The 121,847-nt window shown below is 43.5% G+C and overlaps 6 protein-coding genes across 8 annotated transcripts; 4 read left to right on the top strand and 2 right to left on the bottom strand.

Moving 5' to 3' along the window:
* Positions 1-2,139: 2,139 nt before the first annotated feature.
* si:dkey-234i14.3 (fibulin-7-like) lies at positions 2,140-7,299 on the bottom strand. The gene is made up of 7 exons (XM_041038742.1): positions 7,234-7,299; positions 5,700-5,859; positions 5,196-5,366; positions 4,823-5,104; positions 4,614-4,751; positions 4,397-4,532; positions 2,140-2,574 (listed from the first exon to the last, which is right to left on the bottom strand). Exons 1-7 carry the CDS (start codon positions 7,297-7,299, stop codon positions 2,214-2,216), a joined length of 1,314 nt encoding a protein of 437 aa, XP_040894676.1. The 3' UTR covers positions 2,140-2,213.
* Positions 7,300-10,251: 2,952 nt separating this feature from the next.
* On the top strand, positions 10,252-42,621 carry LOC121182355 (RNA-binding Raly-like protein). The gene is made up of 8 exons (XM_041038817.1): positions 10,252-10,355; positions 15,982-16,054; positions 26,819-26,869; positions 34,694-34,887; positions 36,957-37,070; positions 38,477-38,628; positions 39,775-39,826; positions 42,241-42,621. Exons 2-7 carry the CDS (start codon positions 15,990-15,992, stop codon positions 39,811-39,813), a joined length of 615 nt encoding a protein of 204 aa, XP_040894751.1. The 5' UTR covers positions 10,252-10,355; positions 15,982-15,989; the 3' UTR covers positions 39,814-39,826; positions 42,241-42,621.
* Positions 42,622-43,434: 813 nt separating this feature from the next.
* LOC121181782 (5-hydroxyisourate hydrolase-like) lies at positions 43,435-47,108 on the top strand. Of its 3 annotated transcripts, none has more exons than XM_041037927.1 (4): positions 43,435-43,503; positions 44,807-44,946; positions 45,388-45,523; positions 46,313-47,108. In XM_041037927.1, the coding sequence occupies exons 2-4, from the start codon at positions 44,813-44,815 to the stop codon at positions 46,400-46,402; spliced, it is 360 nt and encodes a 119-aa protein (XP_040893861.1). In that variant the 5' UTR covers positions 43,435-43,503; positions 44,807-44,812; the 3' UTR covers positions 46,403-47,108. The 3 variants fall into 3 exon arrangements, with proteins under 3 accessions (XP_040893861.1, XP_040893862.1, XP_040893863.1); XM_041037928.1 differs by having other exon boundaries at positions 44,810-44,946; positions 46,313-47,107; XM_041037929.1 differs by lacking the exon at positions 43,435-43,503 and adding an exon at positions 43,782-43,816 and having other exon boundaries at positions 44,810-44,946.
* A 682-nt stretch (positions 47,109-47,790) lies between these two features.
* afg3l1 (AFG3-like AAA ATPase 1) lies at positions 47,791-55,517 on the top strand. The gene is made up of 16 exons (XM_041037924.1): positions 47,791-48,039; positions 49,694-49,778; positions 50,469-50,575; positions 50,746-50,895; positions 51,116-51,187; positions 51,345-51,469; positions 51,554-51,824; positions 52,125-52,262; positions 52,443-52,596; positions 52,685-52,792; positions 52,885-53,010; positions 53,208-53,318; positions 53,461-53,576; positions 54,322-54,522; positions 54,636-54,830; positions 54,942-55,517. Exons 1-16 carry the CDS (start codon positions 47,908-47,910, stop codon positions 55,167-55,169), a joined length of 2,319 nt encoding a protein of 772 aa, XP_040893858.1. The 5' UTR covers positions 47,791-47,907; the 3' UTR covers positions 55,170-55,517.
* Positions 55,518-59,319: 3,802 nt separating this feature from the next.
* On the bottom strand, positions 59,320-103,367 carry LOC121181779 (voltage-dependent calcium channel subunit alpha-2/delta-4-like). Its single transcript, XM_041037923.1, has 40 exons — positions 103,267-103,367; positions 97,919-98,000; positions 96,040-96,156; positions 95,271-95,330; positions 93,828-93,990; positions 93,483-93,614; positions 93,178-93,238; positions 91,199-91,349; positions 90,955-91,029; positions 90,121-90,210; positions 89,872-89,985; positions 89,165-89,243; positions 88,884-89,017; positions 88,577-88,594; positions 87,957-88,034; positions 87,383-87,463; positions 87,190-87,264; positions 86,905-86,991; positions 86,493-86,564; positions 85,651-85,712; positions 84,943-85,010; positions 84,727-84,772; positions 84,383-84,480; positions 84,038-84,128; positions 83,685-83,777; positions 83,029-83,150; positions 82,821-82,889; positions 70,174-70,235; positions 68,099-68,113; positions 67,443-67,487; positions 67,271-67,333; positions 63,169-63,239; positions 62,705-62,780; positions 62,527-62,579; positions 61,705-61,760; positions 61,342-61,362; positions 60,914-61,031; positions 60,122-60,237; positions 59,766-59,848; positions 59,320-59,573 (listed from the first exon to the last, which is right to left on the bottom strand). The coding sequence occupies exons 1-40, from the start codon at positions 103,365-103,367 to the stop codon at positions 59,472-59,474; spliced, it is 3,300 nt and encodes a 1,099-aa protein (XP_040893857.1). The 3' UTR covers positions 59,320-59,471.
* On the top strand, positions 79,454-81,246 carry LOC121181781 (leucine-rich repeat and transmembrane domain-containing protein 2-like). Its single transcript, XM_041037925.1, has 3 exons — positions 79,454-79,499; positions 79,753-80,436; positions 80,765-81,246. The coding sequence occupies exons 1-3, from the start codon at positions 79,454-79,456 to the stop codon at positions 81,244-81,246; spliced, it is 1,212 nt and encodes a 403-aa protein (XP_040893859.1).
* Positions 103,368-121,847: the final 18,480 nt, after the last annotated feature.

The raw sequence follows: 121,847 nt of genomic DNA, 5'->3' as shown, positions 1-121,847 counted from the left end.
CAGTCAGGTCTGTAAAACACAGGCTGAGGTGATGCTCGCTCATTCTGAACAAGTGAAAAATGGACGTTCAGCTCTGTGACACCAATGTGGAAATAACGCAAGAACTACACAAACTGAGGACGACACACACACTGATTTATCTTCAAAAGATTCTGTTTTCGATATTTAAAAATTTAAAAATGTTCGTAATCAGCTTGGATCCATGTCACACGCGTATTCAGCAGAGAAAAGCCAGAGGAAACATCTGCTCACTGTGTCCTCTGAGGAAAATCTCTTAGTTGTGAGCTGAGAAAGGGGCCCACTGCAGGGACCCGTACCAGGCCCTGACAAAGAAGAAAACACCTCAATATGTTTTTCACTGAGATTCTCTCAAGAAAGAAAAGCAAACGATGACTTAGCATCTCTTAATTATAAAAACTGACTCTTCAATGTAAAAAAAAAAAAAAATCTTTATCATATAAATGTAAAATACAGATCTTGAGATTATGAGACTAGGATACTGAAGTCATAATTATGAGGAAATATATCTTTTTTTCTGTGGGTGATTGCAGTGTGTTTCTGTACAATAATAACAGGATTTCAAGATGGAGAATAAAAGAGTAAAACTTCTTCTGCTCCTCCACTGGTCTGGAGATTTGCTCAGTCCAGCCTCGTTCAGTGGATCAGTCCACAAGCGAACCTCTGGCTCGTTTTATTAAAGTCCCATCACAAAAAACTACAAAATCTGAGACCAGTGGATTTTTGACTTGAAGTTTGCTTAAAAATGAAAGTAGAAATAATATATGGATTATGTGATAATACAGCGATGACACTGTTTCTGGTTTCATACTGTAAATCCGTCAGTCGGATGAGACAGAGAGAAAAACGATGCACCTTCAGTCCGACCTTCAGCTCAGCGACCGGCAAAGTGGCCAGTGGGAAAATATTACTGGCTTTTGAGCTGAACTCCATATCTATGGTCTGTTTGGCCACGTTATTTACAGATCTCATAGTTCTACCAAAGGTCAGCAGACACAATAAGTCGCCTGCAAAAAGGCTAAAATCACTCAGTGGTTTGACCCCGCCCACCCCACCCCCTCTTTAGGAACTCTCAATGGGACTCTGGTTTCTTTCAGTGAGGTTCATGTTCCTGCTCTTGCATTCATTACATAATCCTCTGCGCCTGCACAGTCAGAGGACAGTTCGTGTTTTCATTTAGTGTAAAATCAGAATGAATCATAAAATCACTTCCTGTAAATGACCTGATGTTTCTGACCTGAGCGTTTCATTTTATTCCACATACAAAACAAAACAGGTGACGAGATTCTGGAAAATTTAACTAAAGTCTATCAGTTCAAAAGTCAGAATTTATATTCTGGGTCCATAATTTACGCAGCTGTAATTGCATTTTTTTTTTTAAATTCTTCTGTCGGTTCATTTCTCTCTGTTTGTCCTGATAACCTCTGCAAACAGCCTGTCACATCATTTCAGTTTGAACTGGAAACCTCAGTTTCATCAGGCTGACGGACGATTTTACCTTTTTAACCAACATGTTCTTCTAATCTACTAACATGGACAGATTGGCTCACAGCCTCCAATGTGGAAACGTGCAGTGCTAATACCACTTTACCGGCTTTGGAGCTAGTGAGTTAATGAGTGCTAATGTTAGCCTTGGCCAGTTCAGAGGCTAAACGGCTGCTAAAAACATGTTGCGTCCGTGTTTGCTACTTTGTGACTGGGGCTGATGTGAGCTCGGTTTTCAGAGCAGCCTCAGTTTGTGTCTGACGTGTTTCAGCTTCACAGTCGAGTCACAGTGACGAGCCTTAGTTTGTCTGAAAGATAAATAGGATCACTGAGAAACCCCGACTGTTTAAAAACCACCTGGATGATAAAAACTGTAACTGCATGTCTCTTTGCTGTCTCATCATTGTGTTTGGAAAACAGATGGAATATAAGTGATTGTACTTTTTTCTAAGTTTGGTTCACATCTTTGGTTGGTATTTATTTCTCAGAGAACTGGATGCAGCCGTGTGTTTTGAATGTAATGGCTGCACATGTGAGGCACAAACTGAGGCCACTATCAGTCAAAGGCTTTGGGTCAATCAAGGCCTCACTTCAATACGATGTTTGACCTTTGAGAGGATTAATTCTCTCTGGGTAAAACGGGTCAAGATTTGTTACCAAATGCCAATTAACCCTAATGAACCTTGAACCCCCACCCTCCAGTCCTCGCCTTAAAACTCGTACGGAGAGACGAACAGGGTGACCTTGGTGAGGTAGCGGCCCAGCAGAGCGTTGTGCTCCAGCTCGCTCATCTCCACCTCGGCCTCCAGAACGGCGGGACCCCTGATGGGCGTCACCAGGAGGAGGGTGCCGGTCTGTCGGCCCGAGCGCTGCACGCTGAAGTGGCCCCGTCCACGGCCGCCTGCCAGGCCAAAACGCAGAGTGTCGCCCAGCACACGAGCCGCCGACACCCGGAAGAGGACGCGGGGGGCGGACATGTTGGACACCACAGACAGGAAGTGGAAGGAGATTGAGTTTGGCGCCTGAGTGCATGCCTTGTCTCCCAGCATGCATGGATTCCTCTCACAGCGCCTGGAGATGGTCAAACATACAGTGAGGTTAGCGGTTAGTTTATGGTGTTTAAGATCCTGAAGTGAGACAGAAATCTGTCACTGACAACACTGACCATGCAACTCATCGATTAGTCATATGACAGAAAATGAATCAACAGCTGTTTTGTCATTTTTTTAAAGCAGTTGTGCCAAATGTGTGCATTAAAGATAATACAGTTCATCCTGAGGGGAACATGAATGAATGAACCAACCATCCATCCAATAGTTGTTGTGATGATTCACTCAAAATTGATTGATAAATCGATCTGAGAGTTGTTGAGATTTTTCAGTTCGGACCAAAGTCGTGGGCCGACAGAGCGAGTAAAGCTGCTAGCACGGCATAACAGGCATTTAAAAGTGTCTCTTCTCTATTCATGTAAAACATTAAATGTTTTTCTGATGAATCATCTTGAACTTGGGAGTAAGAACATAAATTTCATCCCGTCCGAAGTGATCCGCTGGGAGGAGCTAACCGCTCCCATCGTATATAACTGCTCTCGACAGTTTTAGCTCACAGGTCGTGTGGTTAGCCGGCCGATATTGTGGCTCTTCGGTTGCGCGGTTGTCAGAGAGAAAGGATCGTATGGTTGCGGTCTGAGTGGCTGGGATTCATACTTCTCTTCCTCCTCGGCTTCCTGTCTCCCAGCAGCTGAACAAAGACCGGTTTCCAGCTATGAATCATCGCGGTTTTCCAGAGATAGCACGCTTGCTTTCGAACAATATCAAAACCCTAAACCAGCCATTAAATCCCTCGAAGAATGATGCCCTGGTCACATATTCTGCTTTAGTCAGACATAGTTCACATTATGGAAGCTAAACTGACATTTCATTCTTTAAACTACAACATATGACATTATTCTCAAACTAAAGACCTCCGCTCCCATGGAAGATGTCTTTTGGCCTCTCAGCAGCATTTGTTCTAGTTCTTTCAGTTGAAATTCTTAATTAATCTGCACAAACACGTGATGTTACAGCCTCTCTGGCAGAATAAACCCTAACATAACCTAAACCTAAGCCTGCATATGGTGGATGCCCTCTGGAGAGGTCACCACAGCGCCGTCCTTCCTGCATTGCTGAAAGAGCCAATTATGATTCAGCTGCAGGGATAAATCAAAACTCTGTCCACGTTTAGTTCCCATCCACCGCCATAAATATGTTTCACGCCTCTCCACCAATCAGCTGATCACCTGACTGGAGCCTGAAGACCAAACAGGGCGTCTGAAGCCAAACCTCAGTCTGACTCACCGCCCAGTCGCTGTTAAAGGGAAGCTAAATGACGGGTGGGGAAAGGAAGTGGGTGTGAAACTCATTGTTTTCAAATCTCTATCTGTGTCCCTGTCATTTACATTTTATCTGAGTCTTTGTCTTTTGAGGTGAGAGGTTTATGGTTTTCTCTCTCTCATCTGCCCAGTGTGCATTCCTTCTCCAGTGGCTTTGTTTGCACTTTCACTGTGGCAGCTGGTGTGTTAGCTGCTTGCTAACTGGCCAGGTGATGGTGCCTTCAGAGTCAGTGAGAAACTCCAGTTAACTCTGCGTTTTGGTTCAAATTTATAACTCGTTCCGAAGACTGTCTATCGTACTTTGTTGAGTTCTCTGAAAAAGTTGAATCTAGGGCAGTTGGACTGGTATTAGATTCTTGAAGACATTTCACATCTCATCCCAGAGGCTTCTTCAGTTCTGACTGGTGTATTTGGTCTTGTTAGGATTGTAAACCTGGCCATTGATACAACTTATTGGTCAGTTATTGGACAGCTGAGATTTGGTCGTGGAGGATGTGAGCGGGGACAGTCTGATCATCTTACATCGGTGACGTCTTGATGTACGTGGCATTTTTCATGTGAGGACACTCCACCGTCACACACTGGAAACCTCCGTAGGTGTTCACGCACACCTGGTGCTCCGTGCAGTTGTGCATCCGGTTTTCACACTCGTCAACATCTGGACAAAGAAGAGCAGAGGCTGGGATTACTACCACAACTAACTAACTAATAACTGACAGGATGAGCCGTGACCTCTGACCTGTGCAGCTGCGGCCGTCTCTGGTGAGGTCGTACCCGGCCGGACAGAAGCAGTGGAAGCTGCCGGGAGTGTTGACACACTGATGGACGCAGAGCCGGCCGGGTTGACCGAGAGGAAACAGACGACACTCATCGATATCTGAAACACAGACGGGGCCGTTTGCAGGAGTCGAACCATAAATCACTTATTTATGTGACAATATTTCTCACCTGTGCAGATGTTGTTGTCGCGGCCTGATATGGTGAAACCCACGTCACAGGTGCAGCGAGTGGAGCCCAGGAAGTGGGTGCAGTGAGATGGTCGGACAGAGGAGGAGGGCGAGGAAGTTGTGGGTGATGAGGAGGAGGGGGTAGAAGGAGAAGATGCTGAGGAGGAAGATGCTGGGGAGGATGCTGACAGAGCTGCAGAGACGGGGAATGAGGATGAGGAGGAGGAAGAGGAGGGAGCAGCAGGAGAGAAGGAGGCCAGGGAGTTACCGGTGCTGTTGAAGCCTGAAAAGAAAAAGTCAAACAAGACTTCAGAGGAAAGATACACTGCAGCCACTAAAGCAGAATCATTTTTTCAGCCAGATGTTTGACTCACGTCTGCACATCGGCTGCTGGCCGCTCCACTTCAGAGACTCCAGACACACCCGGGTCCGTGGACCAATCAGCTCGTACCCGGGTTTGCACAGGAAGTGGACCTCATGTCCGACGCCAAACACCCGGCCCAGTCTGCGGCCGTGAGCGGGGAGCTCTGGTTTGGGGCAGGATGCTGATGGAGACGGGTTCATTACATGACCTGCTGATCCTTCACTTACACTGTTCAAGCCACTGATTTCCTGCCAGCTTTTCCATCCACCTCCACTATGCTGATGATACCATTTTATTATTATGGAAAATGATAATGAAACTGATGTTGTCAAAATGTTGAAACAAAGACTAAGAAAGTACTTTTCAGGCATCAGAGCAGATTTCAGTGTAATATCCATGATGCTCTGTCCACCTGTTTGACATCAGTGTCTTCTTCCTCACAGGCCACTGAGACGATTTGAAGACATTATGTCCTCCTCCCATACACACACACACACACACTCCTCCTCCTCACCATTCTTGCCAGCCTTGAAGATGACCATGGTGCTGTTGTGCAGACTGCTGATCTTCTTCCTGAGGGAGCGGAGGCCCTGCTGGTATGACGCCTCGTGGACGGCCAACATCTTCTCCACCTGTCGCAGTGAGTTCAGCAGGTCGTGAGTGGGTGGACACTCCTGTTGATGGGACGAGGACAGATGTCAGAGGACAGACTGATGCTGAGAGTAGGTTTTTTTTTTTCTTTTTATTTAAAGTTCAAAGACTAAAGAAATAAATACAAGAGGAAAAAGTCTCTTTCCAGCAGTTTCAAAGCCTCAAATCAGAACAAAGAGCTGAGAGACAAGTGAACATTTGCTCCTCTGTTATAAAAACATGTATAAGTCCAGAGGAAGAAGACGAATACATAGACTAAAAACTCCAGTCTGTCTCCAGTCTGCAGTAAGTCTCAGGTGTGAGGTCTAAACATAGAGGTGAGGTTTTCAGAGCTGCAGTAACACCTGGATGAAAAGTGGCCCTGAGCCGCCCACTGACCTCACACCGATGGCTACAACACAACACAACACAACACAACTCAACTCAACTCAACTCAACACAACACAGCACAACACAACGCTGCTGCGGCATAACAAACCTCTGGGTGTGTGTGTGTGTGTTTGGTGTGTGGAGGCGTTTCTCTGTGGTTTGTCACAGGCAGTGACCCAGTGGACGATATGAAGGAGGGTGAAGCTGAGTTCAACATGTTGGACGAGGACGTGAGACAAACCTCGTCAGAGCAGGAGCAACGTTTGAAACCAAAAAAGACACGTTATGAGAAAAGAACATGTAAAAGGCTGCTTCCAAATGAAATTGAAATAAATAAAAACAAAAATTTTAAAATCTCACTGCACTGTCAACACACTGATACACACAGTGATAATTTAATAACACGCAGTAATAATTTAATGAAACAACAGAGCAGCTCTGAATTCAAACACGATCCAGCTGCTTTCAGATTAATTTACCAAAAAATTTACAGTTTAAAAATAAATGTTTTTAATATTTGAGTTAATGTTTCCTGATGCTCAGTGAACTTTTAGTGTGTTTTATATTTATATTATCGAGGATTTTCCCTCTTCTGTCTAAAATGAATTATTATTATTATTATTAATAACCTATCCATAATAATAATAATAATAATAACCTGTTCTGCCAGATTTATTTAGGCAGAACAGGTTTAGAAATAGAATAAAATAGAGTTATTTTAAACAAAAAACATTTTCAAATCTACATCTTTAGATTTTAGAGCTTTTGCTCCGTGTGTCTGCTCTCTCACCTTTAACCCTTTAAAGAAGAAGCACAGTTTACCTGTGGCCTCTGATCACAGGTTACAGGCGTCAGTGTCGACGTGAGTCACGATTGGTTCATCCAGACAAGATGTTTCTGAGATTGTTTCATTCAAAGGATTTTTAAAGGTCTGAAAAACTGAAAGTGTGTTTCACAAAAACCCCTCAGATGAATTTTCCTGGACCCTCATCCAGGAACTAACTGGTCTTCATGTCGCCTGTACTCACCTGAGCAGAAGAAAAGCACATCTGATGAAGACCCAGCATCAACATAATGACCCCAACAGCTGTCATCCTGGACAAAACCTCCGTCCTAATCCTGGGAGACGGATCCTGATGAGCTCTCAGCAGACAGATCAGTTCTGGGTCTTCAGCTCCTCCACTGCTTCGCTGCGTCTCTAAAACTAAACCATCTCCTCTCTTTCTATTTCTTTTCGAGGCCACTTGTCAAATTTCACTCACTCACAACCACCCTCCCCCACCTCCCCCCTCCCCTGTGTCAGATATTTTGGAGGTGGGAGGAGGAGGAGGAGGAGGAGGAGGAGGAGGAGGAGGAGAGCGACTCCCACATCTGGAACACACTTTCACTAATTTTGATCCATCAGCAGACCCAGAAATAGACTCGCAAATTATAAGGAGAGTCAGCTGGCAGTGGTGTCTTTTAATCATCATCTGCACAACAAAGCAGCTACATTTTGGTGACTATTTCAAATTCGCTCTCCCGCTCAGGAATGTGACTTCTGCTCCAATTACAGCAACTATAAACTTCACCCCCATTTTTTTTTTTTTTTTGGAAACCTTAAACCTGCTGTCTTGCAGGATAATGTTGTGTGGCTCCTAAATGACAGGGCAGCTGATAGCTCCTCCTGGATTATCCCCCCACCACCAGAAAAAGAACTGCAGGGATCCTGGAAGAAATATAAGAAAAGACCCTAAAAGCTCCCTGCAGCTGCTACAAGTCCAAACTTTAACTCCTATAAAGTCAGAGTCATATATAAGGCATGATAATGGCAGAGTAAGAACATGCACTATAATCTCCTATAAGAAGATTCCAGCTCTTACATGACTCCCTGAAAATCCTTAGTTTGTGGACTTGAGAAAAGCAAATAAAACATTACAACTGGTTGTTTTGAAAGTATCAAAAAAAAAAATCAGACGTTTGTCTGTGGAAATTCCAGCAAACAAGACCTTGAATGTCATTGGAAGATTCCTTGAATTTCAGGCCCTGTGAGTGTAAAAGCCTGCCAATCGTAAAGACGTAATATTTTTAAAAGAAAGCTCTGAGTATTTGATCCAGGCCACAGACACACTGCAGGAGCATCACAAGGCTCTGCTACAGAGATCACATTGTCCTTGAAAGTCCTTGAAACATTTTGCTTTTAGGGACAATGAACAAAAAACGTGGCGGGTCTTATTAGCCTCAGACAGACTCTGAACACTGTCGTGATCATTAAGAAATGTGGCGACACCATTATGGGTCAGACAGACTGTAAAATATCGGCCTGGTATTCCCACATTTGTGAGGCATGGATTAAATCCATGGTTAGAAATAGATTCCCATAAAAGAATAATCAGGTGATATTCACAGCTCATTGTGAAATCTATTATTGTGGTGCAGTGTGACTGGTGTACACCAGGTGGAGCTTCAGTCTTTCATCTGAAGCTGTGTGTTTCCAAACAGCAGAAACACAAAGACTCTCCTCACACACACGTTTCTTCATGTGGCCGAGCTGCATTTTAGAAAACGGTGGTTTATGTTGTTGCACTCACTCATTTCAGTCTGAAGCTTTGATTCTGCTGATTTACAAAAGACACAAAGATAAACTGACCACAGTCAAACACACCCTGTCTTTGTGTCTGAAGTTAGTGTTGGTTTGAGACTTTTTTTTGTGTGTGTTGTTTTCTTGTTGATTGTGCGTTCTGCCTCTTCCACCACATCGTCGTCCTCCTGCAGCTATGGATCCAGAACCAGTAATAAAACCAGTGGCTCTTCTTTTTGTGCTTCGCCTCATTTTTGGACTTTTTGCTCTTAAATCTTGTCTCTGTCTGAGACAAACACAGATGTGTCCCACATGTGCATAGATACTGAGTAGATTGTACTGTATGACTGTGTGAACCAAAGCTCAGGTGTCAGAACTGCAGGAGATCTTACCTAACGAAGGGGTCGTTGAGTGCACAGAGAGGAAATAGAAACATGGAAATACATAAATAAATAAAATGGGTGAATGTGTGAATTACTGATGTAAGAACCAGGCTTTTAAATCCATACACAGTCCCGTGCAGGTGTGGTAGACTGAGCCTGAGGCACATAAACCCTCATTGAAATGCATGCTGGGACGCTGTTCGGAGGCTGCTGACAGAGGTTAACTCCAAGATAAATAAAGAAGCCCAGGAGACGCCCCGGCGCTCCTCATCATCGTATCTTAATTAGATTGGACGGCTTTAATTAACAGGAAATCATTTAAGGGATTTTGTAATTAAAGCAGTGAGATGACATCTGGTTGGTCGGGCCGGTGGTGAGTTCCCTCCCTCTGACCTCCTCAGTTTATAAACACGGACTAAACTTAGACTTGGCTCTTATCAGCCAATCACAGCTGCCTACATCCTGGTGGTAAATGTCCCATTTATTTCTGCAGTTGGAGAGGAGCAGATCCCTATCAGTCATACACCTGTCCACCTTGACTGCAGCTTTTTGTCCCTGTCCTCTGCAGCTGTCCCCTCTGTTCTCGTCTCCAGCCCCTGCTCATGTCTCTCCTTCGATCTCCACTTTGTCTCGATCATTTCCTGGCCTGTCATTTCCAGCTGCCTCTCTGTCTATCAGCTGTGACAGACAGTGTCTGAAGGAGAAGAAGAAGAAGAAGAAGAAGAAGAAGACAGTCTCCATCCTCCACTAGGGGGCATAACATCTCCACAAGCCAAACACAAGGGATTTCCTGCCTCATCCAAACTGAAGGTGTCAAATGAATGAATGAATGGATGAATGAATGGATGGATGGATGAATGAATTAACTTCTCAGAAAAGTTCAGTGGGTGTTACCTGAATGTTCTACGCTCCCTCTTCCAGTGTCGCCACCTCTCTCCCCTTCTCTCTCCCTTGCTCTCTCACTCACTTACTGTACAGGCTCACTCACCCCTCCTCCTCCCCCTCTTTCCTGCAGATAAATGAGCCGGTCCCCCCTCCTCCTCCATCCCTCTCAGTGGAGTGTGAGATGGTACAACCCGCTCTGCTGCCATACTCAGTGGTCACCTCTCTGTCGGCGAGCGAGGATTCAGTCTCACACTCTGAGTCGTCAGGTTTTCTTCTTCTCCTGTTATGACCCATTTCAGGAGTGACTGCCACTGAGACAGAGGTGAGTAACACACACACACACACACACACACACACACACACACACACACACACACACAGTAACATCAGTGCAATTTGAGAGACTGAAGACATGTGGGGGTGTTGCATTGTAACTGTAAAGATCCAACAAGGTATGTTTCAGTGTGTGTGTGTGTGTGAGTGTGTGTGTGTGAGTGTGTGAGTGTGTGTGTGAGTGTGTGTGTGTGTGTGTGAGTGTGAGTTGGAATAAGGCAGGGACTGAAAATGCACAGCTCGCAGACAGCTGGGATGTGGACTGTAGTGCAGGATGTTCTCAGTTTAACATTTCATTCAAGTGTTCAGATAAGACGCAGCTGCAGATGTGTGTGTGTGTATGTGTGCAGATGTGTGTGTTTCTGCTTTTGTACTCCTTGTGTCTTTGTGTGGACCAAGTTTAAGTTTTGACAGTGAGAACTGGAGCCTGACTGACACTGTGACACTGAGTTTGATGTGTTTTTATATCAAATCTAAAAAAATCTGGAACAGATGAAGTTTTAAATAAATACAGAACATAAACATATTTTTGACAAGGATCTCATTAACATGTTTAATGAAGAATTGTGACCCAGACGTGGTGTTGGAGACATTTTACAGTGTAAAGATGAACTTGTCAGTGCTCTCTGGTGGACAAACTCTGTAACAGAGACATGAGAAACTGCCTCCAACACATCTTTGTTGTTTCTGCTCTGATGTGTTTTTAGTTATTGGCTGATGAGCTGGTTTTTCAGTCAGGCTCTGTTGAGATTCTGATTTCTGGACAGTGAGGATGTTTTGTCGAGTCCTCACATCGGTCTTCAGAATCTGAATAAGCTTTAGTATGTTTGCACATGCTATGAATCTGGCTCCAGTTTCTGGTGTAAGTACACTGAGACCACAGAACCAACAACACACGGACATCCAGCAAAAACAATGGCTGAGTAAAACTAAATAAACATAAATATATGATGATTGTTATGTGCAAGCAAGAAGGTGAAAAAAGCAAATAATAGTTGAGTAAAAGATAAAAACCAATATGACATATGACACAAGTAAGTGAAAAAAGAGATGCATACATGCAGCAGCAGCAACAGTGGTTAGCAACATATAATGTCTGTATACAAGGGTTAGAGTGAGGTTCAGTGGCTCGCTAATGTAGTATATCAATGAGGTTTTCCATTAGAGAGAGAGAGAGAGAGTGTGTGTGTGTTTATCTGTTGCGAAACCAAAAAATTTGTCTGTTACAGAGAAAGAAAAAAAAACGTTGCCACTGAACATTTGTTTGATGAAAACACTGCTAACATGCTGATAGAGATCAGCTTCCACTTCAGCCTCCACACTCATTACTGAGTCAAGTTCAAGGTTCTGTTTATTCATCCATGAAATCGCTGAAATGTCAGCGCTCACATCCGCAGTGTTCACGGTCACCGACGAGAAATATCATCAGTGCTACGGTTTCTAAAAACTGGCCTGAACATTTCTGCAGAGGCTGTGATCATCAGGGTGTGAAGAAGTGACCCTGAAACTCTAACAGATTATTTTTTCTGCTGGGAGAATGAATGCAGCTGGGAAGCAAATCCGACAGGTAACTCCTGTGACTAAACGGCCGTCGGGCCTTAGGATTACTGAACTTATATGTTAAGTTCAGTGAACTCAGTGAGAAGAGTGAGGCTGGTCACTCGCTTACTCCCAAAATGCAACAGTGGTCACAACAACAACAAGCGCTTTGCTCCAGCGATGATGACGTGGTAAAGAAGGCAGCAGCCTCTGAAATGAGCGGCAAGACGCATCCTCTCCTCCAGCTTCATGAACCATGATCGGTGGTGTCTGAAGTCAGGATCTGCTGAGGAGGCACTGCCTCACTTTGAGTTTCTGGAATCTGAGGAAGTCAGAGACGGTATCAGAATGTGTTGAGCTACAGGTGCATCAGGCTCCTGTGTCGGGCTCAGGGACATCCAAACTCCAAAGCTGATCCCAGAATGCAACACGCACTTTGAATCAACAATGACAACAGGTAATCAAACCAGCAGTAAACACATCATCTGCCCTCTGAAATGACCAAACAGTCCAGCCCTGCATCCCTGTCCACATGTCTAAGTGTCTTTGGACATGGCACTGAAGCCCAAATTACTCCCGATGGTCAGGGCAGCACCTTGCATGTCAGTTTGCTGCCATCAGTGTGTGAGTGATTGTGTGAATGGGTGAATGAGAAGTAAATTATATAGTGCTCAGGATAAAAGCTGACATAACGTCATCACAAACACAAGCTCACATTGACGGATGGAAAAGTATTTGATTTGAGAAACTTTAGATGTTGACCTGATGATGGCGCTAGATGAAAAGTCAAAGTTTCAGCAAAGTTATTACAGTTCATCCCGAGGGGACCATGAACGTCTGAACCAAATTTCATGACAGTTCCTCCAATAGCTTTTGAGATGTTTCAGTGGTGATCAAAGCGCTGGATCACCTGACTGACCGTCCGTGGAGCTTGGCTTCTGGCTTGGCTGCTAGCTTGGTAGCTACTTTTACTGCTGAACAATTTAGCAGGATGAACATCAGACTGGATGAAGACATTACGCAACAGGAAATTTGGAATTTGGAAAAGGTCACCTGACAGGAAGAAGTCATGTGACACTGTCATCAGCAGCTCACCTGGACGTACGTAGTTCCTTCCCTGAGTTTGAAGTTCGTTGGACATTTTGTTGTGACACAGTGAAAAAAGAGAGAAAATGCAGGCGTGTTCTTTTGTATGTCCTTGATTTCACCAGGACGTCTCCTGATAACGTCCATGTTTTACGAGAGAGACAAGGCCTCAGTGGCCGAATGAAAATACACACAAACACCTTACAACAGTCAGGTATGAAACAATTACAATAAAACCTGAGACACACTGCAGACTTGATTAAGAATTACAAACCTAATTAAGTATTTGTTTTAATGAGGTCTTTGAACACCTGATTCAATGGCCACCATCCTCATGTTATGTGGAACAATGTGTTTCTAGGGTTGACATTTTTCTGAAATATGTTTGGCTTGGTGCTTGGCTGCATATCTGACTGAGGGATGGACCCATGAGTCTGAGTTAGATAGATAGAAAAAAGTCTTTGTCATCTTCCTCTGTCTCTGCTGATTCTCCACTGGATCTTTATACATAAGAGAGATGTTGTAGTTTGATATCGAAGAACAGAAAATGTGATAAAAGATCATGCGCACAAAGAAAAGAAGCGTTCACAAGTTTGGAAGCTCAGAAACAGGAACACGGTGTAAAGCCCAAGTGTTGCAGAGGAAACAGGTTCTGTCTGTCACTGATCCAACACACATACCAAATTTGACAGAACATGTTTCTGTCTATGTGCCGTTGTTCCATTTTGACCTCACCATGATAACTCTGAACTTTACAAACGGACACATCGTCTCCATCACCGTGCAGCAAACAGACATTCCCTGACAAACAGCTGAAAGCAAACATAGATGGGCCGGACAGAAAGGGATCGTCGTGGCTTCATCCGAACGACAGCAGCCGGTCTCTGCTCTGAAATCCCTGCCAAACTTTGACTAGCCTGTTCCCTGAAAACCAATAACCACGAGGGTGTGAAATTGTCCTGTCATCACTCTTTTCTTTCCCTCCTCTCTCATTTTCCCTTCTCTTTCTACTTCATCTTTCCCACCTCTCCGTACAGCCGATGTGTCGTCCAAACAATGCAAAGCCATAAGCAAGCAAATAGCTGTAATCACTCAGTGGATGATGCACAATCACCCGTTCGCCGTGCTGTGGGCGTCACGGCGACCTGGCATCCTTATCGATCTCTGGTGGGGGGAACGATTAAAGGCACCCCGGCAGTTAACAGATGGTGAGTGACGGCGCTCATAAACCTCGCACTAAAAGACTAATGTCCTACAAGCTGCAGCCGGCGTGGCAGCCATAAACAACCCCGCTGCCAACTGTCAGCGCTGTGGGTGGGGAGAGTTGGATGATGGGAGGCAAACGGGCAGATGCTGCCTCGCCGAACAAGGCTTGACGTGCAGGGGACTCCTCAGAGCCGAGCACTGAGCGCTGATGGAGGTCGTGGAGAGACAGACTGCTCTCAGCTTTCAATTACTGAACCCAAATGGTGACTGAACGGTTCAAGTCTGACTGAAGAGACGGAGGAAAGCCAGAGAAGAATACTTTCAGTTCATTTTTTTAGTGGGGAAGGTGCTGAAGTCGATCGGTCCACCACTTTGGTCCAGACTGAAATATCTCAACAACGACTGGATGCATTGCCAAAAAATTCATGGTTCCCAGAAGGTGAATCCTCACAGAGTCCTTAGAGAAACACCACGTGTCCCTGGGAGTCTGAAGTTGGCACAGTGAACTCCAGAGTCCAGAATCCTGAGAGAATTCAGTTTGTACCTGGGGCAGCTGTGTTCCTGCAGGGATCTACAGCTCAGTCAGGCTCAGGTGATTCAAAATACCTGTACACCTGTCCCATGTTAGCTTCGTCTGAAAGTTCAACAGAATTTAACCCGAGATGCTGCCAACAGATTCACCTGCCTCAGTTTAATGTAACACACAAAGACAACTGTCACACACCATAAGATCATACACAATATACAGCTAAAGTGTCATAAAAGTAGACAAGTACCTAGTTAATATTAAATAAACGAGTCAACATGAAATCCAATTAAGAAGCAGAAGCAGACAAAACAATACATTTAAAAGCAAAAAAAAGTTTAAGTTTCCCTGAAAGTATTCAACAGTAATCAGCTCTGACAGTTTCAGCTTCTGCTGTTCGTGGCTTCAGGAGAAATGTGCCGCATATTGAAAAGCTTCTGTCCTTACTGAGGAAACCAAGTCTGCAGTCACAATAAAAAAACACAATCTCAAGGCAAGCCATCCAGTTCACACAGCAACAGTTTCACGATTAAAATTAAAGCCGTTCAGTTTGTTTGTATCGTGTTGGTCGGTGAAAATGGAAATCCAACCTAACACAGTACAGTGTTGTAGCAGCGGCTCAGCTGTCTCCTAAAAATCAGGTTTATGTGCAGACAGGCTGACAGGATTACATTTTCTATTAACATAATAAGGATGTGTGAATGTTAATTTACGTATTTGCGAAGTAGAGAGCGCGGCATTATTAACATTATTATGGTTCTGTTCAGACTCTCACAGGAACAGCAGCATCTCAGCGTCCGTCCGAACACTCCCTCAGAGCTCATGAATGAATCTCAGAGCTCAGACAGTGTCCGCGGCTCTCAGTCTGACAGACAGGTCCGTGTTTGTTGCTGAGAAGAGCGAAGGAAGAGAGAAAATTAACTCTGGTGTGACAGATGGAGGCCAATTAGACTCTCAGGCCGCTCGTTAAGGGTGTGTGTGTGTGTGAGTAGCTGTGCAGTAGTCTCTCATCAGTTAGTTGTGTGAGTCGTATAGTTGTGTATGGGAGGTGTTTGTTTACTGGCGCGCGCTCGCGTGCGCGTGCGCGTGTGAGAGAGAGAGAGAGAGAGAGAGAGAGAGAGAGAGAGAGAGAGAGAGAGAGCCTGAAGCAGGGTCACACTGTGTTACCTGTCCAGCTTCATCGCTGTCTCCTTCGGGTCAGGCGGTGAGCGACCAGGTGTCAGTGTCTAACCCGATCTGACGGCTTGTTTTTTTTCAGACACCAGGATGAACGGCGAGCAGAGAGCAGGTCGCACCACGACAGCTAAGAGAGGAAGCGGCGCCACCAACAGGTGAGTTTGCAGCTTTCCACTGGTGGAGCCGATGGACGTTATTAAGTTCCAATCATCAGAATCAGAATCAGAAGAACTTTATTAATCCCCCGTAGGGAAATTCTTACTGTTACTTACAACTCCCAGTTGAAAATGAAGAAAAGAGGAAAATTGCACATAGAGTGCGTAGTAAGAGAAAACATTTCTAGAATAAATAAGTGAAGTGAAAACAAAATAAAAGTATAGTATAATGAAAATCAAGTAAAAATATTGCAGTAACTCCAATATCAAACAGAACAATATATACAAATAATATAAAAATAGAAAAAAAAATAAGACATCTTAATATTTGCAGACATGTACATGAGGTTTGTGGTTAATAGTTTACACATACACACAGTATACATGAGTCCATGATTCTTACAGTCCAGAGTTATATAGCTTGATTGCGACAGGCAGGAATGATTTCCTGTGTCGCTCTGTTGTGCAGCGTGGAACAATAAGTCTGTTGCTGAACGAGCTTCTGTGATGGATCAGCACATGGTGGAGAGGGTGTGAGGGAGAGTCCAATATTGTCCCAACTTTGGACAACATTCTCCTCTCCAACACTGTATTCAGTGAGTCCAGTTCCTCCCCCACAACATGGCTGGCCTTCCTGATGATCTTATTGAGTCTGTTAGTGTCCTTCACCCTCAGGCTGCTGCCCCAGCAGACAACAGTGTAAAGGATGGCACTGGCCACCACAGACTCATAGAACAAATGAATGAAATGACACTGATGTTGGTTTGATGCGATCAAAGAGGCTTTAAAAGCTTCACCAACATTTCAGGAATTTATTTCTGTCACCATCACTCTCATTAACACCTCTCGCCTGTGGCTGCTGGTTTGTGCGTCTGTGTGTTCATGTTGCGGTGCTCTGCACTGTTCAGTCATCACTGTTATTTCCTGAAGAGTCTTTATCTGCGCTTTGTGCTGCTGCACATACATGAACCAAAACAGCTGCCCACGCAGTTCATGCAGCCGCGCCTCTGCTTGGCAGTTGTTGTTGTTGTAGTATTCTACAGGCTGAACTCGCTCAGAGGACAGGAGCAGCAGTAACAGTGGTCCCATTCAGTGCAGCAGCAGCAGTATTGTTGATTGGGTGGTGGTCATTGCTCAGTGGTTCTGCCGTTTCTGTTTGTGTGAAGCTGACAGTGAGTGATGGGCCTGCTGTCCGGCTTTAACCTCATTCTCTGTTTACATGCAAACTAAAGCCAAACCGTCCTCCAAATCCCTCCGCCGCCCGCCGCTGGCCGGATTAAAGCTGGGAGGAACACGACTCTGCGTCGGCCAGAGCTGGGATTTACAGCCAGGCAGCCGTGCAGCCAGCCCTGCTGGGACTGTAAGGATCTGTGGGGAGAACAGTTCACTCTGCTTAGACTTTCACATCATTCTCTTCACTGCAGCACAACGGGCTTAAATGTGCTTTAATTCTTAGATCACAACTGCTGTGAGAAACTGAGGTGAAAGGTCAGAGTTCACAGCCCGAACTGAGGATGGTTGTGGATTTTTAGAAATAATCCTTTGTCAATCTGCCACGTCCGTTATCAGTAAAACAAATATTCTGTAAAAATGAACTACCAAACCTGCCAAATGCACTAATGATCAGATAATACAGGTCCAGAGTGAAATGGTATTGTAGTAAATCTGCTGCAGTGGAGACTGGACGTCAGTCAAAAGGTACGAGCCTCCTTCACCTTTAGTGAACTGTTGTAAGTGTGGATCCTAAAGTTTCGTGTTGTTTAGGCCTGTGCACAGTGGTCTGGGATCTCTGTACGTGAAAACGTTGTGTGACATTATGTTGTAACTCATTCATCCAGACAGAAATGTTACAGGTCCGACTTTTACTGACTGAAGTGACCAGGGTCCTCCTTCACACACGAGACTGACACGCTGAAGGGACGCGTTTCTGAAAGTGGCTGAACACTCAGTTTCCCTCCACACACACCTTTACGTCAGCAGCGTGTGTGTTTTGTGTAGTGTTTTCCCCATCTGAACACACCAGGTTGTGTTCCAGATGGGTTCGACCTCCTTCTCTGTCTCCTAATCAAAACTAACGACATCAAACCTGCTCGGAGCAGCTGAGAACTCGCCTGAGATAAAAAACGTACAGCAGAGCAGCGAGCATCCACCATTTATCAATGACAGAAGTTTTCACCAGCCACAAGGGAAGAAACTTTCCTGGTCTCAAAGGAAAAAGTTTAACATACTGTCCAAAGTTTCATCAAAGTCAGATCTGTGTGGCCTTTCAGAGTTTACTGGAAGTGACTCCACCTGTTCAGGTTAGTTCAGTCTTTCAGAGAGTTTCTGGGTTTATTGTTCTGAGGAAGCAGCTGTTTCACCTCCACAGAAGCTCTTAGTTTGATATCAGAACAGGTAGTTCAGGTGATTGTTGTCCTCAGATATCTGATGGACAGCACACGTGTGTTGTTGTTGTGTTTGGAGTATGAGTGTGTTTAAACCTGTTATCTGTAACCCTGTTCTCCTTTGGATGGAATCTCTTTAAATTTCACAACCAGAAACTCAGAATGAGCCGAGGAGATACTGAACCAAAACTGAAGAAGCACAAACATGGAGAGAATGAATCCAGACCTGAGGTCTGGTACAGACCGACACACTCCTCCTGGGGTGGGATGGTTTATTTTAAAAGACTCACAGTCTGTGTGATCTCAGGTTGGTGAAAATCTCTGCGGAGAATCTCCTGCACAGACACTGTGACTTATCACTGGGCAAATATCTGGATGGTATCACATCATCATTTACCCTCCGATTCTCTGCCCTGCGTCCGATCCTCCTCGGCTTCGTCTCTCAGGCTTGAAGCCCTCAGAGACGCTCCAGTCCTGCATTTTAAATCACTTCTGTCCCTGCAGACGTCCTTTCATGTTTTAAAGAGAAGCTTTTTAAAGCAGCTTATGTGTCCCAGAGTTTCAGTCTGAGTCTGAGCTTCAGAGACACTGACTCCGGGGAAACGCTGAGCTCTGGACTGAGGTGAAGGAAACAGAGCTGTGTGGGTGTGTGCTCAGATAGACACCCCTGAAGCATTAATGTGATGGACCCAAAGCTTCCCCGGAGTCTATGACCAGACAACGGTGATGATGATGGTGATGATGATGATGATGATGGTGGTAATTAGCTGCTTAGGTGCACACTGCACAGTTTCCTCTCACAGCTTCTATTGGACGAGGAAGATGAGTGATCAGGATGATGCTCTTCTCTGATGGATCGACTGGTATCATTCAGATGCACATTTTCCAGGTCATGAACCTAAATGATGAAACAGGTCAAATCAAACAGAAGAACATGACTGTAACTCTTCAGTGTCTGATCGTCTCCATGTTTGTTTAGTCTGAGTCAGTGTGAAGTGACTGTGTTTGTCATCATGGTGGATGATCTGTCACTGAGTCCAGCTGCTGTTAGTTTAACATGACACAGTGTTTTCAGTCAGAGCCGCTGTGCTGCTGTGAACACACACACACACACACACACTCACACACGCACACACACGCGCGCGCACGCACACATGCACGCGCGCACGCACACACGCACGCATGCACGCACTCACACACACGCACGCACAGAGAGTCAGACCCACACACAGACACAGAGAGTCAGACACGCACACACACACAGTCTCAGACACACACACACAGTCTCAGACACACACACACAGAGACACACACACACACACACAGAGTCTCAGACACACACACACACAGTCAGACACACACACACACACACACACACACACACACACACACACACACACAGCCATTGTTGTGCAATTACACAATTTCTCTTCAGGGCTTCACTGATTCGCTCCAGTATGATCGATGGCTGCGTCCTCACTGAGTCTGACACACACAGACACACAAACACCTTTGTACTTGTATACTTGTGAGGACCCTCATTCAGTGCAGATGTGTGTTTCTGAACAGAAGGAAACAGAGTCTTTCTTCACCTTCCTTCATGTTCTCTTCACTCTCATCAGCTCCACCAGTTTCACAAACATGTTGGGGGGGAAAACACAAGCAGCACAGTTCTTGTCTGTGGCATCTCCCTTGACGCCGTAGTCCTGATGTGTAGTTGTATTTTGAGGAGGTGCACATCAGCTGCGGCGAAGCCTCGGCGCCTATGCACAAAGGCCCCCTAATACAGAAGTGTAAATCTTTTTCAACATTTCAAGCGTTCCCTGATTTCCCAGGTAGCTCGGTTTCTCTGAGTAACCTGGTGACTTCGCTCACAGCCCCTGAGCTCAACCTAAACCTTCTTCTGCTCTTAACCTTCTTCTTCAGAACCAAACAAAATGTCCTCAGTTCCCAAAAACGTCGTCGTCGATGCTCCACACACACACACACATGCCAGGATGTGAACTTGCAGTCTCTGGTGAGACAGTCTTGCTGCTGCTGCTGCTGTTAATAAACGTTGCCTTTTCACTCACTCGTGAAAACAGTTAATAACATGGAAATTTGTGAGACGCAGAGTGCTGTAACACACCTGTTCTTCAGGTGCTGCTGCATTAAACTGCTGCAGCTGATTCTTGTTTCTACGACTGCTGAAATCAGGAGGGACGTCTTCTCGTACAGGAAATGGGTTTAATGACAGAAAGGACACGTGTGGCTCCTGTCGTTTTAAAAATAGACCTGAGAAGTGGCCACTTATTCTGCCTGTGAGCATCGGGAAGAAAATGGATGATTACTGTTGTTAATGTACTGTAAATGCAGATGTAATATCACTGCAGCTACCAGTACAACTGCAGCTCCGGCAACTGTTTATCTCATGTTTTTATTTTTTTTTGTCAAGATGGTGTTTTTGCTAAATTCTCTGAGACGAACAACTTCACTGGAGCCCGACACGCACGGCATGCTGGGACGCCTGCTGGGGTTGTTTCCCACTGAATCCAATGCGAATCAGAGTTTAATCAGCTGACTGGGAGGCTCCCCAGGCTCCCGCCAGGCTTCAGGTCTATATGGTTTTCACATTGATGTGTGGGTTTGTTAGAGGTGGACTCTCCGACTGCATAAACTGTGTTTTTACCACCTCCTGATTAACTTCAACATCAACCGAGGAGGAGGAGGCAGAAAAATCAAAGGAGAGACAGAGGGCGAGAGAGAAGAGAGAGGGAGAGAAAGTATTGATGGGGGAGAGAGAGAGAGAGAGAGAGTGTGGCTGTGCAGAACACTGTAATTATGTCTTCTTGTCCCTCGATCGCCCTGCTGAGATGAGTGTTCAGTGGAAAGAGATGAATCAGCGTTTCCTTTAGGGGGAAAAAATAACAGCTCGATAAAGAGGCAGCAAAAACAAAACACAAAAACCATTTAACCCACCACCACACACAGACACACACACACACACAGGGAAGATAACCTGAGAGAAAACTAAACAGCCTCCTTGTTTAAATTTAAATGTCGCCTTTGATGGAGCTGTGATGGCGGCTGCTGTTTTCCCTCTTGTTTCACCTCATCACCTCTGAAACGACCCGGTGTGTTTACATGCAGACAAAACATGCAATTTAAACATGATTAAGATAATAATGCAGATAAAGGTCGAGCAGCAGATGCACCGTGTTGTTGCTGGTTCACTGTTATTTGGAGCTAAGTGAAACTGCTGCAACATTTCCCAGACCTCCCTGCTTCAATGCACAAACTTGTTATTTTTTTTTAATTTTTTTGGTGACTGTGCTCACAGTACAATACGAATAATTATATTTTTAATCTTTTATCTCTTCATATTTTTATTCTCTTGACTACAACTGAAAAAAAAAATCACCAGCTGCCATAAGAAACTGAAACCTTTGTGATTTTAAGAAAGTTAAATAGCGATTAATGTGTCAGCAGAGAAAAAAACTACAGCTTGCATTAAGAAACTATAATCGTGGCAGCCTCAGGTATTCACCAGCTCTCTCTTCTGAAGGATTTTTTTATTGTTAGTTTTAATCTCTGCTGTACAGGATTCACTCGTCTCTGTCCAACATGTCTGAGTTAGCTCTGACCCCTCGGTTCGCTCATGGACTCACCTCTACCGCCGAGCCATGACGTTTAGCCCGCGATTGTCTGCGGCTGATGGGAAACGCTGTTTTACGTACTGTCGAGAAAAGTTTTATGAGCTGACTTACAAATGTCAGCGGGACTTTTTAATTTGTTTTTCTGAGCAGAGCTTAGAAGCTGTGGTTTCAGTGACATGAGGCGTCCATGTTTGTTTGCTTAGTTCTGTATTAAGCACCAAATCAGATACATCAGAGTTTCCCAGCTCTAACTATCTAAGTTTGACATAAACAAGTCAGACACTAGTTAGTAAGTAACATGGCTGCGGCATAAGGTCTCATCTGCACTTTACCCTCCATGTTGACTGATTGACCTCATGTTGACCTCAGAGCTGGCGGCAGCCTGAGGTCACTGCTGAGAACCGTTTCCTCCTGACCCGCCCCCCTTGGTCCGAGCCGAGCGAACTGAGGTGGCAAGAACACGGCTGAACGGCCCATTAACCTCCTCCTCACCACGCCACGCTACAGTAGGCTGCCGCTGATTTATGACACTGCAGGCTGGAGAGGGTGAGTGGTAAATCAGAATAAATGGATGTGGCGGTGCAGTGTGTGTCCGTGTGTGCGTTCGTAGGAGGAGGAGGTGCATCACTGCTACAAGGAAGAACAAACCAAAGCGCTCAGTGGTCTCACCTGCCACCAAACACTCTCCCAGGAAAACATGAATATGTATGAACACACACAAACACACACTTTGCTGTTTGTGTGTGTTTGATGTGTGTTAAGGGGGCAGGTGGGAGGTGTGTGTGTGGGGGGGGGGGGGGGGGGGGGGGGCTTGATGCTGAATGCTATCATTAGTGTTGGAGGGAGTGAGCGCTAAGTAGCAGCTATATAAATGCAAATTCCTCCTCGCTCCCTCGCCACGTCTCCTCTCCGTGCTGCGTCGGAGCAGGTTCAGTTCAGCCATGCTTTTCCCACCACTCACCTCCACTTTCTGTCTCACACCATCTTATGCTTCATCTTCCACCAGATTCCCGCCACTGAGACGACGACCCCTGCTTTTAAAAACAAACAAAGCTGGCTTCTCATATCACTCGCTGCAAAACGACAAAAAGAATATTTGAACAGGTCATTGATTTCTCCCTCTCTACACAAACGCTCGCTCTGTTTATCGACGTTCCTCGCTGCTGTGTAATTATTCCCGTCAGGAGAACAGCCTCGGAGTTCTCTAATCACACCATTAGGGTCTGAAACAGAGCAAATTAAAAGCTTTATTAACACCTGAAAGGGCTTCTTCGCTCTGATTAGGGTCAATACACTGACACGACTTCACAGTTATTCAGCAGTGGTGGAAGGTAACTGACGTTGAGTCTGTGTATGGTACTTAAGTACAATTCTGAGGTACGTTACTTGAGTTTTTCCATTCTGTGTTAACTTTATACGTCTAGCCCACTACAGTTTTTATAATTCCACTGTGTTTATTTGAGAGTGAATTTGAGTGTGCAAACCTAAAGTCAGCTCAGATTTCTTCTCTTGTATCCTCTCAGTTCCCAGCGACTCATCCTGTAGATGAAAGAAAAACAGGATTCATTAATCCACCATCCGTCACGCAGTGAACGCTGCTGTCCGTGTCTTTTTATTCTGAAAGTCAAAACCAAAATCCACAAGTGCCACAAACAATGAACTGCCTCGAAGATCGTCACTGTGTCTGTTAACGCATCTGTAAAGTTTAACACAAACCAGTTCTTTGTTTTTCAGATTAGGTGTTGGTCAAAAAAAATAATGCAAATGAGTGTTTTATAATTCATTTGTGGAGAGTCTCCAACACTGTTACAGCAGCTTCCAAATGCATCATTTCTGTCACTCTTAATTTCATTTCAGTTCAGCTCTTGACCCTGCAAACATCCCCGCAGGATTCCTGGATCTCCAAAATCTAATTAGCTGCTTGTGGCCTGAGGCTGAACTGTCCTGCTGGCAGACAGGCAGGCAGGCAGACAGGCGGGCAGACAGACAGACAGGCAGACAGGCAGACAGACAGCAGCTTAACCTCTGTGGCAGAGGTGATGAAATGTCCCTGAAATCACCAAAATACCCTTAAAACCAGAAAAACAGAGATAAAGCTGCTGAATAAAGGATTTCTGTTTCTGCTGCTGCAGACGGACTGGATGGATTCTTAATAATGCCACCAGGACCAGGTCCAGCTCACCTCCGATCCTCCTGTGATTTGTTATAACTGCAGAGGTCGTTCCACAATCTGGAATGTAAATAGGACACTGCAAATGATTTGAGCAAACAGAGGCGGTCTGATAATGAATATCTGCAGAGTCATCATGACACTTGCCTCCAGAATTAGCCGATGTTTAGTGGAAACCAATGTTTCGTGTGCCTCGTGTGTTTCGTGCTTTCGTGAGCTGCCACACAGCTCAGAGCAGGTGATTTAAAGTTGGGGAGGGGGGGGGCGATCCAGGTTTTTCGGCCCTGGCTCCTCGACTCTGGAACAGTCTTCAGTTAGCATTCAGTACTGTCTCAGCATTTTCATAGACAGTAGACTGACTCTGCTCTGCAGTGTCACCTCCTGACTTTCTAACTTGTTTTTACTCCTGTGGTTTGCAGATGGTTTTATCTGTAACTGTCTTTTTATGCTGCTGTTTTTTCTCACCATGTTATCGACACGGTCGGCTGGTGTTCATGGTCCCCTGAGGATGAATCATACTGATTTTTCAGCTTCTAGTTCAGGAGACTCAGCATTTGTGTTCACACCACTAAGCTTAACTTTATTACAGAATGTATTGACCTCTGTTCCGTTTAATAGTGAATGTTCTTTACAACATTATTTTCTTTTTTCCAGAGAGAGTAGTGATTCCGTCTTTGCCCCCACAAACACATCTGTGATTCCCGTGTGAATCAGGCTTCACTCGTTTAACTGCCTGGTGAAAATGGGCTTTGAAAATACAATAACTTTAAATGTGGCCACTCAAACGAGATCAGCATTAAACAACATCTTCATTGGATCCCTGTAACACAGGCCATTTAAATGCTGCTGTGAAACGAATCAATTGAATTGAAATCGGTCGGTTTGGAAAAGGCTGCAGCAGCTCTGAGCGGTGACGACCAGGAAGAAAAGGATTTAAAGTAAGGGTGTTAATGTTTCCTGAACGCACCACTGTGGACCAGAGCCCAGACTGTTGCGTATAAAATCCAAACCAGCCTGAAGGACATTTTTTTTTACTGGGATTATGAAAACTTGAATAGCCGGTTGTGTCGCCCATAATCACAGCGAGGAGCGTCCTCTCAGGTCCTGCTGCTGTAATATCAAAGCTAATTACACAGATAAACCAGCAGCGTGAGCCATAAAAGAGTCATTCAGCGTGATCCAAGCTCAGAGGAATGGCTCCATCCTGCAGATCAACAGTCATGCTTAAAGCTTTGCTCCTACACAGCTCAACAGGAAACGCACGGCTGAGCCGAAGCACTGAGTTGGCCTCGGATCGATGCTGTCGTTAAACGCTGATTAATTCCCATCACGGCTGACGAAGATGAACGATGGCGGCAGCAGGAGCCATGGTACGCCTGCTTACAAAAGACTGGAAGGATATGAATTTGGCTCCAAATCCCCTGTTTCCCTACCAGTCATTACCTTCCTATCTCTCTCTCCACCTTCATCCGTCCATCCCTCGGTTGCTCTCCGGCCGCCCGGCTCTATCTCCTCCTGTCTTCTCTTTATTAGTCTGAGTCCTCAGTTAGAGAGGCTTGTTGCTGCTGCTGGTGTGTGTGTGTGTGTGTGTGTGTGTGTGTGTGTGTGTGTTAGATGGGTATTGATTTCTTCTCGTGGATAAATGGAGAAATCCTTCTCCTTGTTGTCTTCTGTCCAGCTGAGGAAAGGACAGATTTTTCACTAAATTTACTGAATGTGGGGACGACATGGACATTTGGGAATGTCATTCATTTTTGGTAGGTTTTTTTGGTCATAAACCCCAGAAACCGAGCCCCTGTCCTTTGTTTCATGTTCTGAGAGGCCTGACACCAAAATCCCTTCTGTGTCCAGCCGACAGCTCTGCCCTGCTCACACGCTAACAGTTCAGCACCCAGTATGCACCTAGCATTAGTCTAAAAGTGTGAAAATGAGAACTTGTACCAGCTGTCTGCGGTTCTGTTGACCTAATAAAACGGTGCTGCCTTGCCCAGAGGCTCTCTGACTCTGTGATAAGAAGGTTCGATGCCATCTGCTCGGTTCAGCCCGTGGAGCTGCCCCATATTCACCAGGTTATTGTTGAGTTTAATCTGATTAAATGAGGCATTATAATGATGATTATTTACTCAAATCTTCATGTAAGTTGACACCAACATCTCCGCCCACAGTCTGTCCTTCTCCCTCAGGACAAACAGATATTCAGGTGTTTTGGCTTAATTCATCATATTACTTGACGGTCTGTTATTTCAGGTTTGATGCAGCTCAGACAGGAGAAGAGTCACGAGTCAGATCTGGAAAACAAAATCCAACAAAATCAATGGACCTACGCAGATTAACTAGTTAATTAACAGAAAAGGTCCTGCTGTAAGAGACCTGACCTGTCCAGCCTTAAATCTGGTTTGTCCAAACAAATACACAACATGTGAGTGCACTGGCCTGTCCTGTGGACACAAATTGTTGTGTTCTCGTCCGACTCTGCTCATCTTCCTGTTCCAGTGTCTGTTTGTAACCTTCAGGTCTCTCTCCCTCTCTCTCTCTCTCTCTCTCTCTCTCTCTCTCTCTCTCTCTCTCTCCTCAGGTCTGACTATGAGATTGAGTATGACAGATTCCCTGATGACCACTATAACAGGTACGGCAACCATCAGTAGGACTCGTCTGAGGGTATGTACAAACAACTTTGTTGTCAAGCTTCAGGCTGGTGAGAGAGTCAAGTGCAGTTTAGTCCATCTGTCTCTGACTGCACTCTACGTCCAGAAAAAACAGGGACATTGTCTGACGGGAAAATGCAGAGTAAGAGCGTCGATATTAAAGCTGCCTGATATTTTGGTCCTGATCCCACCAAACGACTCTGGACGACCTCAGATGTCATCTCAGCGTTTCAGAGTTTCAGCAGCTCCTAAAAGCGTCTGAGTGGCTCAGGCTGCACATTTTCGGCTGAGAGGAGGAAATTGGTCGTTCTCTGAGAACATGAACGGCCTTAACTCTCCATTTGTTTCTGGCGCGCAGTGGTGAGCAGTTTTCCTGTGAGATGGCAGCGAACGCTCGACTCTGAGGTCAGGAAACGATCCGCCTCTCACTGAGAGCTGCTGGCAGCTCCAGGAAAAGATGAAAACTGCGAGTGGATCCGTGTTTGACCTTGTTGTGTTCAGCTTTCAGCCAGTTGAAGAACCATTTTGTGAAGATCAGCGCAGCTGTTGCCCCCCCCCCCCCTCCATCTACCCTCGGTTTAGATTATTCTGCATGGAGATAAAAAACAGAGGCAAACAGATTCACACTCAGAAACAAATACAGAGCAAAATACTGAACATGAGACAGAGAGAGGGGAGAAGATTAAAATCACATCACCAGGATTTATAAAAATCAAGACATTAAGAAAGAGACTGAAAAAAGAGAGAAGCGAGAGAGAGAGAGAGAGAGAGAGAGAGAGAAAGACAAAGAGTAGGAAAAATGACAGAATAAACATTAAATAATTTATGATAGACAATTAGATAAAGAACAGGATTCAGAAAACAGTTTAAAGACAACGAAAAAAGACTAAAACATGTAAAGACAAAAACGTATTAAATAAGGTTTGAAACTTTGTTGTTGATGCAGTGATAAAAACAAAATTTGTGTGTGTGTGTGTTTAAACTAAACCGAACTGAATTAAAATGACATCATGGGGAAGTGTGTGTGTGTGTGTCTAACTAAATTACATTTAATTAAAATAGCCCTGATGCAGAAAATGGAAAGTGGAAGTGTGTTTGTTCTCACTGTGTTAACAAACTGCTTCTATCAGTTTTTACTTTGTTTTGCATTTGACTTCCTTCATTTTCTCATTTTTCTTCATATTAATACAACATGCACTTTCAGATCAATGGCTGCTGTGATTTAACAGAAAGGAGGTGAAGTGAGGGAAAGAGGAGGAGGAAGAGGAAAGAATAGAGGGAGGCAGAGATGAAACAAAGAAAAGAGACAAGGGAGTAACAGAAGTAAGCAAAAGAGAGGGTGATAGAAGGATGAGAGAGATGGAGAGAAAGTAATAATTAAAAAGAAAGCAGAGAGAGAAGACATGAACACGGGGAGCGAAGAAGTAGAGGTAAAGAGCTCAACTGTGGAGTGTGTGTGTGAAAGTGTGTGTTGGTGTGTGTCGGTGCGTGACAGTGTAGTGTTATCTTCCCTCTGTGCTGTTTTACATGATCCTTGACGTGTCCTTGCGTTTCCTGTAGCAGAACCACTGCAGCGTTTCCTGCTGTGAGCTGCTCACTGAAAGGACCACAATCCTGCTGTGGACAGACTGCGGACAGACTGTGAGACGCTTGTCTTTTATGGAACTGTTGTTCATATCTGAGGAGCAGACGTTTCCGTGGTCACTGCACCAGACGTTCTGTTTGAATTGAGTCAGTACTGACTGCTACAGGCCTTTCTGTCTGTGTTCTTGTCTGTTCTTCTGAAATGATCGGTCCAAATACCGTCCCAGCTCAAAGTCCGCTCTGAGCCAAGCACAGTCAAACTGGTGTTCAAATGAGAGCACCTGTTTTATTGAGGAGACTTTCCAGTATCCTCAGGGTCACTTTAGAAGATAAAGCTCAGAAGTGAGCTTTTGGATTTCCAATGTAGAATGTGGTCAGTGTTTTTGGAGATAAGAGGACCCGCTGGGTGAGCTCGTGGTCCAGGTCCTGAGGTGAGCGGCCTGCTAACGTTCCAGGTCAGATCAGTCTCGTCTCTCACTGAGTTTTATTTGTCACTGTATATCACAGGTTGGATCTCAGGAGGATCTTTTCACTGTATCTCCCATTTTCTTTGGGAAACACCTGTTTTTGGACTTTAGGTTGAGATGAGTCACAGCGTATAAGGCAAGGTGTGATGAGCTGAAAGTATTTTCCAGCATTTCATGTGGACGTTTCTTTGAAGAGGAATCAAACTTGATAGATAGATAGATCAGATAGATAGATATACTTTATTCATCCCTCAGAGGGAAATTGTTATGTTAGTATGATGCAGCAGAACCAAATCGTTTCTTTCTTCTTCCTTGTCAAAACATTACCCACAATGCATCTCAACAGCTCGGTGACAGATTCAGGGGTGTTATGCTCGTAGCACTAGCATGTAGCCTGTAGCAGAGATAAAGGTTCAAACGTTTGTCTTCAGATTTGACTGACGCTGACTCAGTTTAACTCTATTTAACTCTACTGTTCTCACTAACTGCTCCCTGTTGACAAAACATCGAACAGTGAGAATTTAATTTGCAGTTCTCCAAACACATTTTTATAGGAGGCTTATTCACAGCCTGTAAAAGTCCCTGACACGGCTCACACACACACACTCAGCAATTTCTAGACAACAGAGACAAAGCAGCAACACTCACTCTGCAGGTGTTTGTTGGGGAAATGTGCCACTACGACAATTTAGTGTGAACAAGCTGACATTTCAGTGAAAGCAGCCGTTAAGTTTGTTATAAATCATCTCTTCTCTCTCAGCCTGTAATTCTTCCTCCATCAGTCGCTCTGCACTCACCTGAGCTGCTCACTGTGTGCAGGTGAAATCACAGCGAAGTCGCAGATCATCGTCTCGACGTCATTGTGTCGCTTTTCTGTGGTGCTTTAAAGAAATATTTAACTGTCTGTAGTACGCAAGCATATCTTAAAAATACACACATCACAAAGCGTAAGTGTTGTAAACGACAAAAAGAAATGTTTTATGCTTGGAACTCTTCCATCAAACAGTCGTAAACAGTCCACGGCTTCAGCTGCTGCTCCAGGCACAGTTTACTCCAAACTCATATTAAACCTGAAACAAAGCATACGTTTCCAGAACGTTCAGGTCATAAATTCTTTGTCTTTCTGTCAGCATTTCTGTATTACAGACCTATAAACATGTGACAAACAATCTACACAGCACAAATACACAGACGAGAGAAAACATGAACCTGAAAATAACAGGAAAGGAAAGTGGCACTGACTAGATGAGATTAATAAAAGAGAGAGAGGAGGAGGAGGAGGAGGATGACAGATCTGACAGATCAACTGTTAAATTAATACAAATGTGGTATTAATTATTAGATTCATTTTTAAAATTATTTTCTTATTTAAACTTCATTCAGTTTACATCAAATGGCACTTAACCAAGAACACAGGTGTAAATTTGAAATGAAACTTCCTGGTTCCCTTTGCAGGTTTGAGAAACACGTCTTAAGCCCAAGAAGGTTGTAAAAATGACCAGTGCAATCATGTAAGCTTTAAAATGTGCTGTTGCTCTGTGCACTGTAACTGGATCAGAGCTCTGTAATTCATCTTTTAGCAGATGAACTGATTCGTGGTTTGATTGGGAACCTGCTCCTGCACCGTCGCCTTCGTCTGCAGTGGAAAACTCTCGGCTTGTTTTGAACGTGAAACAAAGTGATCGTGAAAAACAGCGACCTCGCCTGCTCACCCGACTTTCCCCGAAATAAAGGTTAAAAAAGATTTAGCAAAACGTCCAAACATTGGCAGACCGCCCTGCCACAGGCTGCCAAGGACAGGTGGAGGAGGAGGAGAGGAAGCTGTGGAGTAAGAGACAGAAGATGAAAGAGAGGAGCAGAGGACAGAGAGAACAACAGACGAGTGCAGAGCGAGAGAAAGAGCCTGACAACATGAAAAATGAGTGCATTGGCATCAGGCAGTCGCTCAGATAAACGCTCCACTCCCTCCCCCTCTCCGTTCTCTTGTCTGCATCAGTCTTTTCCTCACATATTTCCTTACACATGCCCCCGTTTCAGCAGCCCACACCTTTCATTTGTGAGTGCGGCTCTGATGGTGGTTCAGTTACTGTGGGACAATCTGACACCGTCTGACTCCGACGACGGCATCAGTCATTTGTTCAATCACTGAAAACAACACTCTCTGACTGTCCTCTCTCAGCAACAATGGCAGAAGTAATGTGACATTACCTGAGGGATGAGGTTGGGGTGGGTGGGTGTGTGTGGGTGTGTGTGCGGGTGTGTGCGGCTTGCTTCCCATCTCCTACTGATCCACGGTAGATTTTGCAGGAAGTTGCAGGAAACGTCATGTAGTTTTCATTTCGTTGATGTCTATATATACAGTGGTGGACACCCTTAAAATTTTACACAATCTCAAATATTATCATGAAATATTTGCAGAAAAATCTTTTTTGTATTTCACAAGGTGTGGCTGCATCAGACAGACAGACACAAACAAAAGAAATGATTTCTTTTGTTTATTGTTATTAGTATTTTTATGGAGCTAATCATTTTTAAGTTTTTAATGGCTGATTTTAGGTTTGGTTTAGTATTGTGGCTGTGACTGTACAAAAACAAATTGCACTTGGAAACTAATGCATGGGGTGTCCGAAAACTTTTTTTCCACCACTGTACACACGCGATGCATGTTTGATGTTTGAGAGTTTGGTTTTCCTCAGTAAACTCTGGGTGTGAAGCTATCGCTAACATAAGCGATGATCCAGAAGCTTCTGTAGCTCTGTCACTGCCCTCAGCTCCTCGTAGACATGCTAACGTCTGCTGTCATATACTTTCCTAAAGAAGTTTTCTAAACTGTTTGTTATTGTGAAATGAATTAAAGGAAATGACACTGTACATAAACACATCTGTACAATGTTTCCTCTGACAGCTGTAACTGTAAAATATGTTTAGGTAACAAACATAAAAATATGTTGCCATCACTGAACAGTTAATAATTAGAAAATGAGCCACATCACTTCCTCTTTATCTGAACAGCTCAGTTTGTTTTGTGTCCAGTTGTGATTGAAATTCATGCTGCACATAAAAAGACTTTATTTCTTTGCGAGCAGGAAGAAACTCAGTGGAAGTTTCAATGGTTAAAAAAAATCGTCCTGTTCAACACGGTCAGATTAACATAAAGACACAAACATAATGAACCTCTGCCTTTGTGAATCTCTTTCACTTCATCATTTATCTGGTGCAGGGCAACTCCCCAGCCAATATTTCATGCACACTGCATTCTCTGAAAGGCCTGCAGGAATGATCGGGAGTGTTTGTTTATTTATTTATTAATTCAGTGTGTGAGAGTAACTGTTCAGGAATCTGTATGAAGTGAGACAGGATGTAAAGCTCGGCCGTGTCAACACTGCCATCCTGTAAATATTTATAGGCATTTATCTGCCGGGCTGCGGATTATCGGCTTAGTGAGGTACAGTAGCCCCCATTGACCACACACACACACACACACACATTTATTTACACACTCACTTGTTATCCTGATGTGTTGAGACTGCAGGGACAAACACAGCAGGAGGTGTGAATCTGTGTGTGTGTTTGTGTGTGTGTGTTGCTGATGGTATGTTAATCCTCTGCTGTGCTGCTGCTGTACTTCACTGTCACAGCAGTAAACTGTCTGACAAAGTTCTTCAGAAAAACAGACGTAAAAACTCTGAACTGTATAAGAAGGAGATAAAAATATATGAGGAGAAGTGAAGTCACATCTCTGCGGCTCCGTCAGAGAAAACCTCCCGGACTCTTAGATTCAGGAGCCGTCTGATGTATTGATATATAAGCAGTATCTTGATGTTGTAGTTGGTTGAGGTGGAGCTACTTTTAAACACCTAATATTCTGTTGGGGAGTTTAATTTATAGCGATGCGTCTGATTTCATGAATTTCAGGTGTCAACGTGAAAATCCCCTGAACATCATTATATGTTTTTCATGGCACACGTGTCATTATTACCCCAGGCCTTTTGAAGTGTAAATGTATTTTTCCACGGCACTGAAGCATCTTTTGAAATGAAATGAGCGGGTGCATGCAGGTGTGTGTTTGTATGTGTGTGTGAGACAGTGAATGAGATGAAGTGTATTCATGTTTCCCCTGCAGCCACTGCTCCTCCAGCTGTAGATGGCTGCTGTGATAGACAGCAGAGGTTGACAGGGAGAGGAAAGGCTGCTCGTTGTCCTCCCCATCGCCTCCTCTATCGCTCTCTGTATCAAATTGGAGCTGTCAGTCAGCTCTTACCCACAGCACAACACACACTAACAGACAGTAACAACCTCAGGAGAAAACACGGCGTCAGCGTCAGTGTCAGCGAGCAGCAACACGCCATCGAAACAGGGAGAAGACAGGGAGCAAACACTGAACTGAGGGATTGTGGGATTATTTGATGACATGAAATCAGTGCAGGTTTTTATGTGATGAATCGTTTTTGTCCTTCGGAGAGTTTCAGCTCACCTCCAGCAGGTAACTCAAAGGAAACAGCTGCTGCAGGTTTAAGACCAAATTCACTTTCAGTCGACTTTCAACTGGAGCTACATAATAATGGCAGAGCTTTCATTCTCAATTAATTTCTTTGTAGATCATTTTAATACGTTTTTAAGAATTACAGGTTATGTTATTCCCAGGTTAGCAGGTTAGTGGACAAAGCAGAGAGAACGTCCTTCAGACAGGTTTTAAACATTTTTAATTTTCTCGCTGTTTTTTTTTTTTTTTTTCTTGTGCTTTCTCTGGGGTCAAACTCTGGGTCTCTGTAAAGCGCTTTGAGACAATTTTGATTATGGAAGGAGCTATGAGTGTGTGTGTGTGTCAGAATCAACGGCAGTCTTTGTGTTGATGGTGATGGATGTGACCCAGTGTAACAGTGCGGGTCACTGCTGTGTTTTAGTAGTTTGTGGAAACAATGGAGCTCAGCGGCTCAGAGGAATCAGCTGTGATGGGAGAGAAGGAACCTCCAGCCTCATGTCTTCACTATCAGCACATGTTCAAAACGTATTGATATTGATAGGGTGGCTGGGAGGCATCCTGGGAAATGTAGGAGATGCACACGCAAAGCAGGTAGATGGAAAGTAGGTTTAATAAAGCAGCTAATCACAACACTTCATGAGTAAATACTGGATAAATACTGGCCGGTGTGACTGATGCACTGATGGAGGAGAAACAGAGTCTGGCCCAGATCGTTCATCTCCGCTAAAGGTTGAATGTGCCAATCAAACTAATGGAGGAAGAAGTTTGAAATGAAAATAAATAGCTGCTGTATGAATATGATGCCTGAATACTAAAGAGCTGTGTGAACAGACAGGTCATCATTCAGCCGGCAGTCCGCCTCAAACCGTGTGTGTGTGTGTGTGGGTTGGGGGATTCATGGGTACTGAAGTGTATTAGCTTACAGCTTCTTTTTCTACTTAATTTACCTTTGCTTTTAAAAGTAAAAGAAAAAAAGTAAAGAAAATGTCGATTTCATTGAGCATTGATGTTCAGGGAAGAACATTTTGTCTTCAGCTGATTTATTTTAAAACTTTGATTTCATTTTTATATGAATGAGTTCAGACTGAGCTGCTCTTCACTCTGTTACAAACATTCATGATATAAATTACCCTCCACTTCATTACAGGAAGAAAACAGACAACCAAACGAGCAGCATGTTACTGCAGAGATGGCAGAGCCTCGGGCAGTGGTGCATTATGGGACACTGTGTGTGTGTGTGTGTTTAAAGCTTGTGTGTGTGTGTCTCGCAGGGCTTTTGACTACCAGCGTGTCCCCTCCTCGGTCTCGGTGGATCCCAGTCCAGTCAAACGTCCCCGTCCTTCATCCTCCTCCTCCTCCTCTTCCTCCTCCACAGCGGCTCTGAGGATGAAGAGCAGAGGGACATCTAGCAAGAGCAACACCACGCACGCCTCCTCCTACTCCTCCAGCAGCAGCAACACCAAATGTAAGAGCAGTTCAGTGTTCACACACACCACATGTTTGTGTCTCTGCAGTGTGAAAGGTGCTGTAACTGTAACTGTACTTAACTAAAAGTGAGTGAGTTGTTTCAGATAAATCCTCTTTTTCCTTTTTTAAAAACCCCAGCAGCTACACTTCTTCCCCAAACATGCAGATTTAGTTTTTTTGTTCGAACACAGAGGACAAAAAAACACACGGTACAACATCTGAGTCCAACTACAACAACTACAACCACCAGCAATGATGGAAAATTGCAGGAAATGAGCTGAAATTGTGCAAGAGCCAGAAAATCACATACTCAAAATAAAATAAAATCAAATAATTACAGCTCCTGAACATTTTATCATCCACTTGTACTCTTCTGAAAGGTTACTTGATTTTAATATGAAACAGTCAGACCTGGCCTAAGCTTCTAGCCACTTTTTGTCAAGTGATTATTAAGATGCCTGAGTCCACTCTTTTTTTCCATTTCCATATTTTTGCACTTGCATGTTGAGCGTATGTATTCAATATTCTAACATGCAAACCTACATGTTGTACGTTGGGTGTTTTATCTCCACAATGCAAAGTTTCCAAGTTCTGTATTCTCATAAAAGATTTATGTTTTTGGGTTGTGCTTTTGTTTTTTTTTTCAAAGGTATTTATGAGCCCAGAGAGCTGTGCGGTTTGATCCATCCGCTGAGATTCACGCAGTCACTGAACGAAATGAAGAGATCATAAATAATCATAACCGGGGTTATGACTGCGACGCTGCGGAGTGTAAAGGACGAAAAGAAATATTAAAAGTGAAGCTGCGTTTTGGTGGCAGAAACAGGTCAGGCGTTTGTGTGGGTTTGAATGTTAAAAAGCTTTTAACCGAGAAGACCAGAGACACCAACACGCTGCTGATGGCGGAGGTCGAAACACAGGTGTGTTAAACGCCTCAACCCTGTCCAATTAAAGGCTTTTAAATTCCAGAGCCACAGAAGACACTCGGCCCGGGAGTTCACATTTTTACGGGTGTAATATTTTGCTTTTTAAAAAAAAATCTGCAACTGACGTGAGCCCCTCCCCCCCCCCCCCGTGGAAACGTGGAGCACTCCGAGGATCGTTTCCTTCCTAAAACCCTGCTCGTGTTATCTCCTGCCTGCGTGATGGCTCGTCTCCGTGGTAGGGCCCCAGGGTGCTGGAGAGAAGGCGGATGGGGGTGGGAGAGAGGGGGGTTGCCAGATGGTCTCTTCATTAAAAGCTTCTGTACCGCGGGGCTCTCCTCCTTGCTATAACCCAGCCGAGCCTATCAGCGCTCGCAATTAGACTGAGTTAATAGTGCATGGCAAATAAGAATTGTTTATACTAGTTTATTACAAGCCTTAATAGTTTTTACTGCGCCCCATCACAGAGAAATTAGATTGCCTTTGCCAGCTTCCGAGGTCGAAAAGCTTTGAGTGGTGAAGTAGTTTTCAGGGTCGTTTGGCGAGCTGTCGGCGGCTCCGGTGGTCCATTACAGAGCACAGCGAGGGCGAAGGCTCCTGCAGAGGAAGGGAGGTGGGAGTGCAGCGCTGAGACGAAGTTATGGTGCAGGACTACAGGTTTGATGACTGCGGGGGTCAATGGATGACATTTGCCTCTGCATGAAGCTGTAAAACCAGACTCTGGTCCATACTGATTTTAAGTGTTTTAGCAGACTTTAAAAAAAAAACAGCTCTGAGTGATCTTTCATGTGCCATGTTGTGTTTTGGGTATTTTCATCCTGTTGCCACGGGTAACCAAGAAAACAGACACAGTACACTACCTGCCAAACGGTGTGTGTGGACACAGTTGTATGTGATTGTTGAACATCTCACCTCTTCAGGTGAGGCCTTCTGCCACATGTTGAACCTGCTGCGGGGATTTGTTCCCGTTCTGCCACATTAGAGCGTTAGTGAGGTCGGACACTGATGCAGGGCGTTGAGGTCTGACTCCACACTGAGCTGGGGAAACAGTTTCTTCATGCACCTGATTTGTCATGTTGAAACGGTAAAGGGACATGTATCGTCTGTCTTCTTTCAGCAAACCTCTCTGTCTGTCTCTCTGCAGTGAAGATGGCGGAGCTTCTTGCCATAAAGAGGGAGCTGACCGTGATCAAGGTCCAGATCGACGGCCTGTTAGACTGCGTAGACAAGATGGACAGACAGAGGAAGGACTGCTCAGGTACAGACTGAACGTGGTGGAGACTGTTTCTGCTGTGTGTGTGTGTGTGTAGAAGGCCTGTCAGTCAGTTTGAGACATGCTACACATTTCACTGTTGTTTACATTTTATTCATAAATTCTCCTTTTTAGTTTGTTTTCCTGATGGATGGAGAGGGGATGATCCAAGATTCCTTTTTTTCCTGCTGGAATGTTAAATCACATCAAAGTCTTTTTTTAATAAACATGACATCTGTCAATATGAATCATGTCCATCACACCAGAGGTAGTCGACACAGACAGAGATCCCACTTTTATTAAAAGAACAATATCGGCCTCGTGCATCAATCTGATCCAGGTTTAATCCAGAGAACGACTGAACTTCAAATGGAAGTTTATTATTGCAAATGATCTGCGGGGGAGTCGCACTGTGGCGTTTGGTGATGCAGACCGAGTCGGTGTGTTTACCATCAGATGTGATCCGCTATCATACTGCATCTGTGACTAATGGTTCAATGACAAAACTGCCGCCAGTGGAGCGTGGATTATGACAGCGAGGTAAACAGCGATAAACACCGGCCTCATAACCTTTCATAAGCTCCCCTTCAGCGCTCAGGAGTTATCTTGTCGTCAACCAACTGTGTGTGTGTGTGTGTGTGTGTGTGTGTGTGTGTGTGTGTGTTGGTTTTTATTGGTTCGTCCTCACAAGGATAAAAAGATGAGGAAATTATCCAAAGTGACATGTTGACAGTTTTTACTTCTTTAGATAAATTCAACATTTTTTTCTGACACTAAAATTAAAAAAAACTGTTTGACAGTTTAGTAGAAAGTTGCAGTCCATAATAAAAACCTGTGCATTAAAGCCAAAAATCCATCACTACAACCTCAGTGTCACAGTTTCCATTTTAAAGAGGCCTGTTCTACTGAAAATGCCTGGGATACATGGAACTGCTGATTCAACAGTAAACCGCTTTAAACAGCTGAATTTCAGTGTGAAGCTTGTGAAATATGGAAACTGAGATGTTGCTGAAACAAAGGTTCTATGTAACCCCAACGTGTCGGAACACCCAGGTTTTAATTTTGACATCTTGACTTTGTTTGACTGACTGGGAGAAGATCAGTGTGAGATAAAAAATCGGTCTAACAGTTCACCTGATAATTAACCAGCAACTAGTAGCAAAGATCAAAGAAGGACAGTTGAGCTTTAAAATACCAGAGGATCTATTCTCCATAATGATGCTGATTAAAAATAATATCAGTAATTTCTCATTTCTGAGAAATAAGTTCCTTCCCTAAAATGATCTCTCATGTATGGACATGAATGACAGGATGTCCTCAGTAATCGTGTGTCCCAGTGACCCCTGTTAAAACTCCATGCTTCAAGTCTTAATGGATGCTAGTAATACTCTGTGTGTGTGTATGTGTGTCAGAGTGTCCTCAGAGCAGAGAGCCCAGTGTGTCTGGGTCTCCTCACCGAGGTTCAGTCAGCAGTCTGGAGAGAGAAAGTCCTGAACCAGGAGAGGCCAGCGAGGACGAGCCGCTGCACTACCAGCACTACTACCCCCACAGCTACCCCCACAGGGTAAATATATACCACTACTACCTCCACAGTTACCCCCACAGGGTAAATATATACCATTACTTCCCATACAGGGTAAAAATACATTACTACTAACCCTAACCCTAAATATTTACCCCCAGTACCCCAACAGCGACCCCACAGGATACCTAACTATCCCTACTTAAACTACCCACACAAACTTCCCAATAGCTACCCCCAGCTACACCCACATCTACAGGGTAAATGACTACCCCAGTAACTGCCCCCTGTGCAGTGAGCTTCACTACAGAAGGTAATGTTATTCTGCCCTCTAGTGGATTGCCAGTGATTAACACCAATGTCTGTCAGTTCATCAGAAACACGTCACTGTGCTGTTTGTTTGTCATTAATCAGTTAGTCCAGTGTCATTTATTTTTTTCAGTCCAAAGCAGAGTTTAAAAAATAAAGTGATGGACTGAATGTTTGTGTGTGTAGTTCAGATTGTCTCAAAAGAAAAAGGACAAGTGAGTCTCACTGTAGTTGATGTTAAACTAAAATGGTGGGAGATGCTGTTTATCTGCTCCAGTCCTTCACCTGTCTTCACAGCAATAATGTGTCTCATTGCTTCACACTGCTCAGAGACAATTTGCATAATCTGTGGTGGACGACGCTGTGTTTACTCGCAGGTCCTTGTGTTCAGCAACTCAGCGGTGTGAAGCCCATCAGCCGCAGCGGAGGAACGGGTGCTTTCACTGTTTCTGTTTCTTTACAGGGAAAACATAATGATATAGAATTAGCCTGCAGGCTTCGTACCTGCCTGACAGAGCGAGGCTGCCTCATTAATCTGAGCGGAGGCACAGAACAGACCGGCCCTTAATCTGCTGCATTGTTCCTCTGACAGGAAGAAACCGAGTGTGTGTGTGTGTGTGAATGAGGGACTGTTAGTAATTACCATTTGTCTGTGAGTATGTGTGTGTGAGTGTGTGTGCAACAAAGTGTGTTAGTATGAACAGGAAATGATTTTTGTGGAGTGTGGAGATAAATTACTTGAAAATGTACGTGTGGGTTACATCCACTGGAGATGAGGCTACAGTGACTGTAGTGATGATGATGATGATGATGAGGGCGGCTGTGTTAATGGAGGCTAACTGCAGCATATTTAAACTGACCCAGTGTCTCTGTTTCCAGATAAAGCAGCATCAGTCTGATCTGGAGGACGACCTGTGATGCAGCAGCTCAGGTACGAAAGCCTCAGACTGAGACGCTTCAAAGGCCCAGGCTGGTTTTAGATTTTCTGTTTTCCTTATTGTCAGCAGATACAATTAAAGGACCAAACCAAACAATTGTAATTCCTTCTCTGACTTTCTGACTTCCCTCTATCTGTGGCTCCTACGTTTCCTAAAACAGCTGGGTATTGTAGATTTTATGCATTTTATGGGAATTGTTAACAATAAGAAAAACACAGACTCATTCTCTCACCTAGAACTGCACATACTTTACACGTATAAGGAAACGATGAGACTGATTTCCAGACAGTTTCAGTTCATTTCACCTCATCATGAAACAACTTTTTTTGGAACAGTTTGCTCTTCACTGTGAGATGTTTTGCTAAAGTTGTCATACATTTGATAATACAGTTGAGAGCTGTGACCATTTTCTCCCTCACAGTCCGTAAGGAAGCTGAGGAATCAACTATCTGCAGCGTGTTTCTGAGTCTCTTAAAGTTGTGCTCTTCATAAAGAGGTGAAATGAACTGAAACCAGTTGCTGCTTGGAGGTAAAAAGCTGATAGTATTTGGGAAATGGTCAGAACGTAAAGTACTGTTTACACAATCTGAATTTAATTAGGTCTGAGGGCCATTTATCCATTAAGCATCCGAGGCAACAGTAACAACCGCTGAGCTTTCTCTAAACTAAAAAAAAAAACCATCTGAACTTTTTGGTTAAACTTCTTTGGTTCATAGAATAAACTGACTGATTGATTTTTAAGCACAAACATAGGATTTTTAAATGTGTGTTAGGTCTGTGCTCTTAACGGAAATAACAAAAAGCTCATTTTAAAAGAATCATCACATTTAACGTGATGGTGCAGGTGTTTCGTGTTGTTACATGTATTCAGTATGAAATCTAAAAGGAACAGTTTGTACTGATGTGTCTCTGGACTCTGTGAGATGATCTCACACCCGGAGACTCCTCATTCTGTTCGCTTTCCAGAAGCAGAAGCTTGAGTCTGTTACAGCTGGGATGGAAGGGATGCTTTTCAAGGAGGCTTTGGGGGACATGAACTAACCTGACTCTCCTCCACACCTGTCAGTCACTGTCCATCACTCACTTCTTACTTCCTGTTTCCACAGTCCACCTGTCCGATGCTCCACGCTAACTTATTGACACATATGACAATATAGCCACACCTGTGTGTTAACTGTAAAAAAAATGAACTTTCTGCAGACAGATGATTCATAGCAGCGAGCACTTTATTTGATTTGATTTGATTTTGTTCTCTCCAGCATCTTAAAACAAACTGTGTACCCACCAAAAACTCAAATTCATGAGCTTTGTGTGGCAGATCTTCAGTTGTCACACAAATAGCATCAGTCCCTGATCCTGAGGTCTCTTCTCTCTACAGTAACCAAACGACTGGAGGTCTATTATTCTTTCTATATTTTATACAGGACATAATATGTACTGTATTCCTGTGTGTACTATCTTTGTGGTCCATACCAAAACTGAAAAAAAAAAAAAACTAATTTTCTTTAGCAAAAAAGATCATATTGGCCTCATTCATCACTCTAACCAACTGCTTCCTGTGTTGGACTCCAGTCTGATCTGTGTTAATATAAGTCAGTGTGGCAGCAGCTGGCAGCTCCTTATCACACAGTTTATTTTCATCAGGCCTGTTGTCATTATGTGTAACCAGCTGTGTACAGGACTGCATTATAGTTCTGTGTGAAAGGCTCAGTGAGCACGGTTTTATGACTCTCTGGGTGAATTTTACTGTCGAATTCACTCAGGAAATCCGTTGTAAACTGATATATAGACTCTGGCAATTTCCTGAAATTAAAATGACATGTAGTGGATATAAATGAGAAGATGACATTTTACCGCCATGGTGCGATCGAATGTTAACATGGGTGAATGTGACATTTTCACCAGATGGGCCTGTGAATTATGGCAAGCAGTTCAGTTTATCAGCTAATACTGTTTGGTTCAGTCAGCTGGCTAATTAATCGAGTCAAACTGCTGAGTTAAATTTAGCCTAGCTGGATTTGGTATGGTCAGGGGCCCCATGAAAAGATACCACACTGTGCCCCACCAAAGTGATAAATCCTCCGACTGACGTTAGGGCACCACCTCACATTTCTTGCTCTCACGCAGATAAAGGTTAGTAAAGGTTGCAGCATGCAGGGACTGATGTCAGGACTTCAGACTGTTAGTTTCCACTTTCATTTCTACAAATAAAGATAAAAATTTTGGCAGCAACTATGTCCGGTTCCACCCCACTGTCCTATGAAGATGAAGCTTCTGTGGTACACTGCACAGTATTTTACTTAAGCCAATGTAAATACATAATAAGTGTGTTTACACCTTTACTTTCCACCACATTGGTCCAATGTCCAACTACTCACTTTATTTTGTTTGTTTGTTTTTTCACCAGATTTTGGGTGAAAATCTGATTATGGGGGCTTTTATGGAGAGCACTGTCACCAAACTGTTGCCAAGCCAAACACATTAAGACTTTTCCTGTAGCATCTTTTCCCAGCTGGACAACATGGACAATTGTGACTGACTGTAAATATGTTCAGAACGTTCATGTAAAAATAATTGTGGGTTTGAAAATATTTATGTGTACAGTAGTGGCTCTTTATACTTCAACATTATTTCAAATTTAAAAAAAAATAATACTGAAATGTTTTAATAAGAAATTCTGTGACTGAACTTACAGAATCATTTTGGAAATATGACAACACTTCATTTGGCTTCAGTGTCGTTTCTGCTGTTGATGATTTGTGTTTGTTCTCAGTGCTGAATGTTACGTATTTTAATGTGAGTGTAGTAAAGATATTTTTCATAAAACAGACTTGTGTTGGAGTTTTGTGTTTGTAATGATAATATGATTTTTGTTACTTCTGCGTGTAGGAACTGAAATGATTGGGGTATATTTTAATTCAGTACTGAAAGCATTATTCTCTTTTGTTACTTCATGGGCAGCAGTTGTTTGTCCTCTCCCTCTTCAAAGTGAGGTCAGAGGTCAAAGGTCAGGGTTTGGTGGGAATTTAGTTTCTTGCTCAGAGCTGTTTGGTTCTTTTTAATCAATAACCAGCTCATGTGTTTATAATCTTAAATCTACCCAGATCACAAACTGTTTAATCAACTGAACCAGTTGAAACCAGCTGATAAATGATAAAAACACCAGTGTTGAAAGTTCAGTGTGGACATTCACATTCTTCAGACGGACATGATCAACATATATGTAAAATGAATGAGGTTCTGAGAAAATAGTGAACAAAGAAATCATACTCTGAGGTTTCTGAGGTGTCAGAAAACACATTCAAAATACTGAACAATTATTCTGCAATGAGAAGCTAAATGATATGACAGGACTTTAACTGAAGAGTAACTTTCCATTCAGGTTGTTTATAATATCACACAGTCAGTGTTTTAATTAAATCAGTCGAACCTTATCATGTACCAACAATTAAACTTTGAGTCACATGGTGTTGACTGAAGGAAAACTGCTCATTCAGCTGTTTTTAATGATTCATTAGAGTCGGGACAACCTTTGACACCAGGTCTGTTTGCAGTGCAGGCTGGGTAAGCGCCTCTGAGCAGGGGGTGTGTGCACGGGTGATACAACCGGTTGGATGAGATTTGGGTAGTGAATGAATTGGCTGCAGCAGAGAGGAGCGTTTACACAGAGGTAACAAACTTCTTCTTACATCAAACTTCACTGAAACGGACTCAGACATGAGGTTTCTCTGTTTCACTTTAATGCACTTTCATTTTATTCATGCATTTTTTTTTTATTCACGTGTGTGAGTGCTCTGCTTTTGCCTCCAGAAGTGGATTTTAAACATTTCACACCAGTGTTTTCTCTCTGTTTTGATCAACCATGATCAATATTTCTGATCCTGATTTTTCGTTTCCTGTTTTCATTCCCATTTTCTGTGCGTGTGCATGTTGCACAGATGGATACAGAGCTGGTCAGTGTTTGCATTAGGAACCATCTTTAGGTTGGTCTCATGATCTATGCAGAGAAATGCAACAGGGGATTTTAAGACAGACATATTTGTTTTTGTTTACATTTTTAATAGAAAGCAGCTCCTTGAAAACAGATCTCACAAAAAATGTAAGACTCACATTCACATGACAGCTTGACTGCAACTCTAATTGCTGGAGGTCATGAGAGTTTTGGGTGGGGGATGGTGGGGTCAAATGTGGCTGAAAGTCCTTGCACTAGTTTGTTTAACTGAGAAGCATCAAGCTTTAATCCGCTAGTCAACCACTGATTTTGTAGAAAGTAGTGAAACACAATTCAAATGTGTGTAACAAAATCATATAAACTCATTCTTTCTGATTTAAATTGTGTTTTTGATCATTTTGTCTGATGCTTTGTTGTTTATGGCCTGAGTTTTGCAGCTGTTTCCTGGGTCTCTTGTGTCTTTTCTTCACAGACACAGTATATTTGTATTGTGAAGATGTGTGTGTGTGTGGACAGTGTGTGTTGATGGAGCTGAAAGTCATCAAAACTTCAAGTTATTTCTTACTGCAAACCTCACAGAGCCAGATGAGGTCCATTAATACTGAATGCATTCCAAATCCTCTGAGAACTGAATGAGCACAGATGCCTGTGTGTTGGATTTTGAAACCCTTGAACACGTAGTTAAACCAGCTGCTGCAGATATAAAAATAGGTGCTGATCTTAAGAAACTGATTGTGTTGAATAATTTAGTTGGAATTTGGCATTTACAGAACAGCTGCTGTGTTTCAAAACTGGAAGCAAAGATCACTGCAGCAGAGGAAATGTTGTCGCTCTCAATTTATTTATTTAACCAGGAAGTCCCACTGAGATCAGAAATCTCTTTTGCAAGGGGCTCAGGCAGCTGAACGCAAACAGATGCTTGTACTTTTGTCTGCTACAGGTGAGCTGACAAGGCCAGCTGTGATTCTAACTGTGACAGAGAGACATGTACAGGTGAACCTGACCTGTCTACACCTCTCAGCAGATCATGGCAGCAGCAGAGTCCAGCCCTCTCACCACTCACGTGCTGAACACCGGAGATGGCATCCCAGCTGCCAAGATGGCTGTCAGCCTGCATCGACTTGACTCCAAGCTGATGATCTGGAACATGCTGAGTGTCGGGTAGGGTTTGAACCTGTGGACAAAAGGCATCACAGCACCAATAAAACTGTAGTGAAGGAAACTGTTAACAGAGATTTAAACCTCTCATCAAATGTTTCCTTTGCTTTCATTTTTCATTAATGTTCTTTTCTTGACTAAGACTACTCAAAGGTTTAAGTTTTCTTTGAACAGCATGTAGCCTCAGTACAGGATCTGAAACAGGTTTCAGCCGGTTGACCCTCCTGGTGTCTGATGGCTAAAGGTTCACAGATCAGGGCAGTGACTGTGACACTAAATCTTTGTCTTTAAAATCTCCAATTGTGACAAAGACCTGAAGAGAAGATCCTGAATTTTAATGTTACAGTTGCACCATAATTCAGGGAGAAGCTTTTCTTTGATTCTTTGAAAGGCAGAGGGAGCAGAGAAAGTCAGAGTCTTTCTGAGCTGTTTGATGATTTTTAGGACAACAAATGAAGATGGCCGCTGCCCAGGACTCATCAGTCGAGAAGCTTTCACCTCTGGAAAGTACAAACTGCGCTTTGAGACCGGCTCATACTGGGAGGGTCTGGGTCAGACCTCCTTCTACCCCTATGTAGAAGTGAGTGTCAATGTTTAAGATGTTGTATTATTGATCTGTGTCAGGATATTACTGACATATACACTTCTTTGATCTCACTGCAAAGTATTATATTAATCCACAGTTTCATCAGCACAACTGCTGCTTCCAAAAACATGTTTGATGTGACCATTCATCACCACAAGGTGTCACCAAGTCTGACAAAGCAGACTGTGGTGACGATTAACACTTCATCAAGTTTGGCTTGAAGAACTGTGGGAGATGAATAGTATACTCATCAGTATATGAGTTTTGATATATAAAGATCTCCTGGAGAAGTTAGAAAGAAAATCAATTGGCAAAGATTTTGATAACTGAATAAAAACATCTGAAGACGTCACCTTGCTCTCTGAGAAATTACAATGGGGATTATTTTTCAACATTTTCAGACATTTTATTGAAAAAATAAAAAACCAGATTAATCGATAATGAAAACAGTCGTTAGCTGCAGCCTCTATGTGGTCGTCTCTGATGCGTGTTTGTTCTTCTTTTTTTTCTGCTGCAGGTCTCTCCTGCAAAAGAAATCCCCGGATTGAATAAATGTTCTATATTTTATCACATCATGATAATCAATAACAACACTGATTTATTACCATGTGGAGAGTCTGTGGTGATAGTAATTTGTATTGAACTGTGTGGTATATCTGCAGGTTTGTATTTCTTTTGCTGACTTGGCCTGTTTCCTTCTTTGGAATGAAAAAAATGTGTCCTGTGAGTCAGTGTGGTTTCTTCACCATCTGCACCTTGTTGTGTGTCTGTGTGTGCCTTCAGGTTGTGTTCACCATCAGTGACCCGGGGCAGAGGTTCCACCTCCCTCTGCTGATGAGTCAGTTCTCCTACAGCACCTACAGAGGAAGCTGAGGGCTTTTTTTCTTCCCTCCAATTTTTTTGTGGGAAGACTCAGGGGAAGCACATTGAAGTGTACAACAGACAGTGTAAGGTCAGTTCCATATGATACAGACAAAATTACAGTTTTAGAAAGAAACAGCAACATGAAATAGAGTTCAGGGAGTAGGCTACATCAGTTTTACCAACACGGCAGATATTCAAATAAAAACACCAACAGATACATAAAATATATGTTTTGACAGCTTCTCTGTTCACGCTGTAAGAAACCCTGCAGATGCAGTTTTTAATTTCATTAACCAGAGCAGGAAAAAAGGCCTTTCTTATACTTACGAATATAAAATTTGGCCACAAGTGTGTAAACACTAGTTAGGAAGAACTTGTCTTTATCATTTCTGCTGTGGTCCAGGAAACCAAACAAGATATTTTTCCTATTTCGGAGAGAAAGCATGACAAGGTCCAGAATTAAGATAGATCCCAAGAAAAACTTCTACAGTGGTGAGGATTCCAAAGGCAGCTCAGAGGACGACCAGCTGCAGCTTCAACACACTACAACCAGGGATGGAGAGAGACTGCTTTCTCCTGTGATAATCATTTGTACTGAACTTTGTGGTTTAACACTTGTATTTGTATTTGACTATTTTTTTTTCATATTTTATACACTGAACAACCAATCAGTTAATAAAGAAATTAATTGTCAAATGTATCGTTAATGAAATAATTGTTAGCTGCAGCTTTACCAAGGTTTTCTGTCTGTCAATTACTTCCTTACAAACATGAACAATGAAAGTAACTTGATGAAATGCAACTTTAAGACAAAGGAACAAAAGCATAAACTAAAATTTCACACAGGGCCACAAGATGGAGGATGAAGGACGTAGAACCCCTTTAACCCACTGTATTTCAGTGGAGAAAGTTTCTAACAAATGTGTAATTAATCAAGTGATGTGGAGTAAACTTGGGCATTCTGTGAGGTCTGGGGGTCCTGAGCTGGTAGTTCAGACTTTACGCTGTTGTTTATTTTATTTATTTATTTATTTTTCCACATACATGGGGGAAAAACACAGAGTCACCGTTACCACATCTTCTACTGTTACATGAAGATGAGAAACGCATTGGAGAATGTGCTTCTCTGCCTTATCCAATCAAGGAGAAGGTGTGATGTGAGGACCCAGTTGTGGCCCTTCTCATTCCTGAACGTAATAAAGTAATGTTAAAGCTAATTACATTTGTTTACGTGTAGCAGATCAGCAAAATAGGTTGTTCTACGATGAAGTAGCATTTTTGTGACCTATATTGGTTTTAGAGTTGATAAAACTATTTCTTTTCATAATGATTCCAGGCAGGCAATTACAGGGACAGTCTCTCTCGGGCTTTTACATCATACTCCCGTTGACATTTCATGCAGTTGCTCTTATTCAATAACGTGTAGCAGCCACACGATGAAGTTCGCTGGAGTAAATTGAACGAAAAAAAGGTTGTATTTTTGACTGAAAGTCTGGGCAGGCGGCAGAGGGAGGATGTTTCAGGTGCTGAGGCTTCTCTCGGCGGCCGCTCTGCCTCTCTGCCGGGCTGGAGGAGCCCGGGCTCGGCTCTCCGCGCTGACGGCAGGACGGCTCTTCACAGTCGGACACCGGAGCTCCGCTGCCTCGGTTAGTAAAGATGGAGGTTTTCTGGAGTAATTGTTGGGTTAAAAAATGTACGGGTTTCTGAGGGAGTTAGTAACCCAAAGATCATCGTCATATGTGCTGGAATTTACATTTGATCTTCAATGTCTGGAGGAACGGATATCCAGCCCGAGTGCGAACGAAATCGCATTGCAAAACCATTCCGTTTAGGGGTCGTTTGTTTAACAACAAGACAAAATACCTTAAAAACTCTATGTAATACTTCACCGGCCCTAGATATAATCTAACCTTTAATTCGGCTTCAGTCTGCTTAAACAAAAAGTATCTTTTACGAGAAGAATTCTCACTTTTCTTTGCGAAAAACCTGCTCACCACTAACTAGGTGACGTAACCGTTACCTCTTTGTAAAAGTGATTTTTAGGTGAAGTGTCGCTGATGTGTGTTTTTATTACCACGTGTACCAGCCTCTTACTTCGGATATGTCACCCAAATAGTATTTTTCTACACCACTGCTGACAAACAGATTAGCTGGGAGTAGCTAATACCGAAGTAACTCACTAGAAAAGTTACAGATAGTTTTCAGAAGTAAACACATTTTGTTACTTGTTACTGCAGTTTTCAACACACAGTATCTAGTAAGGGTCAAGTTATTGAAAACTGTTCCATTAAAAAAAAAAAACAGTGGTCAGTTCAGTTCTGTTTTCTCTCTGTCTTCTTTAATATAGACATATCAATAGTCACATACCCATTTGTACATATAAAGGGGCACTGTTAGCTGAGATCATACTCATGGCAAAAACATCCCTTCAGTGTAAGTGATGAGGGACAGAATCCACCGTGACTGTTCCATTGATAAAAATGACTTCTGATGAAATGAGGCTAATATGTGGTTTTGAGAATTTTACAAATTAGTGGGTAGTTTACATTCTTAGTTACATTCTTTTTAGTAGGATCATTCTACTGCAGTTCAAAGCACTAAAAGGGTGTTTTTTCTTTTTTAGTAGATAGCCACTTGGTTTGTCTTTGTCAGGCTGCTGCTTTAAATTAGCCTCAGCTGAACTTAAGAATGAATCATTGCACAGAGCCTGAAATTTGTTCTTCTAGAACAGTCTCCACTCTTCTGGAAAACCCTTCCTCCAGATTTTGGGTTATTTTGTTTACCATTCAATCCCACTGGTGTTGTAGTGGGTTGAGCTCAGTTCTCTGTGTAGGCCGGTCAGGTTCTTTCACACCAGACTGGAAAAACTTTTTCTGTGTGGACCTGGCTTTGTGTGCAGGGGCATTGTCACGTTCAAAGAGACAAACACAAACTGGTGACACAAAATTGGAAAAACACTATTGTCTTAAAAAAAAGAATCAGTACCTGCTGTAGCTAGGGATGCACGATCCACATTTTTTCACTTCCGATCCCGATACCTGATCAGAGCTCTGTTTGCTTTAATATTACTATTATTATCATTATTGTCTCACCTTTGTTGGTAGAGTGAATCAGTGTCAGGATCATGCTGAGATCATTTTGACCTTGTTCCTTGCATCTTAATTATTCCACTGCTTATGGAGTCTAATTCAATTCAGAAGGTCAGGTGTTTTAAATAAATGTGACCCTCAGAGTGATGTTGTTTATCTGTTAGAGGTATACTACTAGATGTACTAACTGTGGCTCTGGCGTCTTTTCCAGAACTTTTTTCGGACTCCGACTAACTTCCTGTCCTGCCGCAGATTCCAGTTAGCTCAGCGCCGACTGTATTCCACAGAACCCAAAGGTGAGTGTGTGTGTCCCCGCCATAAAATGTCTTACAAATTCTTTTATTACTAAAGTTGTGATTGAGTTAAAACATGTCGCCCAGCCCTAATGGGTGTGAGTTTGTTCTGGAAAGAGAAGCATTAAATTTGATTTGAAAATGTGCAGATCCCATGAAAGATCCTCCTCAGAGAAACATCCATGTGAACCAAAAGCAGGTTACAGCTACAGACAAAATAGCGACAGCTCCACCTACAGTTATGAGATCACATGGTACAAAATAACCCTATGAGGGGACGTTATGTATGTTAATTTCCAAACAGCAACAGAAACAACTGGAGGCGTAATAAAAATGAAACATGTCAAATAAACCACCTCATATACTGTGACAGTTAATATGGTAAATAGGTCAGTAAAGACGAGATCAAAGATATGATATGTTGGCATTTCCTGTTTGTCCTGAGGCTGTTGGATGTGACACTGTTCTTTTTTTCTTAATAGATGTTCTGGCTGCAGGTTCCGGTGTAACAGGGTTAATATTATGAAACAGCAGAATCTCTTCAGAAATGAATATTCTCATAAACTTGTTATTTCATTGGAATCAAAGCAGGGATAAAAAAAAAAAAAAAACAACTGATACTCGGGTGGAAACCAGAGGTTTGCTGCCTGGTCTGACAGATGTGTAATAAAACCAATAATCTGTCAATTTCAGATGGAAGAGGAGGAGGAGGAGGAGGAGGAGGTGGGAAATCAGGAAGACCAGGAGGAGGGAAGAGAGGAGGCGGTTCAGGGAAAGACTGGTGGAGCCGATTTCAGAAGGTTTGTGACACTTATATCAAGAAAATCAATGTAAATGAGTCTTTCAGGTCATAATGGACCTAATGAACACATTTTGAATTCATAGTGGATAAAATGAACTCATTTATCTTCTCAGTGTGTAAGTTCCTAACATTACGTACATCTGACCTGTCTCTTTGCCGGGTCTTCAGGGTGATGTCCCCTGGGATGAGAAGGATTTCCGTTACATGGCGGTCACCGTGGCCGGAGTCAGTTCAGCTCTGCTCTACTTCTACTTCAGAGATAGCGGCAGAGAGATCAGCTGGAAGGACTTTGTCCACCGATACCTGGGCAGAGGCATGGTGAGGAGCACCGGGATATACTGAATTATTTTCTCCAGGCCCGGCATGATTTCGAGTCTAGATCAATGCTGAACATCCATAGGAAAGAAATACCAGCTAATGGTCCTGTATCTACTAAAACTCTTCAGCTGGAGAAGCGAATTCACAGAAACAAATCAGTGGTTTTGAAAATGAAAATGTGTTTTTAAAATGTTTTTTTTTTTTTTTTTTGGATGTTCAGGTGGACCGGTTGGAGGTCATCAACAAACAGTATGTCAGAGTCGTCCTGGTGCCGGGAGCCGACGCCGATGCGGTGAGTGGAAACACCCTGAAGAAAAAGTACAACAGTACAATACAGTACAATAGAACATAAAGATTTTCTATAGGATGACACCACATCTTATTGCACAAATTATTTTTTTTCAACATGATTTTTGACATTATAAAGTAACATGAAATCATATGTGCAGAGCTACGTTTGGTTCAACATCGGCAGCGTCGACACGTTTGAGAGGAACCTGGAGGCGGCACACATGGAGCTCGGCCTGGAGCCGTCGCACCGAGCCACCGTCGTTTACAGCACCGAGAGTGATGGGTAAGTTTGATGCACCAACACGTCTATAGCGTATGAACTGTCTGTATGTACGGACATGTGACCCGTCCGCTCTTGTCCTCGCAGCTCTTTTCTGATGAGCATGCTCCCCACCCTGCTGCTGATTGGTTTCCTGCTCTTCACCCTGCGACGAGGACCAATGGGTGGGGGCCCTGGCGGCGGGAGGGGCGGGCCCTTCAGCATGAGCGAGTCCACAGCCAAAATGATGAAGGACAATATTGAAGTGAAGTTCAAGGACGTGGCTGGCTGTGAGGAGGCCAAACTGGAGATCCTGGAGTTCGTCAACTTCCTGAAGAACCCACAGCAGTACCAGGACCTCGGAGCCAAGATCCCCAAGGTACAAAACACATACACCGGGCTCCAGGGCACTATGGCAGGGCCCTGACAGAAGCAGGGAGGTTTACACAATAAAGGCACTGCAGACCAAAATAAAAAGTGAGAGTCAGAAGAACAAGAACAAACAAAATCTAAGTAAAAAACGAATGAGATTGTCGATCTTTCCTTCTTTTCCAGATTTACCAACATAGTAGAACTATTTTGTTTGTTGGATGACTAATGTTCTGTAGTTAAGTAAACTGGTTTGTACAGTTCACTGTCCAGAGGAGTGAAATGACTCATGTTGTGCGCGGTATCCCAGGGTGCTGTGCTGTCCGGTCCCCCTGGGACAGGGAAGACTCTTCTGGCCAAAGCCACAGCTGGAGAGGCCAACGTCCCCTTCATCACTGTCAACGGCTCCGAGTTCCTGGAGATGTTTGTGGGCGTCGGCCCGGCCAGAGTGAGTGAAGGAAACCAGATCAGGGGTCTGTGGGGGAAACTCTCTGGTTCAGGTGTCAGAGTTCTAAAGATTCTTCCTCGGTTTCTATAAAAACTGCTCTCTGTGAATAATTGAGGAGAAATCCGATCATGTCCAGAACACCTGCCATGTTTTTGACGCTTGAGTTTCTGTGCGCTGAAGGTGAGGGACATGTTTGCCATGGCGAGGAAGAACGCCCCCTGCATCCTCTTCATCGATGAGATTGACGCCGTGGGGAGGAAAAGAGGAGGAGGGAACTTTGGTGGGCAGAGCGAACAGGAGAACACCCTGAACCAGCTGCTGGTGGAGATGGACGGTAGGCCGGAGACAAACAGTCTGATCCTTCAGGTTTGAACTCTGAGGTTTGATGGGATGTTTCAGGTGTTGATCTTTTGTATTTGCAGGTTTTAACACAGCTACTAATGTGGTGGTCCTGGCTGGAACCAACAGACCTGACATCCTGGATCCTGCTCTGATGAGACCGGGACGCTTCGACAGACAGATCCACATAGGTAAAGAGTTTAACACAAGAGAGCTGATGGGTGCAACTGAAAAGTCACGACTACGCTTTTCTGCTGTATGAACGTCTCCTGTCTCTTCTCAGGTCCTCCGGACATCAAGGGGAGGGCGTCCATCTTTAAAGTCCACCTTCGACCAATCAAACTGGACCCCAACCTGGACAAAGACATGCTCGCCAGGAATATGGCTGCAGCGACGCCAGGATTCACTGGTCTGTAACAGCTGCATATTTCCATCACACGATTTTTTTATTTTTGCTTAGTCCAATAAATAAAAGCTTAGTAAGTTTAAGACTAAATTGTCATATAAATAGTAAATGAATGTTCTCAGTTTTAAGGAAAATAATCAGAGATCGTGGTGATCAAACTGTGTGTTGATGGATTTATTTCCCCCTTGTGAACGAATCAGGAGCCGACATCGCTAATGTCTGCAACGAGGCGGCTCTGATCGCTGCCAGACACCTGAACCCATCCGTCAACGCCAAACACTTCGAACAGGCCATCGACCGGGTCATCGGAGGTCAGTGTCTCTCCACAGTATTATAGATCACTTTGCATCATTCGTTTTCTTATCTTTATGCAAGACGACAACATCGGTGCTGTTAAATTTCAGTTTATTTTTCTCTGCGTTTGTGTGTGTGTGTGTGTGTGTGTCTCTTCAGGTCTGGAGAAGAAGACTCAGGTCCTGCAGCCCACAGAGAAGAAGACTGTGGCGTATCATGAGGCCGGTCACGCCATCGTGGGCTGGTTCCTGCAGCACGCTGACCCACTGCTGAAGGTAGAACTTACAAACTCTCATGTCCTCACGCTCACCAAGCTAAAACTGAAGCAGTGTAATCCATCAGTCGAGCATTAAATCCTCCTTCATGAAGGTTATAGTGTTCAGTGTGATCAACAGCATCACAAACTACGTCCTCACAGAGTTGAATTAACACGTCTCTTTTATGTAGGAGCCTAATAAACTGGCAACAGAACGGAAAACACTGAAAATACAGTTGCACCTTATGTTCAAAATGATTTGAACTTGTAAAAAGCTTCTTCAGTGAGATCAGCGCGCAATGTAAATTAAACTAAACAGGAAAGTTCTGAACAAGAAAAACAAATTAGCAGCAAGGTCACTTTGCTGTTGTCTTTTTTAAACATAAATCTGAGTCGATTAATGATGATCAGCAGCAACATTGACTGGTACATGATGGTAAACTGAATGTCTTTGTCATTTTGGACTGTTTGAAGACTAACTTTGGCTGTGGAAAATTATGACGAGCAGTTTTCACACTTTAAAAAAAGGATTCATCGAGGAAATAATAATCACATTAATGGAAAACAAAAAACCCTGTTAACAGACAGTAAGGTGAAAATAACAAAATGCCAAGTTTATAAGAGAAATTCATTATTTCAGCTATTTATTCATTTTAATCCCCATGATATCTCGTTATGGATATTAAATGCATCGGATGTGAAGAGTTAAATACTGGTACTGTCACAGCGAAATGTCCTGTTAAAGACATTTTGTTTGCGTCCAGGTGTCGATCATCCCGCGGGGGAAGGGTCTGGGTTATGCTCAGTACCTGCCCAGAGAGCAGTATCTGTACAGCAAAGAGCAGCTGTTCGACAGGATGTGCATGATGCTGGGAGGACGCGTGGCTGAGCAGGTCTTCTTCAGCCGGGTCACCACCGGAGCTCAGGACGACCTGAAGAAGGTCACACAGTCCGCCTACGCTCAGGTACGCGAACACACCTGCAGGGGGTCTGTTCGATTCTTCATTCAGTGGAAGTAGGTTTTTCCTGCTGTGACGCTTCATTCTCCCCCTACCCCCCCCCCCCCCCCGCTCCCCAGGTGGTGCAGTTTGGGATGAGCGAGAAGGTGGGGCAGGTGTCGTTCGATCTGCCCCGGCAGGGTGAGATGGTCATGGAGAAACCTTACAGCGAAGCGACGGCCGAGCTGATCGACGAGGAGGTCAGAGAGCTGGTGGAGCGAGCGTACGAGCGAACCCTGCAGCTCGTCAAGGACAAGAAGGACCTGGTGGAGATGGTGAGACTCCCATTCATCACCTGCTCGTCCTGTCACAGCTTGTCCAGGTTTACATCTCCTGGAAAGTAGGACGTTCTTAGCCCCAGTATTCAGTCCTGGTTTTGTCCTCAGGTGGGAAAACGTCTCCTGGAGAAGGAAGTCCTGCACAAGGCGGACATGTTGGAGCTGCTGGGCCCGCGGCCATTCGAGGAGAAGTCAACGTATGAGGAGTTTGTGGAAGGGACGGGGAGCTTCGAGGAGGACACGAGCCTGCCGGAGGGCCTCCGAGACTGGAACCAGGAGAGAGGAGGGGAGGCCGAGGAGACGAGTCCAGCTCAGGACAAACAGCAGGCGGTGTAGTGCCGCAATTCTCAGATAAGACAAACAAACGCTTCACATCCCAGCTGCAAAAAAAACTCAACTCAGTGCTGACTCAGTTGTACGGAGCCTGGGAGGTGTTGGGAGGGGGAAATACTTCCACAAATTAGTAATTCATGTCCTCAATTGATTTTGGTTCCTTCAGGTTAAGAACTCAGACTCTTATTAACTTAATTCCCTGAGCAGCAAATTCACAGCTTCATCTGTTTGTCCCCTCAACTCTTCCTTAAAAGTGTTTTGGTCTGATTGAAATTCTCGGCTCAGAGAATGTGAACATATTTCTTCTCGTCTTTTTCCAATGGGAGTACAAAAGAGGAGGAAGAGGGGGGGGGGGGGGAGTCATTTAAAGTTTATAAATTTGAGACTACAAATCTTGAGAACCACCAGGCTCTGTACAACCTCTGGTTAATGTGTCATTTACTTGTATTTATCCAGAGCCAGCTTCACTGAGGCTGCGTTTGGTTTTTGTTTTGTCACTGTTCGGACAGGAATTTTCTCCAGAATGCCTTAACACTCATCAAACAGGAGACCAAAAGAAGGGCAGATTTTTTTAATATTCCTGAACTGAATGTAAATGATGCACATTTACAGACTGATTTATCTTTTTATTTATTATATAAAAATCGAGCTCTGCTCTCTGAGTGAAGTCTGCCTTCCTGAAAACAGGGAAGTTTTATTCTTTTTTTTTTTGTTTCCTGCAGTTGTTTTTACAACATTTCGGAGTCAGTGCAGAAGTTTTCCCTGCATGAACTCGTTAACACTGACATGTTTCATTTGTTCATGTCAAGTCTACAACTCCTCAGCGACAGTTTGGATCCATTTTATACAAAACACCTTGATGCTGAGAAAGAAGAAGATGTAAATGTTTGTATAAAGTCTGTGTGATCGTGACTCGACAGGAAGCTGCTACGTCACTGAAACAGTGAAGAATGGGTAACAAGTAATCATTCAGTTCTGTCTGCTGGAAAAACCATTTAAAGGAAAAATCCCCCTCAAATATTAAAACAAAAAAGCCATTTCTAACGTCTTCAGGCCAAATGAATGCAGCTAATCCTCAACACTGATCCCTAGTAAACGTATCATAGTAAAGGCTTTACTTTATTATTATCAACAGCTTCCTTGAAGATAGTAAAACCAATTAAACGTTTCCTCTCAGCCTCATCGTTATCCTCCAGAAACGATTCTAAACACATATGAGATGAACTGCTGCGATTGGTAACTAATCCCTTCTATTACTGTGGAGTTTCTCTCCCAAAGTGTCTGTAACTGGAGATAAAACATGTCCAGATATGTGAAATTGCGTTTATCGCATCTTTAGTCCCTGAAACGTGAGAAATTTTTAATTTAAACTTAAATAACATTGCACCAAAAATTTAATCATTATTTCATCATCATTTTTAACAGCTAAAGGATAATTACAGGAAATTTACAGAACTTTACTTTCACACATGCCGAAGTTTGCATGAACTAACCCACAGCTTCCATCCAAACGTTTCTGTACTTGTGCACTGAATGAGGCGAGCTCAGCCTGTTGAAAGGCATTCTGGGAAACGCAGGAAATCACTGAAGTAGCTGAGATCGAAAAAAGCTATTAATAACAGCGTCTGTAGGGGGATTTTTTCTTTTTTTTAAAAGTTACATTATTGTCATTACTGCAGCTGTCCAGCAGGTGGCGACCTCACTGTTTTATCTGCAGGAGAATTCAACTGGTCTTCAGTGTCACACGAGACGCTTCAGATGTTTTCTAACAACAATATTACAGGGAAACAAACGACTCTGAATCAGCCAAACCTTACAGAACAGAGACTCTGTTTGTGTTTGAGACGTCGCGGACATCATGTGCATTTCACCTTTAACCTTCTGCTTCAGTCAGAGATCACAACCTGGCTGAACAGTTAATCATTTTCATATCAGAACTGTAAAAGCTGCTGTTTAAATTATTTACAATGTCACCGTTGTAATACACAATAATCACAGATATTTTACTCACGTCGTTCAGCTAATCCAGAAACTTTTATCGGCTGTTTGAGGACTGACTTTATGAGCTGACCTGAACGCACCGTCAAGTACTCCAGAGGTTCGGGGGGAGGGGCCTGACAATGACGCTGTGGGGGGAGGGGCCTGGCGATGACCCTGTGGAGGTACGACGCTTGACAGAGGAGTAAAAGTTAACACTTAAATACAAACACACCTGTCCTCATGTCCAAACTGTCTCTCTCTCTCTGGTGTATTAAAGTGTTTTCTCAGTAAAGACGCTGGTACGTTCTTTCTTCACTTGGTGCTTGAAATGAAAATAAACACTGAAAAACGAATGTACCAAAGTGTATAAGTGAAAAAAATGTTCATTTATTCATGTTTTTTTTTTTTTTTTTGGGGTCCAGGACAATTTTCACATCTTTCTCTGACTAAAGCTTAGAAAAGATGTCCAGAAGCATTTTGACATTTCTGATATTTTCACCTGAAAACTTTTCCTCCTCCTGCGTATCTGTATTGAATCCCATCATCTCTTACTCCTGATGCTCGATGTGCCAGGTGAACACACACTCGTGAGTGGTTCTGTAACGTAACAGGTGAACAGACGTCGTTTCCACAGGAGTTCAGTGTAGTTAGAAACGGCTTCACAGTGAAGTTTAGTCGTTTAAATGTAAACAACATTTCTATTTATCTACAGTTTTTCATATACAAAAGATCTTTTGTTTGTTCTGCAGTTTGTGTTAATGTCTGTTTCTCACATTAATATTAAACCTCAACAAACTCTGTTTTAACTCAGGACTCTTTAGATCTTTGACCTGAAAATCACCAGGTCAGAGCTTCCTGATTATTTCCTAAACATACGTTCATTTTTTTGAAGATGCTAGGAGGTAACTGGGTAACACTTTGTTTTGGAGGAAATGGATTTTCCAGCTAATTGCCTGGTTCTAGCTGTTACCTGGTATTTGGCTGAGTGGTTCAAAGATATTACCAGGAACAGTCGATGCAATTTGGTGCTTATTACACAGGAAATGGAAAAAAATGTTAGCTGCTACAGTTACGAAATACCTTCTCCTCATATTTAGGTTTCAAAGAGGAAAAAAAAGTGAAGAAAGACAAAACAAAAGTTCTTCATTTGGATTCTTCATGACTTTGAGCTGCAGTGATTAAGGACTATTTGTTTGTCTTTCTGGGAAACTGAACACTGACGTCAGTTAATGAACCATTTTTCTCTTACCAACATCAGTTTTTTTTTTTTTTTTTTTTTTTTAACCCAAATGTGAAGAGCAGGTACTTGATGACTGTGTTACTGTTGTACTCTCTGTTTCCCTTCATAATTAGTACAGCTGCTATTTTGGAGATTATGAGGAAAGTTTCCAGGATATTAGCTGGAAAATACAGGACCTGTGAAACAAAGCCCTGCTGCAGATTGTACGTAAACTGTGTCATATTCAAAGTTCGTTATTTCTGTCTAAGGAAACCTAAACGTTCTGTGCTTTAGTCTAAAAAAAAAAGATCAGCTTCCTGCCACTAGAGGTCGCTGTACAGAACTGTACACTCAGAGGAAACTGAATTTCTCCAAATAAGTTAAAAAAATGACATTTGATGTGTTTAAAAACAGAGTCTTTGAATCACCTGTGTTAATCTGAAGGCAAATGAGATGTCTGCTTCAGCTGTGGTTTAACTAAACTTTAGCTTTAGTTTGAGCTATCGTACTGAATATAAGCCCTGGGAGCAGAGCAGCACACTGTCAGTCTTTGGCTTCACTTTACTGAACAGGCTGTTTCTGACGACCTTTAACATCTCAGACCACAGAGACTAAAGTCAGTGTTTACAGCTCGTTTCCTACTTTTTCAATTTCTGTATCAAAAAGCTACAAAGATTCAACATTCTTGTTTTAAATGTAATGGCAACATTTCTCCAAAACACAAGCTGCGCTGCTCACACCTGTCCACCAGGGGGCAACACGGTTCCCTTCAAGAGTCCGTTCAGCACTTCCACAGAGTGAGGAGCTCTCGAGCCACCTCAACGTTTTCTTCCGCGTTCAGTTTTAGGTTTTCCAAAATGAGAAATGAGTCTAAATCAGTTTTTTAAAAAAAAATCAAATAGCCCTTTGTCTCCGCTGCAGAGTGAACTGAAGCTCCTCTGAGTAGCAGGAAAGAAAATCTGAGATGTCCCATCATGGCAAGTAAAAAAAAAAAAAAAACAAAAAAACTTTGGCTACCTGATCAGTGTTCTGTGATTTCTACGTCCACCTTCAAATCACCTCTCCGGCTCCCCTCTGAGCATCCTGATTGGTGGGTTGCTTCTGGTTTACGTCCAGCGGTGGAGGACCAATGAGACGAGCAGAGAGGCAGAGAAAAGAGAAGTCGACAGGGAGATGGCCGCCGCGCCGCCGCATTCCTTTGCATTCTCCTGTTGGAAGTTTAACATATTAGAGTTAACGAGAATACAAATAAATATATGAAAATATTTAATGTTAGTAGACGTATTTATTATTATTAGTATCTGAGTTTAATAAATGGTTTATAATCAACAGGCACTAAAAATACTGTTCAACTCTGAACAGGTGTATGTTCACCCCGACCCCACAGCCTCAGCGCTGACCTTCGGGTGGTAGGCGTGGCAGGACTCCGGACGCCGCCGCACCTTTTGGGATTTCATCCTGTTGCACTTCACTGTGGCGTTATGTTCACTGCCGTTAAGGAAAACAGAGCGCTCACTGCGCACTGCTCAAGACTGTGGCTGGGATATTGTTTGAAAATGCTGATACTGAATTTCTTTTTGCCTTACCTCGTGGAATAGAAACCAGTATTTTCATTTAGAAACAAACAACGTTTTCAAACGTTAACCGTGTGAACACAGGTGACCGTCAAAGTTTTTTTTCTAAATAAAACAGTTAAAAACTGGAAGAATTACGATTTTATATGAGGAACATTTTTTTTCCAGTAAGTGAAGGATATATTTGATCTCTTTGGGCTCCAGAAGGATCGGTCCGTACTGACGAGAACAGTCACAGTCTGCCTGAGTCACAACCAGAACCAGATTACTGTCAGGAATCTGCTGCACCACAAACATTCTGAAACACAAACAAGTCACAGCCAATCAGTCACCAATCATCAATTCAAAAACACCATCACACATCAATTAATATTCACTCAACAACCACCAACCACTGCTCGCTCATTAATGGAGCAAATTAATTATTCAGATGTAAGTAACATAACAACCACAAACCCACCACAGCTCAAAAACCAGAGTGAATTTATCTTTAAGGTTTGAATTTTAACTTTATTCTCACAGAGAATAGGATTGGATGGAACACAGAAGCAGACGGCATTTTGGATTCACTGCAGGTGGAAAATTTACGTTTGGAGGAAATGTTTGAAATGTTTTTGTTACATGCAGAAATAAAATGTCGTGTTCTCTGTATCAGTTCATTGATTTCATAAATACAACACATTACAGTTTTTTATACATAGCATACAGGTAAAAAAAAAAAAAAAACGATATATGCAGTGTTCTCCTCATTTTAGATGCCAAAAGGGTTTTGTGGCCCTGGGTGTTTTCTTTTCTGTGGGAGACGGTTCAAGTCAAGAACCACCTATTGTTCATCATTAATAGAGGACCACTAGGTGGAGCTGAGCTATTGTCTGTGTGTGACAGTAACATGAGGGGACGTGAGGATATCTTGCTTGTCAAGAGAGGACGAGGGTTTGGTTCAGGTTAGCTCAGTGTGCATGTGTGTGTCATACTTCTGGCAGCGTCCACACTTGATGAGGCTGTTGGCTTCTCTGACAGATGAGTCGTACATGAAGCCGGGATATGCCGTGTCACAGGGCTGCAGCGCCTCCACCTTCTTCTGCTTATGAGCTGAGACACACACACACACACACACACACACACATTGAGGAGAACAGAACCAGACATTGGCTTCACATGTTGAAGACCTGCACAGTCTCCAGACCTAAACCACATGGAGCTGGTTTGGGATGAACTGGACAGAAGGTGAAGTGTGTGCAGAGTGTGTGTTTCTCTGCTGGATGATTTAAAACATTGGGAAAAAAAGCTCAGTTCAACAGGAGAAACGTTGACTCACTGAGACATGAAACTGAATTTCAATGAAAACGTCTGACCTGTGCGTGAGAAACACGAGAAATAATTCAAATGTTTAAGTACTCACTTGTGTGATAACCAGCCTTGGCTGGATGGATGAAGATGGATGACAGAGAACACACCGAGGTGATGATGATGGTGATGATGAAGGTGAGGGTGGGGATGATGATGGTGATGATGAAGGTGAAGCCGTCGTGTTGAAGAAAGATGTTAGTAAATGAGACATAAAGCAGCGAATCCTGAACAAACAGACCACCTGTCTGTTCACAGCTGCTCGGACACATTGAAATTGTTTTGACCTGCTGCTGTTCCAGTTTCAAAGTCTGAATTCAATAAAATGTTTGATGAAATATGATCCCACCCCAAAACAACAACGAGCAACAACACACGCACAAATGTGTGAGATCTGCTGATGATCACAGCATCTTACCGTCCACGAAATAATCAGAGTGCCAGAGACCACAGAGGTTAAAGTCCAGCAGGAACCTGACAGGAGACACAGGAACCTCGTTACAGACTCAGCAGAAACACCGTCTCAAACTGACGTTGTTGTGTGTCCTCAGTCTCACTGTGTGACCTGATCAGGACATTCAGCTGCTTTATTCTGACAGCTGTTCCCAAACATGGTACTTTATCTGTCACAAACACACAAACACACACTAAAGCTTGTATGATCACAGCATAAAATATAGGTGCTGAGTCTTTACTCTCTAAAATTGGGATCTTCATAAACCACAGAAGTGGTGAATTTCATCTCTGTATGATTTATGCATATTTTAAAAAAGGGTTAAATGCAGCACACGGGCTCATTAATATTAAAATATACCCACAGGACATATTTCACATCCTACTGCAGGTTGGAAACGAGCAAAATGTCCCAAACCTCAGTGAAAATGTAAAACCACCTGCAGCTCAGCAGCTTCGTCCGTATGTTCAGCATTCTATCAAAATGAGACACTTTGGGAATGGTGTATTTTCTCTAATATTACAGACTCATAAATAATAATAAACTTCAAAGGCCCTCGTTAACATACAGATTTTACTGCTCTAAATAAAATGTTTTTGGCTGATGCAGCGTTCAGAGCCGACGAATCCAAGCTCACCTTCATAAGCTTCATGACATTTAACAGAGTTAATATCCAAAAACAAGCCCATCATTTTGTAATATAACATCTGGATACAGGTGCACGGCTGCAGGTGCATCTCATGTCACTCTAATAACTTGGGATTCACAGCAGCCGCTGACACTTACATCAGAGTGTTGGAGAAGATCCACCTGATCAACGCCACCATGCCGTAAAACGGCTGCAGGAGGAAAAAGGAAAACAGGAAGTAACATCATGGGCTGAAAACTGAAGACACCGCTCACTGATGTGTTTCTAAGTACAGCTGATCGTCACACAAACTCAACCTGAAATGGTGAGACTCACACTGAGCAGAGGTCGGGCGCTGCTGGCGTGATGGTGACTGTTCTTACACATGGCCTGGTAATCAAACAGCGACACTCTGCAAACAAACAGACAGACAGACAGACAGACAGTCAGGTTAGACTCAGTCACACGTGAGCAGAGAAGATGCCGTCATTAACCTCTTTTTCCTGATGCTGCATCAGGTGTCACATTATTCCAGATCATAGACCCAGCCCATTCCTGAACATAAGACTCATCATTTCAGATCAGATTTTTCTGAGTGTAGTCTTTTGAGCTTGTTTTCTGTATTTAAAGTGCGGCTGTTAGGGTTAAAGATGCTTCAAATCTCATTTAATTAAATCTCATTTAAGGAGCAGCAAATGTTTTTAAAACTCTGAGGCCACATGTTTCTGTGTGGACAGGATCAGCTGTTCTCTGATGGAAACAACGGTGTGAACTGATCAGCAGCAGAAGAAGAGTCCTACTTTTTAAACATTCCCATCTTGATCAGCGACGCCATGACGGACCCGTCCACCTCGCCAAAGAAACGACCGACCTGCAAACAGGAAGACAGATGTTTGTTATTTCCGGTTCAGTGTAACACGTTCAATCACGGTGTTATGAGACCGTTCATCGTTAGAGTGTGTTACAGCACCACCTCAGACCAAAAGGGAGTTTGTTTAAATGTTTGTGTGACTAAAACTTTAATTTGTAATCAGTCAGGTCTCAGCACCAACTCAGAATCTGACGACAGGTGGGTTGTTCAGTCGCTGTCAATCAAATCGGTGTCAGCGTTCTGTTTCCCTTCAGTTCAAACTTCATTTCTCTTTCCAATGTGTTTTTTTTTTTTATTCCCCAAAACAAACTTGTTTGCTTAAATTTCAGAAGCAGCTTTTACAAAGTGCTGTTCACAAAGATACAACTCCCTAAAGAATAGCTTCTAAAAAAAATTTAATGATTTCTCAATGCAGTTTATTTCATTTCTGGAAAACGTATCTGGAAGTCGAACAGTCGCAGCAGAGACACGATGTCAGAGCAGAAATTAGATTTAAAGAAAAGTAAACGCTCTGGATATGGTGTAAAAGTACCAGGAGGATGCAGCAGGAAGTGAGAAGTGTTTCACAGTGATTTAAAGCCATTTCTGTGTGTGTGTGTGTGTGTGTGTGTGTGTGTGTGTGTGTGTGTCGGCCTCAGCAGCAGCAGCACAGTCTCTGAATTATTCAGAGCATTTTGTCTAAGCAGCTTTGTTCACGTTTACAAGCTGCTCTCTGCCCACGCTTCTATCTCCGCCTGGACGGGATTTTCCCAGCAGCCTCTGAGGACTCGCAGGTTTGCTGAGCTTCAGCTTGTCGGTTGCTGCTTACTCTGAAAATTGACCCTCTGTTTACCTGACAGCAGGAGGGTAAACGTGCTGGAATAAACAACAAAAAATAAAATCAGCAAAAGTGCCAGAGTCAAACTCTCCCCAGGAGCAGGTTCAGCTCTGCTTTTTTAGTCTCAGAGACTTTTGATAAGAACTGATCATGTTCAGCCTGAAATTCCAGCTACTAATAAAACATCTCAGTAAATCACAGGTGCTCGGGACGCTCAGGATCAACTGAGTCCAGTTAGCTTTGACGATGTCAAAGGCAGCATGAGCGATGTGATGAATCGGCGTCAACATGGAGCAGAATCTCAGGGGAAGGTTTCCAACATGTTGTGGAATCCATGAGAGCAAAGGGAGGAACGACCCAGCGTTAGTGTGGTGTTCCTAATAAAGTGCTCAGTGAGCGTGTGTTCTTAGCTTTACCAGCTGAGCCTAAGTCCAACTGAGTCCAGCTTAGACTGATCATTTAAAACCAGGAGCACGTCAGCTGATGCAGAGCTGAGTTTGTCGTCGTCCTCAGTTTACTGATGATGAACATGGTTCAGTCCGTTGGTGTTTATGGGTCTAACTTGTGTGCAGGCCTGAGGACGATCCTCCTGCAGCAGGTTCTCGGACGCCTCCAACCAACAAGCCCTGCGTGTTGGCTTGGTCACCCTGCTCACTACGCTTCCTCCCTCTGACCTATTTCTTTTAGTCAGCACTGACTTAAATTTCTCCGCTGATTAAATATTTACTGTTCCCTGCAACAAAACGATCAGCTGCACCTTCACACCACAGCGGCTTCTGCACCGGGGAGGATTCTGGGTAGGTTTCCACAAAACTTCCCGTAAAGTCCAGAGCTCAGCAAAACGTGGAGGAAGCACTTCATCATAATATCTGCTTAGTAAGGCCGCGGGGAATGCAGCGCACATGCAAATAATGAAAAATGAGCTTGTACAGTAAACGATTCTTGCTTTAAGGTTACTCCACACCACAACATTTCACTGCTGTTTGTAGAGGCTGTGTCTCTTTGTCATTGTTTGTCTCCAACAGTGTCTCACCAGTACTTTTACTTCTGATTCAGCAACAAATATCTCACTGCGTTTGTTTCATTCCCAAAGAAAAAGAAGCCAAACAGAGACGCTGAGGTGATGAAGTGCTTCCCTACAGCAACACTATAGCTTCCTGGATACTTGGCTGTAGAATGTGATTGTGCTGATTGTGTTTCTGTCTGCCTCAGTGTTATTGATCAGACGTGATGCATTTACTGTACTGTTTCTAAATGGGAACTAATCATTTCATCATCTGACAAGCGGCACCAAACATCCAGCTAAACTCAAGTTTAACCTCAAACAACAAATCCAGGCTTAAACTCCACGTTCAAAGAGAAGAGACCAAAGCTTAGGACACAACAGGGGACGGTGTCTCTTCAAGCACGCATCAGGAAACACCTGTACCTGATTTTTACTGAATGGATCTACACCCACAAACTGCTTCAGCTCTGTGTTTACAGCCTGATCAGACTCACACGTTGCTACAGCCATCCATTTTCTACACTGCGTGATCCGACCAGGGTCTCGGGGAGCTGGATCATATCCCAGCTGACTACAGGTGAGAGGCGGGGTACACCCTGGACTGGTCGCCAGTCAATCACAGGAAAGACACACAAAGACAGACAACCACACATGCACACACTCACACCTAGGGGCAACGTAGAGTAGCCAGTTAACGAAAACCCACGCAGGGACAGGGAGAACAGTCAGACCCTGCAGCTGCAGGTGGTTTGACCCTGACAGCCTCACACATGTCACAGGGTCAATGGACGATAACCGGGACTTCATCCGGCCTCAGCAGAGCCAGCTGCTGCTGCTGCTGCTGCTGCTGCACAGCTGGCAGCCTCACGGTCACTGAGATGGTACAGTAACACAAACAGGTTCAACTCCTGATGTAACACACCAAACAACACGCTGAAGCTCTGGAGAGGGATTAAACCACTGAAACAGAAGTAAATATCTGTGGGGCATGAACTGGGTGTGTGTGTGTGTATTTATAGTAGCATGGTGGGCTCAGGATTAATCCTCAGTAATATGGCTCTTAACAGGCTGAGTTAATCCACAGCTAACGAGCAGCTGTCAGATGGACAGCACCGGCTGCACGTCACTACTCACAGGAAGGTCGCTTTAAAGGAATTCTAAATAATCCCTGCAATGTATGGAAGCCTACTTTGACCAAAAACAGAAAAATGGATGAAAAGCAAAGGGGAAAAAAAATCTTTCGTTTCTTTAATTATTATAAACAATTATTGGCGCATCCTGGCCACCGTACCTCCATGACCTGTCTGGTGTGTTCGTTCATTATCAACTGACATGTGTCATGTGCAAAAGTGCCGGTGTGTTCTGCACTTCAGACTAAAGACACTGTAAAATGAAACCCTTCATATCTATGGAGCGTCCGGCGGCTCGGCTCGGCTTGCCTCGCTCTGGTTCGGCTCCACCCTCCACCCTCAGATGAGGTCAGCAGGTGCAGCTGCTGCTACATTTCGCTGCTAATGCACCACACACACACAGATTAAGATAAAAAAATGTCTCCAAATCCTGTGAGACATCCAGATGTTGTTTGTGAGGACATGAAATGACCCAAAGAGCCGTCATGCAGCTGAGAAATCACCTCCTGACACTGACGTGCAGCACGACAGAGACACGGAAGCCAAGACTCCTCCTGATCGTCAAAGGAAGAAACTTCCTGATTAAGTGTCCCATTTAATTAACCGAGGACTTTAAGGACATTCGTTAGCTGTTTTTTAGGTGTGTTCTCCTGTTTTCAGTTCATTTCAGTAAACTGAGGAAAGCAGCTTCAAGAGGGTTTAAGAATGTTTTGGAAAGATCATCAGTCACAGGAAGCAAGAAGCCAAACTTATTCTGGTCAAAGTTACACTGTTGTGGTTGTAATGGAGTTCAGAGGGTTACTTGGAAAAGTCTTGCTGTTGATTCCTTCACTGCAAAACTTTTTTTCCATTTCTACCAGCAAGAATCTAGATAATTTGACTTCCTGTAGTTTTCAGAGAATTTTCTTGCAACTTTTTTTTTTTAAAGAAATTAAGAAATGAAAAGAAAAAACCTGACATGGTTCAAATAAAACAGATCAACTACTGTTGGAGGCTCCTAAAAGCTGGTTTTGGTATCAGGGTTCAGAATTTTCATTTTGAAGATTACATTTTTAGGGTGCAGAGGTCAGGATCTCACCTCGTTCCTCTCTTTGGACAGCAGGGTGAAGCCGTTGTTGTCGACCAGGAAACAGTTGAGATCCTGGACAGGAAGCAGCAGAAAGGAGTGTGTGTGTGTGTGTTTGGGTTTTTAAACATGAAGCACTGATGTTTTGGTGATGAGCGTCAGACAGAGGGAGGTGAACACTTACAACACTCTCACAGCTGAGTGGACACACGCCTTCGATGTTCGAACACTGAGAGAAAAAGACACATGCAAAGGTGAGAGCTATGAGAAGCAAGGTCAAAGGTCATCAGGCTGAAGCATCACATCATCACAAACAAACTAAATCACTGATCGAAGCTGCAGCAGCTGCTTTGCAGACTCAAACTACAAGCTCACCTAATGTTTAATGTTAGTCGAAGAGAAAACTAGATGATTTGAGTGTCTGAAGGACGGAAGGACGCTGGACAACTTTAAATGATGCTGTTTTTCCCACACAAATGTGTATTGCAACATTTGAATAATTATTACATCTGTGATCTATAATTTCCACATTAAGCAAAATTCCTTAAACTGCCTGAAAACTGTTTCCACTCCACCCCGACGTGATCAGGTAAAAACTGTGCTTTAACATCACAACGTGGCCTCAATTATTTCTGTTACATTCATTTTTTAGATGGTTTGTTACTTTCATCATCGAAGCTTAAACATGGTGAGAAAATGAACTATTACAAAGACACAGTTAAATACAAACGGATAAAAACTAGTGTCAAACAAACTAAACGTTTAGTTTAGCAGTGAAATCAGAAACCGAGTCATGAGAGTAACACAGCAGCTTTAAATCAATAATCAATAATCACTCACGTCTGTGTCGCTGGGCTGGAGGCGCCGCAGTGAAGAGTCGAGGAAAGAAAACAACAGATGTTCAAATTAATATCAAACTGTAAACTAATGAAAATATTTCAGCATCTTAACATTTTGTAAAGTGTTTTAGTCTGTGACACGTACAGGGAAGCTAAAGCTCCCAGTACTAACACAAGCTGTGGATCATTGAGTTTCAAATATGAAACAAACTGTGCGAAAGTGTCTTTTTGACAGTGAAAGCTGAACTAAGGCTCTTTACATGATGCAGCAAACTGTAAAACTGAACTCAGTGTAAAAGATCACAGATGTTCAGCTTATATAAAACATGTTTTTTCCTTCAAAATACTAGGAACTGTATTCATGATGACAGCTTCTGTGCAACAGGACAAATACAGAGTGTTAATGTAAGATAAGAACTTTGTTTCTCTGCAGTGGATGAGACGCAGCCTTGTTTCAAACTGACTTCTAGTTTTTTTTACTGAGGGGAAGGAAAACCTTGTTGAAGCCTCAGAAACTGTAGCTCGGTGGCGACAGGATGTAAATGTGCTCTGTGAAGTCAGATGAGTTAATGTCAGCAGCGAAGCCTGTCACAGCTGTCAGCTCTCATTAATAACATTATCTACAGCATCAACCTCTACAGGACATCTGCACGCATTCAGCCGCAGCTCTGCCTCTGCTTCACTCAACTGAGTCCACAAGGTCACAGACCTGTGGAGTGTGTGTGTGTGTGTGAGCACCGGTTTGCCTTATGTCATATCTGAGGGCACATTCCTGTAACAAGACGAGAAGTCTGTGGCTGACGAGGGCCCACCGGGAGGCTGAGACACTCGTTACAGCAGAAAACTAAACTGCTGGGTGGATAAAAAATGGACCAGTTCTCTTTAATTAGACGCTAAGAACCAGTGAGACAAAAATTCAAATAAGTAAAGTCGGTCCTGAGGGTGGGGCCAGAGGAAAGGTCACGTTTCTGTACAGTGGCGAATTCAAGACATCTCAGACTCAGCTTGCATCGCATCAGTTACACTGACTGCACTCGCATGTTACCAGTCATCATCTCGTCATAATACACAACATACAAACATACACACTATTAGATGTTTACATGCTCCCATTTATCATGTGTGTTCATTTAACGTGAAATTGTTTCTTGTCTCTTTAAATCTAAATCTAAAAAGTTTAAAGCCTCGGTTTTCTCTGAGAGGAGAACTAAAGCTCTAACAGCACACCAATCATTTATATTATCTTTGTTTTGGTCTCTCAGGGGGAAAATGCTGTTATTTTACATCATAATTGGAAAGTACACATCCCACTTTAATCTTAATGAACAGTCTGAGGGACTTAACACAGTTAACGCCTTCTGTTCCCTGATGAACGGAAAGGAAAATTGAAGAAATAACCTCTGAGTCCACAGGATTATTATTACTGGATGGTCACACAGTGAAAACCACTTGTTCGTCCTTGTTTGCTCGGTGACGTCCTCACTATCTGCATGCTCGCTCATTAACCAGCAGACTCCTGCCTGACTGCAGTTTATTCTCGCCCAGACACACACACAGTTCTCCCCGTTCCCTCAAAGGTCAGCACAGGCACAGTGAGCGGAATAAAACTCGTCTGATGTTGTGTATTCTGCTTTTTTGTAACTCCTGTCCGGAGGATCAGAGAAACACACACGTGAAGTCAGGGATGTAAAAAAAAATGAACTTTTCCTTCATCCTTCTTTTTTAAATTTGTTTGGAAAACCTGGCAGAGGATCATCACAGTACTCACAGCGAGGTTCAGCTGCTCTCTCTGCTGGTAACTGCGATCTGACCTTTCACTGTAGCAGCTCTATGAAGCAATGTTTTTAAGGGCGGGTCCACGTTGTGTTGTGTAAACACACGAGGACGGATGCAAACAAAGTCAGGTCCACAGGAGTTTAACTGGTTTGTGTCACTGTGGTCAGGTTAAGGTTAAGGAATAAGAGTTTAGTATGAAGGTGGAGGTTGAGGTTGGTGTAAGTGGAGAACAAATACGTCAATGAAATGTCCCCAAAACTGACATAAGCCAACATGTGTGAGAGTGAGTCCTCCAGTCACCTGCTTCGCGATGGCCCAGAACCTCTTTTCCAGCATATCCAAGGACATCTGCACCCCGATAGCTAAAAATAGAAAACACACACAGACACACACACAGCTTTAAGACAGACACAGGACAAGATGGACTCTGCAGAGGCGGTGCTGAGCAGTTTGCTGTGTTTGTGGAGGAAAGAAGGTGGAGGACAGGAAATCAATTCGACCCTGGGTTCACCTCTGTCATGTCCTGATGTTAATGAAGGGATGTAAACACTGATGAGCCCGATGGTGTGTGTGTGTGTGTGTGTGTGTGTGTGTGTGTGTGTGTGTGTGCGCTCCCTGCAGGCTGGGTAATGACACCGCAGCAGCTTTATTACTCTGAGAATCAGAGTCAGTTACACAGTGAATATACTGTGTTAACAGACAGTGTAAAGTCAGGTGTGTGTTAGATGCATCGAACCACGTGGTTGTTTGTGTTTTTAATCACAGCAGGTTTGTCAAACCTCAGCTCTCTGTACACATATTTTACTTTTAACGGCTCAACTTTAAACAAACAGATTTTTGGAGAAAAAGTTAAAAAGTTAAAGTTAAAAAAGTTCAAAGTTAAGTTCTTGATGAATGTTAGAGCTGTGAGTCTATAACTAACCACTTAGGATGTTCTATCGTTGGTGTGTTTTAGACTGGAGCCAATAAACTGGACGCTGATCTGACCTGCCTGGGGTCATTTAGAAACATCGTCTCCATTACGCTGTTTCCACTGTCAAATGTCCCAGTCACCACACACCAAATCAGCACGTAAAAAAAAAAACAATGTCAAAAACAAATATTATCCACTATGTCTTCAGAACATCAGACTACATTTTGGACGTCACCTGATGAGCAAGTTCCAGGTACATTAACCAACATAGAGTCACCAGAGCAACGAGAAACTGCCGAGATACAAATATCCGCTCAGAGGTCAGAGGACCAGGAGGCTCATTTCACCTCGGAGCAACATCACATCTGCAACTGTTTCTGTCACTTCAATCATGAAAACTCACAGTGACACACACACACACACAGAGATGAGTGATACGAGGCGACGTGTCGAGTCTGAGCCTGATTCGAACCCCAGTTCTGAGACTTAATGTATGACTACCTCATTTCTTTGTCACACCACCATTGTTTTTCCACATTTAAGAGTTCAGCAGTTGCTCTTATATTTGGCCCTTGGTGGAGTTACACACAGACATTTCGGGGTCGGGTTCTGAACTGGGACATGTCTACAAGCTCAGTGCGAAGCAGGAATGTCACAGTCGAGGGAAGAAATGCGACGCTGCGTTTGTGTTCAGAGAGAGTTGTGACCTTTGGGTCGTTTAAACCTCTTAAGGCATCACTCTCCTTCATTCCTTTAAAATAGCCTCTGTGCAGACTCAGTGGTCTGCGGCTTTGCTCTGCTGTTTCATTTCATTTCTGTTTTTTTTTTTTTTTTCTCCTTTCCTGTCAGCAGTGTCCTTATCGCCGCCCTTCAGCGCTGCAGCTGCACCGTTTCTGCTGCAGTCTGCAAGGACGGGTCCACGACGGGACAAAACACACCCGACACCTTTATTCTGCTTTTCAACCCAAACGTCAGTAACTGAAATATGTCACGGTGCGCGCGCTCTGGGATCAGGTTTCTATTTATGTATTTTCTCTTGTGTTTTGTGTGAGGAGTTAATGATGATAGACTCTGAGAATCTGCAGCTGAATCATTTTTCCTAGTGTTCATTTTATTTTAACTTCTCCTGTGTGATGTAACTTTGTGCCAAGTGTTGAAATAAGATCTTTTTTCTAAGAACATTAAAATTTTATGGTCCAATTTACCACCAGCACTTTCTCTGTTTGTACTTGTCGAGTGTTTCTGCTTTTTTATTCATATTTTTTCTGTCTCCCTTCACACGTCTGAGTCATACTTTTATATTTCTATCCAACATGTGCTCTGGGTGGAGCCTCAGAGTGACTTCTGATGCTTCATGTTGTCTCTGGTGTTACTTGCAGTTAAGCAAAGTTGTTTAAAGATAATTAGACATAGGTTTATTGTTGTTCAAGGAATATTTCTCTGTGTTTGGAGATACAATTATCTGCTTTCCTTCCAAAGCTGAAATGAGAAGATGGATCTTATTTTCATGTCTGTGCGATAAGTACAAAGCTGGAGTCAGGACATGGTTAGCCTAGCTTAGCATAAAGAAAAGCAGCCAGAAGGTAACAGCTAATCTGAACATCAAAGTGTCAAAACCTCCTACAGCACAAGCACAGAACATCACCTGGTGGAAACTGGTCTGGGTCTGATCGTGCTTTTATCCAGCCTGAGACGGAGTTCTATGAAGAGTACAGTAAAGTGCAGTTTTTGCAGTTCAATATAACTGTTGCCATAGAAACACTGTTTGTTAACAAATGTCATAACAATAAAACTAATATAAAAAAGAGGGAGCAACAAAAAAGTTATTAAATTGGAAGGTTCCTGTCTCCTACTTATATTTTTCTGTCTCACACAGTCAGTTCAGTTTAATTCACCACTGTAGACTTTAGTCTGATTGAATGCTATGAAGACAACACAACCCGAGCATCTCAAAAAACAAACAAACACAACAACAAAACGATTACATTAATAAGTAAATCAACTGAAGAGCCACTTAGATGATGAAATATATGCAGATTTACAGATAACATATGAAGATGCCATCTTGGATCCTGGACATTATTCAGATTTTTTATTTTTTATTTATTTATTTTTGACAAAAAGCCATCAGATTTATCGATAATGAAAATTACTGTAAGCTGAGGCACATTTAAGATTAAGGGAAAAAAAAAAACAGCTTGTTGGAAGCTGCAGTTGTACGATCACACCACAGGGTGGCAGCACATGTGGCGAGGGGACGTATATTTCCCACAGCTCGTGGTAAAGGGTGGTCTCTTTTTTAAGTCTAATTCAAATTTGTTTAATAATCATGTGTAAGTTACGTACAGAGCTGCAAAGACAGTTACAGTCTCTCTCTCTCTCTCTCTCTCTCTCTCTCCATTCATTCAGATCTCAGCCTGCAGCTGTAAAACACTCTGCTGTTACTATTTCTGTCAAACCCGCTTTAATGCACATTACACACTCAGTACAACACAGAGAGGATGAGTGCTCAGACACACACACAAACACACCATCAGCAGCAGCTCAGCAGCAGCATGTGGCCTCCCTCTCTCTCTCCCTCTCTCTCTCTCTCTCTCTCAGACATACTCGCTCACCCTCAGTCGGTGGCTGGGTGTGTGTTGGACGGAGCTCTGAGACGATCAGAGGAAGCTGAGAGAGCAGCGATGTGGATGAAGAGGAGGAGGACGACGATGAGGCGCGTGTGATCCGGAATAAAACTCCAGTCCAGCTTCAGGTTTCTGCGTTTAATGAAGCTTCCAGATTCTGGTTTTAATGAGGAACATTTAAAGACGAGACCAGTTTCTGTCCTTGAAGACAAATCTGGTTCAGTTTGGGCTCAGACTCAGATTCGGGTTTTAAAAGAGAACTCTCTGGGTTTAAAGCTGAATCTGGATTTTCTGTTTCTCCTGTGACCGGTGCTGATGAAGAAGAAGAACATTTTCTCTCCTCTTCCTCAGTTTGGAAGCTGAAGCAGCAGAGCAGATGGTGAGCGGTGTGTGTGTGTGTGTGTGTACAGTAGAATGTGAGAGTCAGTGTTTTGGTTCATGCACCAGTATGTGTGTGCATGTACAATACGTGGCCAGAAGTAAGTGGACACCCCTGTCCACATACTTTAGTGAACTTTTGGTGTGGGTCTGTTTTTCCTTGTTTGATGGTTCAAATGAAGGTAAATCTTACTGCAGCACACTATACCTGCAACTAATGATTATTTTCAGTATTGATTCATCTAAAATTGATATTTAATATGTTCAAGATTATTGGTTTTGTGCACAAAATGTCAGGAAACTGAAAATATCTTTCTCTGCCGCCTTCATATGTCTGACTATGTTCCACCAATAGTTTAAAAATTGTTTAAAAATTCATTTACTGATTAACCACTTATCAAAACGGTTGCCTATTTTAAATGTTGCAGCTATGTAACATACAGCACACAATAATATTTTAAACAGTGAGCCAACAGTTTGTGTTTGTCCCATTCCTGTTTCAACAATGCCAACACCTCAGCACCTCTGGGATGAACTGGAACACCGACTGTGAGTCAGACCTTAATATCGACATGTTGGACCTCTGTGTGTATGAAATGGATAAAAATCCCTGCAGCTGGTGGGATATGCTGTAACCACAGGAGTGGAGGCTGTTAGAGCAGCAGATTCATGCTCATGGGTTCAACTACCACATTCAGGAGGAATGATCAGGTGTCCACATATTTTTGGCCATGTAGTGTGCAAGTGTATGCCCATGCTTTTAATAGAGAGAGAGTCTAAAAGCATGTAGGAGTGAAATTGTGCGTGTGTGTTTTGGTGTGCAGTTACTGTGTGTGTGTTTATATTTGCTCGTCATGCCTCAGTGTGGATGCTGCAGTGTGTTTGTGCTCTCAGGCCTTTTGGACCTGGCGCTCGACTGCCTCGTTCTCAGGCCTGTTTGGAGGGAAAGTGCAGCCACAGGGGGGGGAGAGGCTGCCTGTCAGAGGCCATTAAGCAGCTAGCGGGAAGCCACGTTAGAGCCCAGAGAACCGGAGCGATGCACTGCAGATGAAGCAGGGAACATCATAGCAGGAGCAGGACTTCGATGACTACACCCAAACAGCAGAGTTTTAAATGGAGATAATAATCCAGCACTTTTCCACCTAAAGAAAAGTCTATTCAACGTACAAACACAAACCCAGAGGCTGAAAAGTGAACTAAGAGGCTGGAAGGCTGCTGGTTTGAATCCCGGGACTGTCTCTAACAATGCTACGAACACACTGCTGCAGCTTTAGCATTGTTTTCCAGATGTTTTCGCCACCATCCTCGTCAGCTACACACAAACATCCACCACCACAAAGACTTACAGTGGAAGAAGTGACATTAGCAGCTCAGAGCCAAACTTATTAACAGAAAAAATGACATGAAATTATTGCGTTTGCATTTTGGGGGAAGTTTTTAGAGGCCAAAAGAGGAACTGCAACTTAAAGCACCCCCGCAGTAACATTTGTTTATGGTTTTACCACATAGGAAAAATTGTTGCTAGGAAAAATCAATATTTATTGTTGAGGTATTTAACCCAGAACCCGGTGGCATCTTAGCTGTAAACAAGGTAGTTTGAAACAAATACCAAATGAATCAATAATTTAACCTGTGATTTTCTGTAGATGAGAAATAAAAATATAAACGTGATGCAGGATCATTTCATTATGTTTCATTCCCCTTCAGGTTTGCTTGACTGGTGACATCCAGCATCGCCTGAGAAGCTTCTACAGACACGTTGATGCTTGGCCTGATCATCAGACTGCATTTCATTTTACTTCTTTATTCAGTCTGACACTGTGATCATGCTCTAACCAATCAGCAGTGACCCATGTATCTGTCCCATCCGTCCCATCAACGTCGTGTTCAGTTGATGTGGGAGCTGCAGTTCACATTTTCGGCTCAGCGTTTTTCTGATTGGCTCCGTTGTTTTTGCAGCTGGAGGAAACAGCTGTCGGCGAGCACGACTCACAGACCTGTCTAAAAAAAGGCTGACAAGCTCGGACACGCGAGCTGCGATTCCCAGGTGTGGGACCAGACCGTTGAAAGGTTGGCACGACGTGGTGAACACGGTGCTTAGCTTCTCACAACATCTCACCTGGGTCACTGACCTGCAGGTTCAGGAAGCACCACAGCAAATGCTAATGTTCACACACTAGCTGTAGCATTTACAACTGAGCAACTATCAAATGATCAAAACACACGATCAACCAGCTTCATCAGAGAAGAAACGATTGGCTCAGATAGAAATTTACATATTTGCTCAGCTCCGCTGAGGCAGAGCCGCTGATGAGCTCCAATAACAGCTGCCACAAAGTGCACCATGCTAGCATCTGTCTCTTGTTGCATGGTTATGAGGTTATCAGTTAACACATGAAGTGTTTATACTATTTACTGCCGCTCCTGTGAAAGCGTTTTAAGTGAAAACAGCAGATGAGTGATGACAGCACAAAAAAACAGAAAACTCAGCGTGAGCAGGATGGTGGGTGGTGGTGGGGAAGTGTGTTTCTCCGGGACCAGTTGTTCTGACACCATCTGGACTCCTAAACAGGCGTCTGTCCCAACTCAGGGACTGAAACCACAGTTTTAATCTGTGACCTGCCGCTGCAGCGTGGGCGGTGTCTAATCTGGCTGATGGTGCATTTGACAAGCTGTTTCCATATTTGGACCCAACTACTGAAGGAGCTGAGGACAGTTTCTGTGACTATGGACACATTTTCAAAGCTGTTAAACTGTAAAATCGGGTCGAGTCGAAAATCAAACACATGAATTGACATAAAATCCAAGATGCAAATCACACGTGACGTGGCTTTGACATGGCGTCTTTTACTGTATTTAGTAAAACTTCAAGAACGTGAACATATTTTTTTCTCTTCAGTTTGGATTTGTGTCCTGGCAGGAAGTTGGAGACCAAACTGAACCAGCTTGCTTGACAAACAGGGAGGCACATCGCGTTTTTTAAGATTTGGGGTGTATCTACAGATACATTTATGTGTATCTTTACTAAACAGTAATATCTTATTGGCTCAAACATAAGTCAACGATTTGCTTTGTGTACAGTTGCAGCCACAATTTCTTACTTCTTACTACAGTATGACGTATGTAACACAAGTCAGAGATTTTCCTTAGACAGTGCTGGTAGACTGTATTTCACAGATACACCTGCTGGGTTCAGTTTGAGTTTAGGTGGATTTGACGTCCTCGACCTACACCCAGCAGCCTCAGCGCTCTCAGTGGTGTCCTTAAGAGTCACGAGTCCAAAGACAGAGATGCAAAGTGGGACGGAGGAGAGGGCATGCTCAAAGAGACGAATGAATGAGGAGAGGGAGACGGTGAATGGCAGAAAAGCAGCCAGGAGCAATTTCAGCTCTTGATAAACAGAAGATGACATACCAACCCCTACGTTTGCTTTTGTTTTGGTCTTCAGCTCGCAACTATATGTGTGTTTGAGTGTGTGTAAGGAAGTAAGTAACAGTGGGTGTGTGGAGTGTTTTGATGGTGCACAATGTTTCACATTAATCCCAAAGTAAACGTCTCGGGATGCAGACGTCCATGGAGATTTGTCTATTTTTATTATTCGGCTCCATCTGCAGAATTTATGTAAGGATCAGGATCAGGTTTTTCTGTGAATCCTTTCTCCTGTTTCCACAAAGTGTAACACGATTCAACGTCCATCAGCTGTTACTACCATCAGACAGTGTGAGGGGTCAGAGGTCACCTCCATAAGATGCTCTAAAGTCTGATAAAGGCCCCGCTCATCCTCTTACAGGCTGCTGTGGTTGATCTAATGTGACTCACAGCTGTCACTCAAAGCCTGATCTGAGTTACTGGGTTTGTAGGATTCTTCATTTTTCTTTTCTTTCATGGTGGGTTAGGTTCATTTAGTTCTGCACGAATACTGGACCTGAAAGCAGCCAACAAGTCCTGAAACCTTAAGGACAGGAGAGGCTGAAACAAGCCATTTAACTGTCCAGTGTTGACTCAGCTGAGCATTTTCAGAAGAATGTGTCTGATTTAATAGCACAGTTTTGCAGCTCAGGCTCTGACGGATCACACTCATGTTTCCTCTTGTCTCTCTGTATATATAGTGGAGTCATAAGGTTCGTCCATGTTGTTTTTCTGGTGAGAGCAAAGTCTCCAAATATCCTGAGCATCGCTACACGTCCTCTATCCACGTGTAGAAGATCCGTTCGTGAAATGACTGACCTTCTAATTTTTGGCCTCACGTCAGTGAGAAGTGACGTCAAATGTTCTTTGGGAGCCACATTTGCCTCTGTCCACGCGTCCTCCTCTTATCTCCCTCATCTACCTGCATTGTAATTTCTCCTGTTTTGTAACGTCAGTTGAGGCCTGAAGGCACCTTCCCGCCTCACGCAGTCCACAGCAGAGTGACTGGCATCTTTGTGCCAACTTAACAAAAGAAAGACCTGCAACAAAAGAAAGACCTTGAGGCAGCGTTTCTCTGGCTCTTTATAGCAGCCAGAGACGAATGATGGAGTGACAGCTTTTATCTCTCACGCACACTTTCCCCTCTGCATATCTGACCGCCCAAAACTGCCACAGATATCAAGAGAAGGGAAATGAAATGAATTCAAAATGAAGGAATAATCAAAACACAAACACAGTTTCTTTTTCTTGATTGCATGTGTGAAACAATGCTGACGCTGTACTGTATCGGCAGCGTACAGGAATGGCGGGTGGGCGTTAAGAAGACAGAAGTTGGCATTGACTTTTCTCCGGTGTTGGTGTTGCTGGATGAAAACACAGGATTAATTCACTTCATTATGAAGCTCCGTGTGTGTTCTCTCTGAGCTAGAAAGAATGAAAAGGATTGAAGACAAGCAAAATGCAGAGAATTACCGCACAGCTCTGGCCTGTAATGCCAATATTCTGTAGATCAGCTCTGCCAGAGACTAAGCTGTTGATGTTTTTTTAATCTGTACATACGACGTACTCACTTAATCTCGCATATCGAGTTGCACTCTTTCTGATGGCTGAGAGGTTTGCCAAACAGGCTCATAAAAAAAGAAAATCACCAGTTTGAAATGTGGACCAGATGTGAGGTGTAAAGCATGGAGAGTGAATCCTTCATTTGGAACCAAAGAGATGAATGAATGTAGAAGCATGTGGAGCTGAAAGAGAGCAAAGTAAAAACAAAGCTCACGAAGGATTATCTTCTGTGGTGGAGTAGTTTAGCGGGAGGAGTAATTCCAGTCGACCGGGGATTCAAAATTGAAGTCTATTCCGTCACTTCTCATAAACTGAGGATGAAAAAAAGTTGGAAATCTTCAAGACTAAGACGGACTTTGGGTTCAATCATTAGTACAGAAGACGAACAGTCAGAAAATATCTGTTTTTCTACCTCACAAAAGGTTCAAGTAAAGCTTAACGTTCTCTCAGATGAACTGTTGAAACCTGGTAAAACAGTCATTAGTTAGTTTAAATCAGTTTCAGATTCTGGGTGAACGATTTTTTTTGTTCCCAGTTGCCACAATGAAGCTACATAAATAACACCTTGTCCTTTCTCTCCATATCTTCTGCTTTCCAGGACATTCTCCACGGCTGGATGTTAGAGTGACCGGCACAGAGCGAGGACAGCCGGATGCCAGCCTGAACCTGTGGTGGAGTTGATGCAAAAGACATGAAGAACCTGGACCAGTATGGACGAAGTCACATGGAGAGTCTGGGTGAGTGTGGACAGGCGCATCCAAGAAAATCCTTATGTTGTTTCCTGCTCCCATCAAGATTCCACAGGGATTAAAGCAGAGAACCACTTTCATTCAGGTTTAGCTTTTCTTTGCTTTCTCCCTAATTTGTTGCAGTGTTGTTGCGGAATCACAGCCAGATATCACCACAACATGACAGCTAATTAAAAATGTCTTTGTATAGTACTGAGTATTGACAGTTTAAAGGACGTGGCTTGTTTCTCTTGTTTTCCAGTTTATGCTGCTCTGTCCAGTCTGTTGTTGGTCCTACTAGGCCTGCTGGGCTCGGTCCATGGCTGTCCTGATGTCTGCACCTGCTACGGTAACACCACTGACTGCTCCGCTGTCGGCCTCCTCTCGATGACACCCATCCTAACGCTGCTGGACCAGGATTCTCTGGTCCTTCGCCTACCCCAGAACAACCTCTCCACTCTAGGCAAGACGGAGCTGTCCAACTTCAGCAGCCTGGAGATCCTGGATCTTTCCCAGAACCACTTTTCCACCCTGCAGCCAGGAGCTTTCCAAGGCTTGAGCAGCCTGCGTTGGCTCAACCTCTCCACTAACTACCTCGGGGTGCGGCTGGTGACACCTGACCCCAACAACAGCACAGAGGCCATCCCGGGCTTGAATGGAAGTCAGGGGAATGTCAGCTTGAGCAAGGAGGTTTTCAAGGGGTTGTGGCAGCTGCAAGGACTCGACCTGTCCTCCAATGGTCTCCTTTGGCTGCCTAAAGGTCTGCTGGATGGCCTTCAGAGACTTACCTGGCTGTCCCTGGCCAGCAACCAGCTCGTGGCCCTGGACAGAGTCACCTTCGAGCCCCTGGTGAGGCTGCAGCAGCTCCAGCTGGCGGGAAACCCCTGGGAGTGCGACTGCAAGCTGAGGGACTTCAAGCACTGGATGGAGTGGTTGATTTACAGAGGTGAGCAGGGCTTTTAGCAGGCCTCTCCAAATCTCAAATACTCTGAAGTTGATAGTTTTGGCAGTTGGCTTACAGTGGACCGTGCCGGAGCGAATCACTTTGTATTTCGAGTCTGTACTTCAAACGCTGTCTAATCGAAGTAATTAATCTCCGCTCTGCAGGATGGATGGATGCTGAGCAAAGACATCTATGAATATAATGACCTCCATCTCTCTCAATCCTCCCTTCTCCTCCGTTTCTTTTCTTCCTCCTTCCCTCTACTTCATCTTTTCGCCTCCTGTTCTTCCCTCTTCCCTTTTATTGTTTCCCCTTTTCATCTGTTTTACAGATGGGCAGGTAGATGTGATGCAGTGCAGTCTCCCAGGGGATCTGAGGGGCAGGGACATCCGCAGCGTGCCAGCAGAGATGTTCAGCTACTGCCTGCAGAGTCCGACCAAGGAGGCCACGTCAGGTTATGCCACCCGGCCTCCTTGCCCGCCTGGCAGGGTCAGCAGCAACGAGGAATGTGTTCGCCAGCGTTACCGACCCGTAAGTGTCCGCCGTGCACACGGCACGCAGATTGTTGCAGGCGTGGTATGCGGTACAGTGTGCGTCATGATGGTGGTTGCGGCAACTTATGGCTGCGTCTATGCCTCGCTGATGGCGCGGTACCAGAGGGAGATGAAGAGCCGAGGCCAGCCTCTGATGGCCGAGTCTGGAGCTGATACTGACCTGGAAGATGGACAAATGTCATCCCCGACCTCACCGGAGGAGACACCCCCCAAAGAGGCCTGCGGCATCGTGCATGGGTATCGTATCAGCAGCTTCTGACACACTGCGGTTTTACTGATCCTTCCTGGATGTTCTGGCTGCTTCTGCTCCTCAGCTCTCACCACGGATGAGACAATGTCTGGAGACAGAAACCCTGCAGCTCTGTAACTGTGCTGAAAATCTCTGGGCAGGTCTGATTGTGCAGCTAATGGACCAGACTAGATTCAGTGAAACTGGAATGCTGCAGCACTTCTTTTAATGTATGGATGCTCTGTGAATTGTTATTCCCCACGCTGCATCTCTCAGCCAGCTTTCAAACTCCTCTGAAGCTGCTGTTTGGCACTTCTGCACCTTGACTTCTCTTCATCTGTGTTTTGGTTTCTTCTTTAAAAATATGAAGCCAACTTTTTGTTCATGCTGTCTGTCTTTGTATCCGAGCCCGAACGAGCACAACCTCCAAAAGTACAAAAGCAGAATCTGTAAAATTTTCTTTGTCCTCCATTAGTTGTGTATATTTTACGTTCTTTAATGTCCTCACTTTGTACCTCTGTTTGGTGGATGTCCTGCTGAATTCCTTCCAAATAACAGACACTTTAAAATCATATCAGTGTCCTGCTGCTTTCAGGGAAATGCTGCTTTAAGCTTGATCACCGAGATAAACTGCATTCAAACAGATACACGAGCTGTGCTGCCACCTAGAGGGAAAGCTTTGAGCTACAACAGCTTCTAATCCAGCACAAACTCTCAAGCTCAGTGAGAGAAACAGTGATACTCCCAACATAGCAATGAGATACTGACTGAGAACACGTGAGGCTATCAGCCCACATATCCTGGAACTTCCATGTGTGTTATTTCGTTTGTCCATATTTTCTGTGATGAGCACCTAAAACACTGTCTCCAATTTAACTCAAGGACTGTTAATCATGCTGAAGATAATAAACTCTATATTTATCTAAACCGTATATTTTTTTTTTCTTTTCAAAAACATCATGACACCAACAGAGCAAGACGCAACAGACAGAGAGAGCCGACATTCATCAAACGGTTAAGAAAAGAGCCAGACTCCAAGCAAACCACACTCAGAAGATTCTTTCTCAAACCGTTAACAGCCTGTTTTGCTTTGCTTTGTGTGAGACAGGTGATATTTACCAAGCAGGCTTCCTTCTAGGCAAGAATTACAACACAGAATTTAACCTGGTCACACATCCTGGTCCACCACCACTTCCACAAAAACAACAGCAGCATCAACAACAACTCTAGCTTCTTGCTTAAATTAAAGCTCCCATTCTGACTTTGAGTGCAATAAAAATGATGAATTTATTTAAGTTAATTTAGATTTTTGCTAAAATCTAAATTAACTTAACTTAACAATTGTGAGACGATAATTTTCCTTTTCAAGTTTTCCTTTTCTTTTGAGGAGACCCTTTTTACGACTTTTCACAATCCCGGTGGACTGTGTTAGGTCAGATGACGAAAAGTGGGCCAATAAAGCAAATATTAAACAACAGAATCAATAAGCAGAATCGATAATGCAAATGTGCCGTGACATATTGCAAATGTCCCACGAGGCCCACGAGATGAAGTAAATACTGCAGCTGAACGTTCTGAGTGAGAGCCGCAGCAGTGAAACTCACCTCCTGCCATGGCCGTCCTTCCTTCAGACGACACAGTCACTGATGTTGTTGCTATGATGTACTTCACTCCTGTCGAGACACAATTTACCTCAACATTACTGAAGATCAGCTGATTAGAGAGACGATAAGGACGATGTTTGTTGTTCATACAACACTTAATAAAACAGAAATAAATACTGAAGGCTGAAGAGATGGTTGTCCTTCTCACCTTTGTCGTTGATGGGATAGTAGTAGAAGCTTCCGGGAGTGTTTTCCACAGCCAGGCGGTACCACAGAGGGAAGTGATCGATGGTAAACAGGTTGTCTTTATCAGCCGGAGTCAGGAACTTTCTGTTGAGTGGAATTTTAACTTCAGGCAACATTTTACTTTGAAAACTACAGTAAACCTGAGGTAAAACTCCAGGTTATAGTCACAGACAGACAGACAGACAGACAGGTGCACAGCACAGCTCCCAATGTAGCCGTAGGAGTCCACAGTTGGATGTCCCCCCGGTGCCAAGGGGTTTAAGACAATGACCATGTAACTGCAACATCCCAGGTTTCACTCCAGCCAGAGACACTTGTGTAATGTCTACTGTCTGTTAGCGAATGACAATTAATAATTATATGAGGGCTCTGTGGACAATGACACAAAGGACATTTGAAAACATGAAGCTCTGGACTGAAGCAGCTGCAGATAAAGTGCTGAGTGTCTGAATGTGAAGCAGAGCTCAGTAAACTCTTCCTGCATCATAATAATAAAAAAAGTATTAAAACAGTATACCCCACGGGTTCATCATGTCTCTGTCCAACATGACTGAATAATCAGCCAGATGTTCAGCAGACTGAGGATCTTTCTCTGTGTAATGAACGTTATGAACTTACTTTGCCACTCTGGTCTCCACTCCTGCGTATCTCATGATCCTCATCAGGCCGGAACGAGTACCGAGGAAAGCCGTCTCCACCCCTGGCTCCACCCTGCAGAGCCCAAACACAAACACAAGATGAAGCTTGTGTGTATGAAAGCAGGTGGTGCCTCTCTCACAGTAAGAAGAGTAAAAACCTGCAGATTGAGAGATAGCTCAGAGCTCCACAGGTCTGAAATGTTCACAGTTAAAATAGAAAACGGGAAATCTGGATGTTCTCCACGTTAATTTATCAAATTCTGTTTTCAAGTTAAGGTTGATCTGCAACATTTAAAGATGACAAATATAAAACCTGGATGTTTCACGTCTCACCTGTCGTTGAGCATCAGGGCGTTCCAGTAGGCCTCCACAGGAGCCGTGACCACGGCGTCAAACAGCGTCTGCTGCAGCAGCACCTCATCACCTGCATGACGGACACGTTCGGTCAAATAAAGGTAAAATCAGGAACACTCAGAACTTCTCAAGCATTGTCATGTCAAAAACAAAGAAATCTCTGAAATACTGCGTAAACCACAACAAGAATTCTGTGAACGTGTATAAATTAACAATTCATTATTAGAGCTGACATAAAGGTATGGAAACCTATAAAATAACTATTGTCTGGGTTTATTATTTTTAGTTTGATTTTAAAAAAGAACTTTAGCGTGAAAAACCTACACTCAAGGTCGGGCTCCTTCCCTAACAGGTAGCGGATGGCCGCCTGAAGCTGCGTGAATTTTCTGTGTGCAGGGTCGATGTCGGTCTCACAGTAAGTCCTGAAGAAAAGAGGTTTATTAAACCAGGATAAACAGATGCACTGCTGGGAGTTTTCATTTCAGTTCGGTGTTTACGCAGAGTTCTGGTAAAAAATGACAAGAAAAACAATGGAATTTCTGATCCTTTCATCTGTGTCCTCTGCACAAATAAACTTATTAAAAGTTAAATTGCCGCAGCCTGATGAAATCTGATGTGATAAATATCAGTTCTTGATTCAAACTGGTGTTTTGAGGTTATAGACGTACCACTCTGAGGCGATGCTCAGGTCTGGGGAGGTGAGGTCGTGCAGCCCTGCAGAGGAAGGTAAAACAATAAAGTTAGTTCAAATGGAAACAGAGACTCAGTGTAAAAAGCTGTTTTGCTGCAGGGCAATTGAATTTACATCATCTGTTAACTGGTCCTGAGCAAAACAACTGAATAAATCAAATGCTATTCATGCAGGGGATTGTGGGAAATCTTACCTTCCTCCACAGACACATTTCCCACAAACATCAGCTTCCCGTGACCCTTCGTCAGCACCATGCCGAAGCTGCAGAGACACAGGGAGGAGGTGAGTGTAACAAGCTGCCCTCTGGTGGTTAAATCACACAGATACATCTGCACATGTCAACAATGAGAAGAAAAACACTGAGGCTTTGGGCACGTTTCCATTTAGTTTCCTGTTGGTCAAATTCACTGTCAAAAGGTGGCGTTAGAGTTTGATATTTTTGAGGGACGAGACTGATACTGATATTTGACAGCAACAAAAATCTGATAATATATGATAATACATGAATATAGCAGCCAATATTTTTTACATATTGTAACATACTGATCTTGTTTTTTTGCTTTTTGTGTAAACGTTTCTGCTGATGTTTTCACGAGTTACTGTGCAAATGGAAAATAAAACTTTCCCACTACAGCAGCAGAAAACAGCATGAACATTCCTCACCATATTTATTTTTTGAACAATGTGGGTGTCATATCATCAGCTGGTGTGAAACATCAACAACAGGAGGAAATGAGCCAATGAATTTCAAACCTGTGCTGAACGATGCACCAGGGTTCATGACGGGCCTGTGTTCTCATTTAGCAGGTGACTTTACAGGACAGTCAAAGGAAAAACTTCAACCCGGTAAACTTAACTTGCAAAGTTTAAAAATGGGTTGGAGAAAGAAAAGCTGGTTTACCTGAAAGGTGTCTCATCAATGTTTGTGTAGAAGTAGTCATTGACCAGGTACAGAGGTCGTTTCTGAAGAGAAGAGAAACAGGTTGAAATCACTGCCCTCGTTCTTTGTCACTGTGGAGTCTTTAACACTTTCAGCTACACAACACAAATCAGAGAGCGACAAACGAGCAGCCTGTGATCAGATCAGTCTTGTGGATCCACGAGCTGATGTTTGTCTGAGCTGGAGTTTGACCCCAAAAGTGAGCTAGCTAAGGGAAGCTAGCGCATAAGCTCATTTAGTGAACCTACTGATGGAGATATTAACATCTTCATTAGCTACAGTAACTACTGTGACAAACTCATGTGACAGTAATGGTTAACTGAGCAGCTGCTATGGTTAACTAACACCACACACCATAACTAACTGTTCACACACAACTGCTGCCAACAAAATGAAGGCCAATAAGAGCACGTCCTTCTTCCTGGAATCAAGCAGTTGGTATTCAGCGTTACAGGCGCATTACTGCCCCCTAAAGGGCTGGAGGGAAACTACAGGTGTGTCTATGCACTTGTTACAGTATTTTATTTCAGTAGTTGTATACATGAAATAAAAGCTGTTCACTGCTTTGTCAGTAAATGATAAAAGATGATTCTGGAGCACCATGGTTGATTTTTTTCATTTTAAAAAGTCTCAAAAAGTGAAACTTCCTTCTCAGAGTTTCCCCAGTGTTCAGCCTGACATATGTTAAACTCACACAGGTGTGAAAACCAACACTGTTTGTGATACAAACAAGACGCACACCTCCATGAAAATGACTTGTTATATAAAGAAACCATCGCCACATGAACTAATGGGTTCCTCACCCCTTTGTCCACAGATGCTCTGATGCTCAGGCTGATGCTGCCAGTCTCTCCTCTCACCATGGCCGTTCTCAGCTGGACGTAAAAGAAGAGTCACATTAGTTTCTTCCTCTGGATCTTTTTATTGTCTATCAGAGCAACAAAAAGTGATCCACAGCTCCGTCCACTCTGACTGCTGTGGTACTGACTGCGTGGAGAGTTTTGAAAAGGTGAACCTGGTTTAGAGAAATGTGAGTAGTAACAATTTTAAAAGACGATGATGCCCAAAGTTTCTTCTTCTCAGACTCTAAAATTAAATTACAGAAAGTGAAGGGTTTGACTCCGATACACCGATAATTCACTCTTCACTCTCAGATTTTGCTATTTGAGATTCATCTGGCAATATTTGTGTATCTGTGTGTGTGTGTGTGTTTACCGTCTCATCTGTATCTTCCCACTCCACCTCAGACAGATCCACACTGTTGTAGTTTGGCTTCGGCTTCAGTTTCTTTCCATCTTTGTACTGTAGGACAGAGGAGTGAAATACTGTATAACTGTCCTTATAAATACTTAATACCTTTTCCCCTTAATGTGCCCTTCAGTGCATCTGCTGTAATACTTTAAATATAGATCTAGTAAATCAGAGCTGCTGCTGCCGGGCTCCTGAGCTAAATTTGGTCTATAGCGTGATTGAAACCTGCAGTGCAGAGGCAGGACTCACCAGAGGTCGAAGGTCAGGGTGAGCCAGGATGTAACCGTTGTTGGTGATGAGGAAGGCATAGCCATGTGCTCCCAGCTGAGGAGGAGAAAGAAACACACTGTTCCAGCTGTTTTTGTGTCTGAAATCTCACACTGGATCAAACAAACATTTCCAAGAACAAATGCTCTACACAGCCAAACAGGTCTGAGCTCACCATGTATCTGGGCGCCAGCTTCATCACCTCCATCAGCGGGACGTCAGAGCCCACCACACCCAGCAGGATCCCATGGGACAGCTGGAGAGACAGGACACAGGGTCAAAGCTCAGCGTTATAATCCTGCTTTATTATACAGAGTGAAAGACTATGAAGCAGAGGTGATCAGTGCATGTAACACTGAGTCTTCAAACTGAGCTGACTGTTAATTCAAGAGCAGTGAAGCAAAGTTCTCAGCTCAGTCACAACACAGAGTAGAGAGAAGAGCAAAACCCACAACAGCAATCATAGTGTGATGAGTCTGTTCTGAATGAGAACAGCGCTTGTATCGTTGCTTGTATCAGCTTAGTTCTGTCCTGAACTGAATGTACCTGCTTAAACCAGCAACAGACTCAGTGAAGACAGCTGGACTCAGCACCGAGCGTCACGGTGTTATGAACGGTGATGCGTTCACTTCCTGCTGTACTCAGTGGTGCTTTGAGCTAAATACTGCTTTAGTTTAGCAAACTCTAAGGTGAGTGTGTTTGCATGCTGATGTTTGCTGCTTGGCTCTAAGCCACAGAGGATCACTGACCGTCTCCTTCTTCTTGCTGAAGACCGGCATGGCCACAGAGGTCATCAGCAGCAGACTCTGAGCCTTGGTCGTGAAGAGCTGAAAAAAAAACATACACGTCCAAGATAAGAGATGGATCCATGGAAAGATTTAAAATGTTGGTGAACACAGAATTAACTCTCCACAGTGACAGTGAAAAAAACAGTATAGAGGATATTCTCTGTCGTCTGCAGACAAATATAATCTTGTTTGTGGAGACGCTGCTGCTCTGAGATTAAACTCCAGGTGGCATCGTAGGACCGCTGCAGTTCTGAGTGAATTTAAAAATACCCTGTGGTAAATGTACTACAATCACTACAGTCTAGACCGGTGGTTCTCAACCTGAGGGTCAGGACACTGAGGGAGGTCAAATAACATAAGTTACGTCTTCAAAGCCGTGTTTTACCATGCGAGTGTCAGTGTGACAGTTTTCAGTGTACGAGGATGTGAAGCCAAAATCAGTGTCAATAATATCAGCGTCCACAAAGATTTTTCTCTGTCTGCAGTCAAACCGGTTGAGAACCGTCTCGCTCTACGTACGAACTCCTGCAGAAACCCTGACTGTTTATCTTAAACTACAACTTCTTCTTCTGCTGTTTTACCTCCTTGGTGTTGGGAAGCTGCCGGTGCGATGGAGGGAAAGGCCCCAGAGGATTATGGGAGAATGAGCCGAGACAAAAGGAGGAAGCAGACACAGATGAAAGTGAAGTAATGATGATGATGATGATGAAGACGATGACCACCGTACAGTATGATGAATTAAAGGAGCAGTTCACCCCAGAATGAAGACTTATATCATTTTCTTGTTCCCAGCATGCATCACTTTTTTGATATATTGAGATATTTGATATCTCTGCTATAATTGATGAACTGCTCCTTTCAGCTCTCTGATTGGCTGGTTCGGCTCACCACGGTGTCCATGTAGGCCTCAGTCCAGATGATGTCATGGTCGTGGTTGATCACCATTGGTCGGCTGAGCACATGCAGGTACTCCATGACGTTCTCCTGCACGTCGGCCAGCGTGGAGATGTGTGTGTAGTAACCTGAGCAAACACACACAAATGTACATCATTATATGCATGTATGAAAACAGGTGAACACACACACACACACACACACACACACACACACACACACACACACACACACACACACACACACACACACACACACACAGAGAGACTGCTGACCTTTATTGTTGCAGGCAATCCACTTGGTGTTTTGAGCAAAGGTCATCTCTCTGCCAATCAGATAGGTGAAGACTCGCACCTGAACAGAGAAACACACCTGTTTACACCACATGTGTGTTGCATGTTTCTCACATGTTTTGTTGCTTCATTCTAGTGTTGAATATTTTGATCAATATGATCAATTTAAGACTCAGAACGGCACATTAATTCATCAGAGTGGTGCAGATTCTATTGTTTGTTGACCTTCTGTAATGTTTGTTTACTTTTATCGTGATACGTTTTTACAGAACAGTGAGAAGAGTGGATAATTCCTGATGGTGTGTGACCATCAGCGTGTGTATGCACATGCACAGCTGCATTCACATATGACACATGCCGGCTTTGTGGAGGTTATTTCTGGCTGATGAGTTAGTATTGTTTCAGGTTGTGAAGTTGTAATGTTGTGTACTTGATGGGTCCACCTGCAGAGGACCCATCTACTCTGTGACTGGATGGAGGCTGCGTGTCTGACTGAGCACAGCTGATCTTTCTCTGACAGATGTGAACCATTGTTTTAGTATGAACACGAACTGAGGGAAACAGCTGCAGGCTGAGAGGCTGCATTCTGTGGTTACATTAGCTGAGTGTAAAGGAGGAGGAGGTGGCGGGAGCGCACACACACACACACACACACACACACACACACACTCACACACACACGTCCTCACCCTGCGTTCAGGCCAGTTGAACTCCTCGAACACAGACTCAAAGTCCTCCATGGCTCCGTCTGTGATCAGCATGATGGCCTGGTTACACATGCTGCCCTGACCGTTCGCCCTCGCCTGCACACAAACGCACACACTGACAGTTTATACAGACCAACAACTCCAAACACCAGTTTTACACATGGATGAATGTGCTTTTCTTAAACACGAGAGCTGACCTCTGACCCCAGAGGGCACTGAGGGGGCACAAACCTCATTGAGGATTTTGAAGGCTTCCTTCATGGCGTTCTTGATCTTTGCTTCTCCTTTAACATGCAGCTCCTCCACCAGCAGCTTGAAGTGCTGACAGAGAAAGAGCGAAAGACGTTTCTTACAACAGCAGATCAGAAATGAGTAATTATACTAATGTACTAGTGACTCTGGACTTAGCTCAGGGAAACTGTGATCAGTACTTTTTCACATTTTTTTGACAATTCATAGACAAAACAATTCATCAATTAACTGAGAAAATAATCAGCAGTTGTGGCTGAATGAAACTGTTTCATATATAAACAATGAAAAACATGAGCTTGTACTCTGGCAAGATTCAGGCTCACAGGATCTATTCAGACTGGATCTGCAGGTAATAAAACAGGTGACGCTCATCATGCAAGCCGAGTCAGACTGTATCTTATTATCTTATTACTGATGGTTAGTACTAATTAAATTAGTTTCCAAGGTAACAGGGGTCATGAGGACCAGCATTTTGGTTCCCACAAGGCTGAACAAGACCCAACAAGTATACTGGTTTTCGGATGTCACAAACAATAAAAGAATTTCCTTACGGGGATTAATAAAGTTTTTCTGATTCTAATTCTTACAAGGCCACGCACGCACACACACACACACACACAGAGGAATACCCTCAGCGTCATCATCACATCAACCTCTTAGCCTACTTCTTGGAGCGACATCAGAAACCACCAAGTCAACCTGGGGCGTTGTGTGTGTGTGTGTTTGTGTGTATGTGTGTGGTGTGTTTGTGTAATGGCTGCTAAGACGCCTCCTCAGCTCTTTAAGCCTCCATGAAGCAGATAATGGTCTTACCTCTCTGTTGTCCAAGTCAGCCTGGACCAGAGTTCCTCTGAAGCACGGCTCCACGTAACGAACATAGTCAGTGTACTGCGGACAGGAAGAGACACACAGGGAGAGGCAGGTTCAAATCCCTGGACCAGTAACCGTCCCACAGCCTTCACAGGCAGGAACACATACTCCCAGTAACTTAACACTGGCTATTTCTTGGTCAAATGTCTCTTTACGCTTATGTGTGTGTTTATGTGTGCGTCCTCACAGCGATGACGTTGACAAAGTCGTTCTCTCCCAGTGTGTCCAGGATGGTGTTGATGGTGTGTTTGGCGATGGTCATCTTCAGCCCCTTCATGCTGCCACTGATGTCCACCATGATGATGATGTCCTTTGGAGATGTGGCTGCCTGGATGTACCTGCACACAGGAAGACACTTGCTATTTAATCTTAGTACAGAATGATCCATTTCAGGCCAAATCTGGACCTCTACCGAAAATATCTGGTCCCCAAAAACAACCCTGTCCACTAGAGGTGGTGGTTCTGATGGATGGGGGGACACGGAAAGTTCAGGACTGTGACACCAGAGACCATGGAGCTTGTGGTTAAATGTAAATAAACTGGTTGTGTCTGAAGTCACTGAACGTTTTCTGTATTAAACCAGACCAGTTAATTTCTGTGTTTCTAAAAAGCAGATGTGGAGCAGCTGGATTATGACTCCGTAGTTTAAAAAAATATTAGAATACAAACAATATAATACAATAATACGTATTTTAAAATTTGAACCTCATATTTATAACTGAATTTTAAATCCAATGATTTGAAATGAAATGCTGACAGAGGGAACAACGAAAAACGTGTCACTGTTCTTTTCACGCGGACGTGTCTGATATTTACAGCTGTTATTTATTTCAGGACCAATCCTTCCTATCACAGGACATATTCAGCTGTTTACAAATACAAACAAACCTTTACAATCAGAAACTCTCCTGTCACTCTGAGTATCTGTTTCCGTCTCCCAGCATGCAGCAGCTTTGGCAGCTCAGCTGCAGTAATGCAGCGTGACGAGGCGTTCAGGGACATATGCAGCTCTGGTATTATTTAGAAATGCATGAACAGTCGCATATGGTGCCATGTGGGCTTCAGTGACCCGGCTAAGGAGCAGCTTATCGTCTTTTCCAGAGGATCAGGACTCAGGCTGGCTGCTGCTCAGCCGACACACACAGCCAGGGCTACGACTGAAACTCAGACGGAGTGAAACTCAGCATTACACAGGTTTTTAAGGTCCTGTCTCGCTGAGTCTGTCGTGATGTTTTCTGTTGTTCTATGGGAAATACAGAGCGGGTGGACATAATAACATATAATAATAATGACTTACAGCACAGTATCGCTGCATTTCACATCAGACCAGTGAAGTCAGATGAAGTTATGCCTCTGCTTGATGCTCATTTTTGAGATTGAAGTAATTTTTGAGTTTGAAAAAACATTTGTGACTGATTCACTTTCAGAGAGAAAGTTTTTTTGTCGATTTTAACGTGATAAGAATCGACGGAATAACAAACACTGTGTGTTTGAAGAGGAATGACTTCATGCCTGTAAAGCTCAAACTGAAGATGGATAAGCTGCGCCGTGAGCCCTGAGAAGCAGAATGAAGACGGTAAAATAAACTGTAGCTGTCTCTTGTAGCATCTGTGAACAGATAAAAGTCCCAGTCTCTAGTTTGCTTCAAACCTCCTTCATTACTGGACGTGATGTGCCTGTCTCCCTGCTGCTGGTGGGTTGACACCTTTATTAACAGGCTAAGCTGAGGAACCCATCTGTCCCAGTGTTTACAGCAAACCAGTTAAGTATTTAATATAATCCACATCAGTAAACAAAGTTAATTCAATGGGTCTGAATGGGTCATCAAATAGAACTGATCTGAGTCTCTGCCAGCTCCGATTGACTCCAGCACAACAAGAACTGGGTGTTTAAATATGCAGGTTCTGGAGCAGTGACCTGCTGTGGTTGTGTGAATAATGACAGTTGTCTCTCTCTGGTAAAGTAGACGTTAGCATGACTTTATAATTGTAGCAAAACCTCTTAGAGAGGAAGTGAGGCTACAGGTCGAGTGTATGAAAAGTTTGACTTGTTTCTGCATGTGGCTGCTTCAGACCCTGAGTGTGTTCTGAAACCAACTTCACTGCCGAACACTGGATCCTCGTAACCATAACCACCGTCTCTCATATAGTAAAGTACTGAACTCACCAGTTCCTGTTCCTGCAGTCAAACGCTGCCACACCGTTGGAGTCTGGAGTCCATTTAATACCTGACAGCATGAAACATGGAGAAAAACATGGAGTCAGTTCAGTCAAGCTCGGTTCATTCAAGTTTCTGAACATAGTAACTGGTGATGAAGTATTCAGATCATTTAATTATAGAAGTACCATATTCTAGAAATACATTATAAGTAAAGCTCCAGCATTCAAACTTTTATTTAAGTAAAAGTGCATCAGTACTGATAACAACATATAACCTGCTCTCCCGGACATTAAACTTTAACATGAACCCACCCGGGTAGATCCTGAAGAAGCCGGTGGAGCTGCCGAAGAACTGCCAGGTGAGTGTGGGATCCTTCTGGAAGTTACTGATGAAGACGTCGTTTAACGCCTCTGAGTTGTAGATAGCATTGAGGATGTTAGGATCTGCACACAGAAGACATAAAGTACAGATATAATACACATAACATCCAGAAATCCACTTACAAGTCAGAAATAAAAGATGCTCCTTATAACTTCTGTAACTGTCTCTACATCCGGCTAACGGAGCTTTTATTGGAGTCAATTTGTCAAAAATGTAAACAAATATAGGTTTAGAAAAAACCCTATAAGCTTCATATATGAAGGGTGACCTCTGACCTTTGTTGTAGACGTTGGTTGGAATCTGGATGTCGCTCTGCTGCGTGTTCACCAGCAGGTTGTTGAAATGTTCGTTCTCTTCCAGTGGAAACTCTCCGCCCAGTTCCACGTAGTTTCCGTCCTCGTCCATCGTGTTGATCAGCATGGAGTTGTAGTAATCAAACTGAGAGGACACAGGAGGACGACATGAAGATGGACTGAAAATGATTGAACTTTTTTTCCAGGTTTACAGAATTTGTTTTTTTTTTTTTTTATTTGAGGATTGTTCAGTTTTTATTCTTACAAACGGGCGTTTGTTGCTGTTTTATTGGAAAAGTCTGCTCTGAAAACAGATTTTCTCAATGTTTGTGAAGTGAAACATGCTGCAGTCAATTTGACCTCTGTAAACTCTGCTCTGTAAAATAAATCTGCCTACAATTATGAAAACATACATTTATTTAAGTAACACTTTGATGCAGAAAATACACTGAATTCTTGACATTTTATGTAAAATGTTCCATTTCACATTTCCTATTAATCAGCTCCAATGAGCCAATGACGCTGTACAAACATCAGCACTGACCAAATTTCTAGTAGCAGCTGAGAATATATGGGTCTGGGCTGCACTGAGCAGACGAACTAACTCATCAAATCAAAGCATTTACATCAGCAAACAAAAAGATCCACTGATTCATTCAGATGAACACATTCTAACGACATATCAGGGCATTATCATAGGAATATTAATTAAAAACGTGTGTGGAGTCTGATTTTGAATCTGTAAATATCAGTTAATGCTCTCCAAAAAATGAATGTAAACAGTTTTTTTATTAATGAGTGAAAAGTATTTCACCTCTGTTAATTTATATTTTCCACCTCTTCTCTTTGCATGTGACTTTTGCTTCACCCTGTGGTACCTGAGATCTGTACAGGTCACGTACAGCAGGAGTTGTACCAGAAATACAACAACTCAGGATCAACAGTGTTGACAAAATGTATTTGATAATGTCCCAGCGAAGTTGTTTATTAAGCAAGAGACACAACTGATCGTCTGATTTACTGATTAAAGAGCCTCCAACCAGTGGAAACACTGAATAAGCTTTGCTGCAGCTGTCCACGTCTTTTTACTCTTTATTTCACACTTTCCTGCTGCTCATGTGAACTTATTGTGCCACAGTATTTATTTTCTGTATGTAGAGTCTTTGCTGTGGTGTCGACCCAGTTTCCTCACAGGATCAGTGAAGTTTGAACTAATCTAATTTCAGGTGTCAGCTGAAGCTTTAAGGCTTCAATCTGCTGCAGGGTCCAGTGCAGACGGGCCTGCTGTTACCTCTGATCCACACACAGTCTGCATGCTAATGTTAGCCTCCAGCTTAGAGAACAGGTGAGTTTGACTGGCAGAAGTGTGATGATTGGGGTGGATTATTGGTCTTTAATGGTCCTTTAGGACAAAAGAAGACAAACCTCTAATGTAGCGTTGAAGTCGTGGTACAGGTCAGCGTCTTCTGCCGACTCGGCCAACCTCTGAGACAAGAGGAAATAAAAGTTCGTCCAACAGAGCAAACCACACACACAAACACGCACACGCACGTACACACACACACATGCACAAGCGTCACACAAACAAGTGTTTTTGGGGAGAATTATAAAGTGTGTGTGTGTGTGTACCATGTGAGGGATAATCCACTACAAGTTGCTCTCTCTGACTGTTAACATCCATTAATGCAGTAGATCCCAACCTTTTTGGATTGTTAAAAAATAAAAAATGAAATGTTGAACTCTCGTCATAACAGGTTTTGGTTTACACGAGCTGTAAACTGTAAAACCAAAGCGATTTTTCAGTTGTAATGTTGTTAAATTGTTTCATTTGAATAATGTTTAGAGGCCTGATGAGGTAAAACAACCCAGTATTTTAAAAAAAATTAGCAAAGATGAATGAAAAAAAAGTATTTTCTGTAGTAGCAGTTTCTTTCTTCCATCCCTCAGATTTTACACAAGATTTCATTCTCACGTCTGTCTGTTATGTACAAAACTGGTGCCAGGAGGCGATTAGCTTAGCTTAGCTTAGCATAAAGACTGGAAACAGGGGGAAACCGCTGGCCTGACTCTGTCCAAAGCTTAAAAATAAACATGTGACGCTCACTGATTAACTCACCTTATCTGGTTTGTTTAATGCGTAAACAAACAGAGATATAAAAGCTCGGTTTTAGGCAGCAGCCAACTTCATCCTCACCTTCACTGACTTCATCTTGCTTCCCAACATTCGCTCAATTTCATCGGAATAATCCTTCACCAGGTCGGCTCCTTCCAGCTCCACGATCTTGACGATGGACTCGACGTCCTTCAGTTTCTGAAAGGAAACAAAAACTCGGAGCATCTGCACGTTGTAGATTCCAGGGGTGAACAAAGGTACATTATAATCAATCAGTATCACATTTGTGTCTTTGATGTTATTACACACACACACATAGAGATAATATAATATATACTGCCTGTTGTTCAGAGTGAGCATTAAATAATCTGATCCAGTGAGACTGACTTGATCTTCATTTCAGGATGCTTGCACAGTCGTTCTCTGTGTGTGTGTGTGTGTTTTTTTTTTCAGCAAGGTTCTTTAATCAGGTCACTTTCTCTGGATCAAGAAGCTCAAGGTGGATCAGCCAGCTGAGAGCGAGGAGGGACGGCCCAGTCAGTTTATTTACACCCTGAATCACTCGATTAAGTCATTCACTAATTCCAATTAGTCCAAGCAACCCACTTACTGGAGCACATGCATGAGCAGAGCCAAACATTTGTGTAACCTCAGTGGATGAGCCCTGTCTCTGCTCGGTATCCATTCATACAGAAAACTCAACACGTGAAACTTCAAACCAGACTTGTGTGGTTTTTTTCAGGAGGATTTCTAAGCTGTGCTTGAGATGTAAGACCTGTATTCTGTCCCAATATACAAGACGGCATGTTGTGGGGTTGTGTGTTCTAACTACAAGAGGTGGTTTGTGTGTTTGAAAGCAGAAAAACTGCCGACTGCATCTGATAAATCTAAATCTGACAGATAAATGGATGAATGTCTAAAATCAGAACAGGCCACAAATCCTAACGCCGGTAAAGAGGGCTCGGTCCTCAATCTGGGCATTACCATGATCCCTGTGTGTGTGTCTGTGTGTGTGTGTGTGAGACGCACACTCGCTCACACACACAGACAAACACAAACACAAACACATGCCCATTTAAACACACTCACTGTTACTCTCTGTCTCTCGAGGTTCAGTATCAGGTTCGTCATCATTCGCAGCCTCATAGTGACTCGAATCCAAAACAGTGATCCTGCTTTCATTTCTAAAGGAGAAGAAGAAATCTAAACAACACAGACTGGATCTGTCCCTCGTCATTTTCCAGTCAAACCAGCTCGCCCATGATGTTTGACGCACACGAATGAGCACGTACGTCTTCACGCAGAGGACGTCGGGGCGACGGTGCGGTCCTTCAGCGTGGTTCAGGACACATTCACGTTCACACTCATGTGGTCCGAGTGATCAGATCTCAAACGCATCCTCAATGCATCTTGGGTACACGCACACTTGCTCATTTGTGATCAAGTCACCTGAGACACATCCGGTCTGAACAGGGCCACAGAGACCAGAGTCCCACAGAAGCCAGAAACAGATCAAACTGATGGGTGTAACATTTATAGCGCTGTGAACAGTGACACAAACGAGAGAGAAGCTCAACGCCTGGCTCCTTTCTCACCTGCACACAGTCGACCAATCACAGCGTGAAGAGGGTGTGGCTGTCTGATGGCTTGTTTTGGAAAGCTGCAGAAATGGTTGGACAAAGACCCCCATAATCCCACGTCACAAAGCTGTGGGGGGGGGGGGGGGGGAGGTTTCAGAGGCTGTGTGACATGCCGTTTGGAGGGGATATAAACCCTGCTTAACCCACCAAACAAGTTCGCGTCCCTTCCTGAATGATGCTCGCTGACATGTTGACAGAAACCCTCGATGAGAAATGAAAATCAGGCCTGAAGGATGAACTACACACTTTTCTTTTCCAAAACACTTCCAGAATGAGTCGAACATGAATGAATGAATGAACCCGATGCTGACGTCGTTTACCTTCTGCAGCAGCAGAGAGCCGGAGTATTTGGTGGTGAATTCTCGAAGTTGAGCAGAGAACACGGACGCCCACTGCTGCACCCTGAAAGAACACGAAGGAAAATCATCATCATCATCATCATCTGTGGAGACGATCAACACGTAAACACAAGACAGCAGAGGACGAGCGCAAGAATGAGACAACGAGGAAGCAAAGCGTAAACAGTAAATTCAGTGGAGGAAAGTACCTGCTACTCCTCCACATTTCTGAGGCAAATACTCAACTTTTTAACCCACAACATTTATTTGACAACTTCAGTTATTAGATATTTTGCAGATTTTTCACTTTATAAAATCTGATGTATTGGCATTGGTCAAACGTCAACTTTCACTGCAACTGTAAAATGCTGCTTACTCGTTTATGCAGCAGCAATAATAATAATCTAACAATATTATGCTGTAACAATATAGCGCTCCCATTTTTAAGCCGATAATACTTTCTGACATTTGGACTCTCACACCTTCTGTGATTGTGTTTTAATAAAAAAACAAAAATACAACAATTCTGCTGCTACGAATTCTACACAATTACCCCGACAACGCACAACCCACCACCCCCGCACAGCCAGAGAGAAAAGGTAAATACAGAAAGGACAGAGAAGCAGGACACAGATGAAGAGACAAACACATGATGTGAAAACCGGAGGTGAAGAGAACAAACGGAAACAGGAAGAGTTTCAAAATCCTTCACAGCTTCACAGACTCTGAACTGTCTGAACCTCAACGGATCAAATCCTTTGAGGTTTGAAGTTTCTCCTTTTGGAAAATAAACTTTTTCTCACCATGAAACTGCACAAAGAGGCAGGTTCAACAACGAAACAGCAACAATTTCTACAATATAATAAAATGTCTCCAGCTTACTTGTTTTGTTGATTAGATTAGATTTTATATTTCAAGTTATTTATTTTACTTTCACAGAAAGCAGAGAAAACCAGCAGACATGAATGTGCCAGTGGATGGAAACAGAAAATGTTTTGTTTAAAAAATGACTTATATGATGAATTAATTATCAAACTAATTGAAATGTCCTCATCTAATTTTTCTCTTAATCAACACCAGCAGAGGATCCTGTATCAGCTGGGTTCTGGTAATAGTAGCACTGCCACAATAAACTGTGAGTGAAGCTCTTGTATACACAGAGTACTGGATGCAAACAGTGTGTGTGTGTGGACGCGTCCCTGCGATTTTGGCTGTCTGTTGCCGTGGCAACGCTGTGCAGGAGCAGCGAGTTACGGCAGGAAAAGGCCGTTACACATGACGGTGATGAAAGAGATTTAGATAATCTGTTCTTCATCTGGGTCACAGCAGAGAGCTGTAGGTGTTTGCTCAGCACAAACTCACAATAACACAATGATGCAACACCATACAACGCAACACAACACAACACAACACAACACTGTCGGCAGTGTGTGAATTGCAGCGGAGCCAGAGGGAGCTCAGATCTATTTTAGGAAAACCAGCAAAAGTTCAAGTATTGGCAAATGTCGTGAAAACACTGAAATAATCATCATTCTATTGCAGCGTTTCGTTTCCTGATGTCGTCTAAACTCTGAAACCTCTGACACCTCTGTGCGGCCGAATGTGCAGAGAAATCCCAACGAAACAACTGGAACTAACGTGAAAATGATCTTCTAACACTTTCCCACTCAGTCGAGCCTACACTGCTCCCATCCCAGCACCAGCTCTGCGCTCCTACACCGCTTTATATTTCTAATTAAAACACGAGTGTGTAACTGCACAGCCGAGTGTGTGAGTCAAAACAAAGACAAGTTACTGTTGTTTCCTCTTTGACTGAATGAGAAGAAATGATCTGAATAAATAATTAATAAATAATTACACGTACAGGATGAAGACAGCGTGAAGTCAAGCACAGACGCCCAGAACCACACATACACACACACACAACCTCACACACACCCTCTGTGAGTGACTGTGTGTGTGTGTGTGTGTGTGTGTCTGTGTGTTTACTCAGCATTTGTTGAAGAACGGAGGAGTTTATTGGTCCATCTGTTCTGGACATTAATCCTCTGTGTTCAGTGCACACACACACACACACACACAGACTGTGTGTATGTTTAAAAATACATTGTGGGGTTTTAACAGCTTTCATGAGCTTAAGCATAGACTCATTGGCTGCAGCTAAGTATAATAATTATTTTCATGATTGATTAATCTGCTGATCATTTTCCTGATTGACCCCCATTAATTGTTTAATCAATGAAACATCAAGAAATAGTGAAAGGAAAAAAACTTGATGATGATACTATTATCTAAATGTAAATAAGCTCTGATTTCAGCCGTGTTCAAATGAACCAGAGCTGCTGTCATTCAGCTCGCAGTGGGAACAGGATTTAGAGTTTAAGAGCACGGTGGAATAAAAATACCCAGATTCAGTAAGTATTAAGAAACTTTTATTCACATTAACTGTTTAGTCTCTCTGACACTAAAGGCAATCAGCAAAGAGAAAAGAGACTCAGCAATGGCCGACCAGCTTAAATCTGCCAAAGTCACCAAAACAACTTACAAATCTTCTTTTTTTTCTTGTTTAACTATTTATTTACTGTCCAACACGAAGAAGTAAGAACTTGTGTTATTATGTTATATCCTGCAGCAGGACCCACTGCACTGAAAATACTGAGGAAAGTCTTTGCTTTTTTTTCTTTTAGCAAAAACACTGAGCTTTTCAAGCCGGACGTGCCAGATGCTGATCACCAGATCAACACAGTGACTGAGTCAGTCTGCGGACACAGATCTGATGCAAAGACTCGTCGGCTGCTGGGGGATCAAACCTGAAGCCTTTCAGTTTCAGAAGGATCTGTACGATCCACTGTTCACCCTGAAGCAACAATCCAAATCCCTCTCTGCAGCCTTCAGCTCCACACATTCACTGTTTAGTCTTTTGTCTCAGGATTTTTAGCTTCAAACATCAAATCACGATCTTCAACACACTGAACTTTAACATGCAAAACAACTTCAATAGTTCTGTTTAAATCTTCATTCAACACATGAACAGATATATGAAACATCAGGAGACGTCTGATCGTCCCAGATTCATCCTGCAGCAGGAGGTCTGGTCCCCACAGAGCCTGGAATCACATGAAGACTCAGAGACACAACTCTGTATGACGTTACTCGATAAATAAAAAATACTCTTGACATTATTTTTCAAAGGATCCACATTTTACTTTTAGTGCTTACAACTTTTGCTGTAAATGAACTTCTATCAGACCATAAAGTGGAAATCCAGACTCCCAGGTCTCCTGATGACTCTTTGGCCAGAGGTGCATCACATGAACCTGCACATCTGTCACCAATTCCAACCAAAAATGCCCCCAAAAATAAATCCTCCATCAAGATCACATCCACAATCTGATCAGCTGATCTTCGGTGCTGAGGCTGATCTGTCCAACAGATTAAAGCCAACCTGGACACAATGACAGACAGAACACAGCCATCGTCTCATTTTAGAAGTCACAACCAAAGGTCAAACAGTCAGAAGTCCAGATAGTGACGCAGCAAAAAAGATACAACAAACAACCAACCAAACCAAGAGAAACTACAAAGCTGTGTCACAGATGACAGCTGGAGAAGTGAAAGTTACAAAAACAGCATGAAGGACGTTGCCTGATCTTAGTTTAGGATGATTAAGGATGATTTACATGAAAAGATAATTTCCCCATATGGTTCAGGTTTGATCAGTCTGTACACCTGGTTTGGACCTTCACACAGCTGCTGGAGGTCCTGGTCAGGTAAACATGAACATAGGCCGTTTTAGGCATTTGAAGTTTGTAGGTCAGAGAATTGGCAGTAATGTTGGAAACATTCGAGGTCCTGATCAGGGTTTAAATTCCGCACCAACAAAAACTGAAACCAGTTAAATTCCAAATTAAAATTTAGTCATACTTAATGACAGCGTTATTTCAGAGTCGCAGACACAGTCTCATCTGGTTTTCAGGGGTTTAGGTGCGTCTGAAACCAGGTGACGTGGTGGCCTCTGTCCACGCCTGCAGCGGTCAGTCAGGATAGCGAATGTGGGTCAGGGTAGAAGGTGACCGGGCTGACGGGGTGTGGCCGGAAGCCAGTGAGCCATGCTGGCCCACAGATGGTGATGGAGGAGGGAGAGTGTGTCCTCCAGGAAGCTGCAGCGGTGCAGGACTGCAGCTGCAGGGATTCTGACATGTTCATGCTAATGTGGCTGTTAGCATTAGTAACTACAACAATGCAACTTAACAGACAAAGAACTCAGCGCCACCTATCGACAAGGAGACAAGCTGCCACTGGTCAGTTGAAGTTTTAGATGTCCAAAGTGAGGACATTTTGTCTGGTTGTGTCCTCCTCTGAGGGCAGTTTGAAGACTCTGAGTTGGGGTTAAGGTTGGAATTAGGTTTGCAGTAGGTTAAAGTTAGACACAGTTAGACACACAGACATTTAGATGTGCTGATTAATGTGAAATTTTAAACGAGACAGCAGATGTGAGACGAGTGAAAGCAGTTGTGACCAGAGCACCTGGAATAATCTCTGTGCACAGAGACAGAGACAGAGGAAAGCGGATTTCAGAGAGCCCTGAGGGAAAACTGCCGCCTGTCGACACAAACATATTCCCTCAGGATCCTCATGAAAACAGAGTGCACTCTGGGAGTTTGCTTTGTGAAGCTCTGTTTAATCCAACCAGGACTGATTTCTATCAGACACACTGACACACTGACACTGGGAGAGTGCTCAGTACAATGCTCTGCTCAAAAGCACATCATCAACAGCAGAAGCTTCTGCTTTCAAACCCACTGCTCTGTGAAGGTCCCATTAATGAGACTGTTCACAGACCACACCATAGTTTTTCCACACTGAGATAATGGTCATGGACCAACAACTGCAGGGAGACATAGGACAGAAATCAGACAGAAACCGTGTCAACATGTTCTTAAATGTGTTATTCATAGAGACAAAGATCTCTAGCTCCAGTAATGATGTGTACAATACAGTATCCATATTTGTACATTATTAGTTCCTGTAGTCTGCCTTCAGAGCAGTGGGACGACTCCACCTCCAGAGTTTACTGACATTTCACCTTTTAAACTGCGCTGACCTGGGTCAGTCGTACAAACACTGTCCAAACCCACAGAGAACAAAATACCCTTTAAAGATTAAAGTCCTTAAAGGAGAGACCTACATATTAAGGGGCTGAATCAGTTACACAACTCAGTGTGTGATCGTCCATGTGTGCGATCGTACATGTGATAATCATTTTCTCACAGCAGGTGGACGACAGAGGAAGCTGAGATCCAGGAGAAGAAGTGAAGAAGGACACTTACGTCTCCGGTGGGATCTTCATCTGAGCCTGAGCTGTAATCCACAAGCAGAAAAATCCCAGGATCCTCAGGAGCTTCATGAATCCTGGCGTCCTGCCCTCCATCCTGCTTCCTACCCCGCACACCAAGCTCCTCACAGATCGGACTCGAAAGTTTTTGGGGGCAGTTTCACAAACTGGGATCAGCTCTGAAAGTTCAGGAGGATCATGAGGAGTTTGTAGGAAACGGTTTCCTCATGTTGGCTAAAGTGAGCAGACGATGATGTTCACAGCATCAGGTTTTTGAACCTGACTTCTCTTCGTCATGTCTCGATAAACCCGATCTGCTGCCAGCATCTTCTCATTATCTTCAGGGAAACTTCCAGATGATTTTTAATGACTTTACCGTTCTCCAGGGCCAACAACTGGGAAGGAAAAATCTACGTCTGGTGCCAGAGGACGAAGAAACTTGTCCTTAAAGAGGAAAACTGGTCTTTTTTAGAGGCTGCAGGAAAAACATGACTGAAAGAAGTTTCCTCTGCACCTGCTCGAGGTTCTTCCAGGTTTTTCCAGGTTCTTCAAAGTTTCTTCTCATAAAACCAGGACCAATAATAAGTGGGTTAGTGTCTCCACTTTGCAGATATTTAGGAAGATACAAAGCCGGCAGCCGGCAGCCAGCAGCAGATTTTGCAGCCTCTCGACTCCACTGTCGCCCAATTTGCAGAGTAATCCACTTGGATTAAAAACTCCTCTTCCCCATGGAGAGAGAGAGAGGGCAGAGAGAGAGGGGAGGGGGGAGGGAGAGGAGGGATTGGAGCAGGGGATTGGACGGGGGCTCTGTTTTATCTAAGAGGATTAGAGTGATTTCTGGAGACAGACTCTCCTTTGACCAATCAGAGCAGCCGGAAGAGAGAGAACCCTGAGGTTCAGTTTGGCTGCTGAAAGAGAGAGAGAGAGAGAGAGAGAGAGAGAGAGAGAGAGAGAGAGAGAGAGAGGCCGGCCAATGGTGACATGATGCACACACACACACACAGATGAATCACACACACACTTCTGTGTTCATATAAATTACACTTCATTGAGCCTGTGGGGGGATTCGTCCTGTGTTTGAGGACCAGCAGGTCTCAGGTCAGTGCCTGGCTCAGGGGCAGCGGCAGGATGACATCCGATAACTGACGTGTGTTAACTATGGAAAACAACCACCACAGAACCACAACTTCATGTTATGAGGCTAAATCACACAAACACACTCACAGGCTTCAGTCGACACTCGGGATCAGATCATCCAGGACTTTAAATCTAATCTGATAAAAACCCAATTAGAAGCAAAGCTGCTCACCAATTACAGTTCACCATCATCTCAGTATCCTCCTCCTCCTCCTCTTTGACACAGGAAGCTGCGGTTTGTTTCCCCACTAACAGTCAACAATGGCTTCTTTTCTTTATTTGGAAGACAACTGGGCAGAACTGAAATAAGGTGATCACTCATTAATAACACACAAATCAGATGTCGTCCAGATAACGTATCCAGACCCAGGCTGCGTGTTAATGGGACTCAGTCTGTTTGGACTTAGTCTGTTAGACTAACAGGAATGTACCAAAAGAGCAAAGGACAGAGTGAAACACGGCTCCTCAGGAAAGTCTCTGATATCTGCCACTCATATGTCCTTCACATGTGCAGCTGCTGCTGTGATCCTTTTTTAAAGTTTAATTTTAAACATAAAGTATGTGGGAAAATGTTTTTTTTTTTTTTTTTTTAGCCAAACACCAACTTTAATTGAAAATATATTTGCTGATGTCAAACAGCCATAATGACTCAGTCTTGTACCTCGCTCAGTATTTAGGGACCTGAGTCCTTTTGGCCCCAGGATGTAAAAGGTGGCATGAAGAGAAAATAATCAGGGGAGTGTTTTTTTGGGGGGAAACATATCACATCACATCTTTATATTGATTTAGTGTCAAATATGTGATTGTTTACTTTAAAAGTCCTAAATAGTTTGACCTACTCATATTCAGAGTATCGGAAATTTAAAGCCACTTACAGTCAGACTGAGGCGTCGGTTCAGCCTCTCAAACCCTGTCAACCACCCTACCTTCCACATGAGAGCCGTGACTTGGAAAGTTATAGGAAGCTGTGGAAGTTATTAGTAATTGAAAGCCCTGACCTTCATCTTATCACAGCAGCTGTCAGAAATCCACATCTGCTCCTCATACTTTATTCTCACTCGTGTGGAAATCACTGAGACAGAAGTCGTCAGGTGTTCAGACGCAGAAATCACTGTGAAGTCAAAGTGAAGGTCTGCTGGCAGCGCTTTCACAGCTCATTCATTATTGATCAGAGTCACAAGAATAACCACAGAGTGATCAATAGACCAGAGCGTCAGAGAGGATCCGATCCTTCACTGCATTATCACAACCACACTGCCCTAATGTTAATGAATGACACTGGTTATCTGCTCTGCACTTCACAAGAGTTTGCTATAGTTAAAATTATTAAGTGACAAAGAACTAAAGTCAAATCCAAAGCAACAATTGTGTGATTCTTTGAGATTATTTTGCTTAAAAGAATTAAAAAAAAAATGTATAAAATAAAAAAGGACACATGCTGCTGCTCCTTATAGAAACACAGAACAGTCTGTGGAGAAAGTCTGAAGAATAATGAATCAGCAGCTCCCTCTAGTGTTAAAAGGTGTAACATACAACTAATCTGCAGCTGCACACACACGCTTATACTCAGAGCCGGCTCTTGGCATAGGCCATATAAGCGGTCGCCTATGGGAAACCGCTTGGAGGGGGCGCTGGTGGTTGGAGGGGGCGCTGGTGGTTGGAGGGGGCGCTGGTGGTTGTGTGTGCGCGTAGCCTTGAGGCTATGAGCGGGGGGCGCCAATCCATGATCTCACCTAGTGCACCAAAATGGCTGGAGCCGGTTCTGGTTATACTTTTACACTTACTTCACCTGTAAACCTAAACCACACCTGAACCTTTAATCTGAAAACCAAGCTTTAACCCTCAAACAGGAAGCAGCGAGGACCAAACAAAATGTCCTTACACTCAGAAAACGTCTCCACTGTCAGTGTCAGTCGTCCCTCGACCAGCCACCGAGTCCTCACACCAGCACATTCTTCACTGAGACTTCTCAGAAATGTGGAAATGTGTGTGTGTGTGTGTGTCATAAGATGCTGATGAGGTGGGTTCCAGGTCCTCAGGGTATCATGGAGGATCTGGTAACAGCATGGTCTCAGTGTCAGAGCTGAGAGTAAATCACACAGTTAGTGTTTGACTTTGGATTGGGGGGGGGGCATGAAATGATCCTTTAATATTTTTCTCCTCAGGAAGGTAAACAGATTTCTATATACCACCCACCATCTTTTTCCAGATCTCTGAGTCGTCTCTAATACGTCACCTCAACCAATTTTTTCACACAGACCTGATGTTGTGCTCATCAATGCCTTTAAACAGCAACACAGCCACTGAGAGCTCTGTAGGACCCTCAGGCCTTAAGGTTTCCTTCATGGTTTTAATTTATATTAATTTACATTATAATTCGAATTTTAGTTTTCACTGTTTATATTTTTGAACTGTCCTGGTCTGTGTTTTCCTGTGGGGTAGTTTTTTTTCTTTTTAAGTCATCTCCATTATGGTTTTTTTTTTTTTTTAAACCATGTTCTGCTATTTTATTTTGTATGTTATATTATTGTACAGCACTTTGGTCAATTCTGTTTTTTTTTTCTTTAAATGTGCTTTATAAATAAATTTGATTGATTTGATTTGATAGGAATGGGGACGTCATCTGGTGATGGGTGTGGACGAGATACGGTTGCAGACGGTGTTTTGAGTTAACTCACCTGATTGGATGAGCACATCTGAGAGGTGAAACGTCACCAGCTGAAGAATTAATCTTCATGTTAATTCATAACGCATAAAGTCAGAGCTCGCTCTCAGGTTGTGGCTGAAGAAACGCCTCTGCACGCGCTCAGTACACTGCTCCCTCCCCCCCCCCCCCCGCAGTAACACTCACACATAACTGTGACACCTGAGTTGTGTAACACGTAGCGTGACATGGTGGTTGCCGAGCCGAGTGTCATCGGGCTCCTCTTGACACCCACCCCAGGGTCAGAGGTCAGGTGGTGTCCATAGCTACATGCCAGTTATATAATGTCCTTCCCACACACACAAGTGCTGCTCTCACTTTCAGTAAATACTGATCAGTTTCACACTGAGGTTATGTAACTGTGGTCGACTGAGTTCGATTTTAGCTTCATTCACAAAAACCCACGAACAAACTGACCACCTGCAGAACGCGCTGTAAATGGAAACACGTTTTCTTCTTCTCTGCAGTGTTTTCTGTCGTCTGAACGGCGGATTTGCTGTCCTGCGTCTCTACACAGCAAACAGCTGCTGAGCTTTCAAAGTCCAGTCCATCATCCTAGGCCTTGTGTTAACACACCACCACACTCATGACCACTGCTCTGTGTGTGTGTGTGTGTGGGGGGGGTGGTTTCATCCCTCTGATATGGAGGGCTTAGTCGGCCTGGAGCACAACAATGGTCGTATTGAGGAGGACGATGCCCCGCGTGGCCTGGCGTGGATGGAGGGTTTTGAGGGGGGGGGGGGGTAATGGTGATGTGTTTTGGGGGGGGTTGTTATGTGTAGAGACCCTGAGCCCTGCAGCTGTCGCCTGGCACACTCCGGCCTCCGGGAGAACCGACAGCTCACGTCACTGCCAAGCATCCTGCTGCGGCCGATGGCGGGGGCCTCTGTCAACGTGGGGCATCTGGAGAGATGGGGGTGAGGTGGTGGGAGGAGGGGGAACAACTGCCACCACAACACCACCACCACCACCCGAGCTCTCCACAGCCGCCTCCCTCACCCCTGGGCTGCACGTCACCCAGCTGCTTCACCCTCTGATGCCCTGTTAAGAGGGAACGTGTCACCGTTTGAGCGTCAAGCCGTTTATATCGCTAACACGTGATCTGTCGTCGAGTCACAGCATCAAAACCAGCCGCTGTCAATCTCAGATGGCTCGTTTTACGGGAAAGACTTTGTCCAAACTCAGAGACGTTAACGTTCGTTGTAACTGCAGCCAGCAGATCAGCAGCACTGTCCAGGCTCAAAAGGTTGGTTTTTGCAGGATGTTACATCAAAGAAATCAACACTGCCTGAAAAAAAAGGCGTCTGAGAGTTTCAATTTGTTTACTGCTACAGAAATACAAAGTGCAGCTGGAGATGTTGGGGGGTTATCAGTATATTTGGGAAGATCAATACTTTTTGCAGAAATTTGGTTAAAAACAAAATTAAAAAATCTGAGGATCAACAAAGCCACAAGATGAGCACAGAGACAACCGCATTAATCAAAGAAGATGGAGCATGAAAAAAAACTATATTATTTGTATATTAAAATATAAATGCTTAAACATGTGGATGTGCACAACATAAAACAGGAGGAAACATTTAGAGTAAACGTGCACGATGAGTAAAACATGAGCTCGGTCTCACTGTGGACTCCATCCTGTCCAGACTGGTTCCTGACTGGATTTACCCTGCACACACACTCACACTCACACACACACACACACACACACACACACGCAGAGCTTTACTGAGGTTTTAGTTAAAAATAGCTGGGGAGTCACGTTGAGACAAGTTTATTTATAGGACACATTTCATACAGTGACACAACGCAGTGAGCAGTGTTCGACAAACATCAGTTAAAAGAAAAAAAAACATGAGCAACAAAACATGAGCAATAAAAAATGAGCGAGAAGGTTGAAAAATAAATTAAATTGAAGAAATTCCTTGAGAACAAAAGCTAATACAGAGAAACTGAGAGAAAACCTGTTTCCACTGAGCACTTTTAAATGTGTTCGATGGAAACATGAGGACTTTTACTTTCAGGAGCAGGGACGCCTGAATCTGCTCCTCCTACTTCACCACTCTACAACACGCTCTCACCCAGAATGCATTGTGGTCTTTCATCGTTTCCAATTGACATCAGTTGAGGTTGGATTTTAAAAAAAACAACAAAAAGGTAAATAAAAACTACACAGAGCATGTTTTACAGAGCAAAAGTGAGCGAAGGGAAATAAAAACCCGAGTTCTCCGTGCGTACAGGACTCCTGCAGTTGTGTGACATGGCTGCGGTCTCTGGCCTTCAGCACATGCTCCTCAAATGACTGGCTTCTCCCTCCACATATTACATCACTGGCATCCATATCCCGTTGCTCAAAAGTTGAAATATTCACGGCGACATCTGTTTAATTAAGAATCCAGGCCTGATCGATCTGTGCCAAACCGTAAGTGCAGAGTTTTAAACTGCTGCCCTCACTTCTTGTTCTCTGTTCTTCCTGAGGAGCAGCGCTCAGCTCACAGTCGGTTTATTATTTATCTGCCGGCATCGGGCCAACAGTTGCTGTTCTGCCTCTTGTCCTCTCTCCGAAGCCCTGCGCCGCCACCTGGAGCTGTCACTTCACCTCACTGCTGCTCAGAAAGAAAGAGTCTGCAGAAAACCTCTGAAAATCTGAAAATGTTCAGACTGTAGTTCTTTGTTATCAGGTGTGATACAAGGTGTTGTTGTCTCGAAGGAAGGAAGTCTGTGACCGTTCCTCAGGTGGAGCTGGACATCCCAAACCGCCTGACTGCATAAGAGAATAGAAGTTGTATCCTATTATATATTATATATATAATATATAATATATATATTATATATATTATATATATTATATATTATATATATTATATATTTGTTTGTTTTTTAACAGAAACATAAAGGTTTTTGATATGGATCCCTTACACATCAGTTATGTCTGCACATTTAAGTCTAAGATTTTTCCTTGGGTCTAATAATCTAATATCTAATGTTACCAGCTCTAACCAGCTGTTTAGAAATGTGATGGTCAGACATCAGTTCAGGGAGTTAGTGTTCGTTCTAAGAAGAGACTGTGTCTCAGCTTCTGAGTCAAATGTATCTGTAAGATATCAAATATCTGGAGTGAAAATCAGACGTGTTTCCGGTGCACGACTGTAACTGTACTGACATGTGAGTCACAGATATATTTACCTTTATATTATTTAGTGCGGCTTTGTACTTTACAAGCAATAGCATTAGGTAGCATCCTGGCTAACTAATTTTAGCCACAGACGAACTGCAAATTCGAAATACGTTTATTTTTGAATCAGTAAAACAGAGTCGCAAATTCCCATAATAGAGGAGGAGAGGCTTATTTAGGCTTTATAAAAGGAGAGGTTGGTTTGTTTTCATTCAGTGTACTACCTCTGATAATTAGATCCACTGACACAGACTCTGTTCTGCTCTGCACACATGGAATTAGTGTGATGCCAACAGTGGAGTCGCAGCGCTCTCTGGTGACTCAGGTGAAAGAAATAGCTCAAGCATCCATCCTTGACTGATTTAGTTGCAGTTAGCTTAAATCAGTTGATGAAACTGGCTCGCCCATGTATCGGTCAGGACCACGTTGGCAGCACATTTACATCAAATGTCTTTAAAACTCAAAACCTCGAACCCCCGTTTTTTCAACCAAATATGTAAAAATGACTGAAACCATTCATACTGGTACATCCAACAAAACCGTGAGGACTAACTTCAGCGCACTGAACCTGTTTTAATGTTACTGCTGTGGTATTTTACACATTGTGGCTTCAGCCTTGTCTCCATCCTTTCTAAGGAGGAAAGGTCATTCCAGCTCTGATGATCAGATGAGCTCCAACATCCATAACTGCAGCAGTTGTTCGTCTGTTAAACCTTAAACATCATCACGAAGACGCCAACACCTCTCCCCTCAGTCTACCTGATCCTCATATCCACCTCTGCCCTCTGTGTTTTCAGAGGCAGTAAAGGACCCAAACAGACTGGCAGTAAAGATCGGGGCCCTCCATCAAACCGGGGCCGTTTGCCCGCTGCCTCCCTGTGTGGTCACTCGTAAACTCGTCCTCGTGGCGGCCCACGCCGCTGCCACTTGCCTAACACATAAAGACACCTCATTAAAGAGCCTGTTACCTTTGGCTGGCGTGGCGCTCCGAGAAAACAACACCTCACAAACACACTCACACAGATGGTTTTCCACTTCTGAAGAGAGCGCTCAATAAACAAATCTACCCGAACACAAAGAGCTTTCACTGCTAATCGACCCCCAGACGCGGTTTCATTCACCCGTTAAAGGAAGCGTGGGGTCGTGTTGTGTTTCAGTCGGGTCACTTTCTGTCTTCACATATTCAATAAAGACGGCAGAAGAGTCTTCTTCTATGGTGTTGTCTTTTTAATGGAAGCCAAACGAGTGTGGAGGTTTAAGAGGAAGAAGAGGAGACAGATCACTCCATGTTGGTTGGTTGTATGTCAATCTGTACAAATAAAATAAAGTACGATGAAAAGGCTGAAGTTCTTTCTCTGACCACATGCTGTCCGTCCTCCTCATTGTGTGTGTGTGTGTGTGTGTTTAATTTTTTTTTTTACAGCAGCTCCGACACAGATTCCTCCAAACTGAATCAGAGCTCAGTTAGTCACGGCGATGATTCGGTTTCACTCTTCAAATGCTTCTTGTCTTTGTCAGAGCTTCCTGAATGTTAAAACAGATACTCAGGGGTTCTTCAACAGTATTTAATATTTGGCACAAACATGTCTGCAGCAGAAAGGCCTGACCTCTCAGTCACAGAGGTTTTAATCCACAGGAGGTCTGTGTCACAACGTTCTCATATCATACATATGTATGTCTAATCACATGTGTAATAGTGAGGAAACTTGCAGGTACCTATAAAGTTCCTTATTTCTACCCAGCGTTGCTTTCGCCGGTTAAAACAGCCGACATCAGCGGTGGTAGTTTACATCAGCTGCAGCTAATTCATGTAAACTATGTAACGTGTCCAGTGAAACTTTAGTTTCTTGGTTAACGTCCTCTCTCCTCAGACTGGACTCTGAGGAGAGACACATCATCTCTGAGCACAGAACCTTGTGCTTTTACTTTACAATGATTAAAGATGGATTTTAGGACATAATCAATAATAACACTAATTGTATGCATTCATACACGATGAACATCCACTGAGAGCCAATTCTGGCTGTCACTATAGTCTATAGGAGGCCACAATACTGGAGGTCAGAGGTCATTTCCAGCAGAACAAACTCGGCTTCGGAACAAATCAAGCTTTAAGCCTCTGGCACGGCCACGGCCTCCCGCTCTGCTCCTTCAAACTATCAATAAAAGGATTCCAACTTGGCACGACGCTCAGATTCTGCAGATCGAGCAGACGATTAACACACAAGAGGCTCTCAGAGTGGCAGAAATCCCCTCTCTGCCGCGTGGTGTCCTGTTACCCAGCACGATTTTCAGGGGTTTTAGCGTCTTCCTGTGGAAATCAATATATTCTCTGTGGTAAAAGTGATTCACAGTGAAGGTCTGACCAAAGCAAATCCTGAGCTCAGCGGCCGCCCGCTGCTGCTGCTGAAAGGCCATACTTCAAAGTGCTCATCCAGGGACCTTCAGATTAACTCCTGAACAACTCAGCCAGCAGGCAGCCAACTTACTTTACCAGCTCAGTACAGATGTGATATTATCTGTGATTTGTTAGAAGGTTAAATTAATCCCAAAGAGGAAGCAGAGTATTGTCTTCATGCTGCTCTAATGCGTCTGAGTTAAGTCTTTACGGTTCAGAGTTGACTGGTCATGTCGAGACCGTCATCCAGAAACTGACAGTTTAAGGGTCTTGACTGTGTTGAACCTATAACACGTCCTTAAAGGTTCAGAGATAAACAAAATGACAGACTAATGTTAGCATTTAGCTCAAAGCATCACTGTCCTATGTTCAGCCTCACCGAGCCACTTGCTTTTTCTTTGTGTTGTATATAATATTGGAAAAGAGAAAGAAATTTGAGTTGGTCAAAATAATAATAATAAAAAAATGAAAAATAATAAAAGATCATCTTAAAACCCACTGGATCACAGTTTTCGGGCTGTTTCATTGTGTCATGACCTCGACACTAACACACTAACTTTGTTCATATCGGTGCGTATTGGACAACATATACACTGATATGAGTATGTCAGTGATAGGCCAGTATAGCCTGATAAAATCTGCCGAGTGATGTACAGATGCTGGCTCTGACACACGTATGAATTTTACCCTTCAACAGATTCAAACTTTCATGAAGATGAGAATTTTTCAGAATGTTCACTGTAACATTAAAAAAACTAACCCGGCCTGGTTGACGCTCTATATTTTGATTCATGTTTTCTCCCTGAAGGTAAACTGATGAACAGATCTCGGGGTGGTGGTTTCCTCTGGCAGCTACCTGAGCAGGTATTTTCTATCAGAGAGACAGTTCAGATCCTGGTCCTGGTCTAGGATCTGGAGAACCTGTGACTGCACAGGGTTAACATGTTCACACACACACACACACACACACACACACACACACACACACACACACAGTGCACCAGCCTAATCCCCCCCAAAGCAGCAGCTTTAGTGTAATTCACGCCGCAGCTGTCCACTGCTGGAAGAATCGAGAAATTGTCCTGCACATGTTCAGCTGCAGGAACAAATGTCACGGAGAACAGCAAATGAAAAAACATGATGGACTCCTGAGCCTTCCACCCCCCATCACACACACACACACACACACACACACACACACACACACACACACACACACACACACACACACACACACACACACACAAACACCCCTGTACACGCATACACATTTACAGTACAAATAAACACATGCTCGTGCTGATATAGATGTGGAGGCGGGCAGGTGGAGGCTGCCTGTGGTTTTATAGCAGAGACAGCAGTGTGTGTTTGTGTGTGTGTGTATACTTGTCAAATTATTGGATCGCACTTTTGAACAACTAAACTGAACTTGCTGAGCAGATCTGAGCTCTTAAAGCCCGACTTAAAGCCCGACTTAAAGCCTGACTTAAAGCCTGACTTAAAGCCTGACTTAAAGCCTGACTTAAAGCCTGACTGGCTTTAAGTCTTTAATCTTCAGACTTCAGTCTTACTGGTTTGATTTATGATAATATGAACATTGCCCTTTACCTACATGATCATTTGTTCACCAAGTCTGTCCAGCTGCTGAAAACACCTGCGCAGGTGGGACAAATGACCGGAGGAGGAACTGAGCCAACTTTACCAGCCACGGGAATCTTTCCATTTCACTTCCAAATGTTGTTACTTAGCAGTTTTGTACTCCTGCAAACAAATCTCCTTGTGAGCTTTGATGTATGACAGAAATGATATTGAGACACAGAGAAGTACAGGTGAGATGTTTTTGTATCTTTGTTGCTTCTCGCCTCTAAAGGTCGCTGCAGGTGTTGAAAGCAGAGCGAATAAAAAAACGTCCCGGCTGGCTGAAGTGCTTCAGCTCCGGTCACACCTCATCGTATTTTTGGCTCAGGCACAGCTCTGTGAATGTCCGTGCTAAAAGAAATAGCTCAGGCTGTTAAGATGAAATGAATCTTGAATCGTGACCATGATAAAGGTAAAACGTTACTGTTGGCTGTAACTCAGATCCCAGCTGAAAAGAGGAAAACTGTCTGAGGACTGAGATTCTCATGGTGTTCTCAAAGTCTCATGCTGTTCTCAGAGTCTCAGACCACGTCAGGAAAGAACATGCGACCACACAAACACAAATACTGGGAAACAACTCATTAACCACTTGTTCCACGGTCACATCAATCTCCTGGTCGGTCTGTACAAACCTCTGAACCTGGTCATTGTCTGTTGTCTATTTACAGGTGAAAGAGGTGAAACAAAACATTTTAGAGCATGAAGGAACTGGTTATCTGTCAGATTTAGACAGTGGTGACCAGCACTTATAAATCCGCCATCCACCTGTTTGAACTGCATGCAGCGGGTGCAGGTTGCCTTAACACTATAGTAATATAGTACCCTCTTTTACTACGTGTAGTTACTGACTCTGAAGGACAAACTTCATCACAGCTAAAGTTAAAACCAAGCTAACGGTGTGTGCAGGATACCCCAAGATTGTATTCAGTAAAAGTAAAAGTAACATAAAAACGAAATGATTCCGGAAAGTAGAAAAACCTAAAAACTGTATTTAAGTACAGTACTTGAGTAAATGTACCATGTTACTTCGGGTACATACCTGGGGGAGGAATTCATGATTTATAGATGTATTTCAGCCTGTGAGGGCCGAGGGCACTGAGAATCTCTGACACCCAAATAAAAATACCTGTCGTTCAGGTGATGAGACGTTCAGGGGTCTCTGCTCAGAGAATATAAAAATTTTTTCTGTCAATATAAATTCAGAGAGAACAATATTTTCTTCTTATGTCTGTGTGTGTGTGTGTGTGTGTGTGTGTGTGTGTGTGTGTGTGTGTTGTGTGTGTGTGTAGTACATTCCCAGCATGTCCCTGGTCTTACTGAGCATTAGTGGACACATTTACCAACATGCCAGACAACTCAGGAAACAGTGCAGTGTTCACGGCCGCCTCGGGGGGGGAACACTCAGCAGACAGAGTGTCAGAGGGTGAACCCCTGGTTTATTTAAACCTATTAAAACAATGATGAAAATCAGCATTATGTGCATTATATGTATGTTGTTGCTCTTTGTTCAGTCTGTTTAGTTATTTTGCAGCTGAAAAATACTCTGCATCATATGAACCTCGTCCTCTGTCGTCCATCTGTGTTTTCTCCTGTTTTTATTCTACTTGTCTGTATTAGCACATACATAACCCCAACTCTACTCTCTAAGAGAGTAAATCCAAGCTGAATGCATCTATTGGTCCATGATTTAGCTTCGCTTCTTCACGGCACTGTGTCCTCTTCAGCTTCTTTCATTTTTGAAATTAATATGGTGGGGTGAAAAACGCTGAGGAAGATAAAACACTCCATCCTGCAGCTCATCAGAAAGTAGCCTTGTGATTCCTCCTCTGACAAAACAAAACACGTTGTTGTTAAAAATCAACACTTCTACCGACAAACTATTTCTGGCATTTCTGGAAAGTGAACTCTCTCTGTGCAACATCATCCTACACAAACACAGCAGCGTCCTGCAGGACGGACGGCACGTAAACGTCTCTCAGAAAGATGATTTGTGGAGCTGTAACTTGGCTCTGATTCAATCTGCTTTCTCGTTTTTCATTTCAGGCATTTCGCTGACACTCTTTACCCAAAATGACTCCCCAGCAGGGCAACAGGAGAATTATAAAAACACATGTCTGTCTTGTAGTGTGAAGGGTGGAGGATTTTATCCCAGCTATATCTTACAGTATCAGGAGCAGATACTGTTTTAACATGTGGGGATCCAATGGGAGTAGAGGCTTGTCCCACAGCCCCCTGCAGCCATTCTGGAAAACCAACATGAGATCTTTGTGGATCTGACTGTAACCTGACTTCATACCTGAATGGCAGAGAAGTATTTGAGAGAGGAATAAGATCCATGGAAAGCAGGTAGCAGGTATTTATTTCTGTTTTTTCCATTGACAGTTCCATGACACAGCTCTGGTCCAGTGAAAAGTTCTGGACACCCCCCCGCCCTCTGAGCTCTGTGTGCTCAACGTGTTCTTTCATCCTGACGCATCTTTTCCTGACAAGACATACCCAGAGAAAGGTCACATACCCGGGCCCGGGCAGCCGGGCCCTCAGTGACGCTCCGGACTAAAATAGTGTCATAAAGTCATCCATCAAACAAGTAGGCCAAGGGTCAGTAACGAGCCAACAGCAGAGGGAAACCACAGAGATAAAACTGAACTCGGCGTGAACATCCCAGAATACTCCTGAATTCACACGTAACAATTTTTTAGATCTTTTAGACTGATTTCCTTTCATTTCCATAGAAATCAGCTTGCACAGACCTGAGAGATCATCCATTACAGTCAGCATCAACTCTACATTTCTGCATGTTATTATAAACATGTGGTAAAGCATTTGCGAGCAGGGACCATTTTAAAACTTGCTGCGCTGAAGAACATCGATGTCTGATAAATAATGACTGTCCCTTCAAAAGCACAGAATCTTTGACCTGACAGAAAATAAAATCTGAAAGACAAAGCCATCTTATTACATTACCATTCTCCTGCTTCACCAGGCAATGGTAATGTAAAACGAAAAGCTGACTGTGATCTCTGGGATAACTTAGACACTGGCTTCAGTTCATTTCAGTGCACCAAAGAAATTTACCAACATGTCAGGCACTTGATACCGACAGATGATCACAGTTTATTGATCGTTTTTGACAAAGTTATACAGTCATCAAGTAGCAATGCACCTCTGAACAAGTCCTACAATAAACAAGACTATGAAGTGTTTTTTTTTTTTAGCTAACATATAACATCAGCATGCTAATGCTGTTAGCATGACGGGGATGTCATTAGTTCTGCAGGTATTTCATCTTAAAGGAAAGTAATGGACAAATTAAAATGTTAACCTGATGATGGCGCTAGATGAACAGCCAGAGGATCATCAAGCTATTACAGTTCATCCTGAGGGGGCCTGAAGGTGTCTGACCAACTGTTGTTGGTCACAATCAGAACCACAAATGTAAACCTTGCGGTGGTGTCTGAGGAGAAGTAAGAGGATCGCTAAAGTCATTAGGATTTATCATCTGGCAATCATGAATGACTGTAAGAAATTTTGTGCCAATTCATCCCGTGGCTGCAGAGGTCGGCACTTCAGACCCACAGAGTGAAGGTACAGCACTTCAGTCTGAGAAAACCCTCCCTCCCTGTTTCTCCTTGTGTCTGTGCAAATACGAAGAGCAGACACGTCTGAAACTGATCCCTGGTCTGAACCCAAAACAAAATGAAAACAAAACAATCAGCAGCCTCTTCCCATGCTCTCCTCCATTCATATTCATCCCATAAGAAAATAACAAACCTATTAGTGCTGATCATCAACCATAAATATCAAACAATCGCTGGGCCCAGATGGGGGGGATTATGTCGCCTTAAAGTCATTACCATCACATCCTCTCCTTAAGCTTCCAATTCCCCCTCTCAGCTGCATTGTAATACCCCACCATGGATCACTTTCCCATATTAAACTCACTGTTTGTCGATGAGCTTATTAATGCTTTTGTTTCGGCGTGCCAAAACAAATGCCCTGCTCTCATAAAAGTCCTGAGCGTGATTAATCTGATTTAGCTTCAATTCAGTCAGTACGCTGTGGAAACGGGAAGAACATGGCTCTAGTGGGGCTCTTCCTAGGTGGCAGCGGGACGTTTTTTTCTCAACACCCTCCTCCTTTGAAGTGAGGACAGTGCATGTTTCACGCCAGAACTGGCTGTCAGAAGTCGGGCCGGGCTTATAACAGGCAGTAACCTGAGAGCACAGAGGGGCTTAGGCTTCCCCCGCCAGAGTTTTGATATCAATTAGATTTGTGGTCACCCGATATGCTGAGGGCCCGGCGCTGAACATCTGCACGGGATAATGAGAGGGGGAGGAGGGGGTGGTACCTTGGCACTGCTGGAACACACACATGAAACATCAGGCCACTCTGATGAAACAGATCCACAGGCCAGGATGACAACATCTATTCTCACAAAGCTTTAAATAAAACATCAGCAGAAAGTTTACCATCCACGAGCATCCACACATCCACCAAACAAGTAGAGCTGCAACTAACGCTTATTTCTATTATCAATTAATATGACCATTATTTCCTCAATTAATCAATTAGTCGTTTGGCCCACGATATGTTATGGAAAATGTCCATCCCACTTTCTCAAAGTCCAAAGCGACGTCTTCAAAGGCCTTGTTTTGCTCAGTAAATCGGTCAAAACCAAAACATGGAGAGCTCACCATCATAAAACCAAACCATCTTCACATTTCACGTTTCAGTCTTTAACCTCTCTGCTGCAGGTTTTAAGTGTTTGATGTAAACCAGACAAAACCATCCCGGTTTCTATGGGAGCCACAGCAGAGACGGCATGTTGAAATCAGTATCTACTAAACTACTTCACAGTCACACAGTCAAACGTGACCTGAGGATGTAACATGATATCAACCAATCAATAAACCAACCAAACAGTCAGCGACTGCATTTAAAATCAGGAAATCAGAAATGTCCTGGAGATTCTCCCATAATTCAACAGGTGTGGAAGAACCACCGAAACTAAACCTCACACAATGTTAACTCAACAGGTGCCTGCGCAGGCTGCTGATGAGAGCAGACCTTGCTCAGAGGCTCTCTGCAGGTGTGGTTCTCTGACTGAGCAGTAACAGTCAGACCGCAGCAGGGTGGCATCTGCTGGCAGCTGGATGTTAACGAGACACTGAGAGGTTGATAGAGCAGAGCAACACAAGCACACACATTTAACAGAAAACACAACAGACTCCTGCCAGACAACACTACACACACGTGGAAGAAACATCTACAGGTTGGTTTCTGGGAGCTGAGCAGGTGAATCGCAGGAATCTACAGGTGAATTTTAGGTCATTAGTGTGTTGATTTGGTCTAATCTACCAGTTGTTCCATCCTGTTTTGGCCAGTTTTATCAATCACCAGTTTCTGCTTAAAAATAATCCAATTTAAAACCAATTTTAAGAACCAGTCAAATAAAAATAAATGTCACACAAGGACCAGGATGACTAAAATAAACGCGCTGACCAGCCCACGTTAAGCGTCCAACACACTGCTAAATACACCCCTGCAGAACAACAGGAACTTGGAGTCCCGCCATGATCTCCATGACAACAGAAACATGTCTGCTCACAGTAAATGTAGCTAACAGAAAAAAAAAACAAAAAACTACAAAGTGGATTGATACACTGGATGTTGCTGTGGGCCAAAGTTCAGCTTGTGCCAGCCCCAGCACTTACCTGGATCAGTACTGCTTCTCATGTCACCTGTTAAATGACACTTCAACGTCCTTGTTTATAAAACACAGAAAAGTTGAGTCCTATCAGCATGTTGACTGGAGGGATTTCAGTACTTTGCTACACACTCTGACAGTACAACGATAACAAGTGCACATATTTACTGATCAGTTGAGTCCTTGGAGGCCGAGCCACTTCACTGAGAACGTCGAGAGCAGAGCTGAGGCCGGACGAAACAGGAAGTCCTGCTCTCAGGGGACGCGGACCAAACCTGCCCCATAATTAACATCCTCCATGTTTCTCTGCCAACCGCTCGCTCAAACGGTACGCAAACAACCCTGCGGCCGTCTCGCGTTTCAAAGTCAAGTCCTCAGCACCAGCTGTAGAGCAGGGCACATTTTTTCATTATCTAACGCTGAGAGGAGAGAAGAGAGAGAGGATGGAGACAGAGGAACGAGCATGTTTGAGAAACTGCAGATGTGCTGCAGGATAAGCTGAAGCTGCTGACAGGCTCTGTGAGCAGAAACAGGCTGCACAGAAGCAGCAAAGAGCGACTTCAGCACAACGATTCTCAACAAAGATTATCAAAAGAAATAAATAACTTTACCACTTTATGCATGTCTTAAGAGTTTTAAGACGAATTGTTTTCCTTCCTCTCGATTAAGTCTGTGAAATGTCAACATGCAGTGAGAAATGCACATTCAAACTTCCCACAAGGCCAAGGTCACATCTTAAAATTGCTTGATTTTCGTGTCCATCAGTTCACAACTCAAAGATATTGCATAAACTTTATATATGACAAATCAGCAAGTTGTCAAGTTTAAGACAGCAGCAATTTGTTTTATTTGAAAGGACGCTGATTAATTTTCTTTCAATAGACTAATCAATTATTCGACTAATCTTTGCAGCTCGAATCACCACCAGAATACATCTGGAGTCTCTGAACCTGTAACGTCCTTGTACCCGACAATAAAAGTTCAGCTTTTTAAGAACTGTGATGAACTGGAGGAGAAGCTGAAGACCTGTATGATCACTGCACCTTCATTCATCTCTGTGCTGTGTTCTGACTTTAGCCTTTACCCTTGACTTTACTTGTTCTCCCTCTCAGTAACCTTACCCTGGCCGACCCCTCCCCTTTTGTCCTCGGTGACCCCCTCACTGGAGCTGAGCTGAATTTACATTCTTGACCAATCCTTTAAGCTCGGCGACCAAGACGCTCTCATCCCCTGATCAAAACAGACCTGTTGACACGTCCAGCCGAGTCCCAGAACACAGTTTGTCCTCCTCAGCTCCTCTAATTGGCTCGCTGAGAGGAAAAAGATGTTGTACGCAGAGACACGAGGGCAGGAGGAAGGAGCGATCTATCTAAGTCCTCTGGTTGCTGCTGACTGTTGTCCACCGAGACAAATACAGCTTCATTAGGAAGGGATAAGCAGAGGCGGGATGGCAGGTCAAAGGTCAGGGATGATGTGTGAAGAAGAAAACACCTGCAGAGTGAAGCTACAGAGATGAGAACCAGCTCCAACACCACAAATGCAGCGGAGCACCCGAGAACCCTGAGCGGAGACTCATCAGACAACACGTCAGACATCCAGGTTGTAATGTCTTTGATCTGGGAAGTTTTTTTAATTGAGTTCGAGTTTCCCCTGAGAATCTGTACCCCAATACAGTCCTGAGTTTCCTGGAGCAGTTGCTGTTACAGGAGCAGCAGCTTAACACACCTCCCGCACTGGTGGTGGCGGCCTCTGGCTTTGTGACCTCTGACCTCTGTGAGGAGAGAGCGGCTCCCCTCCACTGAAACATAAAGCATCAC

This window comes from Toxotes jaculatrix, chromosome 5, assembly GCF_017976425.1.
Source record: "Toxotes jaculatrix isolate fToxJac2 chromosome 5, fToxJac2.pri, whole genome shotgun sequence".
Taxonomy (NCBI): Eukaryota; Metazoa; Chordata; class Actinopteri; family Toxotidae; genus Toxotes; species Toxotes jaculatrix.
This window is presented reverse-complemented; position numbering and strand designations above follow the sequence as displayed.

Coding starts and splice junctions, on each gene's coding strand:
- si:dkey-234i14.3 (XM_041038742.1), bottom strand. CDS start 7,299: ATGACAGCTGTTGGGGTCATTATGTTGATGCTGGGTCTTCATCAGATG. Junction 5,367..5,699: donor CTTCAAGGCTGGCAAGAATG/GTGAGGAGGAGG, acceptor CGTCTCCATCAG/CATCCTGCCCCAAACCAGAG. Junction 2,575..4,396: donor TACATCAAGACGTCACCGAT/GTAAGATGATCA, acceptor GACCATCTCCAG/GCGCTGTGAGAGGAATCCAT.
- LOC121181779 (XM_041037923.1), bottom strand. CDS start 103,367: ATGGAGGGCAGGACGCCAGGATTCATGAAGCTCCTGAGGATCCTGGGA. Junction 91,350..93,177: donor GACTGCAGGAACAGGAACTG/GTGAGTTCAGTA, acceptor TCCTGTGTGCAG/GTACATCCAGGCAGCCACAT. Junction 70,236..82,820: donor AAGGACGGCCATGGCAGGAG/GTGAGTTTCACT, acceptor TTCTATTTTTAG/CTATCGGGGTGCAGATGTCC.
- LOC121181782 (XM_041037927.1), top strand. CDS start 44,813: ATGGCAGCAGCAGAGTCCAGCCCTCTCACCACTCACGTGCTGAACACC. Junction 44,947..45,387: donor TGGAACATGCTGAGTGTCGG/GTAGGGTTTGAA, acceptor GATGATTTTTAG/GACAACAAATGAAGATGGCC. Junction 45,524..46,312: donor CCTTCTACCCCTATGTAGAA/GTGAGTGTCAAT, acceptor GTGTGCCTTCAG/GTTGTGTTCACCATCAGTGA.
- afg3l1 (XM_041037924.1), top strand. CDS start 47,908: ATGTTTCAGGTGCTGAGGCTTCTCTCGGCGGCCGCTCTGCCTCTCTGC. Junction 52,263..52,442: donor TGGGCGTCGGCCCGGCCAGA/GTGAGTGAAGGA, acceptor TGTGCGCTGAAG/GTGAGGGACATGTTTGCCAT. Junction 54,831..54,941: donor AGAAGGACCTGGTGGAGATG/GTGAGACTCCCA, acceptor TTTTGTCCTCAG/GTGGGAAAACGTCTCCTGGA.
- LOC121181781 (XM_041037925.1), top strand. CDS start 79,454: ATGAAGAACCTGGACCAGTATGGACGAAGTCACATGGAGAGTCTGG. Junction 79,500..79,752: donor AAGTCACATGGAGAGTCTGG/GTGAGTGTGGAC, acceptor CTTGTTTTCCAG/TTTATGCTGCTCTGTCCAGT. Junction 80,437..80,764: donor GGAGTGGTTGATTTACAGAG/GTGAGCAGGGCT, acceptor TCTGTTTTACAG/ATGGGCAGGTAGATGTGATG.
- LOC121182355 (XM_041038817.1), top strand. CDS start 15,990: ATGAACGGCGAGCAGAGAGCAGGTCGCACCACGACAGCTAAGAGAGGA. Junction 34,888..36,956: donor CAGCAGCAGCAACACCAAAT/GTAAGAGCAGTT, acceptor GTCTCTCTGCAG/TGAAGATGGCGGAGCTTCTT. Junction 37,071..38,476: donor ACAGAGGAAGGACTGCTCAG/GTACAGACTGAA, acceptor TATGTGTGTCAG/AGTGTCCTCAGAGCAGAGAG.